Below are 144,179 nucleotides of genomic sequence, written 5' to 3'. Positions count from 1 at the left end.
AAAGCCAAAAAGAGTCATTTCTCTTAGGTGTTAAGCCAAACGAGAAAAAAATGTGGCTTTGATACTAACTATTATGATTGAGTCGGCACTAAGGAGGGGCGGTGAATTAGTGCTTACGTAAAACTTTACGCCGATTCAAAAATCCTTGTTCGATGAAAATCGATATCCAAAAGATGTTAACTTGAAACACATTCATAAGCGTAGTGAAAGTAAGAAATCAGTTTGCAATTAAAATAAAAAGCTTAAAGTAAATGTAAACTAGATTTTTATGGTGGTTCGGTCATCGTGACCTACATCCACTCCCGATTCCTCTTCAATCGAGGCTACCAACTTTCATTACTGGTCTTCCTTCAATGGGTGAAGACCAACTACCTTCTTACAACCCTTTCTCCTTTTCATAAGTTTAGGATGCTAGTCATAGGTGCCCAGCAAGCCAATCACGTGAGTGATGGCACGTGTGACTTGATACAGAATCTTTTTGCTTATTATATTTTGGCGTATATCACTTTATAACTATTGCATAAATGCATATATATATTGTGATGTCCTTGGATTTGTGCAATGGGAATCGGATCGTGATGAGATCACGATAATGAGATCGATTCACCTTTAAACACATATCCTAAATAATCCCGGTCATAGGTTACTCGAGAGGGACATCGTGATAACCGGATAGACTGGTGTGCTGTATACCCGTCCATATGATGGATGCAGCTGGTCTCATAGCTGCTCGTGTAGGGACACTAGGGATACAATACAGGTGCTCATTGGAGAATGAGTTCACTGATTGATCCGCTTACGGAATGCTGGATGGTTGATGATGCCTTATTGTTAGACAGCGATTCCGTAGTCCTAGTGATGTATCTGGTCCTTAGATTTGAGACACCAAGGATGTCCTGTATGAGTGCTCCACTCTTTGATACCAGACTTATAGGTTTGGCTGTCCCAGATCTAGTACAGCTGGTCATTGGGAGTGGTAGTCGACCTTACGAGGGCTATTGAGTGTCGATAGAGGATCATCCACTCTCGGCGTCATGAGAGGAATATCCCATGTGTTCTTGCTCAGACAAATCCCTGGCCAGGGTCATTCGGGTTGAGAGAGAAAGAGTTCCCCGGGAGAATCCGATTAGAGCGAGACTTGGGTAGAAACCGTATGGGTCTGACAGCACCATGCTCGATATACGGTCTCTGGGATATTAGATGGATGAGGGACTATAGGTACATGGTAACTGAGGACAGACAGGTCCAATGGATTGGATTCCCCTGTATCGTTTGGGGACTACAGCGTAGTGGCCTAGTACGTCCGTAGTTGATGAGTCGAGTGAATTATTACAGAGATAATAATTCACTGAGTTAGAAGGAGTTCTGACAGGTATGACTCACGGCCAGCTCGATATTGGGCCTAGAGGGTCACACACATATGGTAGGCATTGCGATGAGTAGAGGTTCGGATATGAGATATCCGACGGAGCCCTTGTCTTATTGGATGCAGATCCAATACCCACTAGGGAAGGACCCATTAGGGTTTGACACGGGATCTCTATAAATAGGAGGGATTCACAACCTCATAGGCTAGAGTCTTTGCTTGCCTTTCCTATTCTCCTCTTCCTCTCCACCTCAGAGCAGGCCTGGAGTCTTGAGGAGCATCGTCGCAACCCTGTTGTGTGGATCACCGCTAGAGAGGAGGACGCTTGACCTCCTTCACCCTCTCCTAAGGATCTATAAGGAAACATGGATATACGATCTCCCTAGGTAACACAATCTATACGCAGTTTCATGTTTCACGGATTTTTACGTACCAATCTTTGCACGACGACGAACATCTCTTTGGGAATCGGGGATTTTGTTTTCTTGTTCTTCCGCTGCGCATGTGATGTCGCCCCCCATGATTTCCCAACATAGGAGACAACCCTTACAAGCTTCACACCTCTCTTATAATAAGCCTGAAACTTAAAGAGGAGGCCACTTAGCACTTTTTCAACTCAGAATTACAACCCCTTTATACTCAAATTCTTGCTTAATTCTTGCATCTCAATGCAGGAATAGCTGGGGTATTTAGACCCCAAATAACTTTAAAATTGGAGCCAAAAAATGTCCCATCTTGGATTTGTTGGGTCTTGGCGGTACCACCGTTTGTGTTGGGTGGTACCACCACTGCAGTACTAATACTAGGTGATACCACCACCCAATCTAGCGATACCATCACCTGACACAGTTTAGGAGACTGTGTTTGGGTGGTACCACCGCCTAGTCTAGCGGTACCACTGCCTGACACTGGGCGGTACCACCGCTTAGTTTGGCGATATTACTACTTGACACAGTCTTGGAGATTGAGCCACTAGCAGTGCCACTGCATTGACGGTGCCACCACCTAACCTAACTTTTAGGTTACTGAATATGTCTTTCTCTTGGTCGAAAATAGCCCCACTTTGGGCACACTTGGCCCCTAATTGAGTTTGCCTAATTACATTCTAAACCAACCCAATTACAACTAAAACTACTTCGATCTAGACAAATTATTATAAGCAAGAATACTAAGTTATCCAACATGTGATTGGTTCATCCAGCACTTCGTCTAACCCTTCGGCACATCGTTCTCTCCTTCGACGTATTGCCCAATCAACATTTGCCTTCTCGCAATATCCGATCTCCTTGGCGTAATGTCTAATCTTCTTGGCCCGATGCTCGAACTCATGGCACTAAGCCTTCTGCTGATATGTTGACCATTCCTTCGATCTGACGTCCAATCTTCTGGTATGTTCAATTCCGGCCTAACTTTTTATTCTTCCTGCTTTAATCAATTTGCCTCTACTGATCAAAATTAGTCTTACGTCACTCAAATGCAGATTAGATCATAACATTATCAATTGGTTTCATCATCAAAATCTGAGATTCAATAATCGGGTCTTTAATAACCTATAAAATGACATGCATAACACATGATAAACTTGAGAACAACCTTTCAAAGAACAGGAATGATACAATACTTAGAACTAAAGAAGGCCACTTGGGTGAAAACTTAAGTGACGATGATGATGACTTGGCACTTCTTACAAGAAGGTTTAAAAAATTCTCAAAAAGGAACAAAACAAAACAAGACACTAAGAACAAAAGTGAACTAAAAAAGGACCAAATAATTTACTATGAATGCAAGAAGTCAGGGCACTTCAAAAATGAATATCCCCAAGTGAAAAGAACCTACCAAAAAAAAAAGGCAAAGGCGCTCAAAATAACTTGGAATGATTCGAGGACATCCGAAGATGATGAGTCAATCAATAAAGATGAAGTTACAAATTACGCTCTAATGACGCTCAATGGCGAGGTAAGTGACTTAATCGAATCTCATTTAGCTTATGATGATTTACTTATTGCTTTCAATGATCTATCTGATGAATGTAAGCTAGTTGTTAAAAAATACTAAGTTGTTAAAAAAAGAGAATGCTCCTCTTGTTAGTGAATTTGATGAATTAAAAAATGAGCATGATGATAGTATGTTAGCTTCTTGCACTAATAGTGATGAGATAGATTCACTTAAGAAAGAAAATGTCTTACTACAAGAAATATTAGAAAATTTTAAAATATGTAATAAATCTGTAAACATGATCATTGCTAATAAGGGTCATGTTCATAGAAAGGAAGAAATGGCCACGTGGGTCAATTTAATTACCTTACATTTACCGACTTAATATTATTGAGCGAAGGGATTTTGATTCGGTCTTCTAATATGATATATCACACAAATACATATTTAATATATATCTACAACGCATGCAAATATATATATATATATATATATATATATATATATATATATATATATATATATATATCTAGTATGTGTATAAGTAATTACACATCATTTGAGTAATCACACCAGATGATCATGGACCATAGCCTAATGTGATTAGGCCCAAGCTAGTGGGCCTAATCACTCACATCACGATCTATGTGTGTATTGGTGCATCTCCATGCCCTATAATTGTCTATCTCATCCTCATCGGCATCTCAGTGTATCTTCATGCGTCGCGATCGTTTGTCTCGACCTTATGGATCCTGCTATCACTATTAGAACCCTTGCATATTCTAAACTTGGGGTTGATCTCTTTAAGGGATCGGCCTCCTTGGAACTCTATAGGGGTTCCTCCCTCCAAGTTGCTACTCAAAGGCTACAGAAAAGATTCATCTATTACTTATGAAAAGAAGAGGAATACATGGCTATTTATAGGGCTTCTAAACCCTAACTCCTAATAGGACTCCTACTTCTAACCAACTCCTAATAGGACTCCTACTCAAGACTCCTATTCCTTTACAACTCCTAATTCTTCTCTAAGAAACAACCTCCTAACCTTATTCGGCCTCTTCACCTCTTTAATAGGGGTCGACTTAGGTAGATTTTATATAAATGTCCCTTTCAATTAGGACTCTCCTAGTTAGAGTCCTAATAGATCTTCCCTCTTCAAATCAACCTTGTCCTCGAGGCTGACGATTCATGAATTTTGAGAATTTAATCTTCAAGTCGTCATAGTTCTCCCAAGTCGCATCTTCTGTTGGTAGGTTCGCCCACTATATTAGCACTTTAGTAGTGGGTCACCATCGTTGAGTCATGATCCGTCGATCAATAATGGCACTTGGCTGGGTCTGGAGTTCTCCTTGGGTAGTCATATTTGGTGGTTGGCTTTGGGTTGTCTCCAAGCACCTATTTACAACTTTCGTCTAGCCGTCGGTTTGTGGGTGATATGTCGTACTCCTTTTCAATTTAGTATCTTGCATATAGAATAACTTTGTCCAAAATCTACTCATGAAGATACAAGTAGAATTTGTCATAAGCACAATGCGTCCCTTATAGCGTAATTCTTTGGAGTCCCAATTGTAATGAACCATGGAGCTTGGTGCTTCCTCCAATTTTTTTATGATCTTACTGATCTCCGAATCTTCCTGTCATTCCCTTTTAATATCTTTAAGGAAGTCACTAGTCGAAAGTGAAATGGCCAAAAATTCAGCTTGCTTGGGTAGCCATGAAAGCGCATCTACAATAACATTCTCTTTCCCTTTTTTACGAGTTATTTCATAATCATATCCAAGAAGCTTTGTTACCCATTTTTGCTGCTCAGGGGAAGATATCTTTTGCTCCAAGAAATATTTTAGGCTTTTATTATCGGTCTTGATTTGAAAGCATCGCCCGATCAAGTACGATCTCCACCTCGTTGCTGCGTGCACAATGGTGAGCATCTCCTTATCATATGTTGACATGTTTTAATGGGAGAGAGATAATGCCTTACTAGTGTATGTAAGTGGTCGATCATCTTGCATGAGAACATCTCCAATTTTGACTCCAGATACATCGGCAACAATGATGAAGCATCGGTTGAAATCTGGTAACGCTAGCACCAGCATCGTCGTCATGGCTGCCTTAAGTTTGTCGAAGGCAGTGAAGGCTTTGTCCAACCATTGGAAGGTATCATTTTTTAGTAAAGAAGTGAGTGGTGCACTAATCTTTCTATAGTTTTTCATCAACTTACGGTTGTAGCCTGTTAAACCGAGAAAGCCATGTAGCAATTTTATGTTCCTCGGGGTTGGCCAGTTCTACATTGCTTCTATTTTGAAGGGGTCCATCGTCACACCTTCCTCTAATACGATATGTCCAAGATATTCCACCTTTTGTTAAAGAAAGTAAAAATTCATAGTGGACGTTGTATGTTCGAAAGGCGGTTTTCGGTGTATCTTCTTCGCACACTCGTATTTGATGATACCCGGATCAAAGGTCCAACTTTATGAAGATTTGTGCTCCCTTTCATCTAGCAATTCATCTACTATTGGAATAGGGTATTTGTCCTTGACGGTTATGCCATTGAGAGCTTGATAATCAACACACAATCGCCATGTTCCGTCCTTTCGTACAAGGAGCACCGGTGAAGAGTAGGGGCTGCAACTTGGTCGAATAACTCTTGTTTCGAGCATCTCTTTTACAATCCTTTCTATTTCATTCTTATGGAGATATGGATACTGATATGGCTGAGTATTTGCTGGAGATTTTCCTGAAAAAATTATTATACAACGATCATACCGACGGGTAAGAGGTAGGTTGCGCAATTCATCAAATATATCTGAAAATTTAGCAAACAAAGGAAGTAGATTTGGATCTTCAAATTCTGTTGGCTCTCACTTAGTTTGCTGCTCAAGTTGTACCAAAAATCTGCTGTATGTTTTATGCAAAACCTTCTCCATTTGTTGTGCATAAATCGTCATTACGTCGCCCTCATGTTTCCCATGTAGTATCACCTATTTCTCCTTACTGTAAAATTTCATAATTAGTTTCATAAAATTTCAAGAAATATCACCTAATGTCGTCAACCATTTAATTCTGAGCATAGCCTCATGATCATAAAGAGGGAGGAGGAAGAAATATGCAATTATCTCTTGGTCCTGCAACAACAGTGTAACTCACAGGCACCTATGATCATACTTCAAAATCCATCCATCGGCGACCTTAATGTCAAACCTGCTGCAATTCTCGATAGGTAAGGTCATTCGGACAACAACCTTACTATTTAGGAAGTTATTAGTGTTGCCCGTGTCAATGAGAACAGTGATTGGTTGTTGTTTGAGAATGCCTCTCACTTTCATCGTTTGCGGGTTTGAGTAGCCGGCTAGTGCATGTACCGTAACTTCGGTTGGTTGTGGCTCTTCTTCTGCATCTTCTTCTTCATGTTCAAGGCTCTCTTCTAGATGTTTAATAGTCTCTTCTTCTATTAGTTCAATCATAAGAAGTCTCCATTTACTACAACGATGCTCATGGCTCCACGGCTCATCACAATGCCCACATAACCCCTTCGTAGATCGCTCCCAAAATTCTTCTCTTGTAAAACTTTTTGGTTCAGGGACTCGGTTGATAGTAGGGGAGGCTGAGGGCTTTAGTATTGTTGGTTGGGGAGCAACCCTAGTCCTCCGGGCTTCATAGTTCAATCGCTCCTCTTGAAATCATACGAAAGATATGGCTGCCATAAGTGTGTACGGTTGTTGCGCTTTAACTTCTCCCCGGATCTTCAACTTCAAGCCCTCAATGAAGGTCCCCAATAGCTGTTTTTTAGACCAATCATGAGTTTGATTAGATAACCTTTCAAACCTGGTTTGGTACTCTTGAATGGTGGAGGTTTGTCGGATCTTTGCTATTTGTCCATCAATGTTCTTGTAATCGGTTGGTCTGAAGTGGATCAGTAGTCCTTCTTTGAATTGTCGTCATGAGAGGACTCCATGAGTATGTTCAAACTAGTCAAACCACTATATAGCATCCCCTTCAAGATGTATAGCTGTAATTTTCACTATAGATGCGTCTGCGGTTTTGTGGTACCAAAAATATCGCTCCGCGCGCGAGATCCAATCAATCGGGTCTCCTTCCTTCCATCTAGGGAAGTCCACCCTCATGCGTGGATAGCTGGGGTCGGTCATAGAGCCTCCCCTCTCTTGGAAGTCATATCTACGGGCTTGGTGCGATTGGTTAGAGCTCTCTCCTTGCTATGATTTCTTCGGGCTTAGTGGTCGACCCAAACTGAGTTCGGTAAAGAGAGTCTAAATCTTATCCTCCAATCGCACCTCCAAGTCTTTGAATTTAACATTGATTGCCTCCTTAGATACCATAGTATATGCCTCCAAATATGTGATGTTAATATCTCTCTTTTGTTATTGGGTTAAATACATGTATAGGTTGAGAGAAGTGATGGTTGAAAGAGTTGGTGGATTGGTGGATATAGGCTACGGTTAAGGCTTATTTTGTTGCTGTTTTGGGTGCAGTTTGAGGGTGTGGTTTGGTGGAGTTTTAGGGTTGTGGATGAAAGTTTTAGATCTTTGGTAGATGACAGCAAAGGTTTGATAGAAATAAGTGGAAGTTTGTTAGAAATAAGTGGAAGTTTGCTGCATAATTGGAATAAGTGGAAGTTTGTTAGAAATAAGTGGTAGATGGCAGCAAAGTTTTAGATGGCAGCAAAGGTTTGAAAGAAATAAGTGGAAGTTTGCTGCATAATTGTGTTGTCTTGTAAGAGCAGAATTGTCATCGAAGAAACAACGGTTTCTCAACAAAATTTCCACCAAAAACTTGAGAGATTTGAGGAGGGAATTGATAGCAATATCTCAGTTTATATGACAGTAAAGATGTCCAATTTAATCAAGAAAATTTCGACAGTAATAGTAAAACAATTGGTGCAAGTTGCGATAGCAGAATTCTCGTCGAAAAATTTCAACGGTCTACGACGAAAATTTGTAGTAATGCAAAATTGTTTTTAGAGATGAATTCCTCGATAGATCAATTTTAGATGGAAGCCAACATGATCTATGAAGTGTATAAGAAATTTTATTTAAAAAAGATTGTAAATAGAGGGTTAAGGCAACAATTTGTGGCTAAAATTTTCTAAGCACAGATATTCAAGTGTAGCAGATTGGACGTAAAAGATCAGTTGTTTATATTAAGAATTTTTCGACAAAACCAAAGGAAAATCCACTGTTAGGAAATATCAATGCTATCATAAAAATTTCATAGAGATTTGGACAAAAAAAAATATAGTATCAAGATCAAATAAACATTACTTTATAGTTGAAATTTTACAGTGTAGATTTTCAAGTATAGCAGATTAGACGTAAAAGATGAATAGTTTATACTAAGAATTTTTTGACAAAACTAAAGGAAAATTAGCTGTTAGGAAGTGTTAAAGCTGTCATAAAAATTTTGTAGAAATTTAGATAGAAAAAACACAGTAGCAAGATCAAACAGATTGTGCTATGCGATTGGAATTCTGTAATGTATTTTTCGTCGTAAAGATGAAAAATTTGTGACGAAAAGTTTATGCAGCAATATATGAACAATTTTTTTTTGATTTTCGAATAAGGATAACTAAATTGCAACAACAGTAAAATAGGAAACCAGAACCTGTTGCAATTCACAGGGAGATCAAAAGATGATCCGCGGTGGTAAAGATGACGGCGAAATTTGGCGATGATCTTTTAAGCAATTATGAGAATTACTTTGGGCAGCTATGGAGGGCTGATGGATGGCTATGGAAGGGCAGCGAGATGCCAAGAACGCTGCTCTGATACCAGATTTTAGAACCCTTGCAGATTCTAAACTTGGGGTTGATCTCTTTAGGAGATCGGCCTCCTTGGAACTCTATAGGGGTTCCTCCCTCCAAGTTGCTGCTTAAAGTCTATAGAAAAGATTCATATATTACTTATAAAAAGAGGAGAAATACATGGCTATTTATAGGGCTTCTAAACCCGAACTCCTAATAGGACTCCTACTCAAGACTCCTACTTCTTGTTAGGATCGGAGCAGCACTAAGAGGGGGGGTGAATTAGTGCAGCGGATTAAAATGTCGGTTTGATAAATCTTTCGTACGATAGAAATCGGAATCAGAAGTGCTTAACTTGAAAGCGTATTCGCAAAGTTGTGCAGCAAAGGTAATGAGGAAATAAAGCAAGTAAGAATGTTTGCAGTAATGTAAATAGCAGTAATGAAATGCAAACCAGAGATTGCGCCGATTTTAAAATGGTTCGGTCAAATGACCTACATCCACTTGCGAGGCCCCTCTTCGATGAGGCTCCCACCTTCCACTAGCAAATCTCTTGAAAGGGAAGGGTAAATACCCCTCTTACAACTTTTTACAAGTGGTTCACTCTCTTACAGATTTTCAACAAGAAAGAAGGAGGTGAACACTAGCAAATTGAAAACAAGACTAGCTAAGACTTTTCTAAGGCCTTTCTCTAAAACAATTGCTTCTCAAAAAGTTGTAATCTCAGTTGAGATTTGAGGGGTATTTATAGGCCTCAAGAGGATTCAAATTTGGGCTCCAAAATTTGAATTCTCTTTGGTTCCCGATGCTGGCGGTGCCACCGCCTGTCAGTGGCGGTGCCACTGCCCAGCTCTCGGGTGCTGGGCGGTGCAACCGCCCAGTCTGGCGGTGCCACCGCCAGACCCTTCGGTTCACTGGTTGGGCTTCAAATTTAGCCCAAACCAAATCTAATTTTGGCCCAGTTGGCCCCTAACCAGGATATAGGATTATCTCTTAATCCTAATCCTAATTACAAGTGAACTACATAATTAAAAACATCCTAAGCAAGTTGTAAACTGCGAACGTCGAGTCTTGTCTGGCGAGCTTTCCAACGAACTTCTTCCGACGGACTCCCAATAAGCTCCCGATCTTGTGATGACTTTAACGAGTAGCCGAGCCTTCTCGGTGATCTCCGTGAACCTCCGACGATCTCTTCGGCGAACTTCCGAAAATTCCGACAGGTTCCCGATTTCTTCTCGGTTGGTTCCGGCAGCATCTCCAACGATTCTTCGGACTCTTAAACGTCCATCGAACTTGACTCCGATATTCTTGCTTTGTGTTTTTTGGTTATCATAGTTAATCCTGCACACTTAACTCAATAATATAGATTAGATCAATTAACCCATCAATTGATTTTATCATCAAAATCCGAGATTCAATAATCTCCCCTTTTTGATGATGACAATCAATTGATGACGGAGTTAAACATAACTCCCCCTATCTATTTGCCATATTATGAGAAGGTAAAAATACTTGAATTCCATCCCATTGAATTCAAGTATAAACCGATAAGTTCTAACCGTAGAACTTATCGTTATTCTCATTAAGCATAAGTAAATGCAATACTTCGATGAAAATCATTTTCAAGTCGAATGATAAGAGACAATTTTTACTACAACAGGATATAAAGATTTTCAACATGAATTTCATGATATAAATGTAAGGCATGCTTTCAATATGATCAATCAATCTTACGATATTCTCAAAGATTTCGCAAGGCATATAAGACATTCATATCACACAAGCTTTTGTAATTCATATAAGTCATGCTATCAAAATGGTACAAGTCATCACTTTTCTCCCCCTTTGTAATCAACAAAAAGGGAATGAGACTTGAAGCATATAGTTTGTGATTATAACATCAGGAATTCAGCATTGATCATACAAAAATTCATCATCCAAAATTAAGTATGCTAAAATATTTACGCAGAGTTCATCATAAAGGAAAATTCAGCATTCATCCATTTTATAAAATCTCTTCTTTCTATAAATAACAAAAATTGGAGGTGTACAAGGAAGAGATTGTGATTAAAAAAAATTTCAAGTAGAAACTCCAATAAGTCAAGATCATAATTCGAATACAAACTCATTCAAATTCAAATTGTCAACTTGAAACTCAAAATCAAGCCATCAAAATCAATTTCGAGATTCACAAAATATCATAAAATCATTCATCTTGATCAGATGGGAGTGGTGTTTGACTCAAGATAGGATAAGATAATTTAACATGTCATTTAGAATCGAAAGAGAAGGATTAGATTCACCGAGGAACGGAGAGAGGATGAAAAACTTTACGGAAAATCCATTCAAACAAGTTTATTCTTAGGGACAATTTAACATACCTAATTCCCTTCTAATGAATTCAAATTGATCTTCATTCAAAGCTTTTGTAAATATATCTGCTAATTGATGTTTTGTGTCAATGAATTCTAGAACAACATCATTGTTAAGGACATGATCGCGTATAAAATGATGTCTAACGTCGATGTGCTTAGTTCTAGAGTGCTGAATTGGATTTTTAGTAAGACATATGGCACTAGTATTATCCCATTTTATGGGAATATTTTTAAAGTGAATTCCATAGTCTTCTAATGTATTTTTCATCCAAACAACTTGTGCACAGCATGCACTTGCAGCAATGTACTCAGCTTCCGCCGTAGATAGTGCAACTGAATTTTGTTTCTTGGAAGTTCAAGAAACAAGTGCATGTCCTAAAAATTGGCATGTTCCGGATGTACTTTTTCTATCTATCCTACATCCGCCAAAATCGGCATCTGCATAAGCTATCAAATCGAATTTTTCAGATTTTGGATACCACAATCCTAGATTTGGAGTTCCTTTAAGATACCTAAATATTCTTTTAACACTTTTAAGATGAAATAATTTAGGATTTGATTGAAACCTAGCACAAAGTCCTACACTAAACATAATATCCGGTCTAGTCGCGGTGAGGTAGAGTAGACTACCTATCATTCCCCTATATGTTTTTTGATCGAAATTTTTACTATTTTCATCCATATCTAACTTAGTCGCAGTACTCATAGGGGTATTTATTGCTTTTGAATTATCCATGTTAAATCATTTTAACAATTCTAATGTATATTTAGATTGGTTAAGAAATATACCATCCCTAAGTTGTTTGATTTGTAATCCTAAAAAGAAAGTTAATTCACCCATTAAACTCATTTCAAATTCATGACTCATACATTTGGCAAATGATTCACATAGTGATTCATCCGAAGAGCCAAAAATAATATCGTCAACATAAATTTGCACAATAAGAAAATTATTTTCAAAATGTTTAATAAACAATGTAGTATCAACCTTGCCTTTGGTAAAATTATTTAAAATAAGAAAGGAACTAAGCCTTTCATACCAAGCTCTAGGAGCTTGTTTCAAGCCATAGAGAGCCTTAGTCAATTTGAATACATGATTAGGAAGAAGAGAATTTTCAAATCCGGGAGGTTGTTCGACATATACTTCTTCGGAAATAAAACCATTCAAGAAGGCACTTTTGACATCCATTTGAAATAGTTTAAAATTATTACTACTAGCATAGGCAAGGAGCATCCTTATGGCTTCTAATCGAGCCACGGGAGCGAAGGTTTCTTCGTAATCGATACCTTATTCTTGGTTGAAACCTTTGGCCACTAATCTAGTCTTGTTTCTAACCACGATACCATTTTCGTCTTGCTTGTTTCTAAAGACCCATTTAGTACCAATGACTAAATGGTCACTAGGTCTAGGAACAAGCTTCCATACCTTATTCCTCTCAAATTGATTTAATTTCTCTTGCATTGCAATAACCCAAAAATCATCTTTTATGGCCTCGTCAATGCATTTAGGTTCGATTTGAGAAAGGAAGGCGGCGTTAGTACAAAAATTCTTGAAAGAGGAACGAGTTTGAACCCCTTTTGATGTATCTCCTATAATTAGCTCTTTTGGATGAGCATCTATATACTTCCATTCCTTGGGTAAGGAAATTTCGGAAGAAGGTGCATCCAAGTTGCTATTTTGAGGAGGGGGTTCATTTAAATTCAAATTATCAAAACCAAGATCACATCAAAATCATTTTTCTTTAAATTAGAAATTTCATTAAAAAATACATGAATAGACTCTTCTATTACTAAGGTTCTTTTGTTAAAAACCCGAAAAGCCTTAGAAACGGAAGAGTAACCAAGAAAGATGCTTTCATTCAAAATAAAGCATTTACAACCGAAAACTTTAAAATAGGAAATATTTGGTTTTTTGTTATTCCATAATTCATAGGGAGTTTTTGATAGGGATGGTCTTATTAGGACCCTATTCATGATGTAGCAAGCCGTATTTACGGCTTCGGCCCAAAAATACTTGGGTAGACTATGTTCATTTAACATCGTTCTTGCCATTTCTTGTAGGTTTCTATTTTTTCTTTCAACTACTCCATTTTATTGGGGATTCCTCGGAGTGGAGAAGTTGTGATTGTATCCATTAACTTCACAAAAATTTTGAAAGTCACGGTTTTGAAATTCGCCACCGTGATCACTCCGAATTGATGAAATCATGAAACCTTTTTCATTTTGAGTGAGTTTACAAAATTTAGAGAAACACTTGAAACAATCACTTTTGTGAGCTAAGAAATAGGTCCAAGTGTATCTAGTATAGTCATCCACAATTACAAACGCATATTTGCTTCCTCCTAGACTTGTCGTGTCAATTGGTCCAAATAAGTCCAAATGAATCAATTGTAATGGTCTAGTGGTGCTAATTTGAGTTTTTGGTTTGAAACTAGTTTTTATTTGTTTACCTAGTTGACATGCATCGCATACTTTGTCCTTAATAAACTTTATATTTGGAATTCCTCGCACTAATTCTCTAGATGAGATCTTAGATATTAGTTTAATGCTTGCATGGCCTAGTCTCCTATGCCAAAGCCAAGCATCATCATTTAAAGCGGAGAAGCATATTTCATTACTTAGTTCATCAAGGTTGATGGTGTAACATTATTTTGTTTTAATGCAATTATAGTTATGTTATGGTTTGGTTTTTCAATAATACACATTTGATTCAAATCTAACGATATAACCTTTATCGCATAATTGACTAACACTCAAGAGATTATGTTTCAATCCATCAACTAGTAAGACATCATCAATAGAAAATTTTAATTTGTTACCTATGGTTCCCTTGCCAATGATTTTGCCTTGGTTGTTGTCTCCGAAGGTGACGTACCCTTCTTCTTTGCTAGTGAGCATAGAGAAATGAGATGGATCTCTAGTCATATGTCTTGAGCATCCACTATCTAGATACCATCTCTTGCTCCTAGCTTGTGATGGTGTATGTTTCTACAAGAAGGGATTATTTTTAGGTACCCATTTTCTTTTGGGTGCCTTAAAAACTGATTTAACTTGTTCATCATATTGCATAAAATTGATCATGGTTCCTTTAGGAACCGAAATTAGTTTGTTCGGACTAATTTTCTTGAATGGACATTTATAAGTTTTATGTCCATATTTGTAACAAAAGTTGCAATTGCTTTGGTGCCGAACATGTAAGACGGGGCTTTTAATTAAGGTGGTTGGATTTTGGTGAGGACTTCTCACAAATCCGATTCTACTTCTTTTAGGAACGTGACCCTTATTTGTAAGGATCATGTTCAAAGATTTGCTACCAACCTCGAATTTCTTCAAGGTGTCCTTAAGTAGCAAGTTCTCCTTTTGGAGAGATTCTAGATCATGGCATTTTATACATGGAGCTAAACTATCATGATATTCAATTTTTAATTTATCGATATCACAAGTGAGACTATCATGCTCCTTTATTAGCAATTTGTATTTTCTACTAATTATCTTACATTCATCAAATAACTCATGGAAAGCATTTAATAATTCATGATAAGGTAAATCTGCATCAATTAAATCTGTTACCTCTTCTCCGATGGCCATTAGGGCATAATGAGCAACTTGCTTGGTGTTGGACTCCTCTTCTTCGGACGCGCTTGAATCATCCCACATTGCCTTGAGCGCCTTCTTCTTTTATTTTTTGTATTATTTTTAAATTTATTCTTTCTTAAATATTTTTAAAATTTTTGAGTCAAAAGTGCAATGTCATTGTCACTGTCCCCATCACTTGATTTCCTTTCAAGTGGTCTTCTTGTGATGTGAGTGTCATATCCTTCCTGTTCTTTGGAAGGGGGTTCTCGAGCTCGTCATGAGCTTGACATGTCATTTCGTAGGTCATTAGAGACCCAATAAGTTCTTCAAGAGGGAATGTTTTAAGGTCTTTAGCCTCTTGAATTGCCGTAACTTTTGGATCCCAACTTTTAAGGAGGGATATTAAGATTTTAGTTACTAGTTCAAAGTTAGTAAAATCTTTACCAAGAGCTTTGAGTCCATTGATGACATCCGTAAACCGGGTGTACAAGTCTCCGATGGACTCACTTGGTTTCATTCGGCAAAGTTCGTAAGAGTGCACAAGGATGTTGATTTTGGACTCTTTCACTCGGCTAGTGCCTTCATGAGTGACCTCAAGAGTTCTCCAAATATCAAAAGCTGAATCACAAATTGAAACACGATTAAATTCATTTTTGTCTAGTGCACAAAACAAGGCATTCATAGCCTTTGCGTTTAAAGCAAAAACCTTCTTCTCCGATTCATTCCATTCGCTCATCGAAAGAGAAGATTTTTTAAATCCATTTTCAACAATAGTCCAAAGCTCGAAATCCATGGAAATGAGGAAGATCCTCATATGAGTCTTCCAATAAGTATAATCCGACCCATTAAACAAGTGTGGACGTGTGATAGAATGACCCTCATGTATGCCGGAGTAAGCCATCTATCTTGGGTATCAAACCAAATATGAGAGTGAGCCTAGCTTTGATACCAATTATTAGGATCGGAGCGGCACTAAGAGGGGGGGTGAATTAGTGCAGCAGATTAAAATGTTGGTTTTGATAAATCTTTCATATGATAAAAATCAGAATCGGAAGTGCTTAACTTGAAAGCGTATTCGCAAAGTTGTGCAGCAAAGGTAATGAGGAAATAAAGCAAGTAAGAATGTTTGCAGTAATGTAAATACCAGTAATGAAATACAAACCAGATATTGCGCCGATTTTAAAGTGGTTTGGTCAAATGACCTACATCCACTTGTGAGGCCCCTCTTCGATGAGGCTCTCACCTTCCACTAGCAAATCTCTTAAAAGGGAAGGGTAAATACCCCTCTTACAACTTTTTACAAGCGGTTCACTCTCTTACAGATTTTTAGCAAGAAAGAAGGAGGTGAACACTAGCAAATTGAAAACAAGACTAGCTAAGACTTTTCTAAGGCCTTTCTCTAAAACAATTGCTTCTCAAAAAGTTGTAATCTCAGCTGAGATTTGAGGGGTATTTATAGGCCTCAAGAGGATTCAAATTTGGGCTCCAAAATTTGAATTCTCTTTGGTTCCCGATGCTGGCGGTACCACTGCCTGTCAGTGGCGGTGCCACCGCCTGTCAGTGTCTGACACTGATAGTGCTGGGCGGTGCCACCGCCAGACCATTTGGTTCACTGGTTGGGCTTCAAATTTAGGCCAAACCAAATCTAATTTTGGCCCAGTTGGCCCCTAACCAAGATATAGGATTATCTCTTAATCCTAATCCTAATTACAAGTGAACTACATAACTAAAAATGTCCTAAGCAAGTTTTCAACTGCGAACGTCGAGTCTTGTTCTGGCGAGCTTTCCAATGAACTTCTTCCGACGGACTCCCAGCAAGCTCCCAATCTTGTGATGACTTTAACGAGTAGCCGAGCCTTCTCGGTGATCTCCGTGAACCTCCGACGATCTCTTCGGCGAACTTCCAAAAATTCCGACAGGTTCCCGATTTCTTCTCGGTTGGTTCCGGCAGCATCTCCGACGATTCTTCGGACTCTTAAACGTCCATCGAACTTGACTCCGGTATTCTTGCTTTGTGTTTTCTGGTTATCATAGTTAATCTTGCACACTTAACTCAATAATATGGATTAGATCAATTAACCCATCAATTGATTTTATCATCAAAATCCAAGATTCAACACTTCTAACCAAGTCCTAATAGGACTCCTATTCAAGACTCATATTCCTTTACAACCCCTAATTCTTCTCTAATGAACAACCTCCTAACCCTAGTCGGCCTCTTCACCTCTTTAATAGGGGTTGGCTTAGGTAGGTTTTACATGAATGTCCCTCTTAATTAGGACTCTCCTAGCTAAAGTCCTAACAATCACCTCCACACTCCCATTGTGCCTCCTTATATAATTATAACTTAATAATAAATACACAGGCTCGACAATAAATGAGAATAAATTGGAGACTCATAGGCCCCAATAATAATAATAATCACATTACATGTATTCACACATCACATGGTCCATGATCATTCGTTCATATCACACATCACTATATAGGACTACTATATAATAATAATTAATTAAATTATATAATTAATTATTTTATAACACTTTAGGATACCATACCCTAGGGTACCTACCCTATGCGACCAAGAAACCCTGGCCACTAGGGTTACCCTTATGGCTAGGACACCATGGTCATAAGACTGCGTTAGGCGGCCAAGATTCCCTACCCCCAAAGGTTACCTCTACAGCTAGGAAACCCTTGTTGCTGGGTGAGCATGGGCAGTTAGGAAACTCTAGCCGCCATAGTGCCCTCTGCCGTCAGGAGTCTTGGTCGCCAGGAGCTCTTGGGTGGCTAGGGTTTAGGTGCCCCTTGCAGCTAGGAAACCTGAGGTGCCAACCCCTAGGCTAAGAGCCCCCTTGCTGCTCTCGGCCTTGCTGGTTTTGGCCAGGCCGAGAGCAGCATGGTGTGCTCTCAACTAAGGCTGCAAGCAGCCTTCAACCAAATCGCAAGACAGCAAAAGTTGCTACCCTTTTCCATCTATTCTATGACAATAAATTTGGCAACAAAATATTGATTTAAAACACCTTTTAATAGGGAGAAGAAGTGCAGTTCAGATCTTAAAAACTATGAACAAAATCACTATAATCATGCAAAACAATTTCTACGCGATTAAACACAATACACAGTTTAAAAACCAATCTTTTGCACGAGCAACCTAGCTCTAATACTACTATTGGGAAATCTAGGGTGACATCACATGCGCAATGAAAGAAAAAAAACAAAAATCTAAGAATTTTTTATAGAAAATAATGTTTCATCATCGTGCAAAGATTGGTGCGCAAAAATCTGTAAAACCAAAAACTACACGTACAAGGGAGATTATGTTACCTAGGGAGATCATATATCCTTGAATTTCTACAAATCTATGAGATTGGATGAAGGAGGTCAACTGTCCTCCTCTCTAGCAGTAGTCCATATGGCAAGAGCTGCGAAGACGCTCCTCAAATTGCTGCACAATCCTCCTTGTAGCGTGCACCATGTAATTAGGAAGGGGCTGCCCCTTTTTGCTATCCACATACCCCAAATAAGGGCTGCAAGTTAAGGAAGCGAGGGAGAGACGAGAATAGGAGGGGGCAACCAAAAAGAACCTAGTATATAGCCCTTTAGTTCTCTCCTATTTATAGAGGTCCCCTATCAACTTAACCCTAATAGATCCTACCATATTGCGTACTAGATCTCCATCCAACTATCCAAGCCACTCAGATTAGTGGGCATCTACCCAATAATCTCTCATTGGTTCTTATTGGATCTTATCCAATAATTCATAGGCTTATTGGATATCCAATAAGATATGAGCTCCAACGAATATCTCATATCCAAACCTCTACTCATCGTAACACCTACCATATGTGTGTGACCCTCTAGGCTCAATATCAAACTAGTCGTTTGTCATACCTATCAAAACTTCTTCTAGCTTAGTGAGTTATTATCCCCATAATAATTCACTCGAATCATCGACTACGGATGTACTAGGTCACTACGTCGTAGTCGCCAAACGATATAGGGGAATCTAATACATTGGGCCTATCTATCCTCAGTTACCATGTATCTATAGTCTCTTATCCATCTAATACCTCAAAGATTGTATATCAGGCATGATGTTATCAAGCTCATATTGTTTCTACCCGAGTATCGCTCTAATCGGATTTTCCCAAAGAAGTATTTCTCTCTCAACCCAAGTGACTCTAGCCAAGGATTTGTTTGAGCAAGAACACATGGAATATTCTTCTTATGATACCGAGAGCGGATGATCCTCTATCGATACTCAATAGTCCTCATAAGGTTAGCTACCACTCTCGATGACCAGTTTTGTTAGATTTGAAACTTCCAAACATATAAGTCTGATATCAAAGAGTGGAGTACTAATACAGGACATTCTTTGTGTCTCAAGTCTAAGAACCAAATACACCACTGGGGTGACAGAGTCACTGTCTGATAATAAGACATCATCATCCATCCAACATTCCGTGAGCAGATCAATCATTGAACTCATTCTCCAATGAGCACCTGCACTATATCCTTATTATCCCCACATGAGCAGCTATGAGACCAACCACCTCTATCATATGGATAGGTATACAGTACACCAGTCTATCCGATTATCTCGATGTTCCTCTCGAGTAACCTATGATCGGGATTATTTAGAGTCTACGTTTAATAGTAAATCAGTCTCATTATCGTGATCTCATCACGATCTGATTCACATTACATAAATTCATGGATATCACAATATATATGTAACAAGCAATATAAAGTGAGAAAATATCATAATAATAATAAGTAAAAAAGAGTTCGTGTCATGTCACACATGTCATCACTCACGTGATTGGCTTGTATGGCACCTATGACTAGCAGAGTACCCATACAGGACATCTTTGGTGTCTCAAGTCTAAGGACCAGGTACACCATTAAGACGATGGAATGGAACCGTCTAACAATGAGGTATCATCAACTATCTAACATTCCATGAGCAGATCAATCAGTGAACTCATTCTTCAATGAGCACCTACACTATAGCCCTAGTGTCCCCACACGTGCAGCTATGAGACCAACTACCTCCATTATATGGATAGATATATAGCACACTAGTTCGTTCGATTATTTTGATGTCCCTCTTAAGTAACTTATGACCAGGATTATTCAGCGTTTGTATTTAGAGATGAATCAGTCACATTATCGTGATCTCATCACGATTTGATTCTCTTTGCTTAGATCCATAGACATCAGAATATATTTATGCATCAAGCAATATAAAGTGAGAAAATACAATAATAATAATAAGCAAAAAGAGTGCATATAATGTTACATGTGCCACCACTCATGTGATTAGCTTACGGGGCACTTATGCTTATTGGAGAATAAGTTTACTAATTGATCCGCTCCCAGAATGTCGGATGGTTGATGATACCTCATTGTCAGATAATAATTCCATCGTCCCAGTGGTGTCTCTAGTCTTTAGACTTGAGACACCAAAAATGTCATATATGAGTACTCCACTCTTTAATACCGAACTTATAGGTCTAGAAGTTCCAGATCTAGCACAACCGATCACCGAGAGTGGCAACCAACCTTATGAGGGCTATTGAGTATCAATAGAGGATTATCCGTTCTCAAGGTCATGAGAGGAATATCTGATGTGTTCTTGCTCGGGCAAATCCCTGGCCAAAGTCATTCGGATTGAGCGAGAAAGAGTTCTTCGGGAGAATCCGATTAGAGCAAGACTCGAGCAAATTTTGTGTGGGCCTAATAGCACCATACCTAGTATATGGTCTCTGAGATATTAGATAGATGATGGACTATAGATACATGGTAATTGAGGATAGATATGTCCAATAGATTAGATTCCCCTATATCGTTTGGGGAGTACGACGTAGTGGCTTAGTACGTTCGTAGTTGATGTGTCGAGTGAATCATTATAAAGATAATAATTCACTAAGCCAGAAGGAGTCCTGATAGGTATGACTCATGATCAGCTCGATATTGAGCTCAAAGGGTCACACACATATGATAAGTGTTACGACAAGTAAATGTTCGGATATAAGATATTCTCTAGAGCCCCTATCTTATTTGATATCCAATAGGCCCTTGAATTATTGGATCTTATGGATAAGATCCAATAAGAGCCAATAAGAGATTATTGGGTAGACATCTACTAATCCAAGAGGCCATCCGTCATTGCTCCTTCGAGACCATCATCGAGGTTTGTCCCAATGCTGTCCCACACAACCTCATTAGGACCTTCTTTGATGGCTACTGTAGAGCCTTTTGCTAAACTTGTTATGGGACCACTTAATGATGCTACCCTTGGGTTGTTCGGGGAAGTGGTTGGAAAGCCTTCACAACTTAGGACAAGGTATAAGGTGGTCATACGGAAGATGCCTAGGCTCTCTGAGGTGGATCTCACGGGCAACTTGATCCATGCTAGGGCACCTGGCGTCGGACTGGAGAGCCCGTAGCGAAGTTGTGGACCTTTTGTTGCTCGAGAGGAGGCGACTATTCTAGTTACCGAAGTGTGTCATCATTCACCGTAGGGTTCATGAGGTTTCGAGTCTTTAAATAACTTTTGTTTCTGCTAGCCAAGGTTATTCATGGCCTACAAAATGGCTGACCAACTTGCCCCAAACCCTAGTGCTCCTCTAACGGCTCGTTGGGAAGGACTCACTAAGGACCAATGGGTGTGGGAGCAGGCCACAATTGTGGGTGATTTTTGCTAGGGATCCCTCAGTTCTATGGGAATCTTCATAGGTATTGGCTCTTTTAGGAATCCCTTTTCTCTTATTTGGAGGAAGAACTTTGTTCTTATCATATTGAGTGGGATCAGGCCGGTCCTTCGTTAGGGTGGCTCGGGCCAAGGGGGTCTCTTCCCTGGTGAGTCTAAGGTTAAAGTCCGAGGGGGTCTTGGCATGGTCTTTTATGGGACTTCACATCAGTTGGAGATCATAGCCTCTATGTCCATATACCGGTTCACTCTTTAGAGCATTTTGGGATGGTTGCTAGTAGCTTTTCAATCAGTGACCAAAAGAAATAGGAGGGTCGTATACCCATCATGAAAGCCTATATCACTAACGATGGGTGGGCATCTTGAACCCCTCGGATTTCATTGGCAAATTGGGAGACGAAGCAAGAGAGAAGCTTATCCTCCTTTTGCCATAACCTAAGTAGCATGGTTGTTGAAGGTCTCAAGCACACATTAGCTAGGAAATAAAGCTTAAATTCCTTCATGAGCTATGAGAAGGAGACTAAGAGTGGCTTCAAATGACTAAATCACTCGCAAGCTAACCCCCTTAATATTGTTCGGAATGCTTGGCACATCAAGGCATCCGACATCCAGTATAGTGACATTTGGGTCCTAAAGGACGTAGTGTGCTTAATCGAATCGGAGCTACCATTAAATCCCTTCAACATGGGGAGTCAAAAGTTGGTGGGGAGAGGCTCTTCCTGGATACTTTAGGCAAATGGGGAATGACGTGAGGTCAGGTCTGTAGGAAAATCTAGGGGTGACATCACATGCGCAACAGAAGAACAAAAAATAAAAATCTCAAATTTTTCAATGATGTGTTCATCGTCATGCGAAGATTGGTGCGCAAAATCTATAAAATCGAAAACTACGTATATGAAAGATTGTGTTTTACCTAGGGAGATCGTATATCCCTGAATCCCTAGAGATATATAGGAAAGGACGAAGGAGGTCAAGCGTCCTCCTCTCTATTGGTGATCCACACAGTAGGGTTGTGATGACGCTCCTCCAATCGCTGGCCAAATCTCCACACTTGTTATTTGTGGAGGAGAAGGGGAGAGTGTAGATAATGAAGTCAATTGTAAATTGTTTGATCTAATCTATATGTTGAGAAAAGTGTGCAGCATTAACTATGATAGCAGTAAGACATAAAACATGGTTTGTGCTAGAGTCAAGATCGAGGTCTCATTGGGAGTTCGAGAGTTCGACGGAAGTCCGGACGTTCATCGGAAGTTCTGCCGGAACCAACTGAGAAGTCCAGGAGCTTGCCAAAGAAGATCATCGGAACTCACCAAAAAGATCGTCGTAAAGTCCAGGATCTTATCAGGAGTCCACCGGAACATTGCTGAATGTTTGCCGAAAGCTCGCTGAAAGAGCAATTGACGCACCGGAATAAGTAGCAATTTAATCATGTCTTAGTTATCGTAGTTAGAGCATAAATTAAGTTAGGATTGGGAGGTGATTTCACTAACTTAATTAGGGGCCAACTTGTCACGGCCTTAGCTGAAATTGCCTAAGGCGTGAGGCACCCTTGCGGCCAAGACGCGAACTTAGCTTGCGTTGCCTAAGTCGCGCTTCGCCCTTGCGATATTGCGCCACAAAGATCCGCCCACTTGCAACCTCTCGCAAGTCTCGAAGGACCTGTAAAAGAGAAAGTTGATTAGTTCAAAAGAACGAGCGATGGACAAGTCCCGACGTCTCACGAAAAGAGGGGAAGCTTTACAAGCAATTCAGCGAGCACCTTTCGTGCATAAGAGAAAAGAGGGAGAGGGGGAAAACAAGGGCTTTAGAAGGTTGAATGAACAGCTGCAAGCCCACAAACAACTGCTCACCAAGTCCCGGGCGCGACAACAAGTTCTTGTCAGGGCAACGTGCGAACTTGCGAATGAGTGTTCAACACTCGGTACTATACCGAAGCCCCATCCTGCCCTGTGTCACTCGGGGGGTTCCAAGGGGCTGAGATGGCTGACATTTTGGTGAGCGGAGGCAGATTCCAGAAATCAGCCCGCGGCACACGAAAACGGAGCTGATTTGGGTTGTTTTGCTCGATTCGGTGAGCGGTCACTTTGTAACGCTGCAGCTTGTTCGAACTTACATTTTTACAAGCAAAATGACCCAAAACCAAGAGAAAACATGCTGTCAAGCAGCTATACATGTAGGTGTGAAAGACGAACGGTTTGTTGAATGGAGTTGTTGCGAGTGCACGACGACCGTTCGTGATTTCACTAACTTAATTAGGGGCCAACTGGGCATTTAATAGGGCTGAATTGGGCCAAATTGAGCACCCAATTCAGCCCCTGAATTCTTGGCCGGTGGTGGCACCGGTTGGAAAGCAGTGTCCCCTAGGATTTCTGGTCAATGGTACCGTTGGCAATTATTGCTGCCAACGGTGGTACTGCCCCGGTCAGGCGGTGGTACTGCCAAAGCTCGATCTCCGAGCTTTGTCAAGCGGTGGTACCACCCAGTGTCAGGTGTTACGCAATGGTACGGCCCAATAATGGCGGTGGTACGGCCAGGACCCCGGAAACCCAGGATTAGACACTTTTTAGCTCCATTTTTGAAGCCATTAGGGCCTATAAAAACCCCATCCTTTTCTGCATGAAAGAAAATGAAAAGCATTGAGATAATCTTGAGTTGTTGGGGTGTAAAAGTGTTGTAAACAAGTAATAGAGTTCTCCTCTTCCCTTTCTAAGTTTTGAAATCATTCAAGAGAGGTGTGAGACTTGTAAGGGTTCTCTCTTAAACCCGTGAAAAGGAAAAAGCACTGTAAGAGGTAGTTGGTCTTCGCCTATTGAAGGAAGGTCTTTAGTGGACATCGGTGACCTTGACGGAGGAGAAATCCGAAAGTGGATGTAGGTCACAAAAAATGAACCACTCTAAATTCTGGTTTACTTTTCAATTTTTGCAAGTTTCATTACTATAAGCTACATTACCTTTTTACTGCCTTCTCTACACTCACATGCGCTTTCAAGTTAAACTCCTTACAAAACGATTTTTGTCGGAATCGATTTTAATCGAAACGTAGACTTTTGAAATTGAATAAAGTTTTCCGCTGCACTAATTCACCCCCCCCACTCTTAGTACCACTCTTGATCCTAACAATTGGTATCAGAGTAATGTTCACTCTCGTTTGGTTTAAAACACAAGAGAGATGGTATTTGCCGACAACCAAGAGGGTCATTCAATTACATGTCCGTCCATATTCAATGAGACAGATTACACATATTGAAAGACTCGAATGAGGATCTTCCTAATTTCAATGGATTTTGAGCTTTGGAACATTGTCGAAAACAGTTTTCAAAAGTTTTCTCTTCCAATGAACGATTGGAATGAGTTGGAGAAGAAGACTTTCACTTTAAATGCCAAGGCTATGAATGCATTGTGTTCTGCATTAGATAAAAACGTGTTTAATCGAGTGTCGATTTGTGAAACGACTTTTGATATTTGACACACACTCGAAGTGACTCATGAAGACACTAGTAGAGTGAAGGAGTCGAAAATTAATCTTTTAGTGCACACTTATAAATTATTTCGGATGAAACCGAGACCATTGGAGACATGACATGTTCACCCGATTTACTGATGTCGTCAATAGTCTAAAAGGACTTGGTAAAGGTTTCTCGGATTTTGAACTCGTTGATAAAGTTTTAAGACCCCTTCCAAAGAGTTAGGACCCTAAAGTCACGGACATTCAAGAGGCCAAAGATTTAAATAACTTTCCTCTCGAAGAACTAATTAGGTCATTAATGACCTATGAGATGACTTATAAAGCTCATGAAGAGCTTAAGGACACCCTTCCAAAGAACAGGAAGGATATGGCACTAAGAACCCAAGAAAATTAATTGAAAGAAAACTCAAGTGATGAGGACCTTGATGAAGACTTGGTACTCTTAACAAGGAAATTCAAAAAATTCATAAGAAGGAATAAATTTAAAAATGATACTAAAAATAAATTTAAACCCAAGAAAGATCAAGTAATATGCTATGAATACAAGATGTCGGGACACTACAAGAGAGAATATCCACAAGCCAAGAAGAGGACACCAAAGAAGAAGGATCTCAAAGCAACATGGGATGACTTAAGTGAATCCGAAGAAGATGAGCCTACCAATACCGAGCAAGTTGCTCACTATGCACTAATGGCCATTAGAGATGTGGTGAGTAGTTCATTTGATACAAATTTATCCTTTGATGAACTTTTAAATGATTTTCATGATTTATTTGATGAATGCAAATTGATTAGTAAAAATTATACATTGTTAAAAAAAGAGCATGCTTCTCTTGTTAGTGATTTTGATAGATTAAAAGTTGAGCACAATGATAGTTTAGCTTCATGTACGAAATGTGATGAACTAGAAATACTTAGAAAGGAAAACTTGCTACTTAAAGAAATCTTAGAAAAATTTGAGATTGGTAACAAGTCCTTGAACATGATCCTTGCCAATAAGGGTCACGTTCGTTCATAAAAGAAGTGGAATTGGATTTGTGAGTAGCTCTCACCAATATCCAACCACCTTTGTTAAAGGCCCTATCTTGCATATTTCACCCCAAAATAAATGTAATTTTTGTTGCAAACTTGGACATATAGCTTATCATTATCCATTTAAGAAGTGTAGTCCACACAAATTAATTTGGGTTCCTAAAGGAACCGTAAAGAACTCCATGCAAAATGATAAGTTAAGCCGATCGGTTTTAAGGCACCCAAGGTCAAATGGGTACCTAAAAAATCATCCTCTTTTTTAGAAACGTATACCATCACAAGCTAGGAGCAAAAGATGGTACCTTGATAGTGGATGCTCAAGGCATATGACCGGTGATCCATCTCAATTCTCTAAGCTCACTAGCCTAGACGAAGGATATGTCACCTTCGGAGACAACAACAAAGGTAAAATCATTGGCAAATGAACTATAGGTAATACATCCAACTTTTTTATTGAAGATGTGTTGTTAGTTGATGACTTAAAGCATAACCTTTTAAGCATTAGTCAATTATGTGATAAAGGATATATTGCTAGATTTGAATATAATGCTTGTATTATAGAAAAACTACACAAAAACATATCTATGATTGTTCTAAAATAAAATAATATATACACTATCAACATTAATGATCTTTATAATGAAATATGTTTTTCGGTTTTAAATGACGATGCTTGGCTTTGGCATAGGAGATTAGGTCATGCTAGTATGAAACTAATCTCTCAAATTTCATCTAAAGAACTTGTAAGAGGAATTCCTCATATCAAGTTCGTCAAAGATAATGTGTGTGATGCATGTCAACTAAGAAAACAAATAAAAGGTAGCTTCAAACCTAAGAACCAAATAAGCACCTCTAAACCATTGCAATTGATCCATATGGAATTGTTCGGACCAATTTCTACATCAAGCCTAAGAGGTAGCAAATATGCATTTGTCATCATGGATGATTATAGTAGATACACATGGACTTATTTTTTGATACAAAAAAGTGAATGCTTTAGGTATTTCTCCAAGTTTTGTAAACTTGTTCAAAATAAAAAGGTTTTTATGATTTCGTCAATTCGAAGTGATCATGATAGTGAATTTCAAAACCGTGATTTCCAAGAATTTTGTGAATCTAATGGATACAACCACAACTTCTCTACTCCAAGAAATCCTCAACAAAATGGAGTAGTAGAAAGAAAGAATAGAAATATACAAGAAATGACAAGAACTATGTTAAATGAACATAGCCTACCCAAATATTTTTGAGCCGAAGCCGTAAACACGCCATGCTATGTCATGAATAGAGTTCTAGTAAGACCCTTACTCACCAAAACTTCTTATGAGTTGTGGAACAACAAAAAACCCAATGTTTCATATTTTAAAGTTTTTGGGTGTAAGTGTTTTATCTTGAATGAAAAAGATGCCTTAGGAAAATTTGATGCTAAATCTGATGAAGGAATTTTTCTTGGCTATTATTCTATTTCTAAAGCATTTCATATATTTAATAAAAGAACTTTGATTATAGAAGAATCTATTCATGTTATTTTTAATGAAGTTTCCAAAGTTAAGAAAAATAATTTTGATGATGATGTTAATTTTGATGCCTTGAATTTAAATGAAATAATTTCTCTATCTAGCAACTTGGATGCATCTACTTCTGAAACATCCTTACCCAAGGATTGGAAGTATGTAGATGCTCATCCTAATGAGCTAATCATAGGAGACACATCTAAAGAGGTTCAAACTCGTTCCTCTCTTAAGAATTTTTGTGCAGACGTCGTTTTTCTCTCTCAAATTGAACCTATATGCATTGACAATGCCTTGAAAGATGATTCATGGGTTATCGCAATGCAAGATGAGTTAAATCAATTTGAGAGAAATAAGGTGTGGAAGCTTGTTCCTAGGCCAAATGACCATTTAGTTATTAGTACGAAATGGGTCTTTAGAAACAAGCAAGATGAATTTGGTATCGTGGTTAGAAACAAGGCTAGATTATTGGCCAAAGGTTTCAACCAAGAAGAATATATCGATTACGAAAAAACCTTCGCTCTTGTAGCTCGATTAGAAGTCATAAGGATGCTCCTTGCCTATGATAGTAGTAATAATTTTAAATTATTTCAAATGGATGTTAAAAGTACTTTTCTTAATAGCTTTATTTCCAAAGAAGTTTATGTCGAACAACCTCCCGGATTTGAGAATGATGATTTTCCTAATCATGTGTTTAAATTGGCTAAAGCTCTCTATGATTTAAAACAAGCCCCAAGGGCTTGGTATGAGATACTTAGTTCATTTCTTATTAAAAATAATTTCTCTAAAGGTAAGGTCTATACTACATTTTTTATTAAAAATTTTAAAAATAATTTTCTTATTGTTTAAATCTATGTTGATGATATTATTTTTAGTTCCATGAATAAATCTATTTGTGAATCATTTGCTAAAAGTATGAATCTTGAATTTGAAATGACTTTGATGGGGGAATTAACTTTCTTTTTAGGCTTACAAATCAAACAACTAAGTAGTTGTATTTTTCTTAGTTAAACAAAATATACTTTATATTTACTAAAAAGATTTAACATTGATAGCTCAAAGGCTATCAATACTCCCATGAGTACCTCCACTAAGTTAGAAATTAATGAAAGTGGAGAAAGCTTTGATCAAAAAGGTTATAGGGGTATAATAGGAAGTTTATTATCCCTCGCTGTAACTAGACCGAATATCATGTTTAGTGTAGGTCTTTGTACTAGGTTTCAATCTAATCCTAAGATATCTAATCTTAAAGCAGTTAAGAGAATTCTTAGATATCTTAAATGTACCATTAATCTAGGATTATGGTATCCAAAATATGAAAACTTTGAACTAATTGCATATGTTGATGCGGATTTTGCTGGATGTAAATTAGATAGAAAAAGCACATCCGGAACATGTCAATTTTTAGGGCATGCACTTGTTTCTTTGTCTTCCAAGAAATAAAACTCGGTTGCACTATCTACAACTGAAGCTGAGTACATTGTAGCTAGTGCATGTTGTGCACAAGTTGTGTGGATGAAAAATACTTTAGAGGATTATAAGATTTATCTTAAAAACATTCTCATAAAATGTGACAACACAAGTGCAATATGTTTAACAAAAAATCTCATTCAACACTCTAGAACTAAACATATTGATATTAGGCATCACTTTATATGAGATTATGTTAATAATTATGATGTAATCTTAGAGTTTATTAATACGAAACATCAATTAGTCGATATCTTTACAAAACCTTTAAGTGAAGAACAATATGATTTTATTAGAAGAGAGTTAGGAATGTTAATTTGTCCAAATATAAGAATTTGATGTATATGTTTTCCGGACTATCTTTTTGTATCTCATAAATGGAGCTTTCATGAACTTATTTCGTTTTTATCTTCCTTGGTATCAAGTTTACTTCATACCCTTGCTCCATCACTTAATTATTTTTTATACACTCAATCACTCCATGGATTTCAGTGATAAATGCATCTCTCACGGATTTATCTCTTGTGAATTTTTAATGAGAAATAGATTTGATGTGATGCTCCTCTCATTATGAAGATTTATTCATGGAATTTCTTTTATCCTTCATATGATGATTCTTTCACATGAATTCTTTCTTAATAAAGGAAAATTTTTTATTTTTTTTATGAGATGAACACTTACAAGAGTGAGGATTTGATTTCAAATGAATATCTTGATCCTTATGAAAATTGAAGCATGATTTAATGAAACTCTATTATCATTTTTGACTTGATTCAAATCATTTCACAAAATTGGTTCTTAATAGATTTCCTCCTTACTTTCGTTCTTAATGCAAAGTTTTGATGATAAAAAAGGGGAGAAGTTGAGGGAAGCTATCTCTTTAAATGTTTATAACTTTTAATGTGAGAACTTTTGAAAGATACCATGTCATGAAAGCTTGAATATGATTGGTATCATCAAATACAAATTGAAATGTGGCACGAATTTTTACCACACGTGCATTGTTGAATTGTTCTCCTTTTTATTGATGACAAAATGGGAGAAATAATATCAAAATATGGTAAATTAACAACAAATGCATGCAATGTATTTCATCATATATACTTGAAATGTTTGCTTGATAAATTTCCTTCATTATGATAAGGTATCTAGAGCTTAATTTGCTATTTTACAATTAATATCTTGCCATACAATGATGAATTGCTATCTTTGTCATCTTTCATATTTGAAATATCATACTTGAAAATGGATGTCGTGCCTTGACATCATTTTTTAGAATATTAGATCATGATAGGAATCATGATGTGCATGTTGATAAGTTTAATGAACTTATTTTACCAGTTTGTTTCTTGAATTCAAAGGCCTTGAATTAAAGAACATCTTTTCTCTAGTGTAACATATAGATAGGGGGAGTTAAGGTTAACTCCGTCATCAATTGATTGTCATCATAAAAAAGGGAGAGATTGCTGAATCTCATATTTTGATGATAAAATCAATTGTAAATTGTTTGATCTAATCTATATGTTGAGAAAAGTGTGTAGGATTAACTACGATAGTAGTAAGACATAAAGCAGGGTTTGTGCCAGAGTCAAGATCGATGTCTCATTGGGAGTTTGAGAGTTTGACGAAAGTCCAGACGTTCGTTGGAAGTTCTGTCGGAACCAACCGAGAAGTCCAGGAGCATACCAAAGAAGCTCGTCGGAACTCGCCAAGAAGATCGTCATAAAGTCCAGGAGCTTGCTAGGAGTCCATCGGAACATTGCTGAATGTTTGTCGGAAGTACGCCGGAAGCTCGCCGGAAGAGCAATTGATGCACCGGAACAAGCAACATTGTAATCATGTCTTCGTTATCGTAGTTAGAGCGTAAATTAAGTTAGGATTGGGAGATGATCCCACTAACTTAATTAGGGGCCAACTGGGCCCTTAACAGGGCTGAATTGGGTGCTCAATGGATTAGGAGATGATCCCACTAACTTAATTAGGGGCCAACTGGACCCTTAACAAGGCTGAATTGGGCCAAATTGAGCACCCAATTCAGCCCTTGAATTCTTGGCCAACGGTGGTATCGCTTGGAAAGCAATGCCCCCCAGGATTTCTAGGCAGTGGTACCGTCGGCAGTTATTATTGCCAACGATGGTACCGCCCCTATCAAGCGGTGGTACCACCAGAGCTTGGCCTCCGAGCTCTATCAGGCAGTGGTACCGCCCAATAATGGCGGTGGTACCACCAGAATCCTAAAAATCTAGGATTAGACACTTTTTGGCTTCATTTTTGAAGCCATTGAGGCCTATAAAAACCTCACCCTTTTCTGCATGAAAGAAAACAAAAAGCATTAAGATAATCTTGAGTTGTTGGGGTGTAAAAGTGTTGTAAATAAGTGCTAGAGTTCTCCTCCCCCCTTTCTAAGTTTTGAGATCATTCAAGAGAGGTGTGAGACTTGTAAGGGTTCTCTCCTAAACCCGTGAAAAGGAGAAAGCACTGTAAGAGGTGGTTGGTATTCGCCTATTGAAGAAAGGCCTTTAGTGGACACTGGTGACCTCGACGAAAGAGGAATCCGAAAGTAGATGTAGGTCACAAAGACCGAACCACTCTAAATTCTGGTTTGCTTTTCAATTTGTGCAAGTTTCATTACTACAAGCTACATTACCTTCTTACTGCCTTCTCTACACTCATATATGCTTTCAAGTTAAAACTCCTTACGAAACGATTTTCGTCGGAATCGGTTTTAATCGAAATATAGACTTTTGAAATCATGAAAGTTTTCCGCTGTACTAATTCACCCCCCCCCCCCTTTTAGTGCTGCTCTTGATCCTAACAGAGAGGAGAATAGGAGATGGCAACCAAGAAACCTCTGGCCTATGAGTGTTTGGTTCCCTCCTATTTATAAAGGCTCCTTGTCAACTTAACTCTAATGGATCATGCCCTATTAGGTATTAGATCTCCATCCAATTACCCAAGCCTCTTAGATTAGTGGATCTCTATTCAATAATCTCTCATTGGCTCTTATTGGATCTCATCCATATGATCTAATAATTCATGGCATATTGGATATCCTAAAAAATAGGGGGGCTCCAACGGATATCTCATCTCTGAACCTCTACTCGTCGCAACGGCTACCATATATGTGTGACCCTCTAGGCCCAAGCCATGAGTCATACTTGTCAGAACTCCTTCTGGCTTAATGAATTATTATCTTCATAATAATTCACTCGACTCATCGATTACGGACATACTAGGCCACTACTGTCACGGACAAACTTCTAAACAAGGTGTTTGATGTAATGCTTATGTATGTCCGTGTCTTTTGGCATGTTCATGCCTTGTACAGCATGTAGAGGGGCGGCCGAAGGCTTAATAGTCCCATTTTAGTTGGGTTGGTGGCCTCTTTAGGCTTGTAAATAAAGGTTGTGTCATGTGGACACGTGCAAGAGATTCTCGGTCTGTAATGGACCATTTTACCCTTTGTTGTGCCACTGTTCAGAGCTTGTAAAGTTTGTTTGTAATTTGCATTGTCTATGAAGTGTTTTTCGGAAATGTTTGCTTGTGGATCCCGATTGAGGCATTCTCTCTAACCCGTTCTCTCTTTTGTTGGTCCTAAGGGACAATGGGAGGCTTCGGGGAGGCTGACCTTTGCGGACGGACATGCAAGGGTGCCACAAGACTTAGGCAAAACCAGCTAAGTCTGTGACAGATGGTATTAGAGCGGGACAAGCACTCATAGAAACACTTAGCATGCAAACGTGGGGGACCTAGCGGGGCTGCGTTGAGGGCAGTCAGCACACGCGCGACCGTTTGGGGGAAAACGGGCATGGAGATGTAGAGAAAAGGAGTCGCTCAAAGGAGCGGGCATCTGAGATTGGCATTCAGAGGAATGGCCAACCCTTCGCGCAAGAAGCACCACGAGAACATGCAAGCTTGGATGAATGTGGAGCGCACAAAGGTTGGGATGGCTGAGTTTGAGCTACGGCTCAACGTTGACAACCATACTTGATGGTGCTTAAGCCAAGAGAGGCGCTTGGTAAAGGATGAGACCATGCAAGGTGGAATGAGTTGCTCAACGACCAAAGGAGTTATGCAAAGCTCACAGAGGTGAGGGGAATTGCTAAGTCGAAGAATTTGGTACTCATGCATAGGCTTGTAAGCGGACGATGGAATGTTCGCGGCCATCCCAAGGCGACCGAAACTCGGCGCCATGGAGCATTGAAACTTTCTTTTCGGCATGTGAAGGATACGTCCGTAGGAAGCTGAAGTGTGCAACGAGTTTAGCATGTTGCTAGGCCTTGAGGGGTGCAGCGGGGGTTGTATTGATTGGGAGTCGCAATCTAACAAGTGCGTTTGCAGAAGGCAGAACAATGCACAGTTTGTTCAGCAGATCGGAGTAGTCCAAGGGGATGGTGGTCTCCGAAACGAAGAGAGATGTTGCTCCAATGGGACAGTTATCCAGGAGGGATAAGTCCCGGCTCTCTAGAGGGAGAATCATGTGAGACGGACCTCACATGTTGAGGAGGAGTACCTCAACAAACAACAACTCCACGAAGCTCGATGGACTGAGCAAGCGGCGAGGAGTCGTCGCATGATCTCGCTTGAGAGAATGCATTGCGAGATCAAGTGGGGGAGCGACCCAAAGCAACACAAATGAAGGCACACTTGGAGTCGATGTGGAGATCGGACTCAAGGGAGGGCTGACCCGTGGAATGGTGGGCACGAGGACCACCATCAACACAATGTGAAAACGAGGAGCAGAGCAACTTGGGTGTAACTTGGCGAAGTACCCAAGCCGCATGAAGGGAGCCAGCATAGAAGTTGGAACGTGGAGTAGAGGCACAGTGCTTTCCTTAGACAGAGGTCAAGGACATGAACTCTTACAGAGGCAAGAGTAGGATCATGTTGTTCCATGGGTCCTTCATTCTGACGGAGCGGACTCATCTTGCATGGTGCCAAAGACGAAGGGAGCTTCGGGGTACATGCACTTTATCTCGAAGAAGCATTTGATGGAGGAACTAAGGCGACTCAATTTGCGGAGGTGAAGTTGGGTTCAGAAGGCCTTAGCACGGGGCAAGAGGATGCAGAGGCGGGTACTCTTGAAGAATATGCCATAGTGTTGCCATTCAAGTTGCCATGAAGGAAGCAGTGCGCAGCGGAGATTGTGCTGGTAGGGGCAGAGGCCCAGGATCCAGACAATGGTGCACAAATTACAATGAAGTCTGTGGACTTCGGGAGCTACTAGGCGACGGACTGTCCTAGAGTAGTGCTTTATCTAGGTGTGACCCAAGAGTGGGTGGATGAAGGTCGATTGCCAAAGGAGCGAACAAAATCGAAGGTGGAGGAGTCCCTGCGATGTATTGGTAGAGGCCACACATATGGAGGGTTCACAATTTGAGTTTATTCCATAAGGATTAGAATGCAATGGAGATGTCACCAGGAGGCGACATGGTGTAGTGGATCGTGGTGGAACAGTTCGATGGCAATGTGATACACACGACCTAAACCCGTGAGGGACTAGATCATATGGAGGTATGATCGGGAGCTACTGGAAGCTCCACTTCGGTGAACAACACGACGACAAGAAGGGCTATGGATTCAAGGAGTGAAGGCCATGGTACCGCAGAGGCGGGTCTTCCGTACGTGCATCGAATTTTGTAGCGGATGAAAACCTTGGTCATCAGCATATGGGGACTGGGTTCCACCAAGGGAAAAGTTCGAATGCAAGTACTAGTGAGTCCCATGGGAGGGACTCGATCATGCAGAGGTATGATCGAAGTAGCTAGAGAGTTGGACTACTCCAGAGCTCATATTTGCTTAAGGGAGCCCGGTAAGTCAGAGGACAAGGCCGAGTAAGCGAACGTTGCTACAAAGGAAGCTAAGGAGAATAGAATCGGTGCAAACCCTACAATGTGATGGCGGAGGCCATGCATGGGAGTTGCAGTCTGTCTTTCCATCGACTAAAGGGAGCTGCTTGGAGAACACATAGGTGTTGAAGTAGGGGGTCGAAAGGGGCGAGGAAGCGACGACGAGTCCAGAGGGACTTAGCTACCCAAAATCAAGCATCAGTTAGAATGGAGGTGGACTCAGAGGAGTGCTACGGAGACATATCTACTGATCGTGAAGAAAAGGGATGCAGATGCGAGGCGACGGATAGTAGGGTCATGGGCATGGCAGCGCCATGGTACCGTAGAGGCGGGACTTCCGTGAAAGTCATTGATCCCTTGCTCTCATGGAGGGAGAGCGCTTGGTCGTGAAAGGGGCCGAGGAGGTGGAGCATGAAAAGACAATCTCCAAGTATCGAGACAAGGCTGAAGGGCAGAGGCCGAGGAACTTCGTAAGACCGGTGTCAATGAACTTCTCATCAAGATAGCCGAAAGTGAAGGACTTCGGGTCATGCAAGAGTGCATAACCAAGGAACGAAGCAGGCAGCACGCAGTGTTGTACCTTTACTACTCAGTGGAGTAGGCGACAGGACTGATGGAGAAGACGGTACAATCCTAGAGGCGACCAAACCTATAAGAGAATTACTCCAAGTTAGGGTGAAAACTTCCCACATTCCAGAAGTTCGATGGCATTGAGAAGGTGAATCATAGTAACTAACTTAACGCAAGGAGTGCAAACACTTCAAGTGCTTCAGAAGTGTGAGCAAAGAGCAGGCGAAGGCTAGTAACCAGCTCGATTCATGAAGTATAACCTCGAGGAGGCGGGCGAAGTCAAGTAACCTTTGTCTTCTCAACTCTTAAGAGAATGGGCGAAACCGAGTACCCCAATTCTCTTATCTATCCAGCAGAGGAGCTCTACACAAGTTCAAAGACCCTTCGAAGATAATGGAAGATAATAGTTGTCAAATCCAAACCAATGGTGATCAGTGCTATTGAGAGTAGATTGTCCGCTTCATTTCCTAACGAAATGCCAATCGAAAGCGGAAGTGATGCGAACCTACTTGGATGTGACAACTAAGTGAAAGAAGAGTCAATGAGCAAATTTTGTGGAGGAAGGACCCAAAACTTCAGAAGTTTGCGAGACGATGCTCGATAAAGCTCCAACAAGCATCCACCTAGTTCAAGCAGCATGAGGAATTTGAGAGACTGGCGTAGTAAGGATGGTCTTTTCCTTCATTTGGGGGATCCGCAGGAATTAACAAGGATCAACACAACTTAGCCAACCCCACATCAGAGTCAGAGTCATTGGTGAGTTGAAGTAGCATGGCGAATCAAAGGTTCGACTACTTAAAAACAGCATCGGAGAGCAGCAAGGAGCCAAGAGGCGCATTGTAGCTAGAGTAGAAGATTGAAGACTCAGCAAAGGCGAGGAGTTGCAGTGTCGACAAAGGCTTCAACGAGGACGTCGAAGGAATAAGTGGGGGAGAATGTCACGGACAAACTTCTAAACAAGGTGTTTGATGTAATGCTTATGTATGTTCGTGTCTTTTGGCATGTTCATGCCTTGTACAACATGTAGAGGGATGGCCGAAGGCTTAATAATCCCATTTTAGTTGGGTTGGTGGCCTCTTTAGGCTTGTAAATAAAGGTTGTGTCATATGGACACGTGCGAGAGATTCTCGGTCTATAATGGACCATTTTACCCTTTGTTGTGCCACTATTCAGAGCTTGTAAAGTCTGTTTGTAATTTGCATTGTCTATGAAGTGTTTTTCGGAAATGTTTGCTTGTGGATCCCGATTGAGGCGTTCTCTCAAACCCGTTCTCTCTTTTGTTGGTCCTAAGGGACAATGAGAGGCTTCGGGGAGGCTGACCTTTGCGGATGGACACGCAAGGGTGCCGCACGACTTAGGCAAAACTAGCTAAGTCCGTGACACTACGCCGCAACCCCGAGATGATACAAGAGAATCCAATTCTTTGGACCTATCTATCCTTAGTTACCGTGTACCTATAGTCCCTCATCTATCTAATATCCCAAAGACCATATACCGGGCATGGTGTTTTCAGACTCATGCGGTTTTTATTCGAGTCTCGCTCTAATCGGATTATCCCGGAGAACTCTTTCTCCTAATCTGAATTACCTTGGCCATGGATTTATCTGAGCAAGAACACATGAGATATTTCTCTTATGATACAAAGAGCAGATGATCCTCTATCGACACTCAATAGCCCTCGTAAGGTTGGCTACCACTCCCGATGACCAGCAATGTTAGATTTGGAACTTCTAAACCTTTAAGTCTGATATCAAAGAGTGGAGTACTCATATAGGACATCCTTGGTGTCTCAAGTCTAAGAACCAGGTACAACACTAGGACAACGGAATCGCTATCTGACAATGAAGTATCATTAACCATCCAGCATTCCTTGAGCAGATCAACCAGTGAACTCATTCTCCAATGAGTACCTATATTGTAACCCTAGTGTCCCCATACAATTAGCTATGAGACCAACTGCCTCCATCATATGGATGGGTGTATAGCACACCAATCTATTCGGTTATCTCGATGTCCCTCTCGAGTAACCTATGACCAAGATTATTTAGGGTGTGTTTAAAGGTGAATCGATCTTATTATTGTGATCTTATCACGATCTGATTCTCATTGCACAGATCCATCGACATCACAATATATATACGCATATATGCAACAAGCAATATAAAGTGATAAAATGCTAAAATATAATAAGAAAAAAGAATACATATCATGTCACACGTGTCATCACTCATGTGATTGGCTTATAGGGCACCTATGACTAGCAAGGTCATCAGCTTCCCCTTTTGAGTGCTAGAATTCTCGCTAGACCTCATCCAAGCATTGGTTGAGTCCTCGATTGAGTCGACGAATTGGGTATCTGATTTGAGTTGAACGGATTCCTAATGAAGGGGTATATTATGCTTTGTCGCGAGAGATAACCCCGCTCATGGTGGCACCTCCCTTTGATGAGGGCTGTCGAAGAGGACTTGCTACTAATCCGCTGGAGATTCCTCCAAGGGGGGAGGGGTGAGGGAAGGTAGAATATGTGGCTGCGACTAGGCCAATTGTGGTAGTAGAGGGGTAATAGTTTGCATCATTCTGGCCGATGTTTGTACTTGGTGAGTGAGATTGAGAAAGGCATCGGCGACGACGATTATGTGCCCTATGCTTGACCCTGAAGGAGAGAGACTAGGATCATTGAGTAGATGCATATAGCATCCCAATATTTGTGTTAAGGCAAAAGCATCCACCTATGGGAAGGGAGGCAATTGTCCTTCCTGTCCGGAGGGATTAAGTATAGGTGATGGTGCTTCCTCACTAGAACGTTCATTATGGGAATCCACGAGCAGGTGTTATTGTGATATTTAGGCCTTCCTTCTAGCACCAAATGTTAGTTCTTGGACGCTATTGATTAGAAAGTCAACACAGCCTAGTCCAGTCCCTAAAGCACGGACCCATCTTGGAAACCAAAGTGATTTTCTTGGGAGTGATTTGGACATGTGGTTGAGATAATGAGTTGGCTTCTAAGGCTACGCTGGCACGTGACGACCGACCCACGATCTTTTCCAAGTTTGGTTTACCTACTAAAGGATGTTCGGAGTCATCCTGAAGTGCTACTTGTCCCTGCTTGGTGATGCTCTGGATCACCTCGAGAAGCTCCTTAGATGCACCAGGGTCCTGCACAATTAGTTAATATCGGGGGGTTTCCCAACCCCACTCGTCCAATGCTGAAGTTAGTAAAAGAAGATGGAGAAGGTTTAACAAAGCTTCAGAGAGTTTTTTTCCCTCCTTTATTTGGTTTTGGGGGTTGGCTTTTATACCTAATTTGTGGGAGGAAGATGGTTGATTGCTCATCCTCCCCTTTAGCTTCTTGAATCGTTAGGGGTTCATGTTTAGATGTAAACATTGATATTGGTGACAAAATAGAGAAACTAAAAGATTGATCATTAACTTATATAACCACTATGATGCTAACTATAGTAGAGAATATAGTACTTATTGAATCCCAGATTTTAATGATGAAATTAATTGATGAGTTTATGGACTAATAAGTATTTGAGATAAGTTACGTAGGAGAAACTTTGATTATGGACTTGAACCATCAAAAGGTAAATTATTGAAGCAGGAGAATCATACATTGGGTTGGAGAGCATCATGTCAGAGATTGGACGTTAGGCCGAAGGATTGATCGACGTGTCGGATGATGGACTTCGTGCCATGAGTTTGAGCATTGAGTCGAAAGGATCGGGTATTGCACCAAGAAAATTGGATATTGTGGGAGGTCAACATATCGATGGATTGAACAATACGCTGAAGGAAAATAAGATGCGTTGGAGGTTCTAACGAAGTGTCAAATGAACATATGACATGCCTAACAACTTGCTGAAGACTTCATGATTATAATTAGAGTTGTTAAGTTTTGACTGAAGTCATTTAGAGTCTAATCAAGTTGGTTTTGGGGCGTACCATGCCAACTTGATTAAGAACCCATTGGGCTTGAACCAGGGTTGAATTGGACTTGTTGGAAGGTTAATTCAATGACATGGGGTTGGGTTAGGTTAGGAGATGGCACCACTAGGCTCAAGTGGTGGTACCTCTCCTTGAGTGTAGAGGTTATACTAACGAGGTGTGAAGTCTTGTGTAAAAGAGAGGTGTAAAGATTCTCTCCTAAGCTTGTTAAAAAGAGAAGAGATGTGTAAAGGTTCTCTCCTAAGCCTATGAAAAGGAGAAGGGTTGTAACAATGGTAGTTGATCTTCGTTCGTTAAAAAGAATATTGGTAGTGAAAGCCGGTGGCCTCGAGGGAAGAGGAATCGAGAGTAGATGTAGATCAAGATGATTGGACCACTATACATCGGTTTGCATCCGTTTCTTGCTTTCCTTTGTCATTACTTACTGATTTACTTACTTACTACCCTTACTCATATTTTTAGTTAAACACATTTCTGATACGAGTTTTATCGATCGAAATTTTATTTCGATAATACTAATTCATACCCCCCCCTCTTAGTGTCTTCATGATCCTAACAATTGGTATCAAAGTCTAGTTCTCTCAATTAGTTTAACACCCAAGAGAGATTAAATGGTTTTTTCTAGTAATCAAGAGTGTCACTCTATCACTCATCCTCCTATATATAGTGGGATGGACTACACTTATTGGAAGACACGAATGTGAATTTTCTTGATTTATATGGATTTTGATTTGTAGAATGTTGTTGAATGTGGTTTTCAAAAATCTTCTAAACCGATAAATGAATGGAATGATCTTGAAAAGAAAATATTTTCTTTAAATACTAAAGCTATAAATGTTTTACTTTATGTTTTAAACAAAAATGAGCTTAATCATGTTTCTACATGTGACACTGCATATGACATTTGACATACACTTCAAGTTACTTATAAAGACATAAATAGAGTAAAAGAATCTAAAATCATTTTTTTAGTACATAGTTATGAATTATTTAAGATGAAACCAAGTGAAACCATTGGTGACATATATATCCGTTTTATGGATATTATCAATGGTTTAAAAGCTCTTTGTAAAAGTTATACTAATCTTGAATTAGTAAATAAGATTTTAAAATCTCTTACTAAAAACTGAGATCCAAAAGTAACGACTATTCAAGAAGCAAAGGACTTGAACAACTATTCTGTTAAAGAACTCATAAGATCTTTAATAATATATGAAATGACATATAAAATACATTATGAAAAAGAGAAAAACCTTCCTAAGAAAAAGAATGATATTAAGAACAAAAGAAGATTATTAGAGCAAAAGCTCAAGTGATGATGATGACATGGTGAATTATGCATTGATGGCCTTTAACGATAAGGTATGTGACTTACCCGAAATATCTTTATCTTATAATAAATTACTTAATGCATTTCATGGTTTATATGATGAACTTAAAATAATTAGTAAAAAATATAAATTGCTATAAAAGGATCATGTATCTCTCTAATGAATTTAATAAATTAAAAAATAAGTATAACAATTACATGTTAACATTTTGCACTAAATGTGAAGAGTTAGACTTATTCAAAAAGTAAAATATGTTATTACAACAAACATTAAAAAATTAAAAATTAAAAATAAATCATTAAGCATGATTCTTGCTAACAAATGTTATGTATATGGAAAGGAATAAATCGACTTCATGAGTAGCAATACTCAACAAAAGCAAACAAAATCCGTAAAAGGACCCACACTACATGTTCCCCCTAAAGTTCAATATAATTTTTGTGGAAGATTTGATCACTATGCTTATGCATGCTTTTTTTTTTTAAATATAGCCCTCATAAATTAGTTTAGGTTCCTAAAGAAACTATAAATGATTTGATGTCAAAAGTCAAGAAAGATAGATATAACCACGAAGGACCCAAAGTTAAATGGGAACCTAAAGCAAACCCCTCTTTTTTGTCGGTATGTCTCTAAAATAAAAACTATGAGCAAAAGATGTTATCTTGATAGTGGATGCTCGAGGCATATGACCAGAGATGAATATATCACTTTCAGATACAACAATAATAGAAAATTTATTAGTATTGGATATTTGGTAACAAATAGAATCTTTTAATTAAAGATGTTCTTTTAGTAAAAGGTTTAAAACATAACTTACTAAATATTAGTCAACTTTATGATAATGATAAAGGGATAAAATGTTAAATTAAAATGTAATGCTTGCATACCAAATAAGAATAGTTATATTGATGCTTTGAGAAGCAATAACTTTTATCTTGATGATTTTCGTAATGAAACTTACTTTTCAGTTTTAAACGATGATGCATAGCTTTAGCATAGGATATTAAGACATGTAAATACGAAATTAATCTCATAAATTGAAACTAAAGAACTTTATTTTTTTTTAATTTTATAGGAATCTATCTATGTTGTTTTCAATGAATTTTCTGAAGGTAAAAAAAATGATTTTGAATTTGATAATTTGAATTTGAATTCTTTTCTGTAGAGCAACTTAGACACATTCACTTCTAATGAACCTTACCCAAGGAATGAATATATATATATATATATATATATATATATATATATATATATATATATATATATATATATATATATATATATATATATATATATATATATATATATATATATGCACGTCATAAGGAGCTAATTATTAGAGATATATCAAAAAGGTGTTCAAGCTTGCTCTTTGTTGAAAAATATTTATTTAAATACATGAAACGAGAACTTTTACTATTTGTTCTCATATCATTATATTTTTTTATTAAAGAAAATATTTATCCAAATGAATCATAATCTTTTACCTTCTTGAGATTCATGACTTAAGATTTATTTTGTATTCGATCACTTATAATTCTTTCTTTTCGCTAATGACTAAGAAGGAGATTTATCCAAACGAATCATGATCTTTCATTTGATATTTATAACTTGAGATTTATTTTATATGAATCAAGATTTTTTATTATTTGTTCTCCTATGATTCTTTTTGCTATTTATTAAAGTAGAGATTTATTTAAATGAATCATGGTCTTTCACTTGACTTCTTGATATTTACGACTTGAGATTTATTATGTATGATTCTTTTATATTTATAACTTATAAACTCAATTTTGTTAATAACAAACAAGAAGAAGAAGCTCATATTTATGTTGATAACAAAATAGGAGAAATAGAGATTATATTAAGTAAGGAGACTTATGATGCGTTTATAACTTTTCATTAGTAATGACTCATGCCTAAATTTTACTAGTTATTTTTTGAATTTTGATTAAATATTTGGACTTTTAAATTTTACTAGTAAATATTTTACTAGTAATTTTACTAGTCATTCCTCAGTCTCATTTCCGTTCATACATATGAAATACATATATACATTCCATGTGATTCAATAAACAAAATATACATTCCATCATTGCTAGATCGATCCGTATGGTTAGATAAATAGTGAGCTAATAATGAGATTTTTCAATAAGCAGAAAACTTAAGATTAAGATGCTTCGGAATGATGGAAATAAGGGAATGTCCACAACACCTGGATTTAGTCAGATCCAATTTAAGGGATTTCGTAGGTTCATTAATGAGGGCTTGACATATCAATTTGAATTTATCTCAACATGAATTCAAAAATACCATTAAAAAAGTTTTATTTTGGATTCAAGATAATCATATTTTTAAGATGATATAAAAAAAAAGAGTTTTGTCCATCAATTGACCTCTCATATCTTGAACTTATCTTTAATATTAATATCTTTTGTGTTATAATTGGAACATTGATGTAAAGGGAGAGAAGTAGCACCATGATACCATGGTATCCATCTCTTCTTTTTTATGATGACAAAGGGAGAGAGAGAGTAGCTTGCACATTTCAAAGAGAAATAGTAACTTGCACATTTCTCGTTTTTATTGATGACAAATGGGGAGAAATTAATTATACTCTTTGATGACATAAAAAATTATGATGTTGTGGAATTATGCATATGATATATTGTTAGGACTCTAGCTAGGAGAGTCCTAATTGAGAGGGATATTCATGTAAAACCTACCTAAGCCGACCCCTATTAAATAGGTGAAGAGGCCGGCTAGGGTTAGGAGGTTATTTCTTAGAGAAGAATAGGGAGTTGTAAAGGAATAGGAGTCTTGAGTAGGAGTCCTATTAGGAGTTGGTTAGAAGTATGAGTCTTGAGTAGGAGTCCTATTAGGAGTTGTTTAGAAGTAGGAGTCTTAAGTAAGAGTCCTATTAGGAGTTAGGGTTTAGAAGCCCTATAAATAGTCATGTATTCCATCTCTTTTCATAAGCAATAGATGAATCTTTTCTACAGCCTTTGAGCAGCAACTTGGAGGGAGAAACCCCTATAGAGTTCCAAGGAGGCCGATCCCTAAAAGAGATCAACCCCAAGTTTAGAATCCGCAAGGGTTCTAACACCTAGCATCCGAGCAGCATTCTTGGCATCTCGCTGCCCTTCCACTGCCATCCATCAGCCCTCCACAACCTCCCAAAGCAATTCCCACAATTGCTTAAAAGATCGTCGCCGAATTCCGCCATCATCTCCATCACCGTGGTCATCCTTTGATCTCCCCGTGAATTGCAACAAGTTCTGGTTTCCTACCTTACTGCTGCTGCAATTTAGTTATCCTTATTCAAAAATCCAAAAAAAAAAAATGTTCCTATATTGCTGCATAAACCTTTCGTCACAAAGTTTTCATCTCTACGACGAAAGATACATTGCAGAATTCCAACCGCATAGCACCATCTATTTGATCTTGCTACTGTGTTTTTTCTATCCAAATTTCTATGAAATTTTTATGACATCTTTGACACTTCCTAACAGCAGATTTGCCTTTGATTTTTTTAAAAAATTCTCAATATAAACCATTGATCTTTTATGTCTAATCTGCTATACTTGAAAATCTACATTGTAAAATTTCAGCCGCATACCACTATTTGTTTGATCTTGATACTATATTGTTTCTATCCAAATCTCTATGAAATTTTTATGATAGCTTTGACACTTCCTAACAGTGGATTTCCCTTTGGTTTCATCAAAAAATTCTCAATATAAACCACTGATCTTTTACGTCCAATCTGCTATACTTAAAAATCTGTGCTGTAGAAAATTTCAGCGGCATATTGTTGCCTTAACCCATCTATTTGTAATCTTTTTTGAATGAAATTTCTTATACACTTCATAGATCATCTTTTCCGTCTAAGATTGATATATTAAGGAATTCATCTCTAAAAATAATTTTGTGTTGCTGCAAATTTTCATCGTAACCCGTTGAAATTTTTCGACGACAATTCTGCTATCTCAACTTGCACCAATTTTCTTGTTGTTATACTACCGAAATTCTCTTGATTAAATTAGACATCCTTGCTGTCATATAATCTGTGATTTTGCTATCAATTCCCTCCTCAATTCTCTTAAGTTTTTGGTAGAAATTACATCGAGAAACCATTGTTTCTTCGACGATAATTCTACTCTTACAAGACAGCACATACTTGCTGCAATTTCCACTGATTTCTATCAAACCTTTGCTACCATCAACCACAGATCCAAAACTTTCATCCATAGCCCTAAAACTCCACTAAACCACACCCTCAAACTGCACCCAAAACTGCCACAAAACAAGCCAAAATCGTAGCCTACATCCACCGATCCACCAACCCTTTCGACCATCACTTCTCTCAACCTATACATGCCTTTAACCTAACAACAAAAGAGAGATCTTAACATCATAGATTTGGAGGCATATACTATGGTATCTAAGGAGGCAATCAATGCTAAATTCGAAGCCTTGGAGGCGCGAATGAAGGATAAGATTCGGACGCTCTTTACCGAACTCAGATTGGGCCGACCACTAAGCCCGAAGAAATCATATCAATGAGAGAGCTTTGCCCAATCACACCAAGCCCAAAGATATGACTTCCAAGAGAGGGGAAGCTCTATGACCAACCCCAACTATCCATGCATGAGAGTGGACTTCCCTAGATGGGAAGAAGGAGACACAATTGGTTGGATCTCGCGCGCGGAGTGATATTTTCGGTACCATAAAATCGCGGATGCATCTATGGTGAAAATTGTAGCTATAAATCTTGAATGTGATGCTATACAGTGGTTTGACTGGTTTGAACATACTTATGGAGTCCTTTCATGGCGATAATTCAAAGAAGGACTACTGATCCGCTTCAGACCAACCGATTACGAGAATATTGACGGACAACTAGCAAAGATCTGACAAACCTCTACCATTCAGGAGTACCAAACCAGGTTTGAAAGGTTATCAAATCAAACTCATGATTGGTCTCAAAAACATCTATTAAGGACCTTCATTGAGGGCTTGAAGTCGGAGATCCGAGGAGAAGTTAAAGCGCGACAACCGTATACGCTTATGGCAACCATCTCTTTCGCACGACATCAAGAGGAGCAATTGAACCATGAAGCTCGGAGGACTAGGGTCGCTCCTCAACTAGTAATATTAAAGCACTTAGCCCCCCCTACTATCGACCAAGTCCCTACACCAAAGAGGTTAACAAGAGAAGAGCTTCGGGAGCGATATGCGAAGGGGTTATGTTAGCATTGTGACGAGCCGTGGAGCCGTGAGCATCGCTGTAGTAAAGGGGGATTTTATGATTGAACCGATAGAAGAAGAGGTCATTGAACATCCAAAAGAGAGCCTTGAACATGAAGAAGAAGATGTAGAAGAAGAGCCACAACCGACCAAAGTTACGGTACATACACTAGTTGGCTACTCAATCCCGCAAACGATGAAAGTTGGAGGCCTTCTCAAACAACAACCGATCACTGTTCTCATCGACACGGGCAGCACTAATAACTTCCTAAACAGTAAGGTTGCTATCTATATGAACTTACCTATTGAGAATTGCAGCAGGTTTGTCGTTAAGGTCGCCAACGAATGGATTTTGAAGTGTGATCATAGGTGCCCGCAGGTGAAACTGTTGCTGCAGGACCAAGAGATAATTGCATATTTCTTCCTCCTCCCTCTTGGTGATCATGAGGTCATACTTAGAATTAAATAGTTGATGACATTAGGTGATATTTCTTGGAATTTTATGCAACTAATTATGAAATTTTACAGTAAGGAGAAACAGGTGATACTGCACAAGAAACGTGAGGGCGACGTAACGACGATTTGCACACAACAAATAGAGAAGGTTTTGCATAAAGCATGCAGCAGCTTTTTGGTACAACTTGAGCAACAAACTAAGGGAGAGCCAACAAAATTTGAAGATCCAAATCTACTTCCTTTGCTTGCTGAATTTTCAGATATATTTGACGAACCGCGCAACCTACCTCTTACCCGTCGGCATGATCATTGTATAACGATTCTTCGAGGCAAATCTCCAGCAAATGCTCAGCCATATCAATATCCACATCTCCAGAAGGATGAAATAGAAAGGATTGTAAAAGACATGCTCAAAACAAGAGTTATTTGGCCATGTTGCAGCCCCTACTCTTCACCGGTGCTCCTCATACGAAAGAAGGATGGAATATGGCGATTATGTGTTGATTATGTTAGGATCAAGAGCACTAAGAGGGGGGGGGGTGAATTAGTGCAGCGGAAATCTTATAATAATTTAAAAACCAAAAGCTGCGTTCGTTCAAAAACTATTATGATGCAAAAGCAAATTCTCAGTTTGTATCTAAGTGCAGTTTGCGTCTAAGCGTAGATTGCGTTTAAGCGCAGTTTTGCGTCTAAGCGCAGTTTTGCGTCTAAGCGCAGTTTTGCGTCTAAACTCAGATTTACGTCTAAATGCAGATTTACGTCTAAACGCAGATTTATGTCTAAACGCAGTTTTACGTCTAAACGCAGATTTACGTCTAAACGCAGTTTTACGTCTAAACGCAGATTTACGTCTAAACGCAGATTTACGTCTAAATGCAGTTTTACGTCTAAACGTAGTTTTACGTCTAAACGCAGTTTTACGTCTAAACGCAGATTTGCGTCTAAACGCAGTTTTACGTCTAGACGCAGATTTACGTCTAAACTTTGAAACTCGTTTGTATAATCGCAGAAGGCAGTATGCAGTTGAAAACAAGACGTAAACGTGAACTGAAATCTGATGATTGAGCGAGGAAAGCCGATTTACGTCTGAATGCAGTTTTACGTCTAAATGTTGAAACTTGTTCGTAAAATCGTAGAGGACAGATTGGATTAAAATGTAAGCGTAAACTCCAAAGAAGCTCGTTCGTAAAAGCGCGAAAAAACAGTTCTGCAGAATCAAACGTAAACGTAAACTGTAATGTATGAAAATACGAATTTACGTCTGAATGCAGATTTGGAAGAGCAGCACTTAGAACTTGTTCGTGAAAGCGCAGAGAGCAGTAGTGATGAGGGAGGTTTGCAGTAATGATAAAGTGCTCGAAAATAAACGCAAACCAGAGATTTAGAGTGGTTCGGTCAGCCTTGACCTACTCCACTTTTGGCTTCCTCCACCGATGAGGTTGCCGACGTCAACTAGGTGCCTTCCTTCAATGGGCGAAGGCCAAACTTCCCTCTTACAGTTTCTCTCCTTTTGACAGGCTTAGGAGACAACCTTTACAGACCTTTCTCTCCTCACTTTACAATTGAAAACTTGAAGAACAGAAGGAGGAGACTTAAAGGCTTTACAACACTTTTGAGCTCTTAGAATCACAGAAAAGATCAAGATTTCGGTATAGGTCTGTATCTTTTCAGTGCTGAATGGGTGGGGTATTTATAGGCCCCAAACCAATTCAAAATTCGAGCTCAAAACGATCAAATCGATCAAATCCCAGAATTCTGGGATCAGGCGGTTGCACCTCTCGACTGGAGAGGTGGCACCGCCTGGCAGAGCTCGAAGACTGAGCTCTGCCGATTGCTTCTCTCTGCCAGAGCTCGAAGACTGAGCTCGATGGTTGCATCACCTGGCAGAGCTCGAAGACTGAGCTTGGTGATTGCATCACCTGGCAGAGCTCGAAACTGAGCTCGGTGGTTGCATCACCTGGCAGAGCTCCAAGCTGAGCTCAGGCTGATCCACCTCTCTGCCAAAGCTCGAAGACTGAGCTTGGTGAATGCATCACCTGGCAGAGCTCGAGACTGAGCTCAGGCTGATGCACCTCTCTGCCAGAGCTCGAAGACTGAGCTCGGTGGTTGCATCGCCTGGCAGAGCTCGGAACTTGAGCTCTGGCGGTGCAACCTCTTGGCTGGGGCGGTTGCACCTCCCAGCCTTGCAGCCCAGGCGGTTGCACCTCCTGGCTGGGGCGGTTGCACCTCTCAACCCCACAGCCCAGGCGGTTGCACCTCCTGGCTGGGGCGGTTGCACCTCTCAACCCCACAGCCCAGGCGGTTGCACCTCCTGGCTGGGGCGGTTGCACCTCCTGGTGCAATCAGGGTCCGAATGGTTCACTCCATTCGGCCCACTTTGAATCTTTTCAGGGGCCCAATTGCCCCAAGATTAAGCTAATGGGATCACCTCCCATTTTCATGCTTAATCATCATGCTAACTACGATTAACTCTAAGACAACTTCTGCAGCTTTGCTCCGATGCGTCAATCGCTTCTTCCGGCGAGTTTCCGGCCAACTTCCGTCGATCAACCGATGACCCTCGGTGATCCTTCTGCGGACATCCGGCATACTCCTGGACTTTGCGACGATCCACTTGGCGAGTTCCGACGAGCTTCGCTTGGCAAGCTTCTGGACTTCTCGGATCTGTTCTCTCTGAACCTCCGACGACCGTCCGAACTTCCGTCGAACTCTCGAACTCCCAACGTGATCATGATCTTGACTCCGGCGCAACTCCTGCTGCTTGTCTTACTCTCATCGTAGTTAATCCTGCACACTTATCTCAACACATAGATTAGATAACAAATGACAATTGACTTCATCATCAAAATCCGAGATTCAACAGATTACCGAGCTCTCAATGACATAACCATCAAGGATAAATACCCTATTCCAATAGTAGATGAGTTGCTAAGGGAGCACAAATCTTTACAAAGCTGGACATTCGATCCGGGTATCATCAAATACGAGTATGCGAAGAAGACATACCGAAAACCACCTTTTGAACACACAACAACCACTATGAATTTTTGCTTTCTTCAAAAGAATGTGGAATATCTTGGGCATATCATATCAGAGGAAGGTGTGGCAGTAGACCCCTTCAAAATTGGAGCAATGCAAAACTGGCTGACCTCGAGGAACATAAAATTGCTACATGGCTTTTTGGGTTTAACAGGCTATTACTGCAAGTTCGTGAAAAACTATGGAGAGATCAGTGCACTACTTACTTCCTTACTGAAAAAAGATGTCTTCCAATGGTCGGACAGAGCCTCCACTGCCTTCGACAAACTTAAGGCAGCCATGACGACGACACCGGTGCTAACACTACCAGATTTCAACCGACCCTTCATTATTGAGGCCGATGCATCTGGAGTCGGAATTGGAGTCATTCTCATGCAAGATGGTCGACCACTCACATACTTCCTTACTGATAAGGAGATGCTCGTCATTGTGCGCGCAACAACGAGGTGGAGACCCTACTTGATTGGCCGACGATTTCAAATTAAAACCGACCATAAAAGCCTCAAGTACTTTTTGGAGCGAAAGATACCATCCCCTGAGCAGCAAAAATGGGTAACAAAACTTCTTGGATTTGATTTTGAAATAACTTACAAAAAGGGGAAAGAGAATGTTCTTATAGATGCGCTTTCGCAACTACCCGAGCAAGTTGAAGTTTCGGCCGTTTCACTTCCGACCAGCGACTCCTTGAGGATATTAAGATGGAATGGTAAGAAGATTCAGATACTAGTAAGATTATAAAAAAATTGGAGGAAACACCAAGCCCCATGGCTCATTACAATTGGGACTCAAAAGAATTACACTATAAGGGACGCATTGTGCTTATGATAAATTCTACTTGCATCTTCACGAGCAGATTTTGGACAAAGTTATTCCGTATGTAGGGTACTAAATTGAAAATGAGTACGACATATCACCCACAGACCGACGGCCAAACGGAAGTTGTAAATAGGTGCTTGGAGATAGCCCAAAGCCACCCACCAAATACGACTACCCAAGGAGAACTTCAGACTCAGCCAAGTGCTATTATTGGTCGACAGATTGTGACTCAACGACGATGATCCACTACTGAATTGCTAATACAGTGGGCAAACCTACTAACAAAAGATGCCACTTGGGAGAATTATGATGACTTGAAGATCAAATTCCCAAAATTCATGAATCGTCAACCTCGAGGACAAGGCTGATTTGAAGAGGGCGGGTCTGTTAGGACTCTAGGTAGGAGAGTCCTAATTGAGAGGGACATTCATGTAAAACCTACCTAAGCCGACCCCTATTAAAGAGGTGAAGAGGTTGGCTAGGGTTAGGAGGTTATTTCTTAGAGAAGAATAGGGAGTTGTAAAGGAATAGGAGTCTTGAGTAGGAGTCCTATTAGGAGTTGGTTAGAAGTAGGAGTCTTGAGTAGGAGTCCTATTAGGAGTTCTTTAGAAGTAGGAGTCTTAAGTAAGAGTCCTATTATGAGTTAGGGTTTAGAAGCCTTATAAATAGTCATGTATTCCACCTCTTTTCATAAGCAATAGATGAATCTTTTCTGCAGCCTTTGAGCAGCAACTTGAAGGGAGGAACCCCTATAGAGTTCCAAGGAGGCCGATCCCCAAAAGAGATCAACCCCAAGTTTAAAATCTGCAACGGTTCTAACATATATGTAATGATTACTTTGACATTTAACTATGTATAAAAGTGTGCAATGATTATTTTGATATTTTAACTATGATGTTTTACATATGAACTTCACAATAATTATTATTAAAACTCACTATGATTTCTTATTAAAATTCTTTTGACTTAATTCAAAGAGTAGCATTAAAAGGTTATCATTTTTTTAAATTTTGAGTTTATTTCAAAATGACATATAGATAGGGGGAGTTTAGTTAAAACTTCGTCATCAATTGGTTGTCATCATCAAAAAGGGGGAGATTGTTGAATCCCGAATTTTAATAATAAAATCAATTGATGAGTTTATGGACTAATAAGTGTTTGAGATAAGTAACGTAGGAGAAACTTCGACCATGGACTTGAACCATCGAAAGGCAAATCGTTGAAGCAAGAAAATCAGACGTTAGGCTAGAGAGCATCATGTCAAAGATTGGACGTCAGGCCGAAGGATTAGTTGACGTGCCAGAGGATGAACTTTATGCCATGAGTTCGAGCATCGGGCTAGAAGGATCGAGTATTAAGCCAAGAAGATCATGTGGAAGGTCAACATGCAGATAGATTGGGCAATACGTCGAAGGAAAGGACAATGCGTCGAATGTTCGGATAAAGTGTCAAATGAACAAATGATATGTCGGACAACGTACTGAAGGTTTCATGATTGTAATTAGAGATGTTAAGTTTTGATCGAAGTCATTTAGAGTCTAATTGAGTTGGTTTTGGGGCATAATTATGCTAACTTGATTAGGAACCCATTAGGTTTGAACCAGGATCAAATTGGGCCAATTAGAAGGCCAATTTAGTGACCTGGGGTTGGGTTGGGCGGTGGCACCATCAGGCTCAAGCGATGGTATCGTTTAAGAGCTGGAAAGCACTATTTGTGCTTTTCCTGGAATCCTAGCGGTAGTACCGTTAGTGCTGATGGTAGTATTGCCCAAGTGATGGTGGTACTACCTAGGTCAGTGGTGGTATCGCAAGAGCCCTGATTCCAAGTTTTATTCGGTAGTAGTACCACTAGTACCTTGAAAACTTGAGGATTTGAATTTTTTACTCTATTTTTGAAGCTTTTTAGGTCTATAAAAACCTCACTCATGCTTGCTTGATAGAGTAGAAATTCTTAAGCGTAAAAGTGTTGTAAACTCTCTTGAAAAGTGGTTGAGTCTCTTCCTCCTTGAGTGTAGAGGTTATACTAAGGAGGTGTGAGGTCTTGCGTAAAAGAGAGGTGTAATGGTTCTCTCCTAAGCCTGTTAAAAGGAGAAGAGAGGTGTAAAGGTTCTCTCCTAGACCTATGAAAAGGAGAAGGGTTGTAACAATGGTAGTTGATCTTCACCCATTGAAAAGAAGATCGACAGTGAAAATCGATAGCCTCGAGAGAAGAGGAATCAGGAGTGGACATAGGTTGGGACAACCGGACCACTATAAATCGGTTTGTATCTTTTTCTTACTTTCCCTTATCATTACTTACTGATTTACTTACTACCCTTACTCATATTTTTAGCTAAACATATTTTTGATATGGGTTTTTTCAATCAAAATTTTCAAATCGAAACTTTATTTAGAAAATAGTAATCTCATCCCTCCCCCCCCTCTTAGTGCCTTCACGATCCTAATAGTACTTACGAAACTTCTACATCTACGGATCAAGCTAGTGAGGATAGTAAAATCTTTAAGAGAAAAAAATATTATTATAAAACATACTAAAGGCGTCATCAAGTATAGTAATAAGTATAGTAATGGTGGGTGCAATACACAATAATATTTCTAATTTTGACAATAATTACAAGATAAATACTAACAACTTCAATGTCAATGATAATTGTGGAGTAGGCCTTTTATCATGATAAGATGCATCCTAGATGAAATTGAATCAAGAATAACCCTCAAATCACTTGAAGCTCAAGCATAAATCGATGATTAAACAAAGATGATGAGACGAAATTAGGAGATCTTCCAGGAAAATGGTAACCTCGTATTCCACATATCAATTGAAGGAATGATCAAAATGTCCAACACTAAAGTGATTAAAAATTTATAATTTTGCACAATCTGATATCAACTTTTTTATATCTACTTTTCCAAATTTTAAAAATAAAATTATAAATATATATATATATATATATATATATATAATTTTTAAATTAAAATAATAATAATAATAATACTATCGATTCAAATCGAAACCAAACCGAGATCAATCGAACCGGAATGAAAACAGGCTCTTGCCGGTTCAGTTCCAATTTCTTGGAAAACTGAAAATTACCTATTTCGAAACCATAGTCATGGCTTTTGAAGACGGTGGTCAAAGGTCGTACTTTTGTTAAGTATTAAGACAAGTATAATTATTTGAATTGGGAGTGAAAAGGGTATTTATCATGATCATGATAATTTTTGTATAGATAATCTACTAGGGTGCAAAACAAAGCAATCATCTTATTTTAATTGCAGGGGAAGGATGTATGACACAAGTCAAACGCGAACGTTTTTGCATCTTCACATTAACACCACGACCAGTTGACTTTGTATTTGAGAGACGTAACAAATCATAACGTTTCGACAAATCTGGACCAAACTTTTCTTAGAAAAAAGAAAAAAGAAAAAAGTCAACTCCTATACGAGAGACGTGACACATCATAATGTTTCGACAAATCTGGACCGTACTTCTCTCAGTAAAAAAAAAAGAGGAGGGACAACTAAATACTAACCTTTTCCCAACCAAGGCATTAGGGGAAACTCTCCTCTATATTATACTTCACTCTTCTCTGTTTCTCTTTCATTTTAGGATGTTACATAGCTCGTTCTATCTAATTCGAGCATCGAATAAGATTGTTAGTTGGTCGAGATGGGTGCACATCGACAACCTCAAGTTATGACTAAATTGATGGAAATGGACCCACCATCTTATAGATGGATGATATCTACCTGATGCGATGGATCAAGTGACGCCCCATCACTACTAATATTGTTTTTTCAATTGATGCCAAAAGTTAAAACATACTTAATGGTACCTGTTCCTTGATGCACGTGGGACATGAACCATCCGCTACTAAATTTCTCACTTTGAAGCCTTCCTTTTCTCCACATGATACCTCTAGTAGTACTGTAGGCCTTAGAAGGCCTAGCAAATGATTCTCCTTCCAGTGAGGAGCCATACCTAATCATCCTGCATTAGGTGGGACATTATTTCCCATATTATCAAGTTCCAATAGGATTTTGATGATCATAAACTCAGTTGATGAGTTGGTTAACAATGGTTTGTGGAGTGCTTGACTTTAGACTTTCATAACCATTAAAATTTTGTATAAAATTTCAATATGATCAAGCTTAAATTTAAGCTACTCTACCAATGCTGCGAAATAAGATGGACCATCATGCTCATCCTAAATGCCTAATCATTTCACCTCAACTTTGAGCTCGTGGTATTAAATTAGTTGCATTGAATTATGAGCATATAAATGGCACATCTCATGTATGACAGTCAAGAAGAAAATGACAAAAAGAATACTGCCTTGTGAGCCAGTGTGTAATTATAAAGAACAAAAGCACTGTAGAATTTGAAGTTGACTAATTAAGTTGCCAAGATTCTTTGTGGACTTTTTGTGTTATAGATCAAAAAAGCAAATCAAATCAAGTGTAATTTGGCAACTGTAGCAACCATGGCAAGTGTAGAAGATGACTTTCCCTACGCCTCTTAAGGTTTCTTGGTTTGACCATAAAATGCTAGATGACCTTGGGTCATCGATAACATGAATGAGGATAAAGATGATCTGTCACCATACTACAAAATCTTCTATGAGATTGTCTTCTTCATGCCCTTATTCCTTTAGTATTTGGTACTACATATAACTTGTTTTTCAGGAACAGTATGGGAAAAGGACATGAAAAGTTAGTCGGCAGTACAACTGTGTCGGACATAATTGCTAGTATAACATAGTTGCAACCTAATGGGGCACAAATCTGCCACAGCTACAAATTGTCAGGGACTAAATCAATCAGAGATGTGCAACTTCCTACAATTACAATGTTTTGGTTACTTGCATATTTCTCAGCACAGATTTGCTAGTTCTTCAACTATTTCCAAGATGAATTTTCTGAAGCATGCAATGGAGCCAAAACTCAATACTCTACCACTAACAGGTAACTTTTACAGAGGGAATGGACCCTCTTAGGCCCACTCAATCAACAACACCATAACCTTCATTCTTCCATTGACATGCATACTAACAACTTATCGAAGCAGATAAATAAAACAAACTACCTAAGCATTGTGATAATCATAATCAGGCTATCTAAATAAATTCAGATACGATGGCTTGTGCAAATGAAGTTGTTCTAAGTTATATGAATTGCTACCATGTAATGTAAAGATGTGATTTATATTAAAAAGACTTGTATGTCACCATTTTTCAGTTCTTCAAACATACACAACCTCAGCTATCATTTTCCTGTTCCTACTGTTCATCCAATCTCAGTCACCAGTGCATTCACAAGACCAAATGATAAATTCAAATCACCAATTAATATGAATGTGATGACAAAAGGGCTCTTAACTTAAGAATCTTCCATGTAGGAATACAAAAGGAATCACCTTGAGAGGAATGATGCTATTACTTCATGAGTGAGACCATCAGGAACCCAGGCAATAGCACAATCGAAAGCAACAAGTAATCAGCTTCTCCATAGTCGAGATATTGTTGCTGGAGCTGTGACAACAGTAGATCGCCAATTATTATGACACATATATGCAAGAGTTCTACATTATATTACAGATACAAGAATCCCCATACTCATCCTCTGAGTCGCTTGAATCACTGTGGACAAGAAAATAAAACAAACAGAAGCAATTCAGAACAGACGGATAGCCAAAAGTGTTCTTTTTCATAAATCTCTACAAGAAATGTAAAATTCAGGACTAATGGAAGGAAAAAATTATCAAAATATGCTACCAATACAATCAAGACATCCTATTTTCGATTACATAATGCATCAAGTCAGAATAAGAGAGAGCACAATGTCAGCAGATAATTGAGAGGATGCTGTCTCTGACTTCTAATTAATGAACAAGCTGAAGAGTGTGTTACTATGTCTTCAAATTATAAAAAAGATGGAGAGCTACTGCTGATTGATACTATTGTTGCAGAAGTACAAAAAAATATTGATTATTAAACAGGTTGCATATCTGAAGGTGGGAGATTTCCAGAATTTTTAACTAACAAAATAAGGAGTTTGCCTTTTATTGGGAACTAAAATTCTTCCAGAATTTTTAACTAACAAAATAAGGAGTTTGCCTTTTATTGGGAACTAAAATTCTTGTCCTAGAAGCCACTTTAATTCTAAGGCTATGACATTATTCTTTTGCAGGTGGTGCAAGTGATCATCCTATTGTTATTGATGAAGCGACGATCATCCAGCAACAGATCCAAGTTGATGAAGGGATGTCGTTTATCATGTTCATAGTTTTGATCAATTTTAATTTCTTCTTTGGAATGTATTATGTATTGTTTTTTGGAATGATTCTTCATTAGGTCTATCCTTTCTTTTGGACTCGTAGCAGATGTATCTGAAGTGGAAAGTTTCCTGTTTCTTGTGTTATTTATTCCATTTCCTTTTCTCCTTGTTCTTCTTTTAATAACTCATCTTTGATGGCCAGTCAATTAATTTTACGGTGAGATATACAGCTCACAAAAGGAGGAAAATTATCCATTATCCAGAAACAAATACAGAAGATGATTTATGCTTTGACTTATATTTAAAGAGCTCATTGAATGTTTCAAACTGAAAATGTTTTCAGAAATAAGATCAAGAAAATATATGCATCAGGAAAATGACTTATCCTGCAATTTTATGTTTCAAACAAGTCATGAGTGTCTGAGAAAGAAGTTTGATGCATTACATACAATAAGTTTATCATAAGAAGTCATATATGCATGTGTAGCAAAGAGAATTTTAGTTTAATTGACATCTCAGCAAGGACAAAGAATTATAAGGGAAAATGTCGTACAAGAGAATCTCATGTACATATAGGATATGCTTGTTCAACCAAATACAATGAGATGGATGAGATAGAAGGCTTTGATCAAGCAAACCAAATTTGCTAGATCCTTTAGGCATGCATATAAAGCTATCACGAAGGCACAGTAATAGGGTAGGAACAACAAGGATCATGAAGTGTTAAGAGGAAATGAATATGAGAGGATCTCTAACCTTGGCTCGAATTCCAGCACTTCGACGAGCTTGTTGCCATTGCGATCATTCCACTGGACTTTCCTCCTCGAACTCTTCTGCTGCTTTCCTTCTAAGCCTCCATTCACAGACGATGACGTTAGAAGAGAGTCCGTCTCCCTGTCCTCCCCCTCCTCATCAGAAAGTCCCTCGTCCTTAGTATCCGGAACAGCTGACGGCTTGATTCCATCGCAGATATCAGCGTCCACTCCACGCACATCCATCTAAATCCACAACACCCTTTTCTGGAACTCAATCCACCCACCAAGGCAACAGGAGCTCGAGATCTTGATCTATCGGCCGGGAAGAACGCAAGAAATTCACCAAGCTATAATCTTCTTCGAACATCAGCGAAACCAAATCCAAGAACAACACAACTTCAACTCCTCGTCGCCTAAACAAATAAGAGGAGCCCAAAACAGTCTGACCCAGAGGCGAATTCGGCACAAGGGTTAACATGAAAGGGCAAAACCGATGCTTTTGTTCAGGAATGAGAGGGATTCGGAGAAAACATCATTCGTGAAGCCCACAGTACCGCGATGAGAAATCAGAAGGATTCGATTCTTGGGAATCCACGAAGGAAATCGACAGAAAATGGAGGAATGAGGAGGCGACGCGGGAGGTGGAAGAAGTTCTCCGCGCACTCACCCTTGTGTACAGCTACGCACGCAATCCAGCGACGGCCACCGGAACCAAAACTTCCCCTTTTGTTTTCTCCTTCTCTCTAGAGTGGGGTCCATTTACCTGCATGTTCTGGGCCGTCCGATCGCCATCAGGCCCAAATGGTGCGAGCGTCGAGTTTGTCTTTGGCGTCCATCAACAATTTAGAATTTTTTACCACCGCCAATGGAGTTCACTAGTAATATGAAGTTGAATAATAAGTCCATTAATTTTCGTTATCCTCGGTTGACTTGACTTCCGAGAAATGGAATCTTGCTCGCTTGTTTGTGATAAAGTAGCCTACCATCGAAATGTGTCTCCTTGTTTTTGGACGTTGATTCTGACTAGAAGTCCAATCTTTTTTTATACTGATATTAATGAAAGTCTTTTTTAAAAGAAGAAGAAAAATTTTAATTATTTTTTTATTACCTCCTCAATTGGTGTAATTTGTGTAATTAAAAAGGGAGAACAACATAATTTGCACTTTTTGATTAATGTGCTATTAATGGTGTCGATTGGATCGAACTCGAGCCAGATTACATCATTGCTTACATCGAGAATGGCCCCCACTCCTCCTTCCCGGTAATCCAATCGACCTTAGGTCATCTTGATAGGGATGGTAGTTACGACCATCTGGTGTGGGGTGGGGCCACGATGTGACCATATTGAATTTTCCGGTTTTGAAGGGTACACAACCGAACACACACGGAGCAAAAAGTGTGTTTTGCTGTGCGTTTGTCCGAGGCATTCGCGGGTGTAGTTTTCCTTCTCTGTGTCGGCAAAGAAGTCAGTCGCGTGGAGGAGATGGACGGCGGTGGCATAGAGGTGTCGAGCCTCAACTTCGCCTACGAGGGCCTGCCGCCTCTTTTCACCAGGTTTAACCTCGACGTCTCTCCCGGATCTCGATGCCTCCTTGTTGGTGCCAATGGATCCGGTGATTCTTCCCTCCCCCACCTTCTCTTTTACCCTTTGAACCCTAAAATTATACCTCAAGGTTTCGCGTCTTTTTTGTTCTTGTTGTTGTTTGTTACTTTAGATATGCAGGGTTCTCGCTCCATTCGTTTTGATGATCCCTTTTTGATGAGGTAAATCGAGCGCCTATTCTTGGAATTTAGACTCAGTTATTTCCGAAACTTTATTGTAAAAGAGAAATTCGGTTGATCATCCTATATAATCAATTGATTGAATTGAATTCGTCATTGTCTTGTTTATATGCTATGATGGTTTGAAGCGACTGGTCACCATTAGGTCCAGTAGTACGTGCAATTGAGAAATGGGATTATAAAAATTGGATTTACTATGCATCTTGTTTGGGTCGATAATCGATACAATTATCAAATTCAAATTCACTGTTATAATATGGAAAAAAATGTATTACTTACTTTTGATAAAAAAAAAAGTTGAATTGTGCTTTTCTGAATTTAAAAGTTAGAAAATAGAGGGAACTAGAAGAAAGGTAGGAGACAAGGAGGATGAGCAGGAGTGAAAGAGAGAACAAGAATTACATCAACTGAGGGCCAATCAAGATTTCTAATGATCAAAGCCTCCAGTCTCCACCAATCTGAGTTCGAACATTCTGAGAAATTTTTTGGTTGTTCTCGTTCTAGAAGTGGAAATCTAAACCTAAGAACAATCATGTTTCTACTAACATTTCTACTTGTTTAAATTCTCGGCTTCAACTTATTTAAGGACCGAATGCCTTAGGCAGGTGATCGGTGATTTTCTATGGGAGGAACAAAGACCATATTTGCTTTTGCACTTTGATTTCTCTTTTTTAGATTTGTCTTTCAAGGTTTTTGATGAACTGCTAATGTATGAAAAATTCTAACTCTGCCACTTGAGGAGGTTTCTATAACTGCTTAATACAGCCTGAAATTGCTCTGCTGTTACATTGAAACAAGCAGAAAGAACATGATGCTGAAGCCTTAGGCACTTCCTGCCCTCCAAAATTTGCTATTAGAAACATAATTTCCTCATATGAGCTGAGAATAGTTCTTTAACTGGAAAGCATACAAGGTGGATTTATTTATCTGATGATGAGTCGTTAATTAAATGATCCATTAAAAACCAGCTGAAAGGTGATCTTAGACCAAATGCTAAAGAAACAATCTCACTAAAGATATTTGAAAGAGTGAACTTTGAAACAGTTGGTCTGTATTTTTGAAACTTTAATCATTTGCCATTTTATTTAGAGAATTAAGTGCTGTGAATAGCACTTTACATAAGTCCTTATTGAGAACATTGTGATTAATTAATGTGAAAACACAGATGCCTCCATTCCAATAATTTGATTGAAAGGAATAGCTTGTGTAGGTTAAGCTGTCAGGAAGTATCAATTCTGTTACTTTCTCATCATGCAATATATAGATCCGAGTTTGTCAAGCAAAAGCACCAGTTGTAAGATTGCTTATATCCTCATTTGTCATGATCTTAGTATCTTCATGTGACTAGTGAATTAAATTAATTAATAAACAAAATTTATGGTGGTATACTTTGCTGACATAAGACAGAAAGAACACCTCGAGTACTTCTAGAGTAGTGTTGAAAGTGCTCTGTGACAAGCTTTACATCAGCCTCAACGAGTGCAAATTTATGATGAACCAACTTTAATATCTGTGCTTTATTATTACTGTATGTGCATTGAGGTGGTTGATGAGAAAGTCAAAGCGATTGAGATTAGTGTTCAACCATAACTGTAAGTGAACAATAGAGTTTTCATATGATAGGAATTTTTTTATCAGCAATTTATCTGTAACTTTAGGAGCATAATGGACCCATTGGTGAGTGTTTAAGAAAGAAAATTCAACTATACCATTTTAGTCCTTCCCAATTTTTAGTCGTTGAGTGCAATGCATGAAGTGTATCATAATATCCTATGCACTTTCTCGATATGCATGCTAATCAAGAGGTCATCCAACTGTTAGTAGTGGCTGGTGTTTACCAACCTCATATTTCTTTCATACTTCTGCAGGTAAAACTACACTTTTGAAGATTTTGGCGGGAAAGCACATGGTTGGAGGAAGGGATGTAGTGCGTGTTCTTAATGCTTCTGCATTTCATGATACACGGCTTGTCTGCAGTGGTGATCTTGCTTATCTAGGGGGCTCATGGAGCAAAACTGTTGGATCTGCTGTGAGTTCATAATCTTTCTTGATATCATCAAACAGAAGAATATTGGAATATCATGATTGTTTTTTATATGTCTTTTAACCTTATGACATTATTCCCATAATTTATTTTAATCAGAGACCCTTATCAATTAGAAACAGGGAAATTTTTTATGTAGCATTCTAGTTAATTAAGCTTATATTATCTAAATTTAACTTGGAAACTCCTGGTATTTGACATATGCAGTCTGGATGACTCTAGCAATTAACAACATAAGTATCTTGTTAGATGGTAAACATCTTATCGAAGTCCCTGATTTACAAATACTTGGACATGTGACACAAAATTCAAGTTAGTAGAATGATAAAGTAACAGATCATCTGTAACAATATTTGCTAAACCCTATACAAACTGATATATAGGCATGGATTAATAAATTTATAAAAATAGTTTGGTTTAAGAGGATAGATTATCTCACTCAAAGTTTTCCTGTCATTTACCCAGGGAGATATTCCACTCCAGGGTGATTTTTCTGCCGAGCACATGATTTTTGGAGGTATGATACTAAATGGGAATTTGTATAATGAGAGATAAACAGTTACGTACTTGTTAGCCTTGTGCTTTTCCAAATCTTTAGGAATTTATGTGTACTATTACGTAAATATTTTTAAATTATAAAAAATTTATGCTAAGTTGACCACCATAGTAATTGCCTATAGAAGTGATATATGTATATGTTGAATCTTGGATTCTGATGATGAAACTAATTGATAAGTTTATTGAACTAATTTGCTTTTGAGATAAATGACGCAAGAAATACTTCGATCATGGACTAGGATCATCGAAGGGCCAACTGTTGAGAAAGAGAGTTGAATGTTGCGTCGGAAAATTATCATGTCAAAAATTGAATGTTGAGCCGGAGGATTGGTCAACATGCCAAAAATCAAACTTCGAGCTAAAGGTTTGGGCATCATGCTGGAAGGATCGGATGTTGCACCAGAAGATTGGATATCATGAAAAAATCGACATACCGATATAATGGGCGATGTGCTAAAAGAAAAGACGATGTGCCGAAGGTCGGATGAAATGCTGGAAGATCGGACAACATGCCATAATAGTGTACAATGTGTTGAAAGCTTCGTAAATGTGTTGTATGTGTAGTTGATTTATCGAAGTCTTGATTGAGGTCATTATGGGTCAATTTGAATTGGTATTTAGTCGAAACCAAGGATTTTAATTTCGAATGATACCGCTCGTACTGAGCAGTACGTACCAGTTCGCTAGCAGATCGGTACACAGACTGCCCATTACCGGGTGGTATCAGCCTAACTGCGGCGAGGGAAGAAGAAGCATCGAGGGACAACCTGGTTGCGGCCTGGTTGCAGCAAGGGAAGAAGAAGTTGTTAGGACTTTAGCTAGAAGAGTCCTAATTGAGTTTCATTGAAAGGGGCATTCATGTAAAACCTACCTAGCCAATCCCTATTAAAGAGGTAAAGAGGCCGGCTAAGGATATGATTAGTTTGGAGGTTGCTTCTTAGAGAAGTATTAGGAGTTGGTTAGAAGTAGGAGTCCTATTAGGAGTTGGTTAGAAGTAGGAGTCTTGAGTAGGAGTCCTATTAGGAGTTGGGGTTTAGAAGCCCTATAAATAGTCATGTATTCATCCTCTTTTGCAAGGAATAGATAAATCTTTTTGGTAGCCTTTAAGCAGCAACCTAGAGGAAGGAACCCCTATAGAGTTCCAAGGAGGCCGATCCCATAAAGAGATCAACCCTAAGCTTAGAATTCGTAAGGGTTCTAAAACTTGGTATCAGAGCAGCGTTCTTGGCGTCTCACTGCCCTTCCACAACTATCCATCAGCCCTTCACAACCGCCCAAAGCAATTCCCACAATTGCTTAAAAGATCGTCGCCGAATTCCACCATCATCTCCACCACCGCGGATCATCCTTTGATCTCCCCGTGAATTGCAACAGGTTCTGGTTTTCTACCTTACTATTGTTGCAATTTGGTTATCCTTATTCAAAAATCCAAAAAAATTGTTCCTATATTGCTACATAAACTTTTCGTCGTAAAGTTTTCATCTCTACGACGAAAGATGCACTGCAGAATTCTAGCCGTATAACATAGTTTGTTTAATCTTGCTACTGTGTTTTTTCAGTCCAAATCTCTACGAAATTTTTACGATAGCCTTAACACTTCATAATAGCGGATTTCCCTTTGGTTTTGTAAAAAAATTCTCAATATAAACCACTGACCTTTTACGTCCAAACTACTACACTTTAGACGTAAAAACCTACTGTAGTACCTTTCCGTGATCCTCAATTTTTTCGAACCTTCCACCACCCCATGCCATTAACCCGTCAACAGAATCAATTTAAGAACACATGTTCTTGGACCTCCTCCTCCATGGGGCTTCGACGTGGAATCAATTTAAGAACACATTGCTGAATCGTTTCGGACCTATGAAATATGAAAATATCGATGGCTAACTCGCAAAGATTCGACACACCTCTACGATTCAAGAGTACCAAACTAGGTTTAAGAAGCTATCCTACCTTGCTTTTGATTGGACTGGCTGTCAATTGTTAGGAACATTCATCGAAGGACTCAAGCTAGAGATAAAAGGGGAGGTTAAGGCGCGACAACCCCGTACCGTGACAGCTGCGATTTCTTTTGCCCGAATACAAGAAGAATGCCTCAACTAAGATGCTCGGAGGATGAGAACCTCTCCTGCCCATGACATATCAACCTCCTTCTGCTACCAACTGTCATTCGTTGCCAAAAAAATTGACAAGAGAAGAACTACGTGATCGATCAGAAAGGGTCTTTGTTGGCATTGCGACGAGCCGTGGAACCACGATCATTGCTGCAAAAGGGGCCGCCTCCTACTGATTAAACCTCTTGAAGACATGGAGGAGGAGGTCCAGGAACATGAGGAAGAGGTCGCGAATGAAGAACAGCAACAGGTTGATATTACGAAGCATGCCCTTGCCGGTTACGCGAACCTGCAAACGACGAAAATGGGTGGACTTCTGAAGCAACAACCTATCATCGTTCTTATTGACACCGGGAACACTAATAATTTTATGAACAGTAAAGTTGCTGTCCGGATGGCCTTACCTATCGAGAATTGTAGTAGGTTTAACGTTAAGGTCGCCGACGGACGAATTTTGAAGTGTGATCATAGGTGCCCGCGGGTGAAACTATTGCTATATGAGCAAGAGATAACTGCAGATTTCTTCCTCCTCCCTCTTGATGATTATGAGGCCGTGCTCTGCATCGAATGGCTGACGACATTAGGTGATGTTTCCTAGAACTCTGTGAAACTAATTATGAAATTTTATAGTAAGGGGAAACATGTGATATTGCACGAGAAACGTGGGGGCGACGTAACGACGATTTGCACACAACGAATGGAGAAGGTTTTGCACAAAGCATGCAACGGCTTTTTGGTACAACTTGAGCAGCAAACTAAGGGAGAGCCAATAGAATTTGAAGATCCAAACCTACTTCCTTTGCTTGCTCAATTTTCAGATATATTTGACGAACCACACAACCTACCTCCTACCCGTCGGCATGATCATTGTATACCGATTCTTCCGGGCAAACCTCCAGCAAATACTCGGCCATATCAGTATCCACATCTCCAAAAGGATGAAATAGAAAGGATTATAAAAGAGATGCTCGAAACAGGAGTTATTCGACCAAGTTACAACCCCTACTCTTCACCGATACTCCTCGTACGAAAGAAGGACGGAACACGACGAATGTCCGTTGATTACCGAACTCTCAACGACATAACCTTCAAGGACAAATACCTTATTCCAGTAGTAGATGAATTGCTTGATGAATTAAAGGGACCACGAGTCTTCACAAAGCTGGACCTTCGATCCAGGTATCATCAAATACGAGTGTGCGAAGAAGACATACCGAAAATCGCCTTTCGAACACACAACGACCACTGCGAATTTTTTATAATGCTCTTTGGTCTCACCAATGCTCCCTCCACCCTCCAGAGCCTTATGAATGATATTTTTCGGAATTATCTTTGTAAGTTTGTGCTGGTTTTCTTCGACAATATCCTTATTTACAGCCCTTCTCTTGAAAGTCATTTTCAACACTTATGACTTGTTTTTATGATTTTGCGAGAACATGTTCTTTTTGTCAAAAAATTGAAGTGCAGCTTTCTAAACAGAATGTTTGATGTAATGCTTATGTATGTTTGTGTCTTTTGGTATGTTCATGCTTTGCACAACATGTAGAGGGATGGCCGAAGGCTTAATAGTCCCATTTTAGTTAGGTTTGGTGGTCGTTTTAGGCTTGTAAATAAAGGTTGTGTCATGTGGGCACTTGTGAGAGATTTTCGGTCTGTAATGGATCATTTTGACCCTTTGTTGTATAACTGTTCAGAGCTTATAAAGTTTGTTTGTAATTTGCATTGTCTATGAAGTGTTTTCGGAAATGTTTACTTGTGGATCCCGAGTAAGGCGTTTTCTCTAACCCGTTTTCTCTTTTGTGGGTCCTAAGGGACCATGAGAGGCTTCGGGGAGGCTGACCTTTGCGGACGGACACGCAAGGGTGCCGCACGACTTAAGCAAAACCAGCTAAGTCCGTGACAAGAAGGTGGAATATCTTGGGCATATCATATCAGAGGAAGGTGTGGCGGTGGACCCCTCTAAAATTGAAGCAATGCAGAACTGATCGACTCCGAGGAACATAAAATCGCTACATGGCTTTCTCAATTTAACAGACTACTACCACAAGTTTGTGAAAAACTATGGAAAGATCAGTGCACCCCTTACTTCCTTGCTGAAAAAAAATGCTTTCCAATGGTCGGACAAAGTCACCACCGCCTTCGACGAACTTAAAGCTACAATGATGACAACGCCCGTACTAACGCTAACCAACTTCGGCAAGACTTTTGTTATTGAAGCCGATGCCTCCGGAGTCGGAATTGGTGTTGTACTAATACAAGATAGCCACCCCCTCGCTTATACCAGTAAGGCATTATCTCCTTCCCATCTCAGGATGACTATTTACGACAAGGAGATGCACGCGATTGTGCATGCAATGACCAAATGGAGATCGTACTTGATCGGGCGACGCTTTCAAATCAAGATCGATCATAAAAGCCTAAAATATTTCTTAGAGCAGAAGATATCTGCCCCCTAGCAGCAAAAATGGGTAACAAAGCTTCTTGGATATGATTATGAAATAACTTACAAAAAGGGGAAAGAGAATGTTGTTGCAGATGCGCTTTCGCGGCTACCCGATTGTTGGTGAACCTTTACGCCGTGGTCGAGATGTCAGCACGGCTCGGTCCGGTCCCGGATGCACAAGGTCGCCCACGCGGAGCTCGGGTGATGAGGGCGAGTGTCGGGTCGGGTCGGGTTCGAGCCTCGTCCCCTGAGCACGGTCTTCTCTCTTGGCAAGTGGCATGCTTCTTCGTCGCTGAGCTCCTGCACATAGGTCAAGGTCGGGAGGGGGATTTCTCGACTTGACCCCTCTGAAACTTAAGTTAGCTTTTGGTGGAATGAGAGAGAGTTCAGTGTTCGAAGTGCCTCCCCTTCCTGATTAGGGAGGGTTAGCTTTTATACCTGCGAGGATGAGTTGGTCGTACGGGGTCAATTTACTGTGGCCGGCTCCTCAGGCAGCCGACTTAAGTTTTTGTACGAGCGTCGACCGACCTGCACGGATTGGCGTCGCTCGGCGTCGACCGACCTGCACGGATCGGCGTCGCTCGACGTCGACCGACCTGCACGGATCGGCGTCGCTCGGCATCGTCCCGAGCTTTCCGGGGTGGCTGTACTGTGATGATGTCGTTCATATGGAGGGGGCGGCAAGTGGTTGCCCGCCACGTGTGTGCTGCATGCCACATCGTACTTGAGGTTTCATGTCTGCATTGTCGTGTCTGCTTGCTTGGGTCCACGTGGGCGATGCCAAAATATGCCATATCATTCTCTCCCCCCCCCCAAAGAGGCGTGCCCCGGGTTCCGTATAGGGGGCTCGGGGTATGGCTTGGTGCCTTTTGTTGGCTGGGTTGGTTGTCGTGTTGGGAGTGGTGGTTTGATCGTCGGTTGATCATGAGTTTCTATTCAGGAGATGGACTGGTTGAGCAACACTACTTGGGCGCTGGACTTGCCGAGATGTAATTTGGACATTGGACTGGCCACGAGGCGTGGCTTGGGCATTTGACTAGCAACGAAGCGTGGCTCGGGCGTTGGATTTGGCCGAGATGCGACTCGGGCATTAGACTGGCCGCGAGGCGTGCCTTAGGCATTGGATTGGCTGAGATGCGACTCGGACATTAGACCGGCTGCGAGGCATGGCTCGGGCGTTGGATTTGGCCAAGATGCGACTCGGGCATTGGACTAGCCGCGAGGCGTGGCTCGGGCGTTAGACTGGCCGAGATGCGACTTGGGCATTGGACTAGCCGCGAGGCGTGGCTCGGAAAGCTGCAACCTTTACCCGTCTTGGACTCAATATGGACTGATATATCAATAGACTTCATCGAAGGGCTTCCCTTATCACAAGGAAAAAGGTACAATTTTTGTCGTGATGGATCGCCTTACAAAGTATGCTCACTTTTGCGTTGTTTGTACTCCCTACACTACTTCTAGTATGGCTCGAATCTTTATGGAGAATATTGTAAAATTGCATGGGATGCCGAGATCTATTGTAAGTGATCGTGATAGGGTCTTCACGAGTAGATTTTGGATAGAGTTAATCCAGATGCAAGGCACTAAATTGAAAATGAGTACGGCGTATCACCCACAAACCGATGGCCAGACTGAAGTGGTGAACAGGTGCTTGGAGACATACCTCAGATGCTTCACTAGTGACTGGCCAAAAAAGTGGACAAAGTGGCTTCCCTAGGCCAAGTGGTGGTATAATACAACTTATCATTCATCCACAAAATGTACTCCCTATAAGGCTATGTATGGTTGACCTCCCCCTGTGATCTCAAAATATGTGTTGGGCACCTCTAAAGTAGAACAAGTAGATAGGGAACTACAGGACAGAGACAAAATGTTGAAGTTGTTAAAAGATAATCTCACTGCAGCTTAAGCAAGAATGAAACAACAATATGACCAACACAAAGGTGAAAGAGAATTTTCAGTAGGAGATTGGGTCTTCCTACGGCTCCAACCATACAAGCAAACATCAATCCAGACTAAGAGCATCTATGAAGCTTTCACCTCGGTTCTATGGACCTTACTAAATTTTGGAGCGCATCGGAGCGGTAGCGTACAGATTGAACTTACTTGCCAGCTCCCGAATCTATCCAGTCTTTCATGTGTCATGTTTAAAGCTCAAGTTGGGACAAAACGAGACAACCCAAAGCCATCTACCAAATATGACTACCTAAGGAGAACTCCAAACCCAGCTGAGTGCCATTATTGATCGACGGATCGTGACTCGACGACGATGACCCACTACTGAAGTGCTAATACAGTGGGTGAATCTACCGACAGAAGATGCCACTTAGGAGAAATATGATGAAGATCAAATTCCCAGAATTCATGGATCGTCAACCTCGAGGACAAGGCTGATTTGAAGAGGGCGGATCTATTAGGACTCTAGCTAGGAGAGTCCTAATTGAAAGGGGCATTCATGTAAAACCTACCTAGCCGACCCTTATTAAAGAGGTGAATAGGCCAGCTAAGGATAGGATTAGTTTGGAGGTTTCTTCTTGGAGAAGCATTAGGAGTTGGTTAGAAGTAGGAGTTTTGAGTACGAGTCCTATTAGGAGTCTTGAGTATGAGTCCTAATTGAGTAGGAGTCCTATTATGAGTTAGGGTTTAGAAGCCTTATAAATAGTCATATATTCATCCTCTTTTGTCAAGAAATAAAAGAATCTTTTTAGCAGCCTTTGAGCATTAACTTGGAGGAAGGAACCCCTATAGAGTTCCAAGGAGGCCGATCCCCTAAAGAGATCAACCCTAAGCTTAGAATCTGTAAGGGTTCTAACACATTCATGTAAAACCTACCTAGCCGACCCCTATTAAAGAGGTGAAAAGGTCGGCTAAGGATAGGATTAGTTTGAAGGTTGCTTCTTAGAGAAACATTAGGAGTTGGTTAAAAGTAGGAGTCTTGAGTAGGAGTCCTATTAGGAGTTAGTTAGAAGTAGGAGTCTTGAGTATGAATCTTGTTAGGAGTTGGGGTTTAGAAGCCCTATAAATAGTCATGTATTCATCCTCTTTTGCAAGGAATAGATGAATCTTTTTAGCAACATTTGAGAAGCAACCTGGTGGAAGGAACCCCTATAGAGTTCCAAGGAGGCCGATCCTCTAAAGAGATCAACCCCAAGCTTAGAATTCGTAAGGGTTCTAACAGAAGTGTCGAGGGAGAAGAGGGAGAAGGCGTTCAAAGAAGAGGGGGGAGAACCTCGATGCTTTTCGATCCGGCGTCGCCCTCCCTCGATGATCCCGATCCAGGAGGTAATGGAGAGGCAACTGCTCGACTTCTTTACCATATCCTTCGCCGAAGGCCAGAGACGCCTACGACCTTCATCGCGTTCTTCGCCAAAGGTCGAAGATGTTTGCGACCTTCGACGTCTTTGCCAAACGCCACAGGTGAGGAGAAGATTGCATTCTTCTCCTCGTCGTGTCGCGCCAAAGGTCGGAGGCATTTGCGGCCTTTGACGTCTTCGTCAAACGTCGTAGATGAGGAGAAGATTGCGTTCTTCTCCTCTTCACGTCGCGCCGAAGGCTGGAGACGACTGCGGTGTTTAACGTCTTCGCCAAACGCCGCAAATGAGGAGAAGACCGCGTTCTTCTCCTTATTTGACACAACGAGGAGAAGAAAAGGAGACAACATCGTTGAGGCAGTGTTCGCTTTCTTTTTTTAATATTATATTTATATATATATGTGTATATATATATACATATATATATACATATATATATATACATATATATATATACATATATATATATATACATATATATATATATATATGTATATATATACGTTTTGAGCGGTATACCTTGGCGTACCGCTCGGTGTGCCCGTGCCGAATAAAGCTCAAAATTAAGAACCTTGGTCGAAATTATGCTAACTTGTTAAGAAAATCATTGGGCTTGAACCAGAGCTGAATTAGGCCTATTAGAAGGTCAAATCGGTGGTCTAAACTAGGCCTGGGCAGTGGTACCATTAGGCCTAAGCGGTAGTATCGCCTGAGTCAGCTGACAAATACTATTTATGTTTTGTCAATGTTTCCGTCAGTGGTACTGCTTATGTTAGTGGTAGTACCGCCTAGGCTACAATAGGACTGTCAAAGTCGATATTTGTAGCTTGGTTACGACGGTAGTATCGCCCAGTGCCGGCGATAGTATCATCCGTACCTTGAAATTTTGGATTTGAATTTTTAGCTCTATTCTTGAAGCATTTTGGGTCCTATAAATACCCCACTTAGGCTTGGTTGATGGGGCATCTATTCCTGAGCAAAAAAGTGTTGTAAACGCTCATTTTGAGCATAGTTTGAGTTTCCTTCTCCTCTTGAGTTTAGTATACAGCCTGAAAAAGGAGGAAGTTGTAACAAGGGTAATTGATATTCACCCATTGAAAAAAAAATCGATACTGAAAGCTAGTGGCTTTGAGGAAAAAGGAACCGAAAGTGGACGTTGGTCGAGAAGATCGAACTACTATAAATTGGTTTGCCTCTCTTTACTTGTCCTTTATTTGTGACCTAGTTTTATTCTCTTTGCTTGCAACTTTAACTTGATCAATCAAGTTTCTGAAAGATGTTAATTTATTGATTGAGTTTTAAAATCAGTTAAAAACGCTATTGCATTAATTCACCTTCCCTTTTAGTGTCATTAATATATATATATATATATATATATATATATATATATATATATATATATTTCTTTGCTGATGTCATTTCATATATCTTAATATATGTAGTTTTCCCTTTTTAGTGCGAATTCTGCTGATTGTTAAAACAAATGAAAATATAAATTATTCTTTTGCCATTACTTTTTTCTTGAACAGTTGAAGGGATTGATCCTGCCAGGAGAGAGAAGTTGATTGATCTTCTTGATATCAATCTGCAGTGGAGGATGCATAAAGTTTCTGATGGACAACGCCGCCGTGTCCAGATATGCATGGGTCTTCTCTACCCATACAAGGTTAATTTCTTTACTACTAATAATCTGCAAGTGATAGTGCATGCCATAGATATCACCAGGCTTATAGTTATATGGCTTATGTGGTAATAAGTGAATTAGTCGAAGATTTTTTGCTTAACATGATTTAGAAATCTATACTATTTTTTATACTGTTCTGCAGCACATCGGCTCTTAAATACTTTTGGGCAGAGAGGAGATAAAATGCAAATTTTTTATTGAATAGGCCTTAATTTTCTGTTCTTTGAAGTTTGACCAGTGAACTATGAAATAGCAATTTCCTTTTTTTTTTTGAACGAACGATAAAGAGCTATTGTATTAAGGAATCAACAAGAAAAAGCATCCAGATATGCTGCATTACATCTGAAGGAAAATCCTTGGGACCGACCACAGATCGTGAACCTATAAGCAGTGCCATTGAGTTCTCTAGGCAGGTGGCAAAAAGACACTATGGAGAAAAGGTTGCATTGCTCTAATATTAAATATTATAGCCTGACGAAACCATGGGCCTTTGGCAAAGTCAAAGATTTGTTAGGCGTCTAGCGGAATCAAAATTCTGGAGATGCTGCAACACAATGCCTCGTTTATCCCCTCCAAAAGAGCAATACCCTGGGCCATTGCTTCATTGGATGCTTTGCAGGGGCCTCCAAAAATGGAAGCATTGGTTTCATTTCTGATGATGAAACCATACCCTGCAGCGGCAGAATTAGCCAAATATGAGCCGTCACTCTCTAAAACAGTCATATGCTAAGAATCATCAGCATAGGTGTTAGTCATTTCACTCCTTCGCTTAGCAATTTCCTTGTTGATTACATGACTTAGCCATGCAAACTTTCAGATTCTGTGATTGTTTTATAAGAAAATCGAATTAGTGATAAGGATTATATAAATCAATTTGATGTTAAATCTTATTCATAGCCATAATATTGCTTCTTAAGATCTGAAAGGAATACAGGTTCTTCTGCTTGATGAGGTTACAGTTGATTTAGATGTTGTCACAAGAATGGATCTCCTCGAGTTCTTCACGGAAGAATGTGAACAGGCATGGTTATCCAAACAACAACTTGCATTGGTCATTCTTCTTTTTCACTTGTTTTCATTTCCTGATGTACTACAATCTTGTTGTAGAGAGGAGTTATCATTGTTTATGCAACCCATATTTTTGATGGACTGGAAACATGGGCAACGCATGTGGCATACATCCAAGATGGTGATTTGAAGAGGTCAGGAAAACTTTCAGACATCATTGAACTGAAAAGTGCCAACAATTTGCTATCAGTTGTTGAGTCATGGCTTCGATCAGAGTCAAAACTCCCAAAAAAGGAACTCATCAAACCTATCAGCGCTGTTGCCAGATCAAGTACGCTCTCTCCTTTTGATTCATCTCCTTTTAGATCATCTCGGCATATGGCATACTACCGCTGATTATAGAAAGCTAGTGTTCAGTTCATCTATGGCTATTTCACTATTTCCATCTCATTTCTTTGCTATATGATGTGGATTTTTTTTTTTTTTCCGTTCTCTTCTGAGTTCTTCCCACTGAAAGAATCCAAGTAAGATGGACCATGAAATACTGATGTACTTGAGAAATTCTGTGGTAGCAAGATATGCTGCGATGATGCTTCAGATTGTCTTTAGTGAGTAAAAAAGATTATCTTATTTTAGTTGTCAATTTTTACTATGAGTGAAAAATTGGATGATATGGTTTAAGATAATATAAATTTTATTCATCAGCTTCTTGAGTCAATTACCTCTGATTCTGTCGTGTGTTGGAAAATTGCTGCTGCTAGTCAAGATTTTTTTACCTTTTACACCTGTGTCATCTTGCATGCTGTTGACGATGATGGCACATACTAAATATTTTCTAGGAAATTCGCCCAAACACCAAATAACAAAACATATAATACCTCCCACTAATAGTCACAACATATATTCTATATATATTGTCACTATATATATTCTATATTACTCCTGTGTCGATGACTTTCATATTTATTGATATAGTGGTGTTACTAACCAGAATAATGAGGGTGGTGTTATGGTTAATATATAAGAATAGTGACCATCAGAGATGATAGTAATATTTGTGGAAGCATGTAGTTGTCCCAACAAGGACAGGAATGAAATACCCATGTTATTACGAAGTATGCCAAATCGGGAAGAAGTTGACATTTATTTTTTTAAAAAAAGTAATAATTCTTTTGTAAAATTTTCTCAATTTACGAGTATTTTTCAAAAAAATATATAGTATAATTTTAACGAGAAGAAGAATAGATTATAGAGAAATAAAAAATAATACCCACAATGCGTCAACAATAAAGATATAATGAGGAAAATTGATGACGACGGTGGTGTCAAGCATGATAAAATGATGAGGAAAATAAAAGTCAATTAAATTAAATAAATTACTTTAAAATTTATTAATGATTTTTATATCATAAATCCTTTTTTTTATGATAAGCCAGCGATGAATACAAGTGGAAGCCTCCAAAAAAAACCCTCTCGTCGTGTGCTTCGTTATCTCCGTACCCCGCCACTTCCAACTCCCGACAACCGCCGGAGTCCCGCCTCTCTCGCCGCCGCCCCCAGGGCTTCTCCAATCGAAGTAGAGAATGGCTCAAACCGTCCACCTTCTCTCTCCTCCGACGCCTTCCCGGCCCCTCTCCAATCTCCTTCTCCGCCCCCCTTCTCCCCCTGTCCTCCGCCTCCTTCCCCACTTCTCATTCCACCGCCACCTTTGTCGCTTCCATCCTTGTGGCGCCTCCACCACCCCTTCCTCACCGCTGGATCTCAGCCTCCGTGCCTCCGACAACGGCGCCAGTAACCTCGCCGCAGCGGCCGTGGCATCGGCAACGATTGATGTCGACGCCGTGACCGAGGCCGAGCTGAAGGAGATTGGTTTCCGGAGTACTAGGCGGACGAAGCTTGTGTGCACGATTGGGCCGGCCACCTGCGGGGCTGAGCAGCTGGAGGCGCTCGCCACTGGTGGGATGAATGTGGCGAGAGTAAACATGTGCCACGGCACTAACGAATGGCATCGACAGGTCATTCGCCAGGTCCGACAGCTTAACAAGGAGGTTTGCGGTCGCTGTGATGATGGATACTGAGGGCAGTGAGATCCACATGGGTGACCTTGGTGGCGCTGCCTCTGCTAAGGCCGAGGTGAAGTTTCCTGACCCTGTAAAAATAAATCTGCTTCCTCTTTGATTGTTATCAATTTGTCTAAATGATGTTATTGCCACTTTTGATAGTGCCACAGACCTAGATCCTTTTTCTTTTTTAATGGGTGCAAAAATGTTAGTTGATGACCTTACCGTATGATTCATGATGTTTATCTTGTTTTATATTTTAATCATTACCACATGCAAGTATATATATATATGTATATATATATATATATGCAAATATGTATGTATATGTATATGCATATATGTATGTATATATATATATATATATATAAATATAAATGGGCGATTGCTTGGGAAAATATCCATTTTTTGGGATTTTCCGGGTTGGTACCCCCTTTTTAAAATTCTCAAACCATCACCCCCTATTTTTAATATTCCAAAGATTCCCCTTAAAAATTGTCATTTTTTCCTGTCCAAATCTAAAGTTTTCCCGTCAACTGTTTATAGTGTTTTGCTTTAAAAACACTATAATAGTGTTTTGTGGATAAAAAACAACCCACAAAACACTGTAAATTGTTGGTGAGAAAGCACTGTGAACAGCTTTTTTTGGGGGGGGGGGGGGGGGGGGGGTATTTTGGGGATTTTTTAAATAGTGGGGTGATGGTTTGGGAATTTTGAAAAGGGGGTACCATCCGAGAAAAACCCAAAAAGAGGGTATTTTCCCAGCAATCGCCATGTGTGTGTGTGTGTGTGTGTGTGTATGTGGGAAAAATGAGTTTTTCGATTTAGTTGGAAGATTTTGACCCATGATATTTTGCTTTCTTTATATTTTGCACATGTCAGATGCAAGAATAAGATATTGTAAGTTATTTCCATTAGAATATATATTTATCAGGGAAAATTGAGTTTATTCATTTGATTGGAAGGTGCTACACATTATATTCTGTATTTTGTTTTTTGAGTTCATTTCGTATTTTGGTCTCCGTCACTGAATGATTCTTTTTTCTCATCCTCCAATTCCAGCCGCCAATGCTGCATCTTCTCATGTTTCTCACCAAGATTTTGACTTAACTCTTAACTAAATTAACATGTTTGTCAAATAACCTCCAATCATTTGTGGCTTTGATTGGAGGAGATGAGGTTGCGACAAAATTATTAGTAGCCACAATATGTATTTAGCTCCTGGACGCCATTACTTACTCAAAATACTAACTTTAGTTAGTGAAAATAAAACGAGCAATAACTATGCTATGCCACATTGCACACCTTTAATTGCTAATATCATGATTATAGGAATTAAGCCATATTCTTATTATAGTTAGTATTACATTTCATGTTTAAAATTTAAAGTTTCTAAATATGTTGACAACCTTCATGTTAGTCTTTGGTAAAAATATTATAATAAATCATTTGAATGTAGCTTGGTTTTCTTCTTCTTTACGCTTTTCTCATCTTGCCCACACTTTTATTCAAATTATGCTTGTAGGCATCTGAGACAAGAGCTTTTAACTAATTTTGGACTCAATCCCTTGTAGAAGTTTTGTAAAATTGGAATTTGGTTAGGGAGCTAGCACTTGAATGGATTGGGTCGCTATTGAGTAGATCAGGCTCTAAATTTGGCTTTTTTTAAAACAATATTAAATTAGTTGGAAAAGCTTGAAATTGTATGAGATTGCTTTATGATCAGATCTAGTTTGGTGTATCCCATTGGTATATTCAAAGTAACTTTACCTTCTCAGCACCTGTCAAAATTCTACTAATTATTTTCATAGTTGACGTAGAAAGTAGGATCTGGGAAACATACAAATATATAGTTGATACAGGGTGTGTTAAGTAACTGAGTGCCAAATTGTGATTGCAGATGTACGTTTATGTATTTTATGTATCATTATCCAGGGAATGCTTGATTTCTATTGATATTCTAGATTCATTTTGTAGGTGCTGAGGATCTTTGAATGTTTTATACACCTTTTTGCTGCAATGTCAACATGTTTTTGGAGGAAAATAGCATGTTGTTAGGATCAGTATCATTTAAATAACTTTATGTACTCTAACACAGTATTTTTTCATACTGGAAAAGACTAGCCTGAAGTTACATAGCACATGCTGACACTTAAAGGGTTCCTTCCTACCATGGGTCAGTTTGGATTTTACAATCATTTTAGATGCAAGAACTAGCTTTGCAAGCTAATACTACATTGAACTTTTTTGGCATTCATGTGATATTTAGGTGTTCTCATTGATATTAAAATGTAACTCCACTTTTTTCCTTATCGACCGAGTAACTACTGTTAGTGCTAGCATCATCCATTGTCACTTTCATGTTTGTGGTCATGTACATTTCCCTTGAACAATTATACTGCTATATCAATTAAGAGAGAATTCAAATAAAGCTAAAGCTATTCTATTGACCACATTTTTTGTTTCAGGTGGAGAAAAAGATGGATTCGTACTAGCTTGAAATAAAATATCATTTTAAAAAACATATTCTTTTTTGCTTTTCACATTTTAGTTCTCTTTTTGATAGTTCAGAAAATTTTGGCTGGAAATTTCTTTTCCATATTAAGTTTAAGTTGGAATTTTGGAGTCCACATGCTGTTGAGGGATTACCTTGTTCTTGAAACATTCTTAATAAATATTGCTTCAAATTTAGAAGTTGTGTGCCATTGAATGCGATAACCTTGTTCCTGAAACATCCTTGATGGATTTTGACCGTCTTACTTTTGCTGCTACTGTGAATTGTCTTAAATCCACTGGCTTCTACATGCTAGACTGATTAAAGTTGCTACTACTGGTAAATTAAGGCATATTCAGGTATATCAAAATCCATGTTTCTGATACCTCACATTTTATCCATTTGGATGAATAGTTATTTAAGACATTGCTTTATGCAGGATGGTGAAATTTGGACATTTAGTGTAATAGCTTTTAACTCGCCTCTTCCAGAACATACGATCCATGTGAATTATGATGGCTTTGCTGAAGGTTAAGGCCTTAAAATTCCATCTTTATGTTGGAGATAAATTAATAGTTTTTTTTTTCTAAATGAAGAAACTAATCCAACTTCTGATTTGATTTTCAAAATAATTTGGACATACTTCAGATGTAAAAGTGGGTGACGAACTTCTTGTGGATGGAGGAATGGTCAGGTTTGAGGTGATTGAGAAGATTGGTCCAGATGTGAAGTGTCGCTGCACCGATCCTGGGTTGCTACTACCACGCGCTAATCTTACATTCTGGCATGATGGTAGCTTAGTGCATGAATCTAATGCCATGCTTCCTACAATTTCTTCTAAGGTTGTTGCATCCTTGTCTATCCTCATTTTGTTAGAAATTTTCACAAACAAACTAGTAGCAAATGTACTAAGCACATGTTACCATTGTCTTTTATCAATCATTAAATTACAGTTTTTTTGTTACATTATGAATTTCTTTTCACTAACATGTTTGAGTAAAGATTGATTTGATTTATACATAAATTTGACGCACATTTTATCTTACTTATTTAAGATCTGACGAACTTTCTATATTATCTTTTGGCGGGGTGGTTGGATGGCTGCCTAATCCTTCTCTGGCAAAGTAGCATCTGCAGCATTTTGAGCAGTGACCTGAACATATCAATCATTAAATTACAGTTTTTTTTGTTACATTGTGAATTTCTTTTCACTAACATGTTTGAGTAAAGATTGATTTGATTTATACATAAATTTGATGCACATTTTATCTTACTTATTTAAGATCTGACGAACTTTCTATATTATCTTTTGGGGGGTTGGTCACTTGGTTGGATGGCTGCCTAATCCTTCTCTGGCAAAGTAGCATCTATAGCATTTTGAGCAGCGACCTGAATACTAATGTAATGCTTTGTGGATATCTGGTTTAGATTTTGTGGCAACTATACTCCAAAATTCTGTCTGACCAAAATTATGGAAACACTGACTCATAAATCTTATAGCCTTAAGCTAATTGTTAATGACTAAACTGAACCTATAGTCTCAATTGAACCTTAGTGCACATTGTTGTATTTCCAACATTGAAAATAAGACAACGACAAGAAGAAGCTGTTGTATTCCAACTATTTAGGGTCAGCTACATGGTTTTTTATTTCGCAAAGTTCTTTATTCAGAAGTGAGAACCTTAGAGCCAAAGTCTTTCTTCAGTTTACAATGTGCATTGGCGGATAATTTCTATATAGGAGTGCTTAGCCTCAGGTTATCTAGCTGGATGTTTTGTGATGGAAGTGATTCGTTTTCACATATAGGCTTATGCATGTACCTACATCAGATTCTTTTTGAAGAATTGTAGTTGTTTAAATGATAAGATTAATTAATTGTTTTTAATTTTTTGTTGTATTTTGTGTCTTATCCACCCACTATGTCAATTTTGACAGGATTGGCTTGATATAGACTTTGGTATTGCCGAGGGTGTAGATTTTATTGCTGTTTCATTTGTCAAATCTGCTGAAGTTATTAATCATCTCAAAAGCTACATAGCTGCACAATGTCGGGACAGGTAAATGAAAAATGCCTCTTCCTTTTTCCATTTTATGCATCTTGTTTACTGGAATTCTTGTCTGTTGCATTCTACCAAATAATTCAAACTATGACTTATGTGACTTGGAGAATAATTAAGCATCTAGGCTCTTGCGGATTAGGCACCCCAAAATTTTTGAGGAGTTTTCTTGGTGAACTGATCTTGATAATTATAAATAAAAAATGTTTTGACCATGCTCGAAAGTGACATCAAGACTGAAATATCAGATTTTATTACACTAGTTACTAGAAAATTTAAAATTAGTTAGCAGTTGGTTGTCTTAGTTGTTAGTCCATAGGGCGAACCTAAGAAGCATGGACATAACGCGGACACATACACTATGCTATTTTTCAAAAAATTAAGACACAGATATGACAAGGATATATATATATTTTTAATATACATAATATTTAATTAACATGAATTTTATAGTATTTATATTTAAATTTTATAAACTCAACAATATGAACAAATAAATATCATTATATGTTGAAACCATTAAAATAATATAAATATAAGTATCCAAAGTAAAGATTGAGTACATCAAATCATGGTTCGCATTACCGATCCGTATTGTTGTACCGACTAGCTATTGATATAGTACGTATCAAACCGTACCGAGTGTACCAACACATGGTACAATAGGGTGTACCGATGTATCGCTCGTATCAGTCCCCTGTCATATCAGTATGTACTACCCGTGTCGAGTGGTATACCTCGGTACGACGAATCTTGTATCAAATAATATTTAATAATCACTAGAGTCATTTTCTACATCATTATCACCTCCATTCTGTCACGGACTTAGCTGGTTTTGTCGAAGTCGTGCGGCACCCTTACATATCCATCTGCAAAGGTCAGCCTCCTCGAAACCTCTTATGGTCTCTTAGGACCTACAAAAGAGAAAATGCCTCACTCGGGATCCACAAGCAATCATTTCACTAAACACTTCATAGCTAATGCAAATTACAAACAGACTTTACAAGCTCTGAACGGTCGCACAACAAAGGGTCCAAAATGGTCCACTACAGATCGAAATCCCCACAAGTGCCCACATGACACAACCTTTGTTTGCAAGCCTAGGACGACCACCAAAATCAAAGAAAATAGGGCTGCTAAGCCTACTGCCAACCCCTTATATGCTGTGCAAAGCATAAACAAAACCAAAAGACACGGACATACATAAACATTACATCAAACATCCCGTTTACAGTTTTGTCCGTGACATTCTCCCCCACTTATTCCTTCGACGTCCTCGTTGAAGGCTTTGTCGACACTACAACTCCTTGCCTTTGTTGAGTCTTCAATCTTCTGCTCTAGCTGCAATGTGCCTCTTGGCTCCCAACTGTTCTCCACTGCTGTTGATGAGTAGTCGAACTTTTGATCCGCCATGCTGCTTTAACTCGCCAATGACTTTGACTCTAGTATGGGGTTGGCTGAATTATGTTGGTCCCTGTTAGTTCCTGCGAATCCTTTAGATGAAGGAAAAGACCATCCTTAGTGTGCGTTAGTCTCTCAAATGCCTCATGCCGCTTGAACTGGGTGGATGCCTGTTAGAGCTTTAACGAGCATCGCCTCGTAAACTTTTAAAGTTTTTTGGTCCTTCCTACACAAAACTTGCCTATCGACTCTTCTTTCACTTAGTTGTCACTTCCAAGTAGGTTCGCATCATTTCCGTTTTAAATTGGCATTCTATTGGGAAATGAAACAAACAATTTACTCTCAGTAGCACCAATCACCATTGGTGAAGATTTGATAACTATTGTCTTCTATTAGATTTCTTCAAAGGGTCTTTGAACCTATGCAGAGCTCCTCTGTTGGATAGCTAAGAGAATTGGGGTACTCGGTTTCGCTCATTCTCCTAAGAGTTGAGAAGGCAAAGGTTACTTGACTTCGCCCGCCTCCTCGAGGGTTATACTCCATGCATCGAGCTGGTTACTGGCCTTCGCCTGCTCTTTGCTCATACTTCTAAAGTACTCGAAGTGTTTACACTCTTTGCGTTGAGTTAGCTACTGTGATTCACCTTCGCAATGCCATCGAACTTCTGAAATACAAGAAATTTTCACCCCAACTTGGAGCAAGTCTCTAGTAGTTATGGTCACCTTTGGGATTGTACTATCTTCTCCATCATCTTTGTCGCCTACTCCTATGAGTCGCAAAGGTACAGCACCGCGTACTGCCTACTTCGTTTCTTAGTCGAGCACTCTTGCATCAACCCGAAGTCCTCCACTTTCGGCTATCTTGATGAGAAGCTCGTTGACACCGGTCTTACGAAGTTCCCTAGCCTTTGCTTTTCAGCCTTGTCTCGGTACTTGGAGTTTGCCTCTGCATTCTCCACCTCCTCGGTCCCTTTCACAACCAAGCGCTCTCCCTCCATGAGAGCAAAGGATCGATAACTTTACAGAAGTCCCACCTCTGCGGTACCATGGCGTTGTCATGCCCATGGCCTTACTATCTGTCGCCTCGTATCTGTATCCCTTTCTTCACGATCGGTAGATCTGTCTCTGTGACACTCCTCCGAGTCCACCTTCATTCTAACCGATGCTTGGTTTTGAGTAGCTAAGTCCCTTTAGACTCGTCGTCGCTTCCTCGCCCCTTTCAACCCCCTGCTTCAACACCTCTGTATTCTCCAAGCAATTCCCCTTGGTCGATGGAAAGACAGATTGCAACTCTCATGCATGGCCTCCGCCATCATGTTGTAGGGTTCGCACTGATTTTGTTCTCCTTAGCTTCCTTGGTAGTAACGTTCGCTTACTCGGCCTTGTCCTCAGACTTGCCGGGCTCCCTTAAGCGAATATGGGCTCTGGAGCAGTTCAACTCTCCAACCGCTCCGATCATACCTCTGCATGATTAAGTCCCTCCCATGGGACTTACTAGTACTTGCATTCGAACTTTTCCCTCGATGGTACACAGCCCCCATATACTGATGACTAAGGCTTTCATCCGATGCAAAATTCGATGCATGCACGGAAAATCCGCCTCTGCGGTACCATGGCCTTCACTCTTTGAATTTATAGCCCTTCTTGTCGTCGTATTGTTCACCGAAGTGGAGCTCCCAATAGCTCTCGGTCATACCTCCGTATAATATAGTCCCTCGCGGGACCCGCGGGACCAGATTCGTGTGTATCGTATTGCCACGAACTGTTCCACCACGTTCCGCTACACCATGTCGCCTCCTAGTGACATCTTCATTGCATTCTGATTATTATGGGATGAACTTAGATTATGATCCCTCTATGTGTGGTCGTTACCAACACATCGTAGGGCTTCTTCTATCTTCGATTGTGTTCGTTCCTTTGGCAATTGACCTTTGTCCACCCTATCACGGACTTAGTTGGAATTGCTTAAGTCGTGAGGCACCATTGCGGCAAAGATGTGAACTTAGCTTGAGTTGCCTAAGTCGCGACACACCCTTGCGCCATCTTTTCGGACTTAGCTAGGATTGCTTAAGTCATGAGGTGCCCTTGCGACATATGCGTCCGCAAAGGTTCAGCCTAGTTGCAACCTCGTATAGGTCCCGAAGGACCTGTAAAACAGAAAGTTAATTAGATTGAAAACGAGGGACGGACAAGTCCCGACGTCTCGCGAAGAGGGAAGCTTTACAAGCAATTCAACAAGCACCTTGTGTACACAGGAGAAAAGAGAGGAAGGAGGAAAACAAGGACTTTAGAAGGTAAAACGAACAGTTGCAAGTCCACATACAACTGCTCACCGAGTGCCTGTCAAGTTAACGTGCAAACTTGTGAAAAGTTTTTCAACGCCCGATAGTATACTGAAGCCTCATCTAGCCCTGTGCCACCCGGGGAGTTCTAGGGTGCTGAGATGGCTGACGTTTCGCGCGCAGCTGCGCCTTGCAGAAAAGAAGCCGTGACACGTGAAAACGGAGCTGTTTTGGGCTGTTCGGCCCGACGCGGCAAGCGGTCGCACTGCAGCACTGCAACCTATTCGAACATGCATTTTTACAAGTAAAATCACACAAAACTAAGGCAAAACATGCTGCCATATTTCGGTACAAGCATGCAAAAGCGACAAACGGTTCGTTAAACGATGTTGTTGCTGGTGCGCGACGACCGTTCGTGACAACCCACTCTCGGGTCACACTTAGACGAAGCACCGCTCTAGGACAATCTGTCACCTAGTAGCTCCCGAAGTCCACCGACTTTGTTGAAATTGGTGCACCATTGTCTGGATCCTGGGCCTCTGCCCCTACCATCACAATCTCCGTTGCACACCGCTTCCTTCATGACAACTTGAATGGCAGCACTAGAGCATATTCTTCAAGAGTACCCACCTCCATATCCTCTTGCCCCGTGCCAAGGCCTTTTGAACCCAACTTCGCCTCCACAAGTTGAGTCGTCTTGGTTCCTCCATCAAATGCCTCTCCAAGATAAGGTGTCTGTGCCCAGAAGCTCCCTTCGTCTTTGGCACCATGTAAGATGACTCCGCTCCATCAGAATGAATGACCCATGGAACGACATGATCCCGCTCTTGCCTCTGCAAGAGTTCATATTCTTGACCTCTGTCCAAGGAAAGCTTTGTGCCTCCACTCCATGTTCAATCTTCTATGTCGGCTCTCTTCATGCAGCTTGGGTACTTCGCCAAGTTACACCTAAGTTGCTCCGCTCCTCGATTTGCATTTAGTTGATGATGGTCCTCACGCCCACCATTCCACGGGTCAGCCCTCCATTAAATCTGATCTCCATATCGACTCTAAGTATGGCTTCATTTGTGTTGCCTTGGGTCGCTCCCCTACTTGATCTTGCAATGCATCCCCCCAATGCATTATCTCAAGCGAGATCATACGACGACTCCTTGTCGCTCGCTCGACCCGTTGAGCTTTGTGAATTTGTTTTTGAGGTACTCCTCAACATGTGCGGTCTGTTGCACATGGTTCTCCCTCTAGAGAGCCGGGACTTATCCCTCCTGGATATCTATCCCGTTAGAACAACTTCTCTCTTCGCTTCCTTCTCTTTGAAAGTTTCGGAGACCACCATCCCCTTAGACTACAATGCCTTACTGAACAAACTGTGCATTGTTCTGTCCCTCGCAAACGCACTTACTAGGTTGCGACTCCACGTCAATACAGCCCTCGTTACACCTCTCAAGGCTTAGCAACATGCTGAACTCGCTGCACACTTCAGCCTCGTACGGACGTATCCTTCTCATGCTGAAGAAAAAGTTTCAATGCTCCATGGCGCCGAGTTTCAGTCGCCTTGGGATGGCCACGAACAATCTATCGTTCGTATACAAACCCTTGTATGAGTACTGAATTCTTCAAGTTAGCAATTCTTCTCACCTTTGTGAGCTTTGCACAACTCTTTCGATCGCTGAACAACCTATTCCACCTTGCATGGTCTCATCTTTTACTAAGCGTCTTGCTTGCCTTGAGCACCATCAAGTATAGTTGCCAAAGTTGAGCCATAGCTCAAACTCAGTCATCCCAACCTTTGTGCGCTATGCATTCTTCCCAGCTTGCTTGTCCTCGTGGTGCCTTTTGTGTGAAGGGTTGGCCATTCCTCTGAATGCCAATCTTAGATACCCGCTCCTCTGAGCGACTCCTTTTCCCTGCTTCTCCATGCCCATTTTCCCCCAAATGGTCGTGCGTGCTGGCTGCCCTCAACACAGCCTCGCTAGGTCCCCACGTTTGCATGCCAAGTGTTTCTATGAGTGCTTGTCCCGCTCTGATACCACATTGTCACGGACTAGCTAGTTTTGCCTAAGTCGTGCGGCACCCTTGCGTGTCCGTCCGCAAAGGTCAGCCTCCCATGGTCCCTTAGGGCCCACAAAAGAGAAAACGGGTTAGAGAGAACGCCTCACTCGGGATCCACAAGCAAACATTCCAGGAAACACTTCATAGACAATGCAAATTACAAATAGACTTTATTAGCTCTGAACAGTGGCACAACAAAGGGTCGAAATGGTCCATTACAGACCGAAAATCTCTCACAAGTATCCACATGACACAACCTTTATTTACAAACCTAAAGCGGCCACCAACCCTACTAAAATGGGACTATTAAGCCTTCGGCCGTCCCTCTACATGTTGTACAAAGCAAGGTTCGTCGTACCGTACCGTATCGGCATTTCGACCCGGGCTTGGTACCGGTACGGTACGGTATACCGCTCGGTACACCCAGGTGTACCGAGCGGTACACTCACGTGTACCGAGCACTGTACACTGCTACAGTGTTACTGTACACTGCTACAGTGTTACTGTACACTGCTACAGTACTCGGTACGGTACGGGGCGGTCCGCGTACCGTTGGCCTGTCGGACCGGTACGTACCGCCCGTACCGGGCGGTACAGTCCGGTACGGCAAACCTTGGTACAAAGCATGAACATACCAAAAGACACGGACATACATAAGTATTACATCAAACATCCTGTTTCGAAATTTGTCCGTGATATTCTCCCCCACTTATTCCTTCGACGTCCTCGTCGAAGCCTTTGCCGACTCTGCAACTCCTTGCCTTTGTTGAGTCTTCAATCTTCTGCTCCAGCTGCAATGCGCCTCCTGGCTCTCAACTGCTCTCCGCTGCTGTTTTGGAGTAGTTGAACCTTTGATCCGCCATGTTGCTTCAACTCGCTAATGACTCTGACTCTAGTGTGGGGTTGACTGAGTTGTGTTGATCCCTGTTGGTTCATGCGGATCCTCCAGATGAAGGAAAAGACCATCCTTACTGCGCTAGTCTCTCAAATGCCTCATGCTGCTTGAACTGGGTGGATGCTTGTTGGAGCTTTAACGAGCATCATCTCGTAAACTTCTGAAGTTTTGGGTCCTTCCTCCATAAAATTTGTCAATTGACTCTTCTTTAACTTAGTTGTCACTTCCAAGTAGGTTTGCATCACTTTCGCTTTCGTTGGGAAATGAAGCGAACAATCTACTCTTAGTAGCACTGATCACCGTTGGTGAGGATTTGACAACTATTGTCTTCCATTATCTTCGAAGGGTCTTTGAACATGTGTAGAGCTCCTCTGCTGGATAGATAAGAGAATTGGGGTACTCGGTTTCGCCCATTCTCTTAAGAGTTGAGAAGGAAAAGGTTACTTAACTTCGCTCGCCTCCTCGAGGTTGTACTCCATGCATCGAGCTGGTTACTGGCCTTCGCCTGCTCTTTGCTCACACTTCTGAAGCACTTGAAGTGTTTGCACTCCTTGCATTGAGTTAGTTACTATAATTCACCTTCTCAATGCTATCGAACTTCTGGAATACATGAAGTTTTCACCCCAACTTGGAGTGATTCTCTCATAGGTTTGGTCGCCTCTGGGATTGTACCGTCTTCTCCATCAACCCTGCCGCCTACTCCATTGACTAGCAAAGGTACAGCACCGCGTACTGCCTGCTTCGTTCCTTGGTCATGCACTCTTGCCTGACCCGAAGTCCTTCACTTTCGGCTATCTTGATGAGAAGCTCGTTGACACCGGTCTTACGAAGTTCCTTGGCCTCTGCCCTTCAGCCTTGTCTCGGTACTTGGAGATTGCCTCTGCATGCTCCACCTCCTCGGCCCCTTTCATGACCAAGCGCTCTCCCTCCATGAGAGCAAGGGATCAATGACTTTCACGGAAGTCCCGCCTCTACGGTACCATGGCGCTGTCATGCCCATTGCACTACTCTCCGTCGCCTCGCATCTACATCCTTTTTCTTCACAATCAGTAGATATGCCTCTGTGGCACTCCTCCGAGTCCACCTCCATTCTAACTGATGCTTGATTTTGGGTAGCTAAGTCCCTCTGGACTCGTCGTCGCTTTCTCGCCCCTTTCGACCCCTTGCTTCAACACCTCTGTGTTCTCCAAGCAGCTCCCTTTGGTCGATGGAAAGACAGACTGCAACTCCCATGCATGGCCTCTGCCATCACGTTGTAAGGTTTGCACCGATTCTGTTCTCCTTAGCTTCCTTGGTAGCAACGTTCGCTTACTCGACCTTGTCCTCTAACTTGTCGGGCTCCCTTAAGCGAATATGGGCTCTAGAGCAATCCAACTCTCCAACTGCTTCGATCATACCTCTGCATGATCAAGTCCCTTCCATGGGACTTACTGGTACTTGCATTTGAACTTTTTCCATTGGTGGAACACAGCCCCCATATACTGATGACCAAGGCTTTCAACCGATGCAAAATTCGATGCACCCACGGAAGACCCGCCTCTGCGGTACCATGGCTTCACTCGTTGAATCCATAGCTCTTCTTACCGTCGTGTTGTTCACCGAAGTGGAGCTTCCAGTAGCGCTCGATCATACCTCGTATGATCTAGTCCCTCACGGGACTATGTCGTGTGTATCGCATTGCCACGAACTATTCTACCACGATCCGCTGCACCCTGTCGCCTCCTGGTGACATCTCCATTGCATTCTGATCCTTGTGGGATGAACTCGAATTGTGATCCCTCCATGTGTGGCCTCTGCCAATACATCGCAGGGTCTCTTCCACCTTCGATTTTGTTCGCTCCTTTGGCAATCGACCTTCATCCACCCACTCTTGGGTCACATCTAGATGAAGCACCGCTCTAGGATAGTCCGTCGCCTAGTAGCTCCCGAAGTCCCCCGACTTCGCTGCAATTAGTGCACCATTGTCTGGATCCTGGGCCTCTGTCCCTACCAACACAATTTCCGCTGCGCACCGCTTCCTTCATGGCAACTTGAATGGCAACACTGTGGCATATTCTTCAAGAGTACCTACCTCTGCATCCTCTTGCCCCGTGCCAAGGCCTTCTAAACTCAACTTCGCCTCCGCAAATTGAGTCGTCTTAGTTCCTCCATCAAATGCTTTTCCAAGATAAGGTGCATGTGCCCAGAAGCTCCCTTCGTCTTTGGCACCATGCAAGATGAGTCTGCTCCGTCAGAATGAAGGACCCATGGAATAACATGATCCTGCTCTTGCCTCTGCAAGAGTTCATGTCTTTGACCTCTATCCAAGGAAAGCACTGTGCCTCCGCTCCATGTTCCATCTTCTATGCTGGCTCCCTTCATGCAGCTTGGGTACTTTGCCAAGTTACACCCAAGTTGCTCCGCTCCTCGTTTTTGCATTGAGTTGATGGTGGCTCTCGCGTCCACCATTCTACGGGTCAACCCTCCCTTGAGTCTGATCTCAATATCGACTCTAAGTGTGCCTTCATTTGTGTTGCTTTGGGTCGCTCCCCCACTTGATCTCGCAATGCATCCATCAATACATTCTCTCAAGCGAGATCATGCGACGACTCCTCGCCGCTTGCTCAGTCCATTGAGTTTCGTGGAGTTGTTGTTTGTTGAGGTACTCCTCAACATGTGAGGTCTGTCTCACATGATTCTCCCTTTGGAGAGCCGGGACTTATTCCTCCTAGATAACTATCCCATTGGAGCAATATCTCTCTTCGTTTCGGAGACCACCATCCCCTTGGACTGCTCCGATTTGCTGAACAAACTGTGCATTGTTCTGCCTCCTGCAAACGCACTTGCTAGATTATGACTCCACGTCAATACAGCCCCTGCTGCACCACTCAAGGCCTAGCAACATGCTGAACTCATTACACACTTCAGCCTCCTACGGACGTATCCTTCACATGCCGAAGAGAAAGTTTCAATGCTCTATGGCGCCGAGTTTCGGTCGCCTTGGAATGACCACGAACATTCCATCGTCTGCATACAAGCCCACGCATGTGTACCGAATTCTTTGAGTTAGCAATTCCCCTCACCTCTGTGAGCTTTGCACAACTCTTTTGGTCGCTGAGCAACTCATTCCACCTTGCATGGTCTCATCCTTAACCAAGTGCCTCGCTTGCCTTGAGCACCATCAAATATAGTTGTTAACGTTGAGCCGTAGCTCAAACTCAGCCATCCCACCCTTTGTGCGCTCCACATTCTTCCAAGCTTGCCTGTTCTCGTTGTGCCTCTTACGCGAAGGGTTGGCCATTCCTCTGAATGCCAATCTCATATGCCCGCTCCTCCGAGCGATTCTTTTCCCTACATCTCTATGCCCGTTTTCCCCTAAACGGTCGCGCGTGTGCTGACTGCCCTCAACGCAGCCCCGTTAGGTCCCCCACGTTTGCATGCTAAGTGTTTCTATGAGAGCTTGTCCCGCTCTGATACCATATGTCACGGACTTAGCTGGTTTTGCCTAAGTCGTGCGACACCCTTGCGTGTCCGTCCGCAAAGGTCAGCCTCCCCGAAGCCTCCCATGGTCCCTTAGGACCCACAAAAGAGAAAACGGGTTAGAGAGAGCGCCTCGCTCGGGATCCACAAGCAAACATTCCAGGAAACACTTCATAGACAATATAAATTACAAACAGACTTTACAAGCTCTGAACAGTGGCACAACAAAGGGTCAAAATGATCCATTACAGATCGAAAATCTCTCACAAGTGTCCACATGTCACAACCTTTATTTACAAGCCTAAAGCGGCCACCAACCCTACTAAAATGGGACTATTAAGCCTTCAGTCGTCCCTATACATGCTGTATAAAGCATGAACATACCAAAAGACACGGACATACATAAGTATTACATCAAACATCTGGTTTCAAAGTTTGTCCGTGACAACATGTCACGGACTTAGCTGGTTTTGCCTAAGTCGTGCGGCACCCTTGCGTGTCTATTCGCATATCAACCTCCTCGAAACCTCCTATGGTCTCTTAGGACCTACAAAAGAGAAAACAAGTTAAAGAAAATGTCTCACTCGGGATCCACAAGCAATCATTTCAGTAAACACTTCATAGCCAATGCAAATTACAAACAGACTTTACAAGCTCTGAACGATCGCACAACAAAGGGTCCAAAATGGTCCACTACAGACCGAAATCCCCATAAGTGCTCACATGATAAAACCTTTGTTTGTAAGCCTAAGACGACCACCAAAACTAAAGAAAATAGGGCTGCTAAGCCTACTGCCAACCCTTTATATGGTGTGCAAAGCATAAACAACATCGAAAGACACAGACATACATCAGCATTACATCAAACACTCTGTTTACAGTTTTGTCCATGACAATTCGGTGATTCATCAACTTTACCTATACAAATATTTTGTTCTCACTTTGGTTTCATCTAAACAGAACTTTGCAACTTCAAGTACTCTAGCATATTCAAATGAATCAAATTTATCTCCATCAATATCCCATATCTTAGTCTCTCCCTTTAAGTATTGTGGAGTTCTCCTAAAAAAAGACAAAGATTTCACTAAATGAATACCGAATCATCTACATGTTGTGAGAAGTCATTTTGTTTCTTTTACAACAGTGCACGAAAGAATAAATACTCTAGTTTCTCTATATGGTAATGATTGGTTAAAGAATCATAATCAGCAAGTGTCTAACTCTACTAGAGTAATTAGCATATCATTGAAAAGAACATTTTGGTTGTGAGGTTGTCCATAATCTAAGTTAATGTTTGTTTTGTGACTATTAATGGACATCTCATGTATTGGAAGTTTAAAGATGTTAAATTTGATGTTTTTGATCCATATGAGGTTCGGGTTCAACGATCTGTCGACTCGATACCACCTTTTGAATGGAAGTTTATAGAAGTTTTGGCGGAGGAGAGAACCTTCGCAGAAAGACCAAGCGTAAAACCGAAAGAAAATAACATCTATTGCTTGTAAAGTCAAAATACTAGTTACATAACTTAACATAACGGAATAAAAACGTGATAGAAAGCTTATAGGTGCATGAAAACATAGGCTGTCTTTGGACAGCATGTCAGTGCTCTCGGCAGATTACGGTTGCTATTGGTTCTTGGTCTCCTCCTCTCTTCACTATTGGAACCTCCTCCTGAGGTTTAGAAAATAGGCAATAGGCATTAGGGACTTCTCATAGCAGCTAGACAAAGCTTTGGGTTGTTGGAACGCGAGGAAGAAGGCTACGGCCGTAAGAAGTTGGCTGCAGTGGTGCAAAATTCTCTCTCTTCTCCTTGCTGCTCTGAGGCTGTAAAACTAGGGCCAGTTGGTCTTTTTACTAAAGGATTGCTTGGTTTCTTTGATGGGGGTGCACCCTTTATTTTATAAGGTGAAGGTTGGCCTAATCCGAGTCCTATTAGGACTTGGATTGTGGTGAGAGGGCTGCCGTTTCTTGGGCTTGGTCTTTGCTTGTCCGAACAGGGCTGAGTAGTGTTGAGATCATCCCTAATCAGTTTCATATGTTTTGATGTGAACTTGTGGTAAATTTTTGGCTTATAGATTTGGTGTTTAATTGATCTTGTGAGTTCATAAATGATTGTTACAAATCTTTGAGTTGGCTTTGGGATTTATGGATTTATCAAGAGATATATTGAATGATTTAGAAATTGCACATGTTTTATAGTATGTAAATGAGAGCTGCATTCATTTTTTCTCTCAATCTTATCGTTTGGATCCTGGGATTTGATTGTGGATGGTTGAAAATATTTGATGAATTTCTTGTTTAAGATAGTTCACACCTCAATATTATTTTTCTGTGACTGTTATTTTGGGGTGTGACAATGGTGCTCATGGTTCAAGTTGGGATTCCTACCCAATATATTAGAACTGTATTGATCCAACCATATCTGACCAAAATTTAAGATTTTGATGTTTGTAGATCCTCATAATTGAATTAGACTAGCATGTGTACATGTGCATCTACTAAATGGTGATGTTGGATGAAGCAAGAGCCCCTCCCAAACCAAAGTTTTCAAACTGGTTGAACACCAATCCGGTGATTGACCAGTATTTGCGATCTAGGCGACTTTGCCCTAATCTGATTCAATACTGGGTATACTGCCTGATATGTGCCATCAGAAACATATCGTGCACCAAGAAATGTTGGGCGCTAAGCCTGCACCATGTACCAATACTACTGTTTTTCTAATTTTAAACCTCCAAGTGTTCACAACCTGTTTAGCTTTTTTAATTCCTCTCTCTCTCTCTCTCTCTCTCTCTCTCTCTCTCTCCCCGCCTTCATCTGCACCTCCACACTGTCTGCACTTCACTCTGCTTCAGCATCAGTCATGATACCAAGTGGTCGTCTTTTGCATCTACATCTTCCTCGGTCTGTGATGCTACTGGTGGGTTCGGCTCAAGACACAATGTCCTCCTTGCCCTCGCCACCCTTTGTTACCCTCCTTGCACGGCATCGTCTCCGCCAACAAGATAGTCGGCTTTGTCTTTGTTTGATGTTCGGACAGTGACCTCGTCTCCCTCCATCACTGCCAGAGTGAGATGTTCTCGAACAATATCATTTGATGTGTCTGTTCCCTCACTAGCTCCTTCTTACCCTTCTTTCTTTCTTAGGTGGTATTGGCCAATACCAATTGGTAATAACCTGTACCGAGGCTTCATACACTGTACGGTACCAATATTATATCAGTCTAGCTGTAGATCAATATTGGTACATCAAGATTTCAATCCTTGCCCTGAACAATGGGCTGGGTGTGAGATTTGTTATTTGGATTAGGGTATTGACCTTTATTGAGCTTCATTGAGCTATGCAGATGAGTGCCAGCCGATCAATACTTAATATGCATCATGCTCTTTCATTGGACTGATATGCATTATATGAAGCGAGCAGTAGGAGTTGGCACTACTATTCATGAATGAGATAGTACATGTTCTGTCTCGTGGATTTGCTGATAGCCTGATTCTAGGTGACTAAAACATAAATTGATCTTTCTTTGCCTTCGACATTTTGAGTTGTTTGTTGCTTTTGGTATTAAATCATGACAAGCAAACCTATGGAACATAGGTATACTTGTCTAATTTTTTCTTCCAGATTATCATACATCACCAAGATTTTTAAGGCTTTTAAAGTCTGTAAGTACCTGCCATTTTCATGCAAAATCTCTTCCATGTTTTTAAGTTTGTCTCATATGATTAAACGCAAAAATGTCAAAAGTTGCCTGACCCTGTTTGTCTTTCCCATCTTCTTGTCAAAAACAAAGTTGATCCTTGTGTGAATAATCTGCATTTTGTTTTACAGAGAAATTGCAGTCATTGCAAAGATTGAGAGCATTGATTCCTTAAAAAATCTGGAAGAGATAATTCGTGCATCAGATGGAGCAATGGTTGCCAGAGGTGACTTGGGTGCTCAAATTCCACTTGATCAAGTGCCTTCAGCTCAGCAAAAGATTGTCAAATTTTGCAGGCAGCTAAACAAGCCGGTCATTGTGGCTTCTCAGCTTCTTGAATCTATGATTGAGTACCCTACACCAACTAGAGCTGAAGTTGCTGATGTTTCTGAAGCAGTTAGGCAGCGGGCAGATGCTTTAATGCTTTCTGGTGAGTCAGCTATGGGCCAATACCCTGAAAAGGCTCTGACTGTGCTTAGAAGTGTAAGTATCCGGATTGAAAGGTGGTGGAGAGAGGAGAAGCGCCACGAGGGAATGGAACTTCCTGGTATTGCATCTTCCCTTTCTGACAAAATTTCGGAGCAAATTTGTAATTCTGCTGCCAAAATGGGTAAGCTTTATCATGTTGTTTTATCTATCTGAATTTTGCTAACAATTTGTTGTTCATTGGTAGTTTTTCATTTCTGAAAGTTACGTATGACACTTGTTAGTGATGAGAATTGTTTCAGCTTTATAGCTTGGAGATATTTTCATGTAGTAAATTACAAAATGTCTTGGCTCTTAGTTTCTAACTGTTTGCATATGGTTGCATAAACTTCTCTTTAAATTTTTGCCAAACCATAAGAGATTGAATAACTAACTTTGATGAATTCTATCTTGTCCTTGTGGAGTTATTCCATATTTCAAATCTTTAAACATAACTGCTAGTAATGGAAGTTATCTTGTCATTCTGGAGATATTCCTTAGCTAAATTCTTGAAACATAACTGCTACTAATGAAAGCTATCTTGTCCTTGTTTTTTTTTTTCTTTGCAAAGAAATACTACATTAAATTAAATTAAGGGGAGTTAATACACTGAAAAGAGGGTGAAGCACCCTGCTCTAAAACTGAAGCAAGAGCTTCTTGATAGCAAAATGGAGGTGGAGTAAGTCGCACAAATAAAACTGGAGGTGGAATACCTCGGTCAAAAAATGAACCTTGAGCCTCTTGACAAAAAAATGGAGGTGGTTCACCCTCAAAAAATGAAGAGGAAGCTTCATGGCACAATAAACGAGGAGAAGCTCTTCGCTGAAACCGGGGGTCATGCTGCCTTCCATAGTTGGCCAAGTTGTGAGCCTTGGTGTTGTTTCTGTTGATGTGTGTCCACTGTGTTACTGAGACTTCCTTTGCATGGTAGAGGATGTCTTGGCAGATATAGCGTACTTCCCAAGGGGCTGGATGATGGCTTGAGAGAATGTTGGATAGTGTCTTTGAATCAGTGAACGCTCTAATCCAGGAGGTATTGTTTCGCTAAGCTGCCTTCGAGCCATCAAGAATAGCATAGGTTTCTGCCTGGAGGGGCATGGAGGAGGGATGCATGTCGCAGCCTTCTAACACTGGATTGTTTTCCTTGTGTGTTAGACAGAAGCTGGTACCTACGAAAAGAGAGGAGGGGTCGTGTGAGCCATCACAAAACAAATTGTAAAGGTGATCTTTTGGGGGGTAATCACTTTAGCCAATCCGAGTAGGGTCCCTTTGGTCTCTGGAGCTGAAAATTCAATCATCGATAAGGGAGAGAGCCCTATAACATATGGCTCCAATTTGGCATTGGGGTTGTGAAAGTGACAGTTGTTCCTGTGTTTCTAAAGCAACCAAAAACTGCTTGTTATTAGGGCTATGAGGCAAGTCTTGGAGGGTGGGTCAAGATCTGATCCCTCCTCCAACCTAGAGCCATTCAACCAGGTGTCAAAGGACTGGAAGTAGTAGTGGAGTTTTGTTTCAGCAAGGTGCCAATAGTTCTGTATGAAGATGCACTCAAAGAATATATGTTTGGTGGAATCCTGGCTTGAGTTGCAAACTAGGTAGGGAGAAATGTAATTGTGGAGGAAGTTGGGTGTCCGTTCAGGGTAGGAAGTCTTTTCCAAAGGAGTTTCCATAAGAAGCTTTTTTGACTATGGGTATAATAGGAAGACTCCACATCATCATCCACCCATGCTAGTTGGAGTTTTCTAGTAGGGATCTCTCTCTAATGTACTTATAAGTACTCCTTGGGGTGGCTAATCCCAAGGGGTGAGGAGCCCACACCCAATTGTCATCACAAGGGACGTCGGGGAGGAAGATTTAAGAGATGGAGGAGACAAGATCCGGTCCAAAGAGGTTGTGCAGTGTGCAGGTTCCTTTTGCTGTGATCCAACAGCTCATGGACCTTGCTGAAATTAGAGATGAGACTGATATTTAGATATGTTGATCAGTGGGAAAAAGAAATGTTGCCACCCCATGGGTCATCCCAAATGAATGTTTTGTGCCCATCACCAACGATCATCATAAAACCCTCTTTGGTATGGGCCAAAACCTAGAGAGACCCTTCCAAGTGCAAGAGGCTTTAGGTGGGGAACTAGACCAAAGACAGATGGGGCCATATTTGGCCAATAACAATTTGTCCCAGATGTAGTCCTCCTTGTTTAGAAGGGGCAGGAGTTTATAGGTTCCAATGGTGGATTTAACCAGTGATTTAAAAAGCGCTAGGCGCCAAAAGGCACCAAGGTCCAAAAACGTCCGAGGCGCTAGGCCCTCGCCCAAGCGCTCGCCCGAGCGAAACGAGACGCTAAAATATAAAAATATATAATATAATTAATAAATATAATTATTTACAATTTTAAATAAAAATATGCTATTAAATTAAGAAAATCTAAGATTCCTTCCACTAAAATTCAAAACAATAAAATTTTACATCAAAGTCATTCATCATAATCAATATCATCGTCATTTTTCCACAAATTATCTTCATTGAATTCGTCTTCTTCCTCTTGTCTTTTGATTCCTTCCTCTTCATCAAGATATGTTTCATTCTCTATATCTTCAACAATAGCAGGAGCCGAACTTGATGCTTTTGCACTCATTTTTCTCTTTGTCATTCTGTCTTGTATATTTTTGTAATTCTCCAGCACTTGAAGCTCTTGCCACATCTCCCCATGTCAATTTATCATCTTCAAATATAATCTCGTCTTCGGCATCTTGCAAGTTAGCACCCATTTCTCCTACTAACTACTCATTTGAATCATCAATATCTTGCAATGAGATTGAATCAAATTTATTTTAGAAATCATGACGAGCTTTCAAAGCTTGATTATACTTTATGTAAACAAGATCGTGCAATCGTTGATGTTCCAATCGATTTCTTCTCTTCGAGTGAATCTGTCATGTCATATAATTTAAAAATATATTAATACATTTATCTAAATAAATTAATTAATTAAAACAAAAATATTTATTGATCCTTACATGCTCAAAGACACTCCAATTTCGCTCACAATCCGAAGCACTACAAGTCAAACTAAGTACTTTGATAGTAAATTGTTGTAAATTCGGGGTGGAATTTCCAAATAGACTGCATCATTCAGTACAAAATTTATGTTATCATTAGCAATAACATAGTAACATAATATATATGAAATTAATTATATTAAATTATTAATATCTAGAGACGTAGTTGTCTTGGATCGAATGGCAATTGGAATTCCAAAAAGACCTTCGGTATTTTTATATAAAGATAATTCACGAATAATCTTATCTTGAACCTCAAGGCTGGGAACTAATCTTGCAACGCACTGATATAACCCATCCAAAATTTCTGCATCAAACCCAACAGATTTAATCTTATAAAAGAATTCAGGGTTCAAATAATATCCTACTGCATGTAAGGGACGATGAAGTTGATAATTCCATCTTTCATCAATGATTGTAAAAATTATCTCATATTTTTCTTCATTTTCATTAAAATATCTTTTAATCGTCTCCTTTGCTCTATCCATAGTCTCATAAATATATCCTATTGCAGGTTTATTTTCATTATCCACCAACCGAAGGATTCGAACAAGAAGGCTCATTACCTTTAATATATAAACTACATAATTTCAAAATGATGGCAATAAGATGATATCAGCAGCCCTCTTGCCTTTTACTTCTTTTGCCCATTTGCTTGTCACCCATTTCTCAGAGATAAACATGTTTTTCAAGTTATTTTTTTGACGATGCACGCTCTGTAATGTCAAGAATGAAGTAGCAAATCGAGTGACACCATATCTCACTAATTCTTTGTTCCCTATAAATTCTTTCATCATATTCAAAGCCCCAATATGATTATAAAAAAATCCAACAACAAAAATTGCCCTTTCTAAGATTTTCTTGATGTCTAAGATCTTTCCAATATCCTCCAACATTAAATCAATACAATATGCTGCACATGGAGTCCAATACAAGTGTTGTCTTTTTGTTTCAAGCAATTTACCTGAGACAAAGGATAACAAAAATGATAAGACTTAAGAGTTTAACACATTTAATTGAAGATAAAATAATTAACAAATTCAAAAGATGAATATTACCAACTAATACATAGTTGCTTCCATTGTCGGTTATGATTTGAACGATATTTTGTTCTTCAATTTCTTCCATGAAGTTGTCAAATAAATCATATATCTTGTCTCCAGATTTTACAAGAGATGAAGCATCTATTGACTTTACAACCATAGTCCCTAAAGAATAATTAATCATAAAATTAATTATACTCCTACGCCTTCTGTCAGTTCAAACATCTGACATAATAGAGCAACCATGTGTTGTCCATGATTCTTTATGACCCTTTAGTAAGTTATTTGTATAATTCAACTCTTTTTGCAACAATGAAACTCGCATCTCATAATAACTTGGAGGTTTTAATCCTACACCATATCTTCCAATAGCTTCAATCATTATCCTTAAAATTGTCTAAACGAGTTGTACTAAGGGGAAGACTAGCCTGATAGAAGAAGCGAGCAATGTGTTGAATTATTCTTCCTCTTATTTCTTTATTACAAGCATCACTTATATTTGTTTGTCTAAATTTTGAGCCTTCTGCTTGCGCTTGTTGTTTATGGGATCCTTGAAACATATATAGATCCATCGGTCCTTTTTTACCCTTCTTAGTACTCATAACTTCTTTTCCTTTTTTGTCGTATATTTTTTTCCCACTTGGGTTAATACTCATAGAATAATCTTCTTCTTCATCCCTGAGATGTTCAACATTGTCTTCTGGTAAATTCCCGTAAGATTCATTCTTTTGTGTCTTCTTTTCATTTATATAACTCAGCAACTCTTCTTTTACCTCAGGTGGACACTTTTTGCAAGCTGTTGCATTCTTGAAATTTCCTACTAGATATTGTTTTGTACGAAAAATACCACCTCTAGTAGTCTTATCGCAGAATATGCAAGTCACTGCATTAGGATCTTTCGGATCCTTCAGATAATTATACTTCCATGCACGATCTTTTTTTTATGCCATTGGAGACTCTATTGAGTTGCTATGTACACTTGCCATTTATCTTGAAATCTAACAATAATTTCAAATAAATAAAAATTAACAGTATTAAAATTAAAATAATATATTATTAATCTATTAACAGTATTGAAAATTAATAATTTCAAATAAACCTAACAATATTAATAGTATACAGTATACTATTAACAGTATACAGAAGAAGAAGAAGGAAGAGTGTAAAGGGGTGCTGACTGAGAAAAGAGGAAGCGGCAGCGGTAGCGGGAGCGGGAGTGTAAGGAGGCAGCGGCAGCGGGAGCGGGAGTGTAAGGAGGTAGCGACAGCGGCAGCGGGAGTGTAAGGAGGCAACGGCAGCAGGAGCGAGAGTGTAAGGAGGCAGCGGGAGTGGCGAGCGGCGACAACGACAGCGGCAGCAGTGAGCAAGAGCGGCGACAGCGGTTGCAAGCAGCGACAACCGCAAGCAGCGGGAGCAGGAGCAGCAGCAGCAACGAGCAGGGTTAGGGTTGGGCAACGACAGCAGATAGCGGTTTTAGTTGGTTCGATTGAACCAACTAACCACCGGAGACCGAACCAGACCTAAAATCCTGGTTCGGTCGCCTGGTTTAACCCAGGCGCTCACCCGAAGCGCCCAGCGCCTGTGCTCGGGCGAGCTCCCAGGCGGCGCCTCTTTGAAGCGCGCCGCCTGGAAGTTTAGCGAGGCGCTCAGGCCTCGCCTCGCCCGAGCGCCTATGCGAGCGTCCAAGCGCCTTTTTAAATCGCTGGATTTAACAAGGTGGAGGTCCCTAAGCCTAAGCCCTTCCTCCAATTTTGGATCGGTGACACAGTCCCAACTTAAGAGGGGCATCTTTTTATGGGAAGGGTTGTTATTCCACAAGAAATTTCTGGAGAGTTTAATGATGTTGTTGATATTGGAGTCAGAAATCCATGTGTTCATAAGTATGTGTAAGGGAATAGTGTTGATCATTGAGTTGATAAGAATGGATTTATCGATCTAGGAAAACATAGTATAGTTCCAGCCCTGAAATCTTGCAAGGACCTTTTCGATCATAACGTCCTGATACCTATTGGGCAATCTGTTGTAATGGATATAGGCGCCTGGATAGTAAAGGGGCCAACTGCCATCTTTTATACCTTGGTTGTTGTTGATGTGGTGTTTAGTGGTCGGATTGTTACTTTTAGGAAATAGGATCTCAGATTTGCCCTTATTGACCTGAAGGCCCATAATGGCTGAATATGACTTCAAGGCCTTAAGGAGATGTCTGCAAGATTTGTCATTAGCTCTAATGGAAAGGATAATATCATTGACAAACATCATGTGGGTGATTTTAAAGCCCTTTATGTTGAAAGGAGAGATCTTTTTTCAATCGAAAAGGTCATCTAAAATGTCGGTGAAGATCTGTTGCACTATGACAAAGAGCAGGGGGGATAGAGGATCCCCATAGCTAATGCCTTTGTGTCTATGAAACCATTGGGATGGAGAGTTGTTGATAATACAGGAGAAGCTAGGTGAAGAGATGCATTCATTGACCCAATCGATAAATGGGAGGGGAAAGTTCATACGCTGCAAAGCAACAGTGATTGCCTCCCATCGAGTCAAAGGCTTTAGTCAGGTTAAGTTTAATAAGGGCTAGAGAGGACTTGGCCTCAAAGTAGTACATGGTGTGGACCAATTCGTAGGCGATGGTAATATTATCGTGTATGGAACGGCTCGGTATAAAGGGGCATTGGTTTTGTGCAATTAGGTCATTTAGCAGGTGCTTCATTGTATTAACAATAACCTTAGAGAGGAGTTTATACAGGACGTTACAAAGAGAAATGGGTCTAAAGACAAAAATTACAGTAGGATTAGATTTCTTAGGAATGAAAACCAAGTAGGTTCTAGACCAAAAGAAGGGAATTCTAGGGTGAGAGTGGAAATCTATGAAAGCCTTAAGGATGTTTGGCCCAAATGAGCTCTAGTAGCTCTTGTAAAATTCCACGGTGTATCCGTCAACGCCCGGGCTCTTCTTGAGGCCCATATTATTAAGAGCTCTTGTGATTTCAGAGAGGATAAACTAAATTGTGAGCCCACTATGGGAACTAGATGAGATAGTTGGCAAGAGAGGCCAGGAGGGATGGGTGGTGGAAAGGAAAGGGGAGTTTCGTAGGTCTATATACCACTTTGTCACAGACTTAACTGGAATTGCTTAAGTCGTGAGGCACCCTTGTAGCAAAGTCACAGACTTAGCTGGAGTTGCCTAAGTCGTGAAGCACCCTTGCGCCAACTCCTCGGACTTAGCTGGGATTGCCTAAGTCATGAGACGCCCTTGCGATATATGCATCCGCAAAGGGTTAGCCTAATTGCAACCTCGTGCAGGTCCCGAAGGACCTATAAAACAGAAAGTTGATTAGTTTGAAAATGAGCGACAGACAAGTCCCGATGTCTCGTAAAGAGGGAAGCTTTATAAACAATTCAACAAGCACCTTGAGTGCAAGAGAGGAAGGAGAAAACAAAGACTTTAGAAGGTTGAACAAACAATTGCAAGTCTGCAAACAACTGCTCACCGGGTGCCGGGCGCGAAAGCAAGTTCCCGTTAAGTTAACGTGCGAACTTGTGAAGATTGTTTAACGCTCGACGCTACACTGAATCCCATCCCCCCTGGTGCCACTCGGGGGGTTCCAGGGTGCTGAGATGACTGACGTTTTGCGTGAGGCTGCGGTCTGCGGAAAACAGGTTGTGGCACGTAAAAACGGAGCCATTTTAGGGCAGTTCGACCCGACGCGACGAGTGGTCGCACTGCAGTGCTATGAACTGTCGTTGCTTACATTTTTCAAGCAAAAACACATAAAACCAACGCAAAACATGCTGTCATATTTCTGTACAAACATGCAAAAACGACGAACGGTTCGTTGAACGAAGTTGTTGCGGGTGCGCGACGACCATTCATGACATTCTCCCCCATTTAAATTGTCGATGCTTGTTGGTAGTTTTTTATGACTGCTTCTTCATGTCGTAGGACATCTTCGGGCTCTCAACTGGCTTCGGTTCAGGGAAGCTTTCGCCACTTCACCAAGTACTCGGTCTGCTTAGCTTCATTGGGTAGCTTTATGTTGCGATCCGTTAAAATGGTTTCAACTCACTTCTCGTAGGAGGCTCTGGTTAGGGGTAACCGAGTTGGAACACTTTGGGAAGCATCTTGCAAATCTGAGTGGTAGGCTTTTAAGTTGCTAGCATGAAAAACATTGTGAATTTTGAGCCACGCCGACAGCTACAACTTATAGGAGACATTGCCCACCCTACTGATAATTGAGAAGGGCCCTTCATATTTATACACCAATCCTTTGTGTACTTTGTGCCTAAAGAATTGGAGTAATGCTGGTTGGATCTTCACCAACATTAAATCACTAACTTTGAACTCTTGCAATCACCTTCCCAAGTCTACCCACTTCTTCATCTTTTTGGTCGCCTTCTCCAAGTAAGCTCGTGCAATATCTACATTTCGGTGCCATTCTTTTGCAAAGTGATATGCTGACGGACTACTTCCAATATACCTGATAGCCAAGGAGTGAGGAGTCGATGGTTGTTATCCCATAATGATCTCGAATGGGCTCTTGTTGGATACAGAGCTCTACTGCAAGTTGTAGGAGAATTGGGCCATGTCCAATAGCTTCACCCAATCTCGTTGGTTGGTACTCACGTAGTGCCGAAGATATTGCTCAAGGAGTGAGTTTATTTTTTCAGTTTGGCCATCCGTCTAGGGGTGGAGGCTTATGGAGAAGTATAACTTAGACCCCAATAATTTGAATAGCTCGGTCTATAATCGTCCCAGGAACCGAGTGTCTCGATCATTGATGATATTGTGCGGAACTCCCCAATATTTCACCACATTCTTCATCATCAACTTGGCCTCTACCCTCCAGCTGGAAGGCATTCACCTGCTCCACTTTCAGGCTCAACGCATTGGCTACGACATTTGCTCTTTCGGGCTTGTACTCCATTGCCATATCAAATTCGGCCAGGAAGTCCTACCATCGTGTTTGCTTTAGGGAGTTTTTTTTTAGTTTAGAAGTAACTCAAAGCAATGTTGTCCGTCCTCAGCATAAATCGCGATCCGAGAAGGTATTGCCACCAATCTCGTAGACAGTGGACCACCGCTGTCATCTCCTTCTCGTGCATCGGATACCGCCACTTGGTCTCGTTGAGCTTGTGGCTCTCGTAGGCCATCGGGTGACCCTCCTGCATGAGTACTCCCCCGATAGCGAAGTCTAAAGCATTTGTATGGACTTCAAAGGGCTCCCCATAGTTCGACAATTTGAGCATCGGTTCTTCTAACATAGCAACCTTTAGATCTTGGAATGTCGCTTCACATTTGTCAGACCATCTCCAAGGCTGCTCCTATAGCAACTCTATCAGTGGAGCTACGCACTTCGAATACCCAGCTATGAAGTGTCGATAGTAGTTGACGAAACCAAGGATCTCAGCTCCGGCACCTTTGGAGTCCGTCATTTCGCAATAGCTTGCACTTTTGATTTGTTCATCCGAATTGAACCGTTATCGATTCGATGCCCCAAGACTAAGATATTTGTCTGAGCAAAGTAGCACTTCTCCCTTTTCACGAACAAAGTGTTCTCCCTGAGAGCCTTGAAAATTGTCCGAAGGTGCTCGACATGCTCCTCGAGCGTTTAGCTGTAGACGACGATATCGTCCAAGTAGACGACCACAAACTTATCCAAATACGCCTTGATAGTTGGTTCATAAGAGTGCAAAATGTGGTCGGAGCATTGGTTAAGCCGAAAGGCATCACCAAGAACTCAAACGCTTCATACCTAGTCATGTAGGCAGTCTTCGCTTCGTTGTCATCAGCAATGCGCACCTGCCAATACCCCGACCGAAGGTCGAGTTTGGAGAAATACTTTGCTTTGCCCAGTTGGTCGAACAAGTCCACAATGAGCGGGATGGGATACTTGTTCTTCACTGTCACCTTATTGAGGGTTTGATAGTCGATGCATAGTTGGAGGCTCCCATCTTGTTTCTTTTGAAAGAGAACTGGAGCTCCGAATGGTGCTTTAGAACTGCAGATGAGACCACCGCTTAGCAATTCGTCTAGCTGCTTTCTAAGTTCTACCAACTCTAGAGGGGACATGCGATATGGTAGTCTTGCTAGAGGCTTCACTCCCGACTCCAGCTCAATATGATGATCCACGCCTCTGTGTGGTGGCAGAGTTTTCGGCAACTCGGGTAGCATACGTCTGTGAATTCCTTCAGAACGTTCGCCACCATAACAGGTTCAGAAATAGCCTCTCCATCAAGTGGCTCATGCTTCACAGCAGTCACGAAGGTTAATTCTCATTTTCGTACCTCTTTAATTATAATGCCGATATTTATTTGGGGTCCTTGGTTCCTCTCCTAGAGATAGGAACCACACAAGGGTCGTCACCTCCCATCAAACATAGGGAGTTCAGGAACAGCATTGGCACCAACTTCGCTGCGTGCATGAACTCCATTCTTATAATCATTTGGAAGTCGTCTAATGGCACCGCCATCATGTTTATGCTCCCGCTCCATGTTCCGATCTTGATGGAGACTCCCTGTGCCAACCCGAGATCCGCTTGGCCTCCGAGTTCACTGCCTTCATCCGACTTGAGTTCTTCTCTAAGATCAGCCCAAGTCTCTTTGCTTCTCGATCGACAATAAAGTTGTGAGTAGCGCCCGTGTCCACCATTGCATGGGTTGTTTGGTTATTGAGCTTAATGTTCACATACATCAGCTCGTTACTCCCTGCTTTTTGTAGCTTTGCCTTCATATTCTCCCCCACTTGACCTCGCAATGTATTCAACAAACACATTGCTCCCATCTGTAGACCTTGCGACTTTTCATCATCGCTGTTGGATTCTGAACTACTTGAATTGAGGGCGAAGACCTTGACCTTGTCTGATTTAGGGGGATGGATTGATGCTATTAAGGCATTGAGTGTTTGTTTTTGTGGGCACTCCCTCACCATGTGCGACCCTCCGTACAAAAAGCAACCGTCAGGTTTTGGGGAATTGTCTTTTGAGCTTAGCCCTTTGTGGGAACTCTTCTTCCTTTACTCGCATCGGGGCTCCTTCCCTCGAGAATATTTTGGAGGGTGATTTCCTGACGATCGTCTCCTTTTCCTTGAGTCCTCTGAGGAAATAAAGTCGGTGAGCCTTTCTGCAGTCGCAATTGCCCCGATCACATCGGTGACATTCTTTCGATACAGTTCCTATTGAGCCCATGGCTTTAAGCCATCGAGGAAGCTGAATAGCTTATCCTTCTCGGACATGTCCTATATATTCAGCATCAGTGCAAAAATTGCTTCACGTAGTCTCGAATAGAAGTACTTTGGCGGAGTTGTCTCAGCTTTCTCCTTGCAACGAACTTTGTGTTCTCGGGTAGAAACTGAGTTCTCAACTCTCGCTTCAAGTCCTCCCATATGTCCACTCGACACCGACCTTGTTGGATCTCCTCCTAACGGGTTTGTCACTAAAGTTTTGCATCCCTATTCAAATATATTGTTGCTTTTGAAACTTTTGTATCTTCAGAATCGGGCGTTGTAGCTTGAAAGTACTGTTTCATGTCAAACAAGAAATTCTCGAGCTCCTTTGCGTCCCTAGCACCTTCATAGCAATGTGGCTCAAGTGCCCTCAAGTTTTGTGGCGGCGCAACGTGGGTGTTGCTCCCTCCCGCATTTAGTGCCCTTGTGAGCACTATCATTCTGGAAGTGAGTTCCGCCACGACTTCGTGCAAATGTTGTACGGAGTCTTTGGTATCGTCCGTCGGTTGATCGACTAGGGCTTCAACCTTGTCGATTCGGGATTCAGCTTCTTCTTATAAACTCTCTACCCCAAGAAGCCTTCGTTGGCCTTGGTAAAGTTCCTCCAAGCTCGCTTCAAGAACATCCAGGCGGGTTTCCACCATTGAGTCTCTCCTTATGGCTTTTTTTCCCGGTTGGTGCTCCAGATTGTGCCTCCTCCGCTCACGGAGAGTAGCCAACTTCTCGCTCATCATGTTCGCTGTCGCGCTCCTCCTAAGCGGCTCCAACAGCATGAGAGCGAGTTTACACTTGCAGCCCACCTGCGGTTGCTTGGGGCAATGGTCCGGCTTGCCCCGTCTTGCTCGATTCGCCACGATGCTTTGCCATGGTGAGATTGTGAAGTTTCTTCGCTGCTTGCTCGAATTGCCTGCCCACTCTGATACCACAATGTCATGGACTTAGCTGAAATTTCCTAATTCGTGAGGCACCCTTGCGACAAAGTCACGGACTTAGCTAGAGTTGCCTAAGTCGTGAAGCACCCTTGTGCCAACTCCTCGGACTTAGCTGGGATTTCCTAAGTCTTGAGGTGCCCTTGCGACATATGCATCCGAAGGGTCAGCCTAGTTGCAACCTCGTACAGGTCTCGAAGGACCTGTAAAACAGAAAGTTGATTAGTTTGAAAATGAGCGATGAACAAGTCCCAACATCTCACGAAGAGGGAAGCTTTACAACCAATTTAGTGAGCACCTTGAGTTCAAGAGAGAAAGGAGAAAACAAGGACTTTAGAAGGTTGAACGAACAATTGCAAGTCCGCAAACAACTGCTCACCGAGTGTCGGGCGTGAAGGCAAGTTCTCGTCAAGTTAACGTGCGAACTTGTGAAGATTATTCAACGCCCGACACTATCCCGAAGCCCCATCTCCCCTAGTGCCACCCGGGGGGTTCTAGGGTGCTAAGATGGCTGATGTTTTGCGTGAGGTTGCAGTCTGCAGAAAACAGGTCGTGGCACGCGTAAACGAAGCCATTTCGAGGCAGTTTGGCCCGACTCAGAGAGCGGTCGCACTGCAACGTTGCGAACTGTCATTGCTTACATTTTTCAAGCAAAAACACATAAAACCAAGGCAAAACATACTGTCGTGTGCCTGTACAAGCATGCAAAAGCGACGACCGTTCATGACAACTTGGTGAAGGCATTTCTAATGTTGTCAATATTTTCATTAGTGACTTTGTTGTCCAACTTGATGGAGTGGATTGTGTTGGCTCTCCTCCTTTGTCTCACAATATGGTGAAAGTATTTTGTGTTCTTATCGACTTCTTGGAGTCATTTAGTCTTAGTTGTAGTGCTCCATTTGAGATGGATTTGTCTAGAGAGAGTTGTAAATTTGTTGTGGAGGCATCGGAGCTTAGTGTGGTCTTTCAGGGTGAGGGTAGAGTTATTCTCTTTAAGCTCAAGGGCCTTGATCTCAACCTCAGTATTAATCAAGGCCTTATTAATGTTCCCAAATCTAAATGGTCTATAAGTATTCTTAGCATGATCAGAGTGGTTGAGGGAAATAAGTAGGGGTGTGTGATCCGAAAATTTCTGGGGGAGATGTTTAACATGAGCATGCAGGAAGGAATAAAGCCAAACATCATATGCAAGAGCTATGTCTAGGCCAGTGGAGACCTGAGAGACACCGAACCTGTTAGTACACCAAGTAAAAGTTGATCCCAAAGAGTCGATGTCATTAAGATTGTAGTCCAAAAGGAAATCTCGAAAAGCAATTACAAAAGAACTAAGCATAATTTCTTTGCCATCAGACTTCTCAAAAGCCTAAGTAATACAGTTAAAATCCCCACAAATCATCTAAGGAATGTTAGAAAGTTACAAGTTAGAAAGATTATTCAAGAGAGACATATGAAGACCAGCATGAGTTCTAGCATAGACTGCCATAAGAAGCCAAGGAAGCGTACCTTGTTGTTCCACTATTAAGTGAACACATTGTTGATTCTTACATATTGGGTGCGTTCTTATTTGGTCGAATCTCCAAGCAACCAATATTCCATCTGCTTGACCTTGGGCTTGGGTGATATCCTCGTGCCATTCCTTGCCAAGCCTTCTAGTGAAGGCCACGGCCTCCCTGAGCGAAAGGTAGGTCTCCAAGAGAATGAAGATTGAGATATGGTTTGAGCCTATCAGGTGTCGGATGTGTCCTGAGGCATCCTTCTTTTGGACCCCTCTATAGTTCTACAAGAGGATATTAGGATGTTTGATCATTTGGGTTTAAGAGGGTGATCGTGGTACCTGTGACAATGGTAGACTTAGTAGTGAGATTTTAGTTGTCTACCTTCTTCTTGGATTTATATTTCAATGTAAGGAGTGAGGTGTGGGGACTTCCCTAAATCGGTGGTTTCCGCACCTTCGAACCTTGTTTTTGTGAGAGCCTCATCCATTCAGGGTCATCTTCATCGTGCAGGAAAGCACCATCGTCTTTCGTGGAACAGGATGTTTTATCATTTGGGTTTAAGAGGGTGATCGTGGTACCTGTGGCAATGGCAAACTCAGTAGTGAGATTTTAGCTGTCTACCTTCTTCTTGGATTTATATTTCAATGTAAGTAGTCAAGTGCGGGGACTTCCCTAAATCGATGGTTTCCTCACCTTCGAACCTTATTTTTGCAAGAGCCTTATCCATTCAGTGTCATCTTCATCGTGCAGGAAAGCGCCATCGTCTTTCTTGGAACAGTTCGTAGCTCAGCGGAACGCCTGCTCCACCTTGTCAATGAGGTTTCTAAAGAGATCATTTTGTGGAGGCGAAGGACCACGTGGTTAGGGGCTCTGAAAGCACTGGGGAGAAGCTTTAAAGGTGAAGCGGCCATCAGTTGAATTAGGTGGGTGGATTAGAAAAATATAGGGGGGAGTATTGAAGGGATTAACTAGGAGGATTTGAGGGATTAGAGGGGTGGCCAGCCCTTTTTGGAAAGGGAGGGAAGGTGGATAGGGTTTCTTTGGGCGTTCGGTTATGTGGCTAGGGGAGCGGAGGGAGGGAGGGAGGTTTGACGGGTTAGGGTGGCTGGGCAAAGCTCTGACCGAGGAATATGGTTAGGATTCACTCCTTCAATTTATGCATGTTATATGTTAAAGATTTAAAACCATGTTTTGGTATCATGCATATCTAAGAAATATTGATGTGACAAATTGAATAAGTTGAAAATGAATGATGATTTTTCTCTTGAATATAACTTGTGATATTTTTTATATAAATCATCATTTTGATTTCTCGACATTCGATACATGAGATTTTATTATAAATCAAAATTTCTCATTAATCAATCTTCTACGATTTTACTTGATATTCTCTTGAGAGGAGATTTTCTAAATGAATCATGATTTTTCTTGATTTTTCTTTTAAAACAAGATCTCTTCTTTGTACTCCTATGATTTTTCTTGATATTTTATTTAAAGAAGATATTTACTATATGAATCATGTCTTTTGGTATTCAAATGATTTTATCCTTCATGACATGATTTCTTTGTATTTATGGCTTGCATGGCTTGAAATGTTTTGGTATAATGCATGCAATGATGAAATATTCATAAAGTTAAAATGATGTATGCAATACTTATGATAATGATGTACATGATGTATTTATTGCATATGATGTGTATCATGAATGCTTTAAATGATGAATGTTTGGTATCATGATCAACATGTTGATAAATGCTTAAAAATTTTAATGTTTGAGTATCATGTATGATATGCTTATTAATGATGATTGATTTATTTTTCGGTATCGTGCATGAAAAATAAGGTTATTGAAATTGTATATATTTTAATTTGAATATATAATGATGCACAAATAAGAATGATACTTACCTTTGTCATAATATGAAAATTGATATAAGGGTCTTCCCTTCTTTTTGACAATGACAAAGGGGGAGCAAGAATTTCTAAAGTGGACATCATGAAAAGAGGCAAAACTAACTAGCTTGCATAATTCAAGATGAAAGCAAAAATTACACTTCTCAAAAGAGAAGATGCAAATGTAACATTTGTCAAATTGTTTGCTTACCTCATGTAAAACATTATCTCTTGCTAGTTTGGAATTTTTGCTAGCTTGTATGTTGCAAAACTTGATCACTTTTTCAAACATTTTGCTAGCTTACACTTTGCAAAGAAAGCAAAAATGGCACTTCTAGAAGAAAGAGCTTGTTATTTTGAACATCACAAGCTTGCCTATCTCAAGAAGCAAAACTTGCAACTTGCACATTGCAATAGGAAGCAAGAATTATGAGCTTACACAAGAAAGTTATCTTGCATTTGCTTTCGAAATTTTTGCTAGCTTGTATATTGTGAAACTTACATATCGTAAAAATTGCTAGCTTGTAGTCTAAAGAGAAGCAAAAAGTTGCTATCTCAAAAGAAGCAAATGTGCTATCTTGCCTATCTTAAGAGGCAAAAATGCTAACTTGCACATCTAGCAAAACTTGACAAATTTACATATTTCAAGAAGCAAGAGTTGCTTTCTTGAACATCTCAAATATTGCGAGCTTGCATGATGTAGAACTTGCTATCTTGAACATTACCAAAAGTGCTATCTTGTATGCTGTAAAACTTGCATATCTAAAACTTGATAGCTTGAATGTCCTAAGCATGATGCAATACTTGCTAAATTTTCTAGCTTCAAAACTGCATGATGATAAAACTTGATATTATGTTTTTTATGCAATGAGTTGAACTTATATTAAAAACACAAAGAATAGTTGTACTTCTCCTTTTTGTTGATGACAAAGGGGGAGAAGTATGTTGATGACATGATATGCATAAGTTTATGCATATGTTCATGATGATGTGTTGCAAGTATTCATGATGAATATTGCAATGACTTGAATTCAGTTTGAATTCAAGGTTCTATCAATATGGCATATTGATAGGGGGAGTTTGTTTAAACTCCCGGAGTTAAGGTTAACTCCGTCATCAAGTGGTTGTCATCATCAAAAAGGGGGAGATTGTTGAATCTCGTATTTTGATGATGAAACCACTTGATATGTGTTTATGATTTAAACTGCATTTTGAGCAATGCAGGTCTACTCGATCAGGTTTAGACAGTTGACGCAGGAGGAATTGACGTTGCGCCGGAAGAGATCACGTCAGGATATTGGATGGCTGAATGCTTCGAACGTCAGGCATCGGGCCAAGGAGAGCGAAATTGCGCCAAGGATATCGAGGTTGCGGAGGTCAACCGCCGATTGGGCAACAAGCCGCAAGAGAGGACGATGCACCGAAGAATCGGACGAAGCGCCAACCAATGACGTGCCGGGCAACAGACTGTCAATTCGCGTTGTAATAATTGTCTAGATCGGAGTTGAGTTTTGGTTTGTGTGTGCAGGATTAACTACGATAACGATGAAGACATAAAGCGAAACAAAGTGCTGGAGTCGAGCGTGAAGGATTTATTGGGAGTTCGAGAGTTCGACGGAAGTCCGAAGGTTCGTCGGGAATGTTGCCGGAACTAGCCGAGAATGAGTAGGGAGCTTGCCGAAGGGTTTTTCGGAAGCTCGCCGGAAGGTTCGTTGGAAGTTCGCGGAACTCACCGAGAAAGATCGGAGCTTGCCGAAGAAGCTCGTTGGAACTCGCCAAGATCAAATCGTGAAGTCTAGGAGCTTGCCGGGAGTCCGCAGAATGGTTTTCGAGAGTTTATCGGAAGTTCGCCGGAAGAAGTCTTGACTTACGGACTTTGTAATAGCTTAGAAAATGTCTTTAAATTCGTAGTTAGCACGTTAATTAGGGTTAGGATTAGGTGTTAATCCTATAACTCAAGTAGGGGCCAATTGGGCCCGAGTTTGGACTGGTTTGGGCCAAGTTTGGAGCCCAACCAGTGAGCTGATTTGGCTTAGGCGGTGGCACCGCCCAGCACCCGAGAGCTGGGCGGTGACACCTCCTGGGCTGGGCGGTTGCATCGTCCAGCACCCGAGCGCTGGGCGGTGGCACTGCCAGCATCGGGAACATAAGAGAATTCAAATTTTTGGAGCCCAAATTTGAATCCTCTTGAGGCCTATAAATACCTCTCAAGTCTCAGCTGAGAACACAACTTTTTGAGCAGCAATTGTTTGAGAGAAAGGTCTTAGAAAAGTCTTTGCTAGTCTTGTTTTCAATTTTGTTAGTGTTCACCTCCTTCTTTCTTGCTGAAAATCTGTAAGAGAGTGAACCGCTTGTAAAAAGTTGTAAGAGGGGTATTTGCCCTTCCATTTCAAGAGATTTGCTAGTGGAAGGTGGGAGCCTCATCGAAGAGGGGCCTCACAAGTGGATGTAGGTCATTTGACCTAACCACTGTAAAATCGGCGTGATCTCTGGTTTGCATTTACTTATTGTCATTTACATTACTGCAAACCATTTGTACTTTAATGCTCTACTTCTTTGTCTCCGTCTTACTTATCTCTTCAAGTTAAAACGCAATCGAAACGGTTTCAAACGAAAACGTTACTTTTATCGTACGAAGTTTCCGAAAGTGTTTAAATCGTCAAAAGTTTATCACACTTTACCGCTGCACTAATTCACCCCCCCCCTCTTAGTGCCGCTCCGATCCTAACAGGGAGGGGTGGTGCAGACGAAGAGGTTGATGCAGCTGAGGTTTATGGTTTCGAGGGCAGCACTGACGAGGTGATGTGGGGTTTCACGTGGGTGGGATGCCTTGTGCTGCTTGTGTCCTTTGAAGAGGACGCTTTAGCCAGTGTAGTCTCGGGATGGAGGGGGAAGTATTAAATGCGGCAAGTTTAGGTATGGGGGAGTGTGAGCTGGCCTGGTCGACTCTAAGCGTGTTGAGATTTGGGTGTTGTAGAATGTAGTTGTGGTTTCGGGTACTGGGCCCTTGTTAAGCCCTCATCCATGAGATCTGGATTAGGAGCGGGATTAGAGGCCTTGTTGTAATGGGCAGTGGGTGCATGACCGTTGTGAGAGGGATGATTGCTGTTACAGGTCCTTTTGATTTTGATCTGAGGCCCGTACATCTCCTCAGAGGCCTCGGTGTCAACCTGAACAAAACGTTCTTCTTTGTTGCTGACCAACAGTTCACGAAAGCCCTGCCTGCCGGAGCCCTCCTTGCCCGTCGGGGTTGGTTGCTCCGACGGCTTGCTGCAGCCATACTGATTGACATTATTGGCCCACCACACCACCGGAAGAACAGAAATTTGGTAGTTTTTCGTAGGCGATAGTTTGGAAGAAGTTGGTATCCTCTGTTCTAACCCAGATGCCCTTAGGTAATGGCTATGAGTAATCAAGCATAATGCAGACGCGAGTATACCTTCCTCATGCACTCGAGGCTGTCATTGCATCTACCTTTAGCGGGTTTCCTATGCAGGTGACGACTCGGAATAGGATTATGGGGAACATCAGCTCGATGGGGAGTCCTGGTAGTTGGATCCATGTAGATGCTGTCATCATTGTCTCCGTGAGTGGCTGGAAGTTTTCACGCTAAGGAAAGAGGTTTAACGCCACTCCCCGTAGAAACTAGGGACCTCTTGTTAGCGTGTTCATCATGTCTTGCTCGTTCTGGAAGTGGAAGCACAAGTACCCACAGGTGAGGTCGATGATCTGGAGTGTTGATTGTAGCTTCCAGAGGGAAGGGGGCTTTGCTCTAAGAACCTCCAAGGGTGGGGCTTTCCCAAAGAATTTCCCATATAAACAGAGCTTCAAGTTGTGCACCTCCATTGGATCTAAGATCTAACATGCCTAGAATGTTTCTGGATCTTCGCTATCTTTGCAACCAAGTCTGCATCGAATTGCCATGGGTCTACAAAGGATGTTTGTCAGAAAAGACTAGCCCAGAAAGAGGGAGGGGTTTTGGAGACTGGGGGAGAACTCTGGTTGGGGGCAGGGTTCTTTTCAGTGGAGTTTTCCTGATTCAGCGGCTTAGAGGGAGGTGTTGCCTCAGAGGTTTGTGTAGCAGCGGGGGAAGAAAGGGGGATCGGGGGGCCTGTCCGCCTCTGCAGGTGGAGACTCAGCTAGGGGAGGGGAAGCAGAGCACATGCTCTCCAGCACTCAGGTCCTAAGTCTTTATGCAGCTTCCTCACTACAGTATCTTGTCCTTGTGAAGTGATTCCTTAGCTTAGGCTCTTTAACAATAGCATGGCATTGATAACCATTCATCGGTACGTGTTATCTGAATTTCTTTGCTTCAATGAGTTATGTTGTTCTAGTGATGAGTTATTTTGGCTTGCTATCTGTATTTTTTCCTTCTTCTGAGTTATATATTCTTTTTTTATACATGGAGATGTTTTTTGGACTTTGACATTTAGTGATGATATTCTAAATGTAAGTAATTGTTTCCAGATTTGCTGAATTTAAGCTCCTGCGATGGGAAAATTTATATTTTTGAACCCCAGTTGATTCCTTGCCAAGACTGTTTCTATTGAAAATTTTATGTTGTGCTGTATGAATTTGTATGTAACATGAATAAAATATCTTTTTATTTTTTGATTGATTTACTGTCTAAAAAGATGCTCTCAATTCAAATAAGACCTGGTTAGTCTATGGCAACCTTTTAAGTAATATTTTATCTGCAGCAATAATATAATTTTAGTTGGCAATGCCATCCATTTGTGCCTGATTACTGGACAACAGAAATATGCTAATTTTGTGCCACCTTTTTATGCATTTGATTTTATTGTCTTTTTCTAGCCAATCCCCGATATGCTTTATGCAGTTAGTCTAGTATCATATCTTCGTTCCAGTGCTTATGATAAGAACTTGTTTGTTGCTCCTGATCCTGTCAATCATGCTTCACAGCTAACAGCTTGGAAGTGGATGCAGTCTTTGTGTACACAGAGACAGGTCACATGGCTTCTCTTCTTTCACGGTGCCACCCTGATTGCCCGATCTTTGCATTTACATCCTCAACATCTTTGAGGCGACACCTGAACCTTCAATGGGGTCTCATACCCTTCCGTCTTAGTTTCTCCGATGACATGGAGAGCAACCTCAACCGCACATTTTCTTTGCTCAAGGCAAGAGGAATGATCCAGCCTGGTGACCTGGTCATCGCACTGTCCGACATGTTGCAATCTATTCAGGTGATGCATGTACCATGAGGCAGATTTTATCGAATGCTAATAAGTTGTCTGATCCTATCGGCAAGCTTGGGAGAGGTAGTTGGATGCTTTGCTCCACAGTATTTGTTGGTTCTTTCATCGGTGGCTATCCCAATTGATTTATCCTTCATAAATCTGGGTACTATCATCTGCTGCTATTTTTTGTATTTCTTAAAATATCTAAAACATGTAGAACTATCCTTACATCGTTAAACAACTATGATGGTCAACCCTAATGGCTAAAGCACTTATTTTTCAGCATGCTGTTGCTCGAACCATTGAACAGATTTTGGGATTTTCGGATAATGGATCTGTAGGAGTCTCCAAGCCATGTCTCTTGTTTCACTTCTGTCATTCACTGTGATCTGCAAGCCCTGCTATGTAATCTTCTTACTCATGATAAAGATTGCGTGAGAAATGTCAAATCTGTTCATCCTCTTTATATCTCAATACGTTGGACAATGGTGGATGATATGATGATTGGGAAAACTGCTTGAAGTTTTTTAAATGAATTTGTTACTTAGAATTATCCTTCTTCATGTACTTAACGTAACTGATCACTCCTGCTGGGTTAATGTGTGATCACTCCTGCTGGGTTAATGTGAGTGAATGCTTCTCAGCGTTATCCTCGTTTGGAAGAACAAAGAAGACAGAGAACATCTGTAAGTCTTTTATTATTCTTTTACCATTCAAAAACGAGGTCTTGCATATATGTGTGTATATATGCCTTCGAATACTTTTAACTCTGTCATCTGTCACTTACAGATTCATCATGACAGTAAAGGGACCAAAAACCACGCCATAGGATCTCGCAACCTAAACACCACCGACTCCCAACCGCCACCGCTTGCAGCAGTAACACGCGTCCTACTTAACCTGTTGCACACGTGTGTTCGTCTCCGCCCGTCCACCGTCGCTGCCATGCATGGCTATACCAGTTTGCTCGCGTGCATGATTCGACGAGTGCCTCTTCTTTGACGTCACTCACCAAAAGGGTAGCAAACGTTGCCCGTCTCCTCTCCTCTGTACTACTTGGCCGCTACAAAGAGATCTCGTCCTCCGCCCTTTTCTTCCGCCTTCCGCGGCTTCTCGCCAGCGTTGCACTGCGGAGAGCTGCGTTCGTCGGGCACCGACGGACGGGCAGCAGCAGGTCGACCCTTCACAAAAATCGACGCCCCGGCCGCCGGTGCCACCTCGTGCGGCACCGATCCCTGGGCCCGACCCTTCGCCCGACTACGCGGGCCCGCCGCCGCCGGTGATTCTGCCTCGAGACGACGTCGTCAACCCCGAGGATAACCTGCCGTTGCGGGGACAAACTTTGGTAGCGGAGTTCTAGCTTTTCTGTTGTCTTCTATGGAGCCAACACAGAGGATGGAAAAGATCTGCAATTGTTCATGCTGTGGCTTGTAAGAAACTGCAATTAGTTCTGCAACGAGGATTCTAATCTTGTTCGTGAGGTGATTACAGTGTAATTTAGGAGCATTCCTAATGTTTGATCTGTGGAGAACTTCATAAAGAACTTTCATGCTTAATTATAGTTTATATATTATAAATAATAATAATAATAATAATAATAATGATGTGAATCAGCAATCATTTGATTGAAAATGATTGCACTTATAATGTGTGGGAGATGGAGATTAAGAGAGGATTTGAGGATAATTTAAAGAGTTATAAACTGTATTTAATTGTTTAAGTTGTGTATTGGTGTCTAAACTGATCTCCGATGTTTGATTTATTCATATAATAACTATGTTTTTATTTAAGCTAATTTTATAAGGGTAGGCGTGGAGATTTCGGGTTGAAGAGGAATATATTCGTCATTTTGCGTAAAAGAAATGTATTGGTACGTTCCACAGCTTACGGTGAAGTCCTGCGTTTCTTCAATCGCCGCCCCTTTCCTTCGTCCTCGATCCCCCCTTCGGTTCTCCCTCCACTACCGCCCGCCGCCGCAGAAACGGAAGGCGGCGGCATGACGTCCCCCTCCGCCGCCACCCTGTCGCCTCTCCGCCGGAAGGACGGCGGCGGCGGTATCGGCGAAAGCCGCGACGAGGAGGAGGCCTCTCGGCGCCCGCTGGAGCCCGAAAGTGTCGGCATCGAGATGCCCGAATCCGACCGCAGGATCGGTGGGTTTGTTTCTTTGGCCGATTCCCTTCTCTGTTCCCGACCTGTCGGTGGCGATCCCACTAACCTTCGGTCAAACCCGCTGATTCCCCCTGTCCCAACATCTCGAATATTTATTTTCTGTAAATTTCTTTGATTAATTTCACCTCGGTAGTCCGAATCTTTCTGATTGTGGTGTCTGAACTCAATTTGGGTGAAACCATTTACAAAGAGTTAAATCGCCCACCGGTTACGTAACAAATATACAAAAGTAGGTCTTTTTCTTTGCTCCAGGCAAAATCTTTCTAGTAATTGTACCTATGATGGGGAGCACATCGGGTTTTATCTGAGAAGTATCATCTGTGATTAGTTGTCATATTTTTGTCTCTCTGGGCAGATAATTCTTAACTGTTTTCAAATAGTTAATAACTTCTGTCTTCTCTGAAATGAACATGATGGAGTGATACATTTATTAGGATGACAGGTGATTTATGAATTTAACTTGGGTACTGATCCTGAGCTTCAGTTTGACATTATAGTCCTATGAGCTATAGTCATTTTTAAATGCTGAATGCTGAATGCCTTTCAGTTTGACATTATGTTATTCTTAAGCTTCTTATGGTCAAAACTATCCATGGTAAAAAAACGATGTGCTTATTGTAGGTACTTCCGGATCAAGGAATCAGCTACTTTCTGGTGATGCTACAGGAGGAGCATATTTCTCCAATATAAATCTTATCCAGAGGAACAAGTCCAAGATTAGCAGCTTAACATGTTTTGGAGTGGATATGACCCCCGAAAACTTTGCAGTTGCAATAGTGTATTTTGTGCAAGGAGTTTTAGGCCTTGCCAGGCTTGCTGTGAACTTTTACTTGAAGGACGATCTTCATCTTGACCCAGCAGAGGTCAGTCACCTTCTTTTTTAAAAAAAATGTAATATATGTTGGTTCCAAATTCAAGTTTGGGTAGCATTCCTGTTTTCCTTCTCCTGTTTTCTTGGTTAATAGTTTATAATATAATTATCATTGTACATTTCCTTTCCATCTTGTGATTAGCAGATGTTGCTTAATTTAAATTTATGACTGATAACATGATATCCTACTTGGAAAGTAATCTTCACATAAACATTGACTCTTTTTTCCATCTGATTTAGACAGCGGTTGTGACAGGTCTGTCTTCTTTGCCATGGTTGATCAAACCTGTTTATGGTTTTATCAGGTTTGCGCATCTGTAGTATTCCTTTATCATCTTTTGCAATATGGTTGCTTAAATATTCATCTAATGGCAGTGACTCGTTCCCACTTTTTGGCTACCGAAGGAGATCATATCTTTTTCTGTCTGGGCTTCTTGGAGCACTTTCATGGAGCTTAATGGCTATGTTTGTCAACAGCAAATATAGTGCTGGACTTTGTATTCTTCTTGGATCTCTTTCAGTTGCCTTTTCTGATGTTGTAAGTGTTATAATTACTTTGGCACACTTAATCTATGAGTTGATCTCTTCTATTTACTATGCAAATTGATGTCAAGATGTATTAAAAAAAATTATATTTATCTAGTTAATGAAACCTGCCATCCTGATAAGCTCTCCTAATTATTCTTTTTCATGCTTAGATGAGTGCTTTTGAAGTCTGAGACATGTATTATAGGTTGTTGATTCAATGGTTGTTGAAAGGGCTCGTGGTGAATCACAGAGCACATCAGGATCCCTTCAGTCTTTATGTTGGGGATCTTCAGCCTTTGGGGGGATTGTGAGTGCATATTTTAGTGGTTCACTTGTGAACAAATATGGTGTGAGGTTTGTTACAGCATCTGGAGTCTTGTCCTCTATATTAAAATTTTTGTAATTCTTTCTAATTTATCATCGTCGTGTATTGCAGATATGTTTTTGGCATTACTGCTTTTCTTCCATTGATGACATCAGCAGTTGCTATTCTTGTAAAAGAACATGCTTCGAATGCTACCAGAGGACATAATCTCTCAAGCACCAGTTCAGGCTTTCTAAAGAGCTCCAAGCAAAGTATTTTCCAGTTGTGGGCTGCCATTAAGCAGCCTGACATCTTTTTGCCGACATTATTCATTTTCCTGTGGCAGGCAACACCACATTCAGAGTCTGCCATGTTCTTCTTTATGTAGGTTTAAGAACATACACATTGCATTTCTGACTGATTTACACTAATTTCTTTCCATTTCATTTGAGATATGGTGCCTCTCATTTTATACTTTCTGATTAGGCATTTCTTGCAATAGTCTTATCTTGGGAAAGTCGCATTAAGTTCTTCATTACCATGATTTTTTTTCTTGTTCGATTGTGATTGCATAAAACTCACAACAAAAGGTAAGGATGTATGAATTGATCCATGTCCATTTTATGGCCATATATTATAAACATAAAACTGCTAAAAATAAGTATTTATTGTTGTTGGGATAGTGGGTGAGATGTAATAGTTGTGATTGAAATTTTTATTGACACTTACACCCGAAAATATGTCTATCTTTGGCCACACTGCCACAATTTTGTTGAACTTTTTAAAATGATCTGATTGCAAGTTGGATTCTTTGATCATTAATGTGGTTTTACTTGATTAGATGGGTAGAAGTTCTGAGTCTTTTCAGGATTCTCTTTATTTGAGCTTTAAGCCTAGAATTGCTTTAATAAGTATCCATTACATCTCCTTTGTGATAAAATGCCCTTACTGAACTTTTCTTTTTTGGGTAACCCCTGGATATCTAATCTGACAACCCAATTGCTTCTGTTTTGTAAAAATATTTCAGAAAACAAATATTTCAGAAAAATATTTCAGAAAATATATCTATCTTTGGCCACACTGCCACAATTCTGTTGAACTTTTTAAAATGATCTGATTGCAAGTTGGATTCTTTGATCATTAATGTGGTTTTACTTGATTAGATGGGTAGAAGTTCGGAGTCTTTTCAGGATTCTCTTTATTTGAGCTTTAAGCCTAGAATTGCTTTAATAAGTATCCATTACATCTACTTTGTGATAAAATGCCCTTACTGAATCTTTCTTTTTTGGGTAACCCCTGGATATCTAATCTGACAACCCAATTGCTTCTGTTTTGTAAAAATATTTCAGAAAACAAATGCTTGATCGTAAAAAAAAACCGAATTTTAATGTATTTCTATCCCCCAGACCATGTCAAACTTTAGAAAAACATATATAAAGCTCATGCCTCTTACAATTGTACATTACATATCAGAAGTATTAATTTATAAGGAAGTTTATGGCTTTGAGGATTATCTTTACGTCACATTTCAATATTTCAGCAAGCCACTTTAGATTCAAATATTATTACAGAGAAGTGTGAATCTGTAATTCAAAATTGATATGTAAACAAATTTGGATTTCCTACATTTTTCAACTAAAAAGACGATCAAATGCATAAGACTCTTGCTACTGCTGGATATAGGGAGGTCCAATTTATGCGGTCTTACCCTTTTAAGCAAAGAGGTTGTTTTCATGACCTGAACTTTGATCATTTTGTTAGGACTCTAGCTAGGAGAGTCCTAATTGAGAGGGACATTCATGTAAAACCGACCTAAGCCGACCCCTATTAAAGAGGTGAAGAGGTCGGCTAGGGTTAGGAGGTTGTTTCTTAGAGAAGAATAAGGAGTTGTAAAGGAATAGGAGTCCTATTAGGAGTTAGGGTTTAGAAGCCCTATAAATAGTCATGTATTCCTCCTCTTTTGATAAGCAATAGATGAATATTTTCTGCAGCCTTTGAGCAGCAACTTGGAGGGAAGAACCCCTATAGAGTTCCAAGGAGGTCGATCCCTTAAAGAGATCAACCCTAAGTTTAGAATCTGCGAGGGTTCTAACATCTGGTATCAGTGCAGCGTTCTTGGCGTCTCGCTGCCTTTCCACAACCATCCATCAACCCTCCACAACCGCCCAAAGCAATTCCCACAATTGCTTAAGAGATCGTTGCCAAATTTCGCCGTCATCTCCACCACCACGGATCATTCTTTGATCTCCTCGTGAATTGCAACAGGTTCTGGTTTTCTACCTTACTACTGTTGCAATTTAGTTATTCTTATTTGAAAATCCCAAAAAAATTATTCCTATATTGCTGCATAAACTTTTCGTCATAAAGTTTTCATCTCTACGACGAAAGATACATTGCAGAATTCCAACCGTATAGCACCGTCTGTTTGATCTTGCTACTGTATTTTTTCTATCCAAATCTCTACGAAATTTTTATGACATCTTTGACATTTCCTAACAGCAGATTTCTTTTGGTTTTGTCAAAAAATTCTCAATATAAACCATTGATATTTTACGTCTAATCTGCTATACTTGAAAATCTGCACTGTAAAATTTCAGCCGCATAGCACTATTTGTTTGATATTGATACAATGTTGTTTCTATCCAAATCTCTACAAAATTTTTATAATAGCTTTGACACTTCCTAACAGTGGAATTCCTTTTAGTTTCATCAAAAAATTCTCAATATAAACCACTGATCTTTTACGTCCAATCTGCTATACTTAAAAATCTGTGTTGCAGAAAATTTCAGTCGCATATTGTTGCATTAACCCATCTATTTGCAATCTTTTTTGAATGAAATTTCTTATACACTTCATAGATCATCTTGGCTTCCATCTAAGATTGATCTATTAAGAAATTCATCTCTAAAAACGATTTTGTGTTGCTCCAAATTTTCGTCGTAACCCGCTGAAATTTCTCGACGAGAATTCTGCAATCGCAACTTGCACCAATTTCATTGCTGTTATACTACCGAAATTTTCTTGATTAAATTAGATATCCTTGCTGCCATATAAACTATGATTTTGTTATCAATTCCATCCTCAATTCTCTCAAGTTTTTGGTGGAAATTACGTCGAGAAACCGTTGTTTCTTTGACGACAATTCTACTCTTACAAGACAGCACATACTTGCTGCAACTTCCACTTATTTCTATCAAACCTTTACTACCATCTACCACAGATCCAAAACTTTCATCTACAGCCCTAAAACTCTACTAAACCACACCCTCAAACTGCACCCAAAATAGCCACAAAACAAGCCTAAACCGTAGCCTACATCCACCAATCTACCAACCCTTTCGACCATCACGTCTCTCAACCAATACATGCCTTTAACTCGACAACAAAAGAGAGATCTTAACATCACAGATTTGGCAGCATATACTATGGCATCTGAGGAGGTAATCAATGCTAAATTCAAAGCCTTCGAGGCGCGAATGGAGGATAAGATTCGGACGCTCTTTATCGAACTCAGATTGGGCCGACCACTAAGCCCGAAGAAATCACATCAAGGAGAGAGCTTTGCCCAATCGCACCAAGCCCAAAGATATGACTTCCAAGAGAGGGGAAGCTCTATGACCAACCCCAACTATCCATGCATGAGAGTGGACTTCCCTAGATGGAAAGAAGGAGACCCGATTGGTTGGATCTCGCGCGCGGAGCGATATTTTCGGTACTATAAAACCGCGGATGCATCTATGGTTAAAATTGCAGTTATACATCTTGAAGGGGATGCTATACAGTGGTTTGACTGGTTTGAACATACTTATGGAGTCCTTTCATGGCAACAATTCAAAGAAGGACTATTGATCCGCTTTAAACCAACCGATTACGAGAATATTGACGGACAACTAGCAAAGATCCGACAAACCTCTACCATTCAGGAGTACCAAACCATCTTTGAAAGATTATCTAATCAAACTCGTGATTGGTCTCAAAAACAGCTATTGAGGACCTTCATTGAGGGCTTGAAGCCGAAGATCCGATGAGAAGTTAAAGCGTGACAACCATATACGCTTATGGCAACCATCTCTTTTGCATGACATCAAGAGGAGCAATTGAACCATGAAGCTCGGAGGACTAGGGTCACTCCTCAACTAGTAATATTGAAGCCCTCAGCCCCCCTTACTATCGACCAAGTCCCTACACTAAAGAGGTTAACAAGAGAAGAGCTTCGGGAGCGATATGCGAAGGGGTTATGTTGGCATTGTGACGAGCCGTGGAGCCGTGAGCATCGCTGTAGTAAAGGGAGACTTATTATGATTGAACCAATAGAAGAAGAGGTCATTGAACATCCAGAAGAGAGCCTTGAACATGAAGAAGAAGATACAGAAGAAGAGTCATAACCGACCGAAGTTACGGTACATACACTAGCCGGCTACTCAAACCCGCAAACGATCAAAGTTGGAGGCATTCTCAAACAACAACCGATCATTGTTCTCATCGACACGGGCAGTACTAATAACTTTCTAAACATTAAGGTTACTATCCAGATGGCCTTACCTATCGAGAATTGCAACAGGTTTGATGTTAAGGTTGCCGATGGATGGATTTTGAAGTATGATCATAGGCGCCCGCAAGTGAAACTGTTGCTGATCATGAGGCCTTACCAAGAGATAATTGCATATTTCTTCCTTCTCCCTCTTGATGATTATGAGGCCATACTCATAATTAAATGGTTGACGACATTAGGTGATATTTCTTGAAATTTTATGCAACTAATTATGAAATTTTACAGTAAGGAGAAACAGGTGATACTGAACGGGAAACGTGGGGGCGACGTAACGACGATTTGCACACAACAAATGGAGAAGGTTTTGCATAAAGCATGCAGCAGATTTTTGGTACAACTTGAGTAGCAAACTAAGGGAGAGCCAATAGAATTTGAAGATCCAAACCTACTTCCTTTGCTTGCTGAATTTTCAGATATATTTGACGAACCGTATAACCTACCTCTTACCCATCGGCATGATCATTATATAACGATTCTTTCAGGCAAACCTCCAGTAAATACTTGGCCATATCAATATCTACATCTCCAGAAGGATGAAATAGAAAGGATTGTAAAAGAGATGCTCGAAACAGGAGTTATTCGGCCAAGTTGCAACCTTTACTCTTCACTAGTGCTACTTGTACGCAAGAAGGACGGAACATGGCGAATATGCGTTGATTACCGAGCTCTCAATGGCATAACCATCAAGGACAAATACCTTATTCCAATAGCAGATGAATTGCTAGATGAAAGGGAGCACAAATCTTCACAAAATTGGACCTTTGATCCGGGTATCATCAAATATGAGTATGCGAAGAAGACATACCGAAAATCACCTTTTGAACACACAACAACCACTACGAATTTTTGCTTTCTTCAACAGAAGGTGGAATATCTTGGACATATCATATCAGAGGAAGGTGTGACAGTGGACCCCTTCAAAATTGAAGCAATGCAAAACTGGCCTACCCCGAGGAACATAAAATTGCTATATGGCTTTCTGGGTTTAACAGGCTACTATCGTAAGTTCGTGAAAAACTATGAAAAGATCAATGCACCACTTACTTTCTTACTGGAAAAAGATGTCTTCCAATGGTTAGACAGAGCCTCCGCTGCCTTCGACAAACTTAAGGCAGCCATGACGATGACGCCGGTGCTAACACTACCAGATTTCATTCGACCCTTCATTATTGAGGTCGACGCATCTAGAGTCGGAATTGGAGCCATTCTTATGCAAGATGGTCGACCACTCGCATACACTAGTAAGACATTATCTCCCTCCCATCAAAATAAGTCAATATATGATAAGGAGATGCTCTCCATTGTGCGCGCAACAACGAGGTGGAGACCCTACTTGATTGGTCGACGATTTCAAATTAAAAACCGACCATAAAAGCCTCAAGTACTTTTTGGAGCGAAAGATATCATCCCCTGAGCAGCAAAAATGGGTAACAAAACTTCTTGGATTTGATTATGAAATAACTTACAAAAAGGGGAAAGAGAATATTCTTACAGATGCGCTTTCGCAGCTACCCGAGCAAGCTCAAGTTTCGGCCGTTTTACTTCCGACCAACGACTTCCTTGAGGATATTAAGAAGGAATGACAAGAAGATTCAGAGATTAGGTACTAAATTGAAAAGGAGTACGACATATTACCCACAAATCGATGGCCAGACAGAAGTTGTAAATAGGTGCTTGGAGACAGCCCAAAGCCACCCGTTAAATATGACTATCCAAGGAGAACTCCAGACCCAGCCAAGTACCATTATTGATCGACGGATCGTAACTCGACGACGATGACCCACTACTAAAGTGCTAATACAGTGGGTGAACCTACCAACAGAAGATGCCACTTAGGAGAACTATGACGACTTGAAGATCAAATTCCCAAAATTTATGAATCGTCAGCCTCGAGGACAAGGCTAATTTGAAGAGGGCGGGTCTGTTAGGACTCTAGCTAGGAGAGTCCTAATTGAGAGGGACATTCATATAAAACCTACCTAAGCCGACCTCTATTTAAGAGGTGAAGAGGCCGGCTAGGGTTAGGAGGTTGTTTCTTAGAGAAGAATAAGGAGTTGTAAAGGAATAGGAGTCTTGAGTAGGAGTCCTATTAGGAGTTGGTTAGAAGTAGGAGTCTTAAGTAGGAGTCCTATTAGGAGTTAGGGTTTAGAAGCCCTATAAATAGTCATGTATTCCTCCTCTTTTGATAAGCAATAGATGAATATTTTCTGCAGCCTTTGAGCAGCAACTTGGAGGGAGGAATCCCTATAGAGTTCCAAGGAGGCCGATCCCCTAAAGAGATCAACTTCAAGTTTAGAATCTGCAAGGGTTCTAACACATTTAAATTGTAAATGAATTATTTTACTGGGAATTTCTTGTGATAGATTTTTTTGACAGCAAAACGCAATAACGGATAACACTATTAATTTATGCTTGTTATGGATTCAAAATGAGACTCGTAATTGTTTCATGTCACTGGAATCAAAAGTCTATACTCTCAATATGCAAGAAATGTAGGATGAATTTCTTGAATTTAACAAAACAAGTGAAATGGAAATTGCTTTAGCTTTCTCACATGGGTATCCTTAGATTTGACTACTAGGTTCATTTGCACTTAGTTGGCATTTGTTGGTGGAGAATGAGTGTTATAAAATATTTATCCATTTGTTTCAACTTTCAACTTAGTTTGAAGCTGACTTCTAAATATATATGAGAACATAGTTTTTTTTTTTCCTATCCCATTTTGTCCAAGTTTTTTGATATATTTGTTTGATTAGATTTTGTGTTACCTAGGAAAAACGGCAACCTAGTGCACTAGGCTCCCACTAATGTGAAGTTTAGGAAGGGTCAATATACATGCACCCTAATTTAAATATTGGTCATATGGGTGTCCCTTTCTATGACGCTAAACCATGGTTTGCAATATCATACCGTACCGTTTTGTCACGGACAAACTTCTAAACAAGATGTTTGATGTAATGCTCATGTATGTCCGTGTCTTTTGGCATGTTCATGCCTTGTACAACATGTAGAGGGGCGGCCGAAGGCTTAATAGTCCCATTTTAGTTGGGTTGGTGGCCTCTTTAGGCTTGTAAATAAAGGTTGTGTCATGTTGACACGTACGAGAGATTCTCGATCTGTAATGGACCATTTTACTCTTTGTTGTGCCACTGTTCAGAGCTTGTAAAGTTTGTTTGTAATTTGCATTGTCTATGAAGTGTTTTTCGGAGATGTTTGCTTATGGATCCCGATTGAGGCATTCTCTCTAACCCGTTCTCTCTTTTGGTGGTCCTAAGGGACAATGGGAGGCTTCGGGGAGGCTGACCTTTGCGGACGGACACGCAAGGGTGCCACATGACTTAGGCAAAACCAGCTAAGTCCGTGACAGATGGTATCAAAGCGGGACAAGCACTCATAGAAACACTTGGCATGCAAACGTGGGGGACCTAGCGGGACTGCGTTGAGGGCAGTTAGCACACGCGCGACCGTTTGGGGGAAAACGGGCATGAAGATGTAGGGAAAAGGAGTCGCTCAGAGGAGCGGACATTCGAGATTGGCATTCAGAGGAATGGCCAACCCTTCGCGCAAGAGGCACCACGAGAACAGGCAAGCTTGGAAGAATGTGGAGCGCACAAAGGTTGGGATGGCTGAGTTTGAGCTACGGCTCAACGTTGACAACTATACTTGATGGTGCTTAAGCCAAGCGAGGCGCTTGGTAAAGGACGAGACCATCCAAGGTGGAATGAGTTGCTCAACGACCAAAAGAGTTATGCAAAGCTCACAGAGGTGAGGGGAATTGCTAACTCGAAGAATTTGGTACTCATGCATGGGCTTGTATGCGAACGATGGAATGTTCGCGACCATCCCAAGGCGACCGAAACTCGGCGCCATGGAACATTGAAACTTTCTCTTCGGCGTGTGAAGGATACGTCCGTAGGAGGCTGAAGTGTGCAACGAGTTCAGCTTGTTGCTAGGCCTTGAGTGGTGCAGCGGGGGGCTGTATTGACGTGGAGTCGCAATCTAGCAAGTGCGTTTGCAGGAGGCAGAACAATGCATAGTTTGTTCAGTAGATCGGAGTAGTCCAAGGGGATGGTGGTCTCCGAAACGAAGAGAGATGGTGCTCCAATGGGACAGGTATCCAGGAGGGATAAGTCCCGGCTCTCCAGAGGGAGAATCATATGAGATAGACCTTACATGTTGAGGAGGAGTACCTCAACAAACAACAACTCTATGAAGCTCGATGGACTGAGCAAGCGGCGAGGAGTCGTCACATGATCTCGCTTGAGAGAATGCATTGGTGGATGCATTGCGAGATCAAGTGGGGGAGCGACCCAAAGCAACTTAAATGAAGGCACACTTGGAGTCGATGTGGAGATCGGACTCAAGGGAGGGCTGACCCGTGGAATGGTGGGCGCGAGGGCCGCCATCAATTCAATGTGAAAACGAGGAGCGGAGCAACTTAAGTGTAACTTGGCGAAGTACTCAAGCTACATAAAGGGAGCCAGCATAAAAGTTGGAACGTGGAGCAGAGGCACAGTGCTTTCCTTAGACAGAGGTCAAGGACATGAACTCTTACAGAGGCAAGAGTAGGATCATACTGTTCCATGGGACCTTCATTCTGACGGAGCGGACTCATCTTGCATGGTGCCAAAGACGAAGGGAGCTTTGGGGCACATGCAACTTATCTCGGAGAAGCATTTGATGGAGGAACTAAGGCGACTCAATTTGCGGAGGCGAAGTTGGGTACAGAAGGCCTTGGCACGGGGCAAGAGGACGCAGAGGCGGGTACTCTTGAAGAATATGCCATAGTGTTGCCATTCGAGTTGCTATGAAGGAAGCGGTGCGCAGCGGAGATTGTGCTGGTAGGGGCAGAGGCCCAGGATCCAGACAATGGTGCACAAATTACAGTGAAGTCGGTGGACTTCGGGAGCTACTAGGCGACGGACTGTCCTAGAGCTGTGCTTCATCTAGGTGTGACCCAAGAGTGGGTGGATGAAGGTCGATTGCCAAAGGAGCGAACACAATCGAAGGTGGAGGAGACCCTGCGATGTATTGGCAGAGGCCACACATGGAGGGTTCACAATTCGAGTTTATTCCACAAGGATCTGAATACAATGGAGATGTCACCAGGAGGCGACATGGTGCAGCGGATCGTGGTGGAACAGTTCGTGGCAATGCGATACACACGACATAGTCCCGGGAGGGACTAGATCATATGGAGGTATGATCGGGAGCTACTGGAAGCTCCACTTCGGTGAACAACACGACGGCAAGAAGGGCTATGGATTTAATGAGTGAAGGCCATGGTACCGCAGAGGCGGGTCTTCCGGGCGTGCATCGAATTTTGCATCGGATGAAAGCCTTGGTCATTAGCATATGGGGGCTATGTTCCACCAAGGAAAAAGTTCGAATGCAAGTACCAGTGAGTCCCATGGGAGGGACTTGATCATGCAGAGGTATGATCGAAGCAGCTGTAGAGTTGGACTGCTCCAGAGCTCATATTCGCTTAAGGGAGCCCGACAAGTCAGAGGACAAGGTCGAGTAAGCGAACGTTGCTACCAAGGAAGCTAAGGAGAACAGAATCGGTGCAAACCCTACAACGTGATGGCAGAGGCCATACATGGGAGTTGCAGTATGTCTTTCCATCGACCAAACAGATTGCTTGGAGAACACAGAGGTGTTGAAGCAGGGGGTCGAAAGGGGTGAGGAAGCCACGACGAGTCCAGAGGGACTTAGCTACCCAAAATCAAGCATCAGTTAGAATGGAGGTGGACTCAGAGGAGTGCCACGGAGACATATCTACTGATCATGAAGAAAAGGGATGCAGATGCGAGGCGACGGATAGTAGGGCCATGGGCATGGCAGCGCTATGGTACCGCAGAGGCGGGACTTCCGTGAAAGTCATTGATCCCTTGCTCTCATGGAGGGAGAGCACTTGGTCATAAAAGGGGTCGAGGAGGTGGAGCATGCAGAGGCAATCTCCAAGTACCGAGACAAGGCTGAAGGGCAGAGGCCGAAGAACTTCGTAAGACCGGTGTCAATGTGTTTCTCATCAAGATAGCCGAAAGTGAAGGACTTCGGGTCATGCAAGAGTGCATAACCAAGGAATGAAGCAGGCAGTACGCGGTGCTGTACCTTCGCTACTCAGGGGAGTAGGCAGCAGGGTTGATGGAGAAGACGGTACAATCCCAGAAGCGACCAAACCTATGAGAGAACTACTCTAAGTTGGGGTGAAAACTTCCTGCATTCCAGAAGTTCAATGGCATTGAGAAGGTGAATCACAGTAGCTAACTCAACGCAAGGAGTGCAAACATTTCAAGTGCTTCATAAGTGTGAGCACAGAGCAGGCGAAGGCTAGTAACCAGCTCGATGCATGAAGTACAACCTCGAGGAGGCGGGCGAAATCAAGTAACCTTTGCCTTCTCAACTCTTAAGAGAATGTGCGAAACCGAGTACCCCAATTCTCTTATCTATCCAGCAGAGGAGCTCTGCACAAGTTCAAAGACCCTTCGAAGATAATGGAAGACAATAGTTGTCAAATCCTCACCAATGGTGATCAGTGCTACTGAGAGTAGATTGTCCGCTTCATTTCCCAACGAAATGCCAATCGAAAGCGGAAGTGATGCGAACCTACTTGGATGTGACAACTAAGTGAAAGAAGAGTCAATGAGCAAATTTTGTGGAGGAAGGACCCAGAACTTCAGAAGTTTGCGAGACGATGCTCGTTAAAGCTCCAACAAGCATCCACCCAGTTCATGCAGTATGTGGAATTTGAGAGACTAGCGCAGTAAAGATGGTCTTTTCCTTTATCTGGGGGATCCACATGAATCAACAATGATCAACACAACTCAGCCAACCCCACACCAGAGTCAGAGTCATTGGTGAGTTACAGCAGCATGGCGGATCAAAGGTTCGACTACTCAAAAACAGCAGCGAAGAGCAGTTGGGAGCCAAGAGGCACATTGTAGCTGGAGCAGAAGATTGAAGACTCAACAAAGGCGAGGAGTTGTAGTGTCGACAAAGGCTTCAACGAGGACGTCGAAGGAATAAGTGGGAGAGAATGTCACGGACAAACTTCTAAACAAGATGTTTGATGTAATACTCATGTATGTCCGTGTCTTTTGGCATGTTCATGCCTTGTACAGCATGTAGAGGGGCGGTCGAAGGCTTAATAGTCTCATTTTAGTTGGGTTGGTGGCCTCTTTAGGCTTGTAAATAAAGGTTGTGTCATGTTGACACGTACGAGAGATTCTCGGTTTGTAATGGATCATTTTACCTTTTGTTGTGCCACTGTTTAGAGCTTGTAAAGTCTGTTTGTAATTTGCATTTTCTATGAAGTGTTTTTCGGAGATGTTTGCTTGTGGATCCCGATTGAGGCGTTCTCTCTAACCCGTTCTCTCTTTTGGTGGTCCTAAGGGACAATGGGAGGCTTCGGGGAGGCTGACCTTTGCGGACGGACACTCAAGGGTGCCGCACGACTTAGGCAAAACCAGCTATGTCCGTGACAGTTCGGTACGGGCAGTATATACCGATCCGATAAAAGGCTGGTACGGGTGGTACATTGGTATACTTTAGTGTATCATGTGTCGGTATGCTCGGTACAGCTCGGTACAGCTCGGTATAGTTTGGTACATACCGTACTGACAGCTGATCGGTACATTGGTACAGTACGGCATTCAGAACCTTGCACTAAACCTCTCCCAAAGATTTTGTGTTACTTGCAAGACAAACTACAGGTGTAGAGTTAACTTTTCTGGACATCATAATCTGACTGATACAAGACAACATGGCCCTCTTTCATGCAGACATCTAGCCTCGTGTGATCACACTTATTCATTATTGGGCATTCACGACTGCTAGTAAAATTTTTTATATTGATTGCAATTCTTCACATTGCAAATAAAAATCTGAGATAGATTACCATGGTGCAATAAATCCATGTTTGTAGTTGTTTACATACACCTTTAGAACTTCATTACCTAAATCTGAAATTACAACAAGGAGATAAATTAGTATTGATATCTATGCCAAGGCTATTTAATCTGCATTCTCCATAGTGTAACCAAAACTTTTATGACGAAATCTAAGTGGAGAAGATGCATCTGTATCGTACCTAGAACAACCAAATGCTCTATTTTTTTTTTTTTTTCTTTCCTCCTGCTCTTTGAATTGCATACGCTTGAACTTGTTACACCAAATTTGTAGTGCCAACACTCATCTCGGTATATAGTTATACCCTTGTAAGATTCTGGTTTTGACCTATGATTGATTGTTAAATGCTCTTTGTCTAAAATACATACACTAGCAATATATGCAACCTGAGATCACATGTTGTGCCTGAATAATATCGTACTTAATCTAAGAACAAATTTGCACTTAATAGTCTTTGTAGCTTGCTGTTCCACTAGCAATGAAAAAGGCTCAGTGCCAGTCCTTTTCTTTTTCCAGTTTGAAGTGCTTATTGACCACTTGGTCTTCTTTTCTCATGTATACTTGCTAGGTAGTTTGCATATTAAGCTCTTTATTTATATTCTGAGAACTAAACTTTTTGTGTTGTCCCTTTGCATCCATGCTTGGATTAAGAACAAATAAACTTCGATTTACTCCAGAATTTCTTGGCCGTGTCAAGCTTGTTACTTCTGTGGCATCCTTGGTCGGGGTTGCATTGTATAATTCGCTTCTAAAGAATGTTCCGCTAAGAAAAATCTTTCTTCTGACAACAATTTTTGGGTCAACCCTTGGGATGACGCAGGTGTGCATCATGTAATAACTTAGAATGTACAAAATTCAGTTTTCTCTCAAGTAACTTTGGTTATTTCACAGGTCTTTCTTGTCACTGGATTAAACCGACAGTTTGGTATTAGTGATGAATGGTTTTCCATCGGGGACTCTTTGATTATAACAGTTCTCAGTCAGGTTAGTGTGAACAACATGAACTGTATATTTTACTTGATTGCAATCAATCAAAATACATGCTTATATTTGGTCAACTTTTTAATACCAACACCATGTGTAGAAAAAGTGAATGTGTGCAGGATACATAGATGAACTTTCTACCTGCAGAGAGTTAAATCATGTTGTTCACGAATAAATTGGAATTACTCAAGTCCTTTGTTTTCTGGTTGTAGTTTGAGATCAATTTGTTTATCTTCTTACTTTGTTGCAAGATTTGCCGTACCACAGCATACCGCTCGGTACAAGCAGTATATATCAGTCCGATAGAGGACCGATATGGGTGGTACATTGATACACCTCCATATACCATGTGTCGATGCGCTCTGTATGGTTCGATATAACTCTGTATGTACCGTATCGATAGCTGGTTGGTACATTAGTACGGAACGATAAAGACAACCATGCTTTATTATTCCTGCATCGACTAAACAGTAAGCTTATAACAGATGCATTTACATTTTTCTGTTGTCAGACAGCAATTTCACTGCCTGATTTACTCTCCCTAAACTTGAGTTGACTACCACGTGTTTATTTATCAAGAGTCAACTCAAATCTGAGACTCATTCATGAATTGACCTCCTTGAATGGATCTGGGCCCAAAGGATCATGTGATCCTACAATCTGGATTGCAAGTTTGACTACGATGGTGTGATCTAGGGAGATAATCTTTGAGATGTCGAACCATTCATCTACAAAAGCTTAAGCCTAAGAGGAAGACCTTAATTTTGGAGATGATAGCACACACATTGATGCACAACTTCAAGAACATTTGAGCGATGAGCCAAGTTGAAGATGAGAGAAGAAATCTGATAGTGATGCTCGTCTCTGCTCTTGTTTCAGCTGATGAAAATGTCTCTCAACTTCCTTTACATACTGTTCAAGACTCTTCTATGGCTCTAAAGAGGACTTTTTCTGAACTTGCCTTTCAGTTTTAGAGACACCAAGACCACATGTTCCATCTCCTCACATGCCGAAGAACCCAAGTTTACCAAAAGTTGTTTTTCAAAATTATGCCTTTATCCCTCCATTTGTGGTTTATTAAACCTACTGCTCCTTCACAATCTACAAATCGACCACTGCCCCAAGCTTAACAGCAACAACAACAACAGCCTTCATGGGGCTACGCCTTGGCCATCCAAAGTCTAAGGAGGGGTTAGCCAATCGGTGGATGAAAAGGAGGTTTTATGCTCTCTGGATGATGAACTAGTAGATGATTAACCTCTTGAACCTCCAGATCCTCTGAACACTTCTACATCAGCTTTGTGACACTACAAATGGAGACTAGAACAATGTTAGGCCCTTGTGCATCCTCCTTTGAAGGCACAACAGGAGAGACGACATGCATGTTACAATCCTCAGGTGATTCTTTTGCTAATTGGAGATTTTTCTCAGTACCTTGACCAGCAGAACATGATGTTACACATTGCCAATTGCATATCCACTTTCCAAAAGTCACTGAGATTTTTTACAACTTGGTTCTTTCATGTGGAATGATTTTTTAATTTTATAGGTATCTTGGATGCCAAAATGGTGACATTCATAGAGAAAGAAAAAAAAGGCAAATCTCAAAAAAAAAAAATCAGTACTGGTGCCATGCGGTAAGCTTACCTCCCAGTTAAGTTTGATATCAATCTGCGTGCCCACAGTAAGACCAGTGCAATGAACTTATTGGGTGGTACAGCCAATATCAGACCAAACTGAGTGAAAAATCACCTGGCCACCAATGTATACCTGCTTGTACTGATCAAGGAAAGCAGTATTTTAAACCTCAGATGAGACCATAACTATTGCTACTTTATTATCACTAGTGGTAGATGCCGCGGGCATGGTTTCAAAGCTTGCCTGTGGCAGACCATACGGATCAGTATTTATAGGTCTAATACTCGGTACTGGTATAATACCATTCTATGATTATATCAGCTGCCTCTTTAGCCCCCTTGGGAGTCCAAACATGATCCGCTTCTTTTACGAGATTTCCCGCCACTACAACTCATTGAACCTCTTGTATAGCATCTTTAGGACAAGAGACATACTTTTACTTTCATTACAATGAGAAACAGATTATTGGATATTAATGTAATAGCTAAATAAATGTCCTGTTGGTGTTAGGCTATGAGGAGCCCAAGGAGGGAGAGTTTATAGATCTATATGAAAATGAAGTTTAACTTGTGCGATATTGTGGTGGAAGAAGAACCACCACCTGTTGAAGTTTCGACGTTCCAGTTGTTGAGAGATACTTAATGCCATCTCCATCAGCTCTTAAACATAAAACGATGGGATTTACTTCCCATGTCAAAAGCAACTTGTTTTCATATCGGTAGACGCTGATCAACATATTCGTTATTGCAACTAATGTGGCAAAAAGAGTAAACACATTATTTGGAGAGACAAGAGAAAGCATGTGCAAGAGGCTAAAATAAAGGTCTTGTGAGCCCCTATGAGACATTGCAACTTGAGTTTTAAAAGTTTGTGCTCTCTATTTTTTTTCTATATTCCTCTCCTCTTCTTTCTCTTCTTGGAGTGAATTTGGTGGCAAGAAAGGATTCATGTAGCCAGTCCTAGATAGTTTAGATTTTTTGTTGATTAGCAAAAACAAAAGATAAAAATTAAGCTGTGCCTCCAGGTTTTATGGTTGTGATTTTTTTTTATCCTTTCTATGTTACAAGCAAAAGGTTCAAGTTGCTACAGTCAGTGGTGCATCACATTTCTAGACTATGTAATCACTGGACTGAACACATCGAGAATTTCAAAATCATTCATCATCATCTTTCAACGAGTAAAATACAACAAAGATGTGAATAACACAATTTAACTTTTACCTGTTGTTTTGCTCTATTTTAATGTAATATCAATTTAACAGAACATGGAAAAACATGGTGGTGCACTTTTGTTATTGCTTTGAATCTGTAGTACATTTCAATGAAGCACCGTATTGTCACGAACTTAGCTAGAATTGCCTAAGTCGTGAGGCACCCTTGCGGCAAAGTCACGAACTTAGCTGAAGTTGCCTAAGTCATGAAGCACCCTTGCGCCAACTCCTCGGACTTAGCTGGGATTGCCTAACTCACGATACTCTTGGGGCCGGGCTTGACTTGCTCATAACAGGAGCAGCCTTAAGCTTGGAACTCGCTACCGTTTCACTCAGGCTCCTCTCCTACCTAGCCTAGGTCGGCTTGGTCTAGCAAGTTTATTAAGAGTAACAACTGCACTCGGGAAGATACCTCCTTTCGAAATGTTATTTGGGAACCTTACTGCTGGCTCTTCACCAATTACATTTGGCTCTATTCTGCCTAAGCCACGAGGCGCCCTTGCGACATATCCGTCCGCAAAGGTTCAGCCTAGTTGCAACCTCGTACAGGTCCCGAAAGACTTGTAAAACAGAAAGTTGATTAGATTGAAAATGAGCGCCGGACAAGTCCCGACGTCTCGCAAAGAGGGAAGCTTTATAAGCAATTCAACAAGAACCATGAGTGCAAGAGAGAAAAGAGAGGAAGGAGAAAACAAGGACTTTATAAGGTAGAACGAACAGTTGCAAGTCCACAAACAACTGCTCACCGGGTGCTGGGCGCGAAGGCAAGTTTCCATCAAGTTAACGTGCAAACATATGAACATTATTCAACGCTCGACAATATACTGAAGCCCCATCCAACCCTGTGCCACTTGGGGGGTTTCAGGGTGCGGAGATGGCTAACGTTTTGGGTGTAGCTGCGGTTTGCAGAAAACAAGCCGTGGCACACGAAAATGGAGCCATTTTGGGGCAGTTCGACCCGGTGCGGCGAGCGGTCGCACTGTAGCACTACGAACTGTTGTTGCTTACATTTTCCAAACAAAAACACACAAAACCAAGGCAAAACATGATGCCATGTCTCTATACAAGCATGCAAAAGCGACGAACGGTTCGTTGAACAAAGTTGTTCTGGGTGCGCAATGACCGTTCGTGACATTCTCTCCTACTTAAACTGTCGATGCCCTCGTCGACGCTTGTTAATAGTTGTTGATGATTGCTTCTTCATGTCGTAGGGCATCTTCGGGCTCCTAGCTGGCTTCAGTTCGGGGAAGCTTTCGCAACTTCACCAAGTACTCGATCTGCTCTGCTCCATTGGGTAGTTTTATCTTGCGATTCGCTAAAATGGTTTCAACTCGCTTCTTATAGGAGGCTCTGGTGGGGGGTAGTCGAGTTAGAACACTTTGGGTAGCATCTTGCGGATCTGAATGGTAGGCTTTCAAGTTGTTGGCGTAAAAATCATGAATTTTGAGCCACACCGGCAGCTACAACTTGTAGGAGATGTTGCCCACCCTACTGATAATTGGGAAGGGCCCTTCATTCTTACACACAAATCTTTTGTTTACTTTGTTCCTATAGAATTAGAGTGATGCTGGTTGAAGCTTTACCAACACCAAATCGTCGACTTTGAACTCTTGTAGTCGCCTTCCCAAGTCTGTCCACTTCATCTTTTTGGCCGTCTTCTCCAAGTAATCCCGTACAATATCTGCATTTCGGTGCCCATTCTTTTGCAAAGTGATATGCTGACGGACTACTCTCAGTATACCCGATAGCCAATGTGTGAGGAGTCGACGATTGTTGTCCTGTAATGATCTCGAAGGGGCTTTTGTTGGACGCAGAGTTCTATTGCAAGTTGTAGGAGAATAGGGCTATGTCCAATAGCTTCACCCAATCTCGTTGGTTGGCACTCACGTAGTGCCAAAGATATTGTTCAAAGAGCGAGTTTATCCTTTCGGTTTGACAATCCTTCTAGAGGTGGAGGCTTGTGGAGAAGTATAACTTAGACCCCAGCAATTTGAATAGCTCGGTCCAGAATCGTCTCAGGAACCGAGCATCTCGATCACTGATGATATTATGCGGGACTCCCCAATACTTCACCACATTCTTTATCATCAGCTTGGCCGCCTCCTCTGCTGAACAGTGTAGGGGTGCAGCAATGAAAGTTGCATACTTGGAAAATCGATCGACCACCACGAGTATCGATCCGAGTCCCCCTACTGCCAACAAGCTTGTTATGAAGTCCAAGGAAATGCTCTCCTACGGCCTTTCTGGTACGGGCAACGGCTCCAAAAGTCCCACCGGCTTCCGCTACTTCACCTTGTCTTGTTGGCAAGTCAGGCACTTCGAACATATTCCTCCACATCAGTCCCTATCTTCGGCCAGTAGAAGGCCCTCTCCGCGAGAGCTAAGGTTCTGTGAATACCCGGATATCCAGCCCAAAGGGAATCGTGACACTCTCTTAAGAGTTCACGCCTCAAATTGTCCACTCGAGGAACATAAACTATATTCCCTTTTGTGTAAATGAGTCCCTCCTGGACCCAAAATCATCGTGCCTTGCCTTCTTTGATGAGCTGCATCAAGGTTACTATCTGGGGATCAATGTACAGTCTATCCCTGATCCTAGAAAGGAAGTTGGAGTGCAACTGAATTGCTTGGCCTCTGCCCTCTAACTGTATGGCATTCACTCGCTCCACTTTCTGACTCAATGCATCGGTCACGACATTTGCTTTTCCGGGCTTATACTCCATTGCCATATCAAACTCGGCCAGGAAGTCCTACCATCGTGCTTGCTTTGGGGAGAGTTTCTGAGTTTGGAAATAGCTCAAAGAGATGTTTTCTGTCCTCTAACACAAATCATGATCTAAGAAGGTAGTGCCGCCAAACTCGTAAACAGTGGACCACCGCTGTCATTTCTTTCTCGTGCACCGGATTTTGCCGCTCAGTCTCGTTGAGCTTGCGGCTCTCGTAGGCCACCGGATGACCCTCCTGCATGAGTACTCCCCCAATAGCGAAATCTGAAACATTTGTGTGGACTTCGAAGGGCTCCCTATAGTCCGGCAATTTGAGCACCGGTTCTTCCAACATAGCAGCCTTTTGATCTTTGAATGTACTTCACATTTGTCGGACCATCTCCAAGGTTGCTCCTTCTTCAGCAACTCCGTCAGTGGAGTTGCGCACTTCGAATACCCAGCTATGAAGCGCCGATAGTAGTTGATGAAACCAAGGAAGGATCTCAGTTCCGACACCTTCTTTGGAGTTCGCCATTCCGCAACAACTTGCACCTTTGATTTGTCCATCCGAATAGAACCATCACCAATTCGATGTCCCAAGAATAAAATCTCCGTCTGAGCAAAGGAGCACTTATCCATTTTCACAAACAAAGTGTTCTCCCTGAGAACCTTGAAAATTGTCCAAAGGTGCTCGACATACTCCTCGAGCGTTTGGTTGTAGACGACGATATCTTCCAAGTAGACGATCATAAACTTATCCAAATACTCCTTGAATAGTTGGTTCATAAGAGTGCAGAACGTGGCTAGAGCATTGGTTAAGTCGAAAGGCATCACCAAGAACTCAAACACTTCGTACCTAGTCATGTAGGCAGTCTTTGCTTCATCACCTTCAGCAATGCGCACCTGCCAGTACCCCGACCAGAGGTCGAGTTTGAAGAAATATTTTGCTTTACCCAATTGGTCAAATAAGTCCGCAATGAGCGGGATAGGATACTTGTTCTTCACCGTCACTTTGTTGAGGGCTCGATAATCGACACAAAGTCAGAGGCTTCCATCTTGTTTCTTTTGGAAGAGAACTGGAGCTCCGAATGATGCTTTGGAACTGCGGATGAGACCATCGCTTAGCAGTTCATCTAATTGCTTTTTGAGCTCTGCCAACTCTGGAGGGGACATGCGGGAGGGTGCTCTCGATGGAGGCTTCACTCTTGGCTCCAGCTCGATATGATGATCCATGCCTCTACGTGGCGGCAGAGTCTTCGGCAACTCGGGTGGTATAACGTTTGTAAACTCCTTCAGAACGTTCACCACCACAACAGGTTCATGAATGGCTTCCTCATCGAGTGGCTCTAGCTTCACAGCAGCCATGAATGTTAATTCGCCTTTTCGTACCCCTTTCTTTAATTGTAATGTCGATATCTGTTGGGGGTCCCTAGTTCCTCTCCAAGAGACGGGAACCACACAGGGGTCGTCACCTCTCATCATACATATGGAGTTTAGGAACGACATTGGCACCAACTTCGCCGCGTGCATAAACTCCATTCCAAGAATCACTTGGAAGACGTCCAATGGCACCACCATCATGTTCGTGCTCCCGCTCCATGTTCCGATCTTGATGGGGACTCCCTTTGCTAGCTTGGAGATCCGCTTGGCCTTCGAGTTCACCGCCTTCATCCGACTTGGGTTCTTCTCCAAGATCAGCCCAAGTCGCTTTGCTTCTCAATCAACAATAAAGTTGTGGGTAACGCCCGTGTCCACTATTGCATGGGTTGTTTGGTCATTGAGCTTAATGTCCACATACATCAGCTCGTTACTCCCTGCTTTCAATGGCTTTGCCTTCATGTTCTCCCCCACTTGACCCCGTAATGCATTCAACAAACGCATTGCTCCTATTCGGGGACCTTGTGACTCCTTATCGTTGCTACTGGATTCTGAACTGCTTGAACTGAAGGCGACAACCTTGCCCTTGTCTGATTTCGGGGGGTGGATTGAAGCTGTTAAAGCATTGAGTGTCTGTTTCTGTGGGCACGCCCTCACTATGTGCGGCCCTCCACACAAGAAGCATCCGTCAGGTTTTGAGGTCTTGCCTTTTGAGCTTGGCCCTTTATGAGAACTCTTCTTTGTTCGCCCTCGGGCTCCATCCCTCGAGAATATTTTGGGAGGCGGTTTCCTGAAGATTGTTTCCTTTTTCCCGAGTCCTCCGAGGAAACAAAGTTGATGAGCCTTTTTGTGGCCGCAATTGCCCCGATCACATCGATACAGTTCCTGTTGAGCCCACGATTTTAGGCCATCGAGGAAGTTGAACAACTTATCCTTCTCGAACATGTCCTGTATATTTATCATCAGTATAGAAAATTGCTTCATGTAGTCTCGGATGGAAGTACTTCGGCGGAGTTGTCTCAACTTCCTCCTTGCGACGAACTCTGTGTTCTCGGATAGGAACTGAGTTCTCAACTCCCGCTTCGAGTTCTTAACTCCCGCTTCAATTCCTCCCATGTGTCCACTCGACACCGACTTTGTTGGATCTCCTCCCAACGGGTTCGTCACCAAAATTTTGCATCCCTATTCAGATACATGGTTGTTATTGAAACTTTGGTATCTTTAGAATCGGGCCTTGTAGCTCGAAAGTATTGTTCCATGTCAAACAAGAAATTCTCGAGCTCTTTTGCGTCCCTAGCACCTCCATAGCAATGAGGCTCAGGTGCCCTCAGGTTTTGTGGCGACACAATGCGGGTGTTGCTCCCTCCCGCATTTAGTACCCTTGTGAGTGCTATAACTCTGGAAGTGAGTTCCGTCACGACTTCGTGCAAATGTTGCACAGAGTCTTTGGTATCGTCCGTCGGTCAATCGACTAGGGCCTCAACATTGTCGATTCGGGATTCAGCTTTTCTTGTGAGCTCTCTACTCTAAGAAACCTTCGTTAGCCTTGGTAGAGTTCCTCCAAGCTCGCTTCAAGAACATCCAAGCGAGTTTTCGCCGCTGTGAGTCTTTCCTTATGACTCTTCTTCCCAGTTGGTATGCCAGATTGTGCCTCCACTCGCGGAAAGTAGCCAATTTCTCACTCATCATGTTCGCTGCTACAATCCTCCAAAGCGGCTCCAATGACATGAGAGCGAGTGTGCACTTGCAACCCGCCTGCGGTTGCTTGGACAAAGGTTCAGCTTGCCCCGCCTTGCTCGATTCGCCACGATGCTTGGCCATGGCGAGATTGCGAAGTTTCTTCGTTACGTAGTCGAATTGCTTGCCTGCTCTGATACCATAATGTCACAGACTTAGTTGGAATTGCCTAAGTCGTGAGGCACCCTTGCGGCAAAGTCACAAACTTAGCTGAAGTTGCCTAAGTCGTGAAGCACCCTTACGCCAACTCCTCGGACTTAGTTGGGATTGCCTAAGTCACGAGGCGCGTTTGCAACATATGCGTCCGCAAAGGTTCAGGCCCCGAAGGGCCTATAAAACAGAAAGTTGATTAGATTGAAAACGAGCGACGGACAAGTCCTGACATCTTACGAAGAGGGAAGCTTTACAAGCAATTCAACAAGCACCTTGAGTGCAAGAGAGGAAGGAGAAAACAAGGACTTTAGAAGGTAGAACGAATAGTTGCAAGTCCACAAACAACTGCTCACCGAGTGCCGGGCGCAAAGGCAAGTTCCCGTCAAGTTAACGTGCGAACTTGTGAAGATTGTTCAACGCCCGACAATATACCGAAGCCTCATCCAGCCCTGTGGCACCTGGGGGGTTCCAGGGTGCTGAGATGGCTGACGTTTTGGGTGCAGCTGCGGTTTGCAGAAAACAAGCCGTGACACGCGAAAACGGAGCCATTTTGGGGCAATTCGGTCCGGCACGGCAAGCGGTTGCACTGCAGCGCTGCGAACTATCGTTGCTTACATTTTCCAATCAAAAACACACAAAATCAAGGCAAAATATGCTGTCATGTCTCTGTACAAGCATACAAAAACGACGAACGATTCGTTGAACGACGTTGTTGCGGGTGTGCAATGACCGTTCGTGACAGTATGGTGGTGAGAACTACCTATTCCTTTGCTCCAAATCTGTATTTCTTTTTAAGATATTAATCCCTTTGCTGTTCTGAATGTGGTTAATTTCCTAATTTTTTCACATCAAGTATAATTGAGATCTTGATCTGTGACGCAGGCTTCATTCATGCCTGTACTGGTCTTAGCAGCAAGATTATGCCCATCTGGAGTCGAAGCCACACTGTTTGCTACTCTGATGTCCATCTCCAATGCAGGCAGTGTCACTGGAGGTCTCATAGGTGCCGGTGTCACTCAGCTTCTCGGTGTCACAAAAGACAGCTTCAAAAACTTAGCTCTGTTGATCATAATTTGCAATCTCAGCTCACTGCTGCCTTTGCCGCTCATTGGGCTACTTCCTGACGAGAAAGAAGAATCAAAAAATGTGGATATCGAACAAGCAAAATTGAATTGAGAATTCCATAAATGTTGAACACCTTTCTTCCAGTTGTGAAAGATCAGATTCATGCAATAGCTAACACATACAGTGCCCTGCTATATCCTATTTTCAAGGCTTTTGTACGTATTGAAGAAAGGAAATCTCATCCTTAGACTTCTTGTATTATTTTCCTTTCAGGTAGTGTTTTCATGCTTTTTGGAAGCGAAAAAATTTTCTTGTTGATTTTTTATGCTTCTGTATTGCTTTATATTCTGGTATTTTGCTACAGTTATTCAATAATTTTAAAAAAATATATAAACAAATTATTCATCCTCCAATATGTGGAGGAACATGTTGGAATAATAGTATATTTGAAGTAATATGTTGAACAAAAGTCGTGTGGGAGGATTGGATAGATAGTCATCAATTCAAAGAAATATTAAATAGTCAATCAAATGGTCAGCACAATAGATAGTCATCAATTCAAAGAAATATTAAATAGTCCTACCAATTAGTTTCCTAAAACCTTCTTTAAGATAAAGCAAGGCAAAGTAAGCCTCTCCCAAGTCCAAAAAGTTCTTTTAAATGCATTCGGGCTTTTGGGCAACAAGTAGGCGAGCCCAAAGGTTACTGTCACAATTAAGAATAGGAAGAATCCGTTGGTAAACTTGAACAACTTGGATATCATGAGTGCCTAAACCTTCAGCACTCTTAGAATATATGTGATGCAATTCCAACTCGGTGAGTTAATTTTATTGTGAGAATTGTCTGTGTTCCAAAGGAATTTATAAAAATAATTTCTTTATTATACAAATAAGTTTGTCTGAGACCCGAGAGTTTATAAACATATGAGTGAGAATAGCATCAATGAGGAAATTTACAAGGATTAGCTTCTTATCACCCCTGAATTCTTCCCAAGATTTTATTAATAGGAGGTTGCTGGAATTTGTCAGGGATCGTAATTTGGGTTAACAACAGGACCCAAGATATTTCAGGGCCACCTGCCCCTTTTAATTTCAAAAAAATTATAAATTTTGTGTTTGGCTTATGGATTATAATTTTTAGAAAAAAAAATGATTTTAGATTTTTATGTCGATTACAAGGTTGGAAAAGGAGGAAATAAATTTAACATTTTGATAAGTTGAGAACAAGATTTTTGATCCGCATGAATGAACAAAAGAGTATGATCTGAGAAATTTTGATCCATTTAATATTAAAAAGAGTGAACTTGATTTGAAAGCTAGATGATTTATCATGGTGGAGAGTAACTTGTAAGACCGGATCCCCTTGTCTAACCCCTTTATTATTGCAAAACGAATTTTCATTAATCAAACAGGTAAAATTAAAATTTATCTGTTTAAACGAATAAGGGTCTCATTTAAAGCTAGTCAAGAAAGATTGTCAAATCAAATGTCTAGTTTAAGTCAAGCTTGATGAGGATTGATGGAGTGTTAGATCTAGACTTAAACATAGAATAAGTTAATTTGTAAGGAATGAGAATATTATCTTGGGTGTTTCATGAAAGCAAATTGCTCAAAGTATATGAAAAAGTTTAAGCCCCTTAATAAAAGCAGATCATGGACTTTATGAGAGATCTGATGTAGTGTCCGGGTCTCACATACATTAAATCACAATTAGTATATTAATAAATACATAAATAATATGTATATATTACTCAAAAATATGATTTGTAATATATATGCTTCGATAAATGACATGTTTAGCTTGCCTATTAATCTATCAAAATAGTATAACTTGTTCACCTCAAACAAGTTTAAGGAGTCTTTGTATCTCACATGGTTAGCACTAATGTCACACTCTAGAATTTTTTTTAAGACACTGAGAAAATATTCAAGTCATTTTTATATATTTCATAATCCATAAGACCTGTGTAGTTTAAAATCATATACCATATCATTTAATGATGTATAGAATACAAAACCAACGCAACTAAACCATAACCACATCATAAATCCATAGTTGTGGGAATCTATACAATCACAAAAACCAATGTTTACCATATATTCATATCATTACACAAATTAGCTTAACACGCCAAAATCCATGAGAGGTTCTTTAAACTTTTACAAAACTCATATTTACCATCAACATTTTCATTATACACCAAGTGTATTTATATAACAAAAACATCATCCACAAAAGGTTTTCTCAAAGTCTTCTAGCTTTCCACTGTCGTAACTTAATTTAAACATTCTAGCGATCGACTAACTATCCTGAAAAATTTACATAGCAACGAAGTGAGCACATAGAGGTCAGCAAACGACTAACGATCACTGTCAGTTGAATCATTTTAGAGCATATCAATGGCATATAAAATATTTCGGAGCATATCAAAGAACAAATACAAAACAAAAGCTCAAATGTCATATTTGACGTTGTACACATTTCATTCTTATCCAGAGCATATATAGAAGCACATAACCAAAGCTCTAGATATCATATCAAGCAGATAGAAGGTGAAGTGGGATCCCAAACATAATTTAGAGCATCGCGGGCTCTAAGCACATACCCATTACCATTTTTGGCAAAGGTCCAGATAATCCCTTTACCATTTCTAGCAAAGGTCCATTAATCCCTTTACCATTTCTAGCAAAGGTCCATTAATCCCTTTACTATTTCTAGCAAAGGTACAAATAATCTCACAAACACCATAGTACAAAAGGGTATTATGAACAATAAAGTTGAGACATATTGAAACACATGCGAAACAACGGAATGCATGTGCCTATAC

The 144,179-nt window shown here is 40.9% G+C and overlaps 3 protein-coding genes and 1 pseudogene across 6 annotated transcripts; 3 read left to right on the top strand and 1 right to left on the bottom strand.

The window, feature by feature from the left end:
• Nucleotides 1–54,246: 54,246 nt before the first annotated feature.
• On the bottom strand, nucleotides 54,247–58,215 carry LOC135642636 (uncharacterized). 2 transcript variants are annotated; one of them, XM_065158934.1, is made up of 4 exons: nucleotides 57,499–58,215; nucleotides 56,082–56,105; nucleotides 55,883–55,997; nucleotides 54,247–54,457 (listed from the first exon to the last, which is right to left on the bottom strand). In XM_065158934.1, exons 1-3 carry the CDS (start codon nucleotides 57,738–57,740, stop codon nucleotides 55,922–55,924), a joined length of 342 nt encoding a protein of 113 aa, XP_065015006.1. In that variant the 5' UTR covers nucleotides 57,741–58,215; the 3' UTR covers nucleotides 54,247–54,457; nucleotides 55,883–55,921. The 2 variants fall into 2 exon arrangements, with proteins under 2 accessions (XP_065015006.1, XP_065015005.1); XM_065158933.1 differs by lacking the exon at nucleotides 54,247–54,457 and having other exon boundaries at nucleotides 55,792–55,997.
• Nucleotides 58,216–58,874: 659 nt separating this feature from the next.
• LOC135584052 (ABC transporter I family member 19-like) lies at nucleotides 58,875–73,148 on the top strand. Of its 2 annotated transcripts, none has more exons than XM_065158617.1 (6): nucleotides 58,875–59,110; nucleotides 61,148–61,308; nucleotides 61,789–61,840; nucleotides 71,282–71,418; nucleotides 72,371–72,457; nucleotides 72,544–73,148. In XM_065158617.1, exons 1-6 carry the CDS (start codon nucleotides 58,981–58,983, stop codon nucleotides 72,838–72,840), a joined length of 864 nt encoding a protein of 287 aa, XP_065014689.1. In that variant the 5' UTR covers nucleotides 58,875–58,980; the 3' UTR covers nucleotides 72,841–73,148. The 2 variants fall into 2 exon arrangements, with proteins under 2 accessions (XP_065014689.1, XP_065014688.1); XM_065158616.1 differs by having other exon boundaries at nucleotides 58,898–59,051.
• Nucleotides 73,149–73,781: 633 nt separating this feature from the next.
• LOC103992018 (pyruvate kinase isozyme A, chloroplastic-like) lies at nucleotides 73,782–115,627 on the top strand (annotated as a pseudogene).
• Nucleotides 115,242–141,677, top strand: LOC135584046 (folate-biopterin transporter 1, chloroplastic-like). 2 transcript variants are annotated; one of them, XM_065160031.1, is made up of 9 exons: nucleotides 115,242–115,628; nucleotides 116,938–117,179; nucleotides 117,428–117,492; nucleotides 117,563–117,725; nucleotides 117,921–118,069; nucleotides 118,152–118,403; nucleotides 131,135–131,303; nucleotides 131,375–131,467; nucleotides 141,170–141,677. In XM_065160031.1, exons 2-9 carry the CDS (start codon nucleotides 117,063–117,065, stop codon nucleotides 141,461–141,463), a joined length of 1,302 nt encoding a protein of 433 aa, XP_065016103.1. In that variant the 5' UTR covers nucleotides 115,242–115,628; nucleotides 116,938–117,062; the 3' UTR covers nucleotides 141,464–141,677. The 2 variants fall into 2 exon arrangements, with proteins under 2 accessions (XP_065016103.1, XP_065016102.1); XM_065160030.1 differs by lacking the exon at nucleotides 115,242–115,628 and adding an exon at nucleotides 116,005–116,297.
• Nucleotides 141,678–144,179: the final 2,502 nt, after the last annotated feature.

This window comes from Musa acuminata, chromosome BXJ3-7, assembly GCF_036884655.1.
Source record: "Musa acuminata AAA Group cultivar baxijiao chromosome BXJ3-7, Cavendish_Baxijiao_AAA, whole genome shotgun sequence".
Classification (NCBI taxonomy): Eukaryota; Viridiplantae; Streptophyta; class Magnoliopsida; order Zingiberales; family Musaceae; genus Musa; species Musa acuminata.
Note: the sequence above shows the minus strand (reverse complement) of the source record. Positions and strands in the feature narration are given on the sequence as shown.

Bases quoted from the DNA above. Each gene is read 5' to 3' on its own strand.
- LOC135584046 (XM_065160030.1), top strand. From the start codon at position 116,144: ATGACGTCCCCCTCCGCCGCCACCCTGTCGCCTCTCCGCCGGAAGGAC. The intron at 117,180-117,427 runs GTCAGTCACCTT...CATCTGATTTAG, and splicing joins TTCATCTTGACCCAGCAGAG to ACAGCGGTTGTGACAGGTCT. The intron at 117,726-117,920 runs GTAAGTGTTATA...CATGTATTATAG, and splicing joins CAGTTGCCTTTTCTGATGTT to GTTGTTGATTCAATGGTTGT.
- LOC135584052 (XM_065158617.1), top strand. From the start codon at position 58,981: ATGGACGGCGGTGGCATAGAGGTGTCGAGCCTCAACTTCGCCTACGAG. The intron at 61,841-71,281 runs GTATGATACTAA...TTTCTTGAACAG, and splicing joins CGAGCACATGATTTTTGGAG to TTGAAGGGATTGATCCTGCC. The intron at 72,458-72,543 runs GCATGGTTATCC...ATCTTGTTGTAG, and splicing joins TCACGGAAGAATGTGAACAG to AGAGGAGTTATCATTGTTTA.
- LOC135642636 (XM_065158934.1), bottom strand. From the start codon at position 57,740: ATGGATGTGCGTGGAGTGGACGCTGATATCTGCGATGGAATCAAGCCG. The intron at 56,106-57,498 runs GTTAGAGATCCT...TCTTGTCCACAG, and splicing joins GTGCTGGAATTCGAGCCAAG to TGATTCAAGCGACTCAGAGG. The intron at 55,998-56,081 runs GTATGGGGATTC...CTGTTGTCACAG, and splicing joins TCAAGCGACTCAGAGGATGA to CTCCAGCAACAATATCTCGA.